Raw genomic sequence first — 122,574 nt, 5'->3', positions numbered from 1 at the left:
CGTGCATGTATAAACAGAACACAAGTATGAATTTAACTCAACTTCAATAATCTACTTCCTATCTTCTTCATATACTAACTTGGCCGTAGATAGACGTTAACCCCCTTTTTTTAGTCAAAAGTGGCGTCGGGGGTGGGGTGGAAGTGCAGTGTCGGGGGGGAGGTGGGGGCCTCCTTAAAGAGAGGGAGCTTCCAGGAATGATGACTGACAACAATAAGTTAAACAATTTTAACAGTAGGGACCTATCGAGAATTAAATAATAAATTATAGGAACTAAAAAAACCACTTACTATAGAGACTAAAATGAATAAGTTTGGAAATTATATGGACTAAATGGGTAATTAAACCTTAATTAAAAATGTATTTTCTATTATAGTTAATTATATTGTTAGTAAAAAAGGTAGTCTATTTGTATGTGTCGTCATTAAGATAATTTGTATCATGATTGTTTTAATTACTATCAAAAAGTTAATTTATATCATAATTGATAAGTAATTACAAGAAAGTAATAAATAAATTATATTCATAACATAATCACAATTGTGTTTTGTAGGTAAACCTAATGAAATTACAGCTTATATACATAATGAAATTATGATAGCGTTTTTATCAAGGTTTACTTAATAAAATTGTAATTACATTACGTATAAATACACAACATAATATTATATCATCATGAATTTTGATAGAATTAATGCTTTAAATTTGAATTCAATTCAATTAAGATCCAAGAATGTAGAGTATAAAACTGAATCAATCTGTTTTGTTTTAAGTTTTTTAAAATGTATCTATTAATTGTATTTTTATAAATTTATAAATAAATGCTTTTTATTTCACTAATATTAATTATGATAATAAAATAATTTAATACAATATACACTTATTTTTATGTTTTCTTTCGGAAGAAAAATTATATTCATGAATAAATCCTAAACATTAGATTTATATATATATTTTTTGCATTTCTTACTGGTAACAACTAAATATGAAATCAATTTATATAATAATAATAATAATATAAATAATAATATATGACTTTAAAAATATTTATTAGGCTATTAAATATTTTAAAAATTAATAGTTTTAATTATATACATATAAAAAATAAAAAAATTATAATTTAAATAAATCCATGCAACACACAAATTAAAATAAAGAGAGAAAAATGATTAGGTATTATAAACCTAATACATTTGTTTATTTGATAAATATTACATTTAATAAGTGTATTAATTATTCTGTCAAAAAAGTGTACTAGTTGTTACTATAATTAGTAAATATTATTGAATATAATAAGCATATTATATTTAATATATATAAAATTTAAAAATATTTTTTACAATTTTTTTAAACCATGACAAAAAATAATGAATATTTAAAATTTATATATGTTTAGGTATTAAATTATTGATATTAAAATATATATATATATGCTATATTTAAAATCGCCGAGCATAATTAAAATATTCAAACCCAAGTTCACTTAAAAAAATTTAGCCTAGTTATTCGAGTCAATGACTTAATATTTTTAAGTGCAATTTACCAATGTTGAAAAAAACAAAAAGTCTATCTTACATGACCCACTTTTTCTTTTTGTCGAAAAATTTGATTGATTTTTTTTAATTAAATTTCCCTTTTAATCATATATATTTTTTCCTTCAAACAACTCAAACTTAAGACGTTGTTTAAAAAAAAAAATTGAACCCAATTCTACTAAAACCAATGATGTTGATAAAATAATTTATATATTAAAATATGTTTCATAAACCAGATTTTAGATGATAATAAAAATAATGAATATTTTAATTTATACATGTTTAGACATTAAATTTTATTTCACTTACTTTTAATTTAATAATATAATTTTACTATTAATTTATATTCTATATATAATATATATATTGAAAAGTCATATATTTGTTAAATTCAATTAATATTTATATTTTGATAAATATATTTTTTAATGATATTACTCTATTGAATAATTTTATTTAAAAATTAAATAATTAATATAATATAATATAAAAATAATAAACTTAAATATTTTTATTTACAAATACTACATTAATGGTATTAAATAAATGATATGTTTAAGACTTGTTTTGAAGTTTTTAACCATGCTATTATGAAGTATTCACTAATTAATTTATGTTGAAAAACTTGACCACTTATAATAGATGTCTCATTCAATTTGAGTTTTTTTATTGATTTAAAAGCTCGAATTCAAAACATTGCTTAAAGAAACTAAACAGTGCTTAAATGATTTCTCATGCAAATAAATGTATTCATTAATTTATTAATAATATCTCCTAAAAATAACTTAATAATAATATAAAGAAAAAATTATAATTTTGATCCTCCTATAATTTTAAATTCATAATTTTGATCTCTTATTTCTAAATCAAAACATTTAATTTTTCTAAATTTCAGAATAAACAACTTTGATTATTCCATTAGTTGACCATCCAAAGTCAAATGTATAAAAATTGTATTAATAGAAACTCAATTCATGACCTCTTAATTAAGAACAAAATAACAAATCATTAAGGTACTTATTTTATTCAGTTAATTTCATAAATTCTATTTTACATGTATTTATTTTTATTAATTTTTTTATTAATAATTAAAAAATTAAATTGAAATAAAATATTTAGTATTTAAGTGTATTTAATTTTTATTATATATTTTAATATAAATTAATAAATTTTATATATAAAAATTTGTTTTTATTTTATTATAATTTTTTTTAAAATTACATAAACTAATATATATATATATATATTATTTTAAAATACTATATTATGTAAATTTTAAATAATCTAAAAAAATTAAAATTTATTACTTATTATAATTAATATAAAAGTTGTATTGTTTATGTATAAAAAAAAATTTACATATTAATTTAGAAATGAACTAAATATTTTGATTTAGAACTAACAAGATAAAAATCACATTTTTAAAATTATTAGAGAATTAAAATTATAATTTAGTTTAATATAAATGAATACTCATTAAAGAATATGTATTTAATAAAGGGAGATAACTAATTATCGATAACATGTACATTTGTTTATTCTGATTTTTTTATCATGTTATGCATATCAAATATGATGAATTTTATTAATATCTCGATTATATATATATATATATATATATATTTTTTTTTTTTTTCTTTTCATGATTTGAATCACAAAAAGATTCAAACTTAAGAAATTATTAACGGATCAAGAATAGTAGGGCTGGGACCAAGCACTTGCTAGTTACTTATTTTGTTTTTGATTTGCTTTATTTTGTATCATCCGCGAGCCCAAATACAAATGTCTTGGGGAAAGTTATTTAAGCCTCACACACTCCCCATGGACTTGCACTCTCTCCTATCGGACCAACACCGCCAGCTCGCCACCGCCGAAGCCATGGAATCGGACCTCGACTTCGCCTTCCGCCTCCAGTTACAGGAAGCCCTTGCGGCCTCCCTCGCCTCCCAGCCCTCCTCTTCCTCCGTCGCAGCTATCGAACAACCCGTCGTCGTCGTTGACGACGACGACGACGTTGCAGCGCCAGGAGCTGGCTCGTCTGGAGCGTGAGATGAAGGACCGGGAACACAGCGAGGCGGAGACGCAAAAAATGAGGGAGGAACTCTGCCGTCGGATCCACGACGAGAAGGTGGCGAGGGAGATTTCCACGATTCCCGAGAAGGACTGGGAGCAGTGGGGCGACAACTTCGAGAAACCGTTCAGAGAGGGCTCGTCCTCTTCGTTGGGGAGTAGAGAGGAGGGCGTTGTTAGGGTTTACTTCAAGGGTTTGGTGAGCGAGGAAAACGTGAGGGGGCAGAATGTCGTGTTGTCTGGGATCGGGGTTGCGATTTGTGACCTAGGCGATAATCTGATATTCGAGGTTTCTAAGTCGCTCGTTGGGAATGACACTAGCAAGGTCGCTGCAGAGATTAAGGCTTTAATTGAGGCTTTCAATGCCGCCATTGCTTTGGACTTGAAGCGCGTCGTTTATTGCTGCGATTATTATCCCCTTTTCCAATTTGTGAGTCCCCGTTAACAGTCCTCTTTTAGCTTAGCTGTGGTTGTTGATGGGTTAGAGATTATGTGTGTTTGGAACATGATGTGGCTTGAATTGTATTTTGTATGTTGCATGGGTTAATGATGGTGGGAATGAGTGAGGTGTTAGGAAATATTTGTTTTATAATTTAAGATATATAAAAATATATTATTTATATTAATTCTATTTTTATAAAATAATCTAGAATAGGTTCAGTTATGTAAAATTAAATTTCTTGTATTTTTTAAGATTTTGTCTTTTCCTTATTTATAAAAACTTATTTTCTTTGGCTGCACACGATCGGAAACGGGTGGTCGGGAGAGGAGCGTCAGATTGAGTGCAGTGTGGACATTTTTTCTCTGAGAATAAAATTTGCATGCTTCAACCCACGTTAATTATTTCTCCCCCTAATTTATTTTTTGTTTGTGCTTATTGTATGATATAATACATTGTTGATTCATATTATATCAATTAAAGTTATTTTGTTATTTAATTCAAGACTTTGTATTTTTTATTTATTTATTTATTTTATTTTATTTTAATTTTCTAACATGAGGATATGATGATGTTATACATTTTTTGTGGAGGTTTTTGATATCTTGTTTTGCTGGTAAGGTGAGTGGAAAATGGCCTGCAAAACAGCGGAAGATTGCTATGTTGGTTGATCAAGTGGATCTGCTTCAAAGGAAGTTTTCATACTGCAATCCAAGGCTTGTGGCCAGACATAATGTCAAGTTTGCATTTAAGCTTGCAAGAGATGCCATTGAGTCTCAGTCCACGAGGCCTGCGGAATCTGGGAGTAGGAGGAGTTTGAATGAAACTTGTGTCATATGTTTGGAGGAAACTGATGCCAGTCAGATTTTTTCAGTTGATGGCTGTCAACACCGCTATTGCTTCTCGTGCATGAAACAACATGTGGAGGTGAAGTTACTTCATGGAATGGTGCCAAAGTGCCCTCACGAGGGGTGCAAGTATGAGCTTCTAGTCAACAGCTGCCAGAAGTTCTTGACTCAAAAGTTAACTGAGACCATGCAGCAACGAAAATTGGAAGCTTCAATTCCTGTTGCTGAAAAAATTTATTGCCCTTATCCTAGATGCTCTGCATTAATGTCAAAAACTAAGGTTTTAGAGTACTCGAGAAATATCATCGATCAATCTGAACAATCTGGAGTCAAGAAATGCCTAAAATGTCATGGTCTTTTCTGTTTTAATTGCAAGGTCCCTTGGCATAGTGGTATGACATGTAATACTTACAAAAGGATGAATCCTAATCCTCCTGCAGAAGATTTGAAGCTGAAGTTTCTTGCATCAAGGAGCCTATGGCGACAGTGTCTGAAGTGTAACCATATGATTGAACTTGCTGAAGGTTGCTATCACATGACTTGCAGGTACTGTAATAATATTTTCTTAGTTTTAACCGGTTATAATAATCCTTCTTCTAAAATCTTTTTTTCTTTCTTTTTCCCTAGCAATAGAGTGAGCATACATAATTCCCTGTAGGTATAACTGTTAACAATTAACCTAGCAGCAAATTATATTATAGAGGAGTGGTAGCAACAGTCTACACATTCATCTGAACTTATTTATGCTACTATCACTTTTTTTGTTGTTGACCTTTTAAAGCCCAACATTCATTAATCATTATCATAAAGTGGTTGTGTAGAAGTACAATAAAATGTTCCTCTGAACATGATGGTTACTTTACAGTCACAAATAATTTCCGATGTCTTTCTCCATTTTAACTACCTATCTTGTATCCCGTGTCCAGTGTTATTGATGATGGATGACATATTATAACAACCAATTAAAAATCTGCCATATGAATATGGTAGATTGATTGTGGCAAATGGTGGAAGATGATGGATGACAAATTATAGCAACCAATTAAAAATCTGCCATATGAATATGGTAGATGGATTGTGGCAAATGGTGGAAGCGCTTGTGTGTGTGTATTGTCTTACTCCCACTTAAGCAAAAACTCTTTGATTCCAATGCCTATCTCTAAGGCTCAAGTTTACAGATAACTTTTTTCTTTGATTCCTCTATCTAAACTATATTATCTGCAAAAATTATGCATTTATGGGTAATCTTTTGTATGGTAAGCACATTAAAGACCATATTAAATAAGTAAGAACTCAAAGCTAAACCTTGATGTAAATTTATTCTTATAGGAAAGTCCTTAGTCTCGAAGAGTTCTTGCAGTAGTAATTATCTTGTCATACATGGCTTTTATAGCCTAGGTATAGTTGCATGAATAACTTTCTTTTCTAAAGTTTTCCACAATATTTCTCAACACTTAATCACATGTTTTTTCTAAATCAATAAAAGTTTTTTCTGAAGTTTTCCTTAAATCAATATTTCTCAACACTTAATACATGTTTTTTTTCTAAATCAATAAAAACCATATGTAAGTTTTAATTATGCTCAATTATCTTTTTCCTTAATTACATAGTGACTTGTAAGTTTTACCCCTATGTAGTTTATACAATTAGATGTTCCTTGTGCTTTTTAAACATGCATATGAAGTCTTAAATCATAATCTTGAACTTCATGAACAAACACCATTACCGTTAAGCCAACAAATATCTGTTAACATTCAACGTGACAATGTTCAGAAAAATCTTGTTTTGAAATTATTTGTGTATTGTGATCCTTGCCATGTTCGGTAAATTACACAAGGAAAATAATTCTCATATTCATTGCAGTAGCGATGGCCCAAACTAATATTTTTAGTTTGTAATACACTATTCATTTAAGCAATTTTCAGATTTCCATGAATGGAGAAGTAAGCCATTAGTGTTGAATCACAGCAGTATCTTCAATGGGAAGCAATGATATGTTGGCCCATTATTACTTTCACTTCTACTCCATGTTTTCATTTTATATCACTTCCCTGCTTTCCTTGTGATCACAGATGTGGTTACGAATTTTGCTATAATTGTGGAGCCGAGTGGAAGGACAAAAAAGCAACATGTGCATGCCCTCTTTGGGCCGAGGACAATATTTGGTTAGATGATCACGAGGAAGAGTTGGAAGATGATGATGATGATGATTATAACTCTGATTATTCTGATGGTTATTATTATTAAGTAGCTGACGCCGCTTGACCAGGTTGACGGTTTTACAATTAGTAAATATTCATATTCGTATATTTATATATATTGGTAAGCAAAATGTTAGTCTTCTGATTTCTTTCTCCTTATTTTCCATTTCCTTTCGCATCTTTTCTAACATGGTTGCCCTCGCCTATGTCCATGCACAATATGTCCATGCACAATAAATATGTCAACACTTACACTTTTTTTTTTTTTACTTTAATTCAAATATTTCTTAATTTTTTTTATTCTTTTCTCTTTCACACAACCAAACCCACTCTTGGTGTTATGATCATACTGGATTGACGACCACGATAAAGCTCAAACATTTAACTTCAAAATAACCATAAGATATAATGATAAGATATAATGAAATGGCAATGAAATTACTAATGGGGAAAAAAGGCACACAAATATTGACATGGCTTTCTTGGATGGTTTTATAAAAGTTAAGATATTAAGGGGTGGTTTCGTTGTGGGAGAGAAGTTTATATTCTAGGGGAAATTTTTTAAAATAGTGTGGCTCCTAGACTTCTTTCTCTCTATTTTAAATATATTATGTAAGGTATGTTTGGTTGGTAGTTAGAATTGTTGTAACGGTCAAACATTTTAACTTTCTTTTCAAACAACTACACGAGAAAAATGAAAATTTTACTTTTTTTTTCTTATCAAATAACCTACAAATCATTTCATTTTTATTTATTGTCTTTTATTTCTAATTCTTATCTTTCAAATTTTTAAAATCAAATATACCATAATAGATGTGGTTGATGAGGGAAACTTGACAATGACATAATAGTGTCATCAGCAGAGCTAATGAACATGTTACTTTGAGACAAGCGAATAGAACACACCACTTTTTTAAGTTCATTACAAAGAAAAACATGCTTTATGAACACACCCCCTTTTTTTAATGTTTAATAAATTTATCGTTGCATAAATTAGATAATTATAACTTAATAAATAAATTATTAATAAAATATAAGGATGCATGATTATTGATGAGATTCATTCAGTAAACTTTTAAGAGGTGTTGGGTTGAAGAGATTGAGCACTCACGAGCTACACCTCAAAACTAATTGACACCGAGATAGAGATAAAAAAAAATAGAAGTGTAAGTATGATAGTTTATATAATATGACAAAAGCAAAGAAATAATAGTTATTAAATAGGCATGAAGGTGGTTGCTTTCAAAAGTATGAAGGTGGCCATATATCATTTTTCTTACCTAATATTCCAATTTGTTTGCGAGTTTGATTTTTATATTTTATTAGTGTGAAAAATGTACTATAAATGAATTAAAAATTAGATTAAGTAAAATTTTAAAAATAATTATTATAAAAATAATAAAAAGAGAAAATAATTTATTTTAAGAATAATTTTAAAAAAGTTATCCGTGATCTTCATTCTTTTTTTTTTATGATTACAAATAAGTTACTTGTTAAAACAACTAGATTAAATGAAAATATTACGTAAAGATGAAGACTAAATCAATTAAAATTACTCTAATTTGATTCCTCCTTAGATAAAAAAATATCATCAAATAATATTTTGTTATTAGAGGAGAATATAAAACCTTTTTAGATAATCGACAATACAATATTTTAAGTGTTTTTTATTCTTCCAACCCAATGACCCATCATAATCCTACCATACATGTAAGTGGCCAAGCTATGCCTATGTGGGGAGCCATCTGTTAATCTAACAACGTAGGATTAGTCAACGAGCTCAGCCAAATATAATTAAATTTTCAGAAAAGAAACAATGCATGAGGTTGTGTCAAATGTGTTTTTTCCTTGCCTGTGAAAAGGTTCATAACTCTGTCGGCGTTATCTTTTGTTGCATTAAGTGGGATTACATGCTTCTGGCAGAATAAAAACATCCTTCCAGGGAGAAAAAAAATTAATACTTAATCTATCAAATAAACTAAAAGCTTTTAGATTTAAATTTTTTATAAATTAATATTTAAAAGTAATCTAATAATATTATATATATATATATATATATATATAAATTTGGACATAATTAATCGAAATAATGAACATCTATGATTTACCAATTCAATCTATAAAATTAAATTTTATATAAAAATATGAATTATGTCAGAATGTTAAGTTTTATATTGATTTTAATCCATTTTTATAAAATATTAGACTGGTTTGATCGTGTTTAAGTTTATAACTTATGTGTTGTAAAATGGAAAGAGAATGTAATTGCATAAGAAAAAAATGTAATACAAAAGTTATATTGTTTCTAAAAGTGAAGACTTAATTGTTAAAAAAAGGTAAAGACTTAAATATACTATAACGTAGGGTTGAAAACTTTATAGCTTTTGCCTATTCAGAAATCGTCAGCATATGTCAATACTCAATAGGCCATGACAATTATTTTTGCGTTCAATCATATCACGAATGTATGATGTATCACACATCTTCAACGCAACATTTACTTTTAATTATATTATTAAATAGGATAAAAATGCTTATTTTTATAAAATTAAAAATGTATAATTAATAAATAAATAAATTTCAATATATAATTTATGTTTTGGATTTATAATTAAAAGTATGGTATAAAATCATTTTTAGTTGAGTATAATATTTCTATAATATAGTAGTAGTAGAGAATAATAATAAAAAAAGTTGAACTTTTGGTTGAGAGGGTTAGGTTGAAGTGGTGCAGTTAAGGTCGCAAGTGTAAAAAAAGGGTATGGTCCATGCCATGAGGCCCTTTATCGCCCACGGCAAACCTAAACTCACACAGTAATTATCATCATCATTTCATGCAACGACTAATTTATCAGCCATAACTTTTTGTTAATGTCAATGGATAATGCTTATACCAATTTTATGATTGACAGTGGAGAAATTCTTGCATAGAATTGTCTTACTTGAGTGCATTAGGATAATTGATCATTCAAATAATTAATTCAATATATGATTAATGTTTTATGATTTTTTATTGACTGTTATACACCGGAACCGAGTGTAATATTTAACGTTTTTGAAATTGAATTAGAATAATTGCTCTAACTTATCATAAGATAAATTAATAATTAATAAAATACATTAATTAATTCATATAAGATTGTTTTAAGACTGTTTTACTTAAAAGATAAATGTGATTTACACCTAGTTATTTTTTTATTTTTAGTTTAGTTCTAGTTGAATAATAAAATTAATTATTTATTTTTTGATATTTTTCCTCAACCAAGTATATTTTTGTAAATAATCATAGAAATCTTCAAAAGTAAATTTCACCATTTCTAAAGAAACTTTTTTCATGCACACTTTTAGAAAGTGAAACCTGCATCCACACGCTCAGCATCACTCAATAAAACAAATAAACACAAAAACCAAAAATTATATTAATAATACAACATTTGCACCTTCGTTTTCTCCTCGCATCCCAAAATATAAAACTAAAATCTGCACTTGTCTGCTCCAATCAGTTTCTATTTTTATTTTGTTTCTTCGAGAATGTGATTGTTTGGGGGGAAAACGGAAAAGAAGAGAAGCACGATGGAGTGGGTGAAGATGAAGGAGTACGCGAGAGAGTTCATGGTTGGAGTGGCGGAGATGACGGTGGAGTTCGGAAAAGGTTGCAGAGACATAGTCAAACAGAGTCTGGTCAACGACGACTCCTACATCGTCAAAAACTTCGGAAGAGACTCCTACATTGGAAAAACAGTGAGAGAACCTTTCGCTAAGCTTTTCGCCAAATTGAGTTTCTTCAACGAGTACTTACCTGAGGACAAGGATCCTCTCCACGCTTGGTCCGTTATTTTCTTCGTTTCCATACTCGCCTTCTTAGGTAACAACAAACTTCGAATTTAGGAAATAGTTTTAATATTTGAAGTTCGCATTAGATCAGGTTAGGAAATAGGAATAGCTTTAATTAATGGTGTGTGCGTGAGTGTGGATGTCATTGATTTGTTTTTGTTTTTTTTTAAGCTTTGTACGCGAATTTTGAATGTGATCCGTACGCCGCCGCGGCGCCGGTGAAGCAAGTGTTCGTGCATCCTCCTAGTGCCACTCGCGTAGTGCTTCCTGATGGAAGGTACATGGCGTATAAGGAGCAAGGCGTTTCTTCTCACAAAGCTAGGTTTTCGGTGATTGCTCCCCACAGTTTTCTTTCTTCCAGGCTTGCAGGTTGTTTTTTCTTCTAAGTGTTGTTATTAACTTTTTTTGCAGTTAATTTTTTTTGTGTTTACCTGTAGTTGGAGCATAGTTTTTTTTTTTTGTTTTTTTTTTAATTAATGGTTTTTTTTGGATTTATGTTTGAAATTAGGGATTCCTGGAGTGAAAGATTCGTTGTTGGAAGAGTTTGGTATTCGTTTGTTGACGTATGATCTTCCTGGTTTTGGTGAGAGTGATCCTCATCCCAACCGGAATCTGGAATCCTCGGCGACTGATATGGCGTTTTTAGCAAATGCTCTTGATGTGGACAAGTTTTGGGTGGTTGGTTACTCAAGTGGCAGCATGCATGCTTGGGCTGCGCTTAGATACATTCCTGATAGGCTTGCTGGTATTATTTGTTTGTTCTGTGTTTTTATCTTTTTATTTTCATGCAATTTTTCAATCTGTTTAGTTTGACGGAATTTGGAGCTTTTTTAGTTACTCTCTTGTACATCTACTTTTTAAATTACAACAGTCATTACTTAATGTTTTAGGCCTTTTGTTCTTTTGCCTCGTCTAAAAACACTTGAATGACTTGTTTAAAGTGAGTTGTTATAAGTTTTGCATCTTTTAGTGATGAAGTACTGCCTTTTGAAAAAATGTTACATGTCATATGTGTGTCACATCAATAGAACCGAGTTTTTTCTGAGAAAGTAAGTACCATGCCATGCATTATGAAATGAATCTGTTGTTTGTTAACTCTCCAGGTGCAGCCATGTTTGCTCCCATGGTGAACCCATATGATCCTATAATGACAAAGGAAGAGAGACGAAGAACTTGGAACAAATGGACACGAAAAAGAAAATTCATGTACTTCTTAGCTCGGAGGTTTCCTAGACTTCTTGCTTTCTTCTATCGGCGGAGCTTTTTGTCAGGAAAGCATGGTCAGATTGATAGGTGGCTGTCATTATCTCTGGGAAATAGGGTAAGGGAAGTTTTACTTATCTCTTTTTGTCTTTGAGTCAACATGTCTAATATTTGGAATTTGACTCCTTTAAAGTAAAAGGGATGCAGTTTTAAAGATAAAGTAAGAGTTATAACTCTCGATTAGAAAGTCAAGGGGATAGATTTTAACTTCATAGTTTGTCATGTGTATGCATATATTTTATCACAATCAACCACTGGTTTTCCAAATCAATGGTTATAATTCCATACTTCGTACTCTAAACTGTATCATTCACTTGAGCGGAGGCAAATCCTAATATTTGACTGACATCCATATACGATTTCAAGTATTCAACATTTCTATTGATGTCCACTTTATATCTGTCACCTATATCCCAGTTAGATGTATTAAGTAAATTCTTGGCATATTCAAATATGATTTAGCTCTGCTTGGACATCGCTAAAATACCCAAATTTAAAGCATGGATTATTAGAGATTGATAGCAATTGGTTGAACATGGAAAATTGATAGCAAGAGGGCATTTTAGACATCCAAAAGGCAGGTTCTGAGGGCTCATGTTTTATCAAGAGTTTTTTCTTTTTCCTTTATATGTATATTTATATTACTTGTACATCCTCTCATGGAAGATCTCAATGTCCCTTTCAGGATAAAGCACTGATGGAAGATCCAATCTATGGGGAATTCTGGCAAAGGGATGTGGAAGAATCAAACAGACAAAGAAATGTGAAACCCTTCATGGAGGAAGCTGCTTTGCAGGTCGCAAATTGGGGTTTCAGCCTTTCAGACCTCAAGTTGCAGAAGAGAAAACAGAGCAGTAATTTGCTCAGTTGGCTTAAGTCAATGTTCACTGAAACTGAGGAATATATGGGATTTCTTGGCCCTATACATATATGGCAAGTGAGTACATCTATGTTTTAATTCCCTGACTCCTCCTCCCTTGTGTGTTCATTCACATAAATCATCCATGATATTATCAGAATCACTTGCATGCATTATTCTATCCAACCAATTTTAACAAAAACACATAACAGCAATGTCGCAATATGCAGATATAAAAAATATTTGATAATATAGGATACAGGTACAGTAGAGTATGTTAAATAAAAAGATTATGAATGTAATTATATGCATAAAAAATAGAGTTTAATGCCTATGCGCTGACAGTGTAAAACAGTTTTACACTGTCATCCGGTCACAAATCACCGTTTGAATTACTTTAAGATAATTATTTTAAAAGTCAACAAACTTATCATATATGGTGAGTTGTGATTGGATGACAGTGTAAAATTTTTTACATTGTCAGTGTATAACCCTTTTTCTCTAAAAAGTATGCTATGCAAATATTCAAAAAATTTACTATGCAACTATTGAATGGTTTCAGAGTTCAGACTTGCTTTAGTCTATTTTATAGACAATTCAAGCCAATTTTCAGCACTGAGATGTTTTCTTGTTTTTCAGATTCATTTCAAGTGTTCTAGAAATCAATTTGGATGTTTTTTCCAGGGGAAAATTTTGAGTATCAGAGTTTTAACTTTAATTATTCTTAGTTTTCCTTTAATGCTCAGACCATATAAGGTACATTTTCTTCCATTTTATCTTCTATTACAGCAACTCGTTATGACTTTCTTCTTTTGCTTATCTTTCCCATTCCTTGTCATAAGTCCACTTCTTTTTCAGTTATCATTACTTTTACTACATTCCTTGACACCTGATCTGTTTTAAGTTCCTAATAGCCGAGCATATTACTCTATTGAGCACATCAAAGGAAAACATTTAACTGTTGCATACAGTGAAATCAGGAAACAAGTTTTCACTTTTGTTTCGTAACAGTCCCATTTGATGCTGTTGGGTTTCACTTCTGCTGTTGTCTTACTGTACCTTCTGCTAGACAGAATTTAAGATAGCATTTTCATCTTGTGAAGTAGAGATCGTTCCATCTGGTAGATGTTTCCCTTGGAGTAGATGATAACTAAATTTAAATTCTTTACACGTTTCTTGTGTTTTCATCAAGAGACTTACATTTCAACTAAACGAAAATGAAAAAAGAAAACTATATTTTTATTTGCATGCTCTAATTCTATATTCACCAGCATTTGACTCTTTTTTAGGTGAAATATGACTTGTAGTGCAATGTTACAGGGAATGGATGATAAAGTGGTTCCTCCATCGATGACTGATTTTGTGCACCGCTTGCTGCCCGGAGCTGCTGTACATAAACTCCCATATGAAGGTCATTTCACCTATATCTACTTTTGTCATGAATGCCACAGACAGATATTTACCACACTTTTTGGAACCCCACAAGGCCCACTCAGCATTTCTATAGAAGTAGATCAAGCTACCCTAGAAGAAACCAATATTGAACAGTAATAAGTAGTAAAAGATGGTGATTATGCCACAAACTAGTAGTACACATAATAGGATAAAAATGCCCTTTTCTTTTTCCATTCTTCTGGGCGAAACATCCCAATTTTATGATGTAAATACCGTATAGTTTTGCTTCATCTCCAATGCAGCAGTATAGGAAAGAAAATAAAATAAGTGTTTCTGCCCCTTCTTTGGGCCGTTGAACATGTCTGTCCTACAAATGTTGTATTTAGAGTCCTTTACTGAACAACTCCCACAGTCTCACGACCTCATTCCCTCCCCCTTCTTCACTATTGAAATACAAAACATGCGTTTGCTAATAGTGAGATATGATACAATTAGTTCATCTGATTTCCAAACAATGTGATTTGATGATATAATGCTTATATTTTTCTGTTCTTGATAAAACAACGAGAGCAATTGTGCAGAAGATATTTGTCTCAAATAACTGCTGAAACCGGATATGAATTCGGGTAAAGCACTTTTCTAAACTCTTGTAATCAATTCTTTGCGAAGCTACTCAAGGAGGTTGCAACCATTTTGGACGTGTGCGTGAGAATGTGTATGTATAAATTGATTGACATCAGGTACTAAATTTTGTAAATGACACTTAATAATAAGTTTTTTTAAAAAAGTAAAATTTATCAATATAATAGTTAAATCATGTGATTATTATTACAATGTTATTTCATTCCAACGGCTATATTAATAATAATTAGTACACAAATATTGTTGGCAATGGATGTATTGGCAACGGATATACTGTTGAGCAACAAATATATTCTTTTACAACATAGAGTGCAATTCAATTATTTTTACACAATCAAAATCTCTATAATTTATCTCATTTTCATTCTTGAAAAATTCTCAACTTCTACTTTGGTTTGTTTTCATTCAATGGATCAAAACCAAAATTCATTCCATATGATTCAGTGGTTAAATTTGAGGTCAAATTATCAATAAAATTTTCAAAATTCTTCAAATTTATTCAACCCAAAAAATAATCCTAACATGACCTATTTTCAGTATTTATCCCATCTCATCCATATCAATTCCATATGTTTCAATCACTTTTCATGGATCAAGGATCTTCAATAGGTATTAGTGGTGACAAATGTGATGAAAAAAAATGACACACCATCTGACTTTGTACCCAAGTTTCAAATTTTAATATTTTTCATCCAAATTGAGTTGGATAATAGTGTGATCAATAAAAAAAAAAGGTAACTATAAACTATTAAATAAGTTATTAATAACATATAATGAAGTAAGTTTTTTGTGAGACTCATTAGAAGCATTTAAAAGAAAGTGTACCATTATAAAGATTTAAAGCTTAAAAGGTGATTGTATTAAAAAAATGAGAATGAGTGATGTGTACACTTAAAAACCAATGGAAGCAACAAAAATGAGTTGCACCACTCTCAATGTTCTTATGACTCACTTTTACCAAATTGTTGCCAATTATAATTATGAACTAATTATTTAAAGTTGATAATGCCACTCCATAGGTTTGATCAATTTTATTTTAAACTGTAATTTTAAATAAAATATTGGGTCAAATATAACCTTAGATATTTATTTTCCTTGTTGTAGGTAATTTTTTTTTATCAAATAACGTGTATCAAATTATTATTAATTTCAATAAAAAATGAGATTAATGATAATACATTAATATTTTTTTTCAATCACAAGTCATCGTTAATATATCGTTAATATGAATCTTAAGATAATTGATATGAAAGTTAAGAAAAATAATTAATGATGGAATGGCATGCATAATTTTTTTTCCTTCAAAAGAAATACCAACAGGACCACTTTAGTTTTCCTCTGTGTGGCGGGTTGGGCTGGGTATGAAGAAGCTTGCCCAAATAGGGTGCCGTTTCAGTCCAGGTTACATTCTTTCCCTTCTTCTTTTCCTCTGTCCAAAAACACTCCAAGTGACCGACTGACGGCGGCGGCGCTCGGTGGTGACGGCGGCGGCACTCTGTTCAGCGACCTGATATGTAAATCCGTTCTCTCGTTCTCGCTTCCTCTCCCATTCTATTATCACTTTGCGTGCTTTCTCATTTCGATACACACGCTATTCTCGAAGATTTTCAAATAACCGAAATTTCAAATTCCGTTAATCGAAAACACTCTCACGCAATTGACTAAAGTGTTTTTTCCTCAGTGTAAAGAGATAAGGAAAATGGCGTTCAGAGGGAAAGAGATGATGAAGAAAGTTCTGAAGACGGTGGGAGAGAACGGTCTGAGTCGAAGAGAAAAGGAATCGTTGGAGAGATGCTTGCCTCGAAGCAAGATTGTGATGAATCGCGCCAAACGCGGTCTCTTCGCCGGGAAACACATTCAGTTTGGGAATCGTGTCAGTGAAGATGGCGGTAACAAGTTTGTATCCAATTCTTCATTCATTTTTCGTTTTGGTGTTTGTTGCTTCTCTTATGAGTAATGGTGGAATGTTTCATGTTGTGGCCTCTGGTGTTACTCTATTATATCTATTTTTACAGCTTCTGATGTTTAGTAACTGTGTGTTTAGTTACTTTTTGAAATGGATTTATCTAAATAACGTTTAAACACGGATTGAATGGTGGTGAATTGATGATGGTCTCAATTTGTTTCAGCTCAAAGGCCAGCTTCTAGAGTTCTAGTTAAGTTTTCTGACTCTTATCAAATTCTGAAAATAGTATTTTTTTTCTTCCATTGAAGTAATAAATTCGACATTTCATCTATGGGGGAGGGAACAGCTCGGGTTGAAGAAGTCAAAACAGTTGCCCTAGGGGGGATGTTTTGGAAGAAGCTGTTTCTAGATAAAAGAATAAATAGTTTGAACTTTGAAGGGAAGAGATTCAAGGATTAAAAAAAGGATAAGGTATCCTAATTATATAACATAACCAAAGCTAAAGCATTGATACAGATGCAGCTTTCCAGTGTCTTTCAATCCTTTTGTGTTTCAAAGGAGGTAAGATCCTCAGAAAGTACAACAAAGTGGAGCGCCATGAAAACAATTGTCGCTAAAAATGTCTCAGGCTAAAAAATTTCCCCAAAAGACCATGATTTTCTCTCTGACTAGGGCACCATAGAACAGTGTATAAAGTACACTGTTGTAACATTTTGCTCAACTTGTTCCTGGCAAATCACCTGGAGCTGAACTAGAAGAATTGCTCCAAGAACTGTCAGCAAATCAATGTTCCCCCAGAAACTCCCTAAAAGTGTGTTCAGAAACATATTTAGCTGCTGTGCAATGTAAAACTTATTGTGCATTTCTGTAACTGGTTAGTAAAGTTATTTGCTTCTATCATGATGAGCATCTTGTCAATCGTAAGATGCCCATGATTATGGAGTGTGGAACACAGACCTGTTGTGTATAGTTCTTAAGTAGCATGATGGTCATTGTTATTAATTGCAAGCTATATTGCTTGCATGGGGACTTTACCTGTTTTCATGGCTTTGCCTGCAGTAGGTACTAACTCAGTTCTTTGATTCTTTCTTTGTTTCCCCCTTTCTTTTCTAAATCCTCTATCTTTTGCATGGGTGGCCTACTTGACTTGCATCCCCCAGCTCAGTGGGTGGCTGCTTTTGTTGGTGAAGGGAGATGATTGATTTGCATGTTGCCTTTGCACTTGTTGTATATTCATCTTCGTAATGAGTCAGTTGGGGTTGAATAATATTGATTTTCTCAATCTCAATCTCAATCTCCTCTTCTCTCAACTCTTTTGGTATTCAAAGCTTAGGTCAAAACCCAAACTTGTGTTCATGGCTTCCACATCAATTCCTTCTCTGGTTTCTCCTCCTTCCTCCCCACTGCCGCAGCCAACTCCGTCAATGAGTGCTATGAATGCTTCTTCGAAGAACTTTGCACATTCCATTTCTCAAAAGTTGAACATGAAGAATTATCTTCTTTGGATTCTACAGGTTGAACCTGTTATTTGTAGTCATCATCTTGAAGGCTACATTGTTAGTCCAAAAATTCCACAAAAGTATGCTTCGATTGAAGATCGCAATGCTGATAAAGTCACCAGTGAGTATAGTGTTTGGTACGAACAAGACCAATTTCTTCTTGCATGGTTGCAATCCACCATCTCCAGTGACATTCTTTTGTGAGTCATTGGATGCCAATCACTGTGGCAACTTGGGGATCAGATTCAATCTCACTTTCAATCCCTAACACAAGCTAAGGATCGTCAAGTTCGTAATGAGCTTTGAAATCTCTCGATCATCGATCTATTTTTGATTATTTTTTTTATGTTTAGATGCTTGTTAATGAGTTGACTACGATTGGTAAAATTGTTTCCAATTCTGAACATCTTGACCTAAGTCTCGATGGTCTTCCTAATGAGTATGAATCATATATTTCTCTTGTTACTAGTCGTTATGATCTGTTTACTGTTGATGAAGTTGAAACTTTGTTGCTCGCGCGTGAAGTGCGCATTGGTCGATCTCGTAAGCGAGCTTTAGGTTCTATTAATCTTACTAAAGGTTTAGGATCTTTTAATCTCAACTCTGGAAGTTCTTCTCTTGATAATTCTGTTCATCCACAGTCTATGAACACTAACTCTCAAGTTCAAGTTAATTTGACCACTCAGACCTCTTCTGAGGACAATTCTGCAAATGATTACAATGGAAATTGATTTTTCAGTGGTTGTGGTGGTCGGAATTTTGGCTGGAACAACCGTGGTGGTTGTGGTTCAGGCTGTGGTGGTGATAGAGGTAGTTTGCTGATGTAAAATGTCAAATTTGTTACAAATTTGGTCATGGTGCTTCTTATTGCTATCACAGACTAGAGGAGAATTATGTTCCTACTCTTCCTCCACCAACTTCACTTGCTCCTACTCAATCTACTTAAGCTTCCAATGCTCAGACTTCTCAGGAAGTTCAGTATTCTCAACCCATTCAGTATGTGCTTGCTTCACCTCAGCAGCCACTCATGGCATCTGCTCAACCTTAGTATGTGTATCTGCAGCCACAGCAGACTAATCAGCAATCTTCTAAACAGCAGTCCAATCCTCAGATTTATCTGACCAGTCCATCATTTGCTCCCACTCAGACTCAGACTTGGTATCGTGATTCTGGTGCTTCCCATCATGTGATTAATATGTCACAGAACATACAACAGGTGACACCTTTTGAGGGGCCTGACCAAATCACTATTGGTAATGGTCAGGGCCTCACCATTAACTCCTCAGATGTTTCCACCTTTTCCTCTCCCTTTAATCCTCAGTTTTCTCTTACTCTTATTAATTTATTATTTGTTCCTTCTATTACTAAGAATCTCATTAGTGTCAATTAGTTTTGCGAAGATAATGTGTTTTTGAGTTTCACTCATCATTTTGTCTTGTTAAATCACAGGATTCTAAACTTGTTCTACTAAAAGGATTTGTGGGGAGTGATGGTCTCTATCAGTTCCCTCAACTTCTTGATTCTATGCCCAAGTGCAAGCTTCCTTCAAATGTTTGCAATTCTGTTAAAGCTTCTGTACAAAGTCCTGTTGTAAATACAATCACTAGTGACTCTGATTTTCAATGTTTCATCCAATAAAGTTGTTGTAGATAAGAATGTTGTAAATACAGCTACTAGTAGTGCTACTTCTTTGGCAACATGGCACTCTAGGCTTGGTCACCCTAGTGTTGCTGCTAGGAAAATTGTATTTCGACTTTGTAATATTCCAAATATTAATAAAGAACCAACAGATTTTTGTAATCACTGTTGTATTGGAAAGTCATATAGACTTCCTTCTTCTCTTTCTCATACTGTCTATGCAAAACCTTTTGATCTTATCTTTACTGATTTTTGGGGACCTACCCCATCTCCTTCTGGTTTTTGGTATTATGTTACTTTTGTTGATGCTAATACCAGGTGCACTTGGATGTACTTAAGAATAAATCTGACACTTTAGAAATCTTCAAACTGTTTAAAACTATGGTTTCAAATCAGTTTAATATGTCTATCAAGGCTGTTCAATCTGATTGGGGAGGGGAGTTCAGACCTTTTACCAAATTCTTGACAGAGCATGGTATTCAGCATAGACTAATATGTCCTTATACTCATCACCAAAATGGAAGCATAGACATGTAGTGGAGCTGGGTCTCACTCTTTTATCTCAAGCCAAGCTACCTCTTCATTATTGGGATCATGCTTTTGTCTCAAGCATCTAACTCATCAACAGATTGCCCTCATCTGCTATCAATAATGAAGTTCCTTTGCTAAGGTCATACAACAAGCACAAGCTTCAATTCAGATCTTAAGAGTGTGTATTCTTGGGTTATTCTCCTTCGCACAAAGGTTACAAGTGCCTAGCTGCTGATGGCAGATTGTATATTTCTAAAGATGTCATTTTCAATGAAAATAGCTTCCCTTATCCTACCCTATTTCCTGAGCCATCTTCAATAACTTCTGAAGTTCCTGATACTACATCCACCCTTACTGTGTTACCTTCATCTCAGCCTGCATCATCATCTAGTAACAAAACTAACACCTTATCCTCACTTCCTTCATCTGTTTCACCTGATCACAGTGAACAGCATGCTTCTCGCAGTGAACAACTTCCTAGCACTTCCCATTCACAACCCTTGAATGTCACTAATATTGACTTACCTCAAGACCAAAATCCCATTTTATCACAAGACCAGACCAATACTACTATACCACAAGACCAAACAGACCTCTTAATACCCATCCTATCTGTACCCGTGCAAAGTCTGGCATTGTTAAACCCAGAATTATTCCTACTCTTTTACTAGCTCATCTTGAACCCAAATCAACCCAAGCTGTTATTGCCGATCCTTCTTGGTACTCAGCTATGCAATCTGAATATGATGCTTTAATAAGGAATGGTACTTGGACTTTGGTTGATCTTTGTCCTACTAGAACAGAAATTGGGTGTAAGTGGATGTTTAGAGTAAAGGAAAATCCAGATGGCTCAGTCAACAAGTATAAATCTAGGCTTGTTGCTAAGGGTTTTCACTAACAGTTGGGATTTGATTACAAGGAGACCTTCTCTCCTGTAATCAAACCTGTGACTGTTAGGTGGATTCTTTCTCTTGCTATTTCTCACAATTGGCCCCTTCAACAATGCCTTTCTTAATGGCATTCTTGAGGAAGAGGTTTACATGACTCAACCTCCTGGATTTGTGTCTTCCAATAAGCCTCAAGTATGCAGACTACATAAAGCTATTTATGGCCTAAAGCAGGCTCCTAGAGCCTGGTTTGACAAACTAAAAGCTACTCTTCTGAGCTTCAAGTTTTCTTCAAGCAAATGTGATCCTTTTCTCTTTGTTTTTTCTGAGAATCAGTTTGTTGTCTACATCTTAGTTTATGTAGATGACATCGTTATAACGGGAAACAACACCACTTTGATTCATTTGTTGTTTCAAAACTGAATTCTGTTTTCTCCCTCAAAGATCTTGGTGACTAGGACTATTTTTTGGGTATTGAAGTTCAAAGATAGAATGATGGTTCTATCAATTTAACTCAATGAAAGTATATCAAAGATTTATGGGCCCAAGACTTAAATGAATGAATCAAATCCTATCTCTTCTCCTATGGTTGGGGGTTGTAAATTGACCAAGTTTGGTTCTGAAGATTTTTCTGATCCTACCTTATATAGGTCCATAGTTGGTGCTTTGCAGAATGCCACTATTACAAGACCAGAGATTAGTTTCTTTGTCAACAAGGTTTGTCAGTTCATGTCTAAACCTTCTGAGCAACACTGGTTGGTTGTGAAAAGGATTCTAAGGTATCTTAAGGGTACTGTTTCTTGGGGTCTAGTCTACACTTTCAGAGTCTGCTTCTCTTAGGCATCCCTTTCCTCTTCATGCCTATTGTGATGCAGATTGGGCCTCTGATCCTGATGATAGGAGGTCTTGTTAACTCGTTGACAAGTACACCAAATTTCTCACAAGTAGTAAAGTACTCAGAAGTCCAAGTGTCGAATCCACAAGGACTTTGTTTGTACTTAGATTGATGCAAACCCAAATTACAAGCAATAGATAAGGAATTTAAAATAAAAGATGCAGGAAGATAGTAGATAAGATAAAGATTTAAAGATAAAAATAGAAGATAAAAAAGATAAAAGATTTAAATTAAAAGATGATAAAGATAAAAAAGATAAGATAAGAAAAGTAAGAGACAAGAAAAAAAAAAAAGATTTAGATGAAGATAAAGAAAGATAAATTTAGAATGTGATAATGTTGGAACCTAGCCTGTCTTATTTGCCTAAGATGTATTATTTTATATTTTTTTTTATCAATTTGGTGAATTTTTTCCTACCCACATCTGTTAGAATACTTGTCCCTGATGTCTCACGATGACAAGCCTATCTTACCTATCTATCTCCCAAATGTCTTTGCAAAAACTCAATAGATAAAATGCATGAAGTTCTAATTCTAGATGTTTGCTTTGATGCATGAGCATAATGCAATCACTCTATGTCTAGCAATGGTTTTATTAAGATACCCCTTCCTTTTAGTTTTATTAGAAATTATCCTCTGTCGAGCGACTAATTCCTAAAACAGATGCATGCAAAACCTTCCTTGTTTTTCTATTAAGGATTACCCTCTGTCGAGCACCTAACCCTTAAAGATGATGCAAGGATAATGATACATGAAATTAAAATAAGAAAGGATAATAGGAAAGAAAACATTTGTTTGCATTGATAAATATGAAATGTACAATACATCTTTTGGCTTTTTAGGCCTGCCAGACCCTAACTAGGGGTTTAGCTTCTCATAACCACAAGGGGCCTTACACTTGAAAAGGGGTATAGAAATTGATGGAGGAGAAGGGATGGAAAAAGGACATAAAAAGAAGGATTTCCCCTATTAGAGATACCCAGGCTTAGGATGTATTCATTAGAGAGCTCTGAGTCTCCGGGGTTGTGTTTTCCCTTTGGCTTGACTCCGTTTTTATAGTTGCTAGAGTGGATTTGGGCCTGCGTACTCGCGCTTAGCGCGCTCTGCTCGCTTAGCACAGGTACCAATTTTCACGTTTAGCGCGCGCTGCGCGTCTTGGGATGGGCCTGATGCTCAAACCTTCATCTTTTTTCATATTTTCTGCATCTTTTTACTTTTAATCCCTCCATTTTTTATATCTGCAAGCTGTAAATAAAAAATATATCAATTCTTAACAATTAAGCATGGATAACTGCTAAATAATTATTTTTAAAGGTATTTTAATTCTATTTTCATAAAAAAAAAACAACTCTTATTTAGCAGTTATCAGGCTACTTCTGGAGTTGCTATTTTTCTTGGACCTAATCTCATCTCTTGGTGGTCTAAGAAGTAATTAGTTGTTGCAAGGTCTAGTACTGAGGTAGAACATTGAAGCATGGCTCTTATTGCAGCAGAAGTTACCTAGATTCAGTCTCTTCTTTCTGAACTCTCAGTAGCTTACACTACTTCTATTATTCTGTGTGACAACACCAGCACTGTTTCATTAGCTCATCATCCTGTTCTTCACACAAGAACCAAGCATATAGACCTGGATCTCTTTTTGTCGGAGAGAAAGTTCTCACCAAACAATTCAATGTTGTTCATGTTCCTGCCATGGATCAACTGGCTGATATTCTGACCAAGGCTCTATCTGTTAAGAATAGTCCCACATCGGGTAATTCATGAACATGATAAGTGCTTATATAGCTGGGTAGACCACCCCCTTATGAACCGATTTTTAAGGGGACCTTTCGGATGCCTTGGTTGCACTATAAAATTTAATATGGTATCAGAGCCATCTTCTACTTCTGTCCAGTGGGTGCCGCCAGCCCTCGCTTTGTGGTGACGAGCCCTGGCTCGAGGGGGCGTGTTAAGAATAGTCCCACATCGGGTAATTCATGAACATGATAAGTGCTTATATAGCTGGGTAGACCACCCCCTTATGAACCGGTTTTTAAGGGGACCTTTCGGATGCCTTGGTTGCACTATAAAATTTAATACTATCCCCTTCTTCATTTCTTTCATTCAGGTTCAAGCTCAGAGTAGTTGAAAGACATTCTTCCAACCCCTCATGAGCTTGTGAGGGAGTACAAGAGTGTATACATTACTTGCAGTGTTTCTTTTTTGTTTCTGTCAGCTAACTGATATTCTAACTACTGTAGTTAGTAGTTAGTCTGTTATTAGTTGATAGTTTAGTCGGTTAGTGCCTAACAGCTTTGAATAATATTGATTTTCTCAATCTCAATCTCAATCTCCTCTTCTCTTTTAATTTCTCTCAACTCTCTTAATGTTGAATTGTGGAAATTCCATTTTCCATGGAGGAAGGTTGCAATCATTAGTTTAAACTGTCAATTTCTTGGACTCTCCAAGTGGGGCCAACGCTGGCTAAATTTTCTTCGATGGACCCTTTGTCAGTGGTTATAATTCGGATTGAGTTCTAAACTGTACTTGTTATTGACATGTTCCTGTCATTGTTTATATCTACTACCGTTGTTAGAAACTTGGTCCTCTCAATTCTTTAGTCTTAGATGTTAAATAATAGAATCAGTGATTTGTTGATGTTTTGTACTAATAATGTTTGGAATTACATGTACTGTTAACAGTTGCCTATATTTGTTACACTGAATATGGATTCCAAAAGTTCTGCTTGCAGTATGTGTGATATCTCTTGTGTGATCTTCCCTATGCATGATAGTCACTGGATGATTCTCTTAGTTTAGTGATCCCAAAATAGTTCAGAACTTAAATGTTGTTTGTTGGTTGCTCAATTTTATGTTAGGAAGTTCTTTTACCTTTTAAATATGTTAAGAGAGAATGAAACAGAAAGTATTGATGATAATTTGTTCTTTCTCTGATGGTTTTGACAGGTCAAGGAGAACTTGGAAACCTAATGTCCAGGAAAAGCGGCTCTTTAGTTATATCCTAGATCGTCACGTTCGTGTTAAAGTCACCACCCATGCCCTACGATGCATAGACAAGGCAGGTGGGATTGATGAGTACTTGCTGAAAACTCCTTATCACAAGATGGACACTGAAATGGGCATCCTTTGGAAGGCTAAGATTGAGAAGTTGTATGAAGAGCTTGGCAATAAGGAGGTTGTATTCTTTTCACCCGAGGATGAAGTGAAGTTTGAGCAGGAGTTTGAAGATTTGAAACTATCTGAAAGGGAAGCACGAAAGGAGGTAAGAAGAAAAATGTACACTGGGATGAGCAAGCAAAAGCTAATTGAGGTAGAACGTAAAGATGATCAATGTATTGACGAGGGAGGCAATAAAATTGAGGGAGAAATCTCGCATGATTCATCAAAACAGGTGGTTCCTGTCTCGTATGTCTTGGCTGCTGACAAGCTCAAAGTTGGAAGTGTTGTTTCTAATTAATTTATGTTATGGCAATTGATAATGGCGGTGTAAGCTTTTTTAGCCCAGAGTATGAAAATCTTTTATTTGATTTTTGGATCCATGTTGGTTTCTTCACTCAGGTTTTTGTTCTAATGCTTTAGACTTTGTGTAGTGAAATGCATAATCTATTATGTCGAAATAATAATACAGTTCTATATTTCTAGCGGGGGATTGCATTTCCCGATGCCAACTTGGTAAAATCAATACATGGAGTATTTCATGGAGGCGAGTATTATCCACTCAGCAAACCTGACATCGGTGTTTTCCATGTCAATCTCACAGCGGTATGCAAACTAGTCCTTCAATATTTAGGAGTAAAAACTTTAACAAAACTTGGACAAGTACTTCATTATCCAATCATAGTTACCAAGATGAAATGTCAATTTTGGTTTAGTTTAGCATTTGAATATGTACAAAACTTAGATGCATTTCTTTTAGGTACTTTTGGTGTTCTCCGATCAGAATTGAAGTTAATTGAAGTTTTATCTTGGTAATCAGCTAATCAGCCTAATAAAGGTTTACATTAAATCTTAGCATAGGTTATAAGATGAAACTCCAATTAGAAACACTTTTTCCTTTGAATATTATTACGTTGGACATTCATTAATTTGGACAATGCCAATTTTTGTATTGGAGAATGACACAAATATACTTAAAGTACTATATTGAAATTTTGTCCTAACAATTCATACAAGTTAATTGTGATTTGTCACATCCATTGTTCATTGTTAATCCAAGAGCAGATGAGTATAGCATAGTGCTGAGTGGTTATGGTGAACTTCATATAGTGTTTCCAAACGGAAGCAAAGCAATGAACACTAAAATCAAACAAGGGGAGGTGTTTGTTGTGCCGAGATACTTCCCCTTCTGTCAAATAGCATCAAGGGATGGACCCTTAGAGTTCTTTGGGTTCTCCACCTCTGCCAGGAAGAACAAGCCACAGTTTCTGGCTGGTGCTGTGTCCCTTCTCAGGACCATGATGGGGCCTGAGCTTGCGGCGGCGTTTGGGATGAGCGAGGGCACGTTGCGGCGTGCCGTTGATGCTCAGCATGTGGCCGTGATCCTTCCATCAGCATGGGCTGCACCACCAGAAGATGCAGGGAAGATAAAGATGGAAGAAGAGAAGGTGCACATGCTGCCTAAGGCTATTAGAAGCTTTGCCAATGATGTGGTTATGGATGTTTATTAATTTAATCATTTTATTTCGAATAGGGCTTATTTGGTAGTGCTAGTGCCTAGTGGAATTCTGTTTTGAGTTTTTTGTTCCTTTTATTTGGTTGAGATGTGTGATGTGTTCTTGAGTTGTGAATAAAATCTACTTTCTTTGTGCATTGAATTCATTTATCTCAATTGAATTCATTTTATGTCTACTCGATCTCTTCTTAGAAAGAACTAGTTTTGCTTCTTTTTTTTTAAGCAAGGCATTTTTATAATCGGAAGTCACAAGTGAGACATAGTGACATAGAGATCATCTAAATGAGTGATACGTTTTCCAACTTTTCCAATAGTCTTCTTCGTACGCTTGGCCAGAAGAATTAGTTTTGGACTTAGAGACGTAAAAATCATTGAAATGAGAGATATCTTTTCCAACAATCTTTTTCTTATGCTTGGCAAGAAGAATTAGTTTTGGCTTTCTGTTGATGCAGCTGGATTATTGAAAGACTTGGAATTTTGGTTTTTGAGAAATATGCTTGTACACAAGTTTTTTTCGGAAACTCGGGATTCTGGCTTGCTTATAACATCTACTTGTACATTTCTGCATAAGGAACAATTTGTGTACAGAATATATAAGGTGGTACGATAAATTAGCAGACATCCTCTATAGGTAATAGTCAACCTGGAATTGATGGTAGGGTTCTAAGAATAATTATACTTTGGTTCTTCCTTTTGATTGATGAATGTTTCTTGTGTCTTTGGCATCAGAGAATTTGGCATAATCATTCTTTTATTTAAATGCTTGTGCACTCATGGATTAAGTGAAGCTTTAACTTTTCATTTAATTAAAAGCGACAGTATGATTGTGTTAGGAGAGATATTATACGATACTTTTTTGTAAATTTTCCTGTAACTTATTTTTTTAGTTTAATGTTTATTTATCGACATTCACTGGTATTGGATAACCTTTTTCTCTTCTCTTTTTTTATATATTTTTATGTCATTTTTCTTTTTATCTCTTTTTTATTATACACTTTGTTGAATAGGCAGCAATTGAACCAGTTAAAAACGATAATATTCTGTGCATGGAGCGGCTGAGACATTGTGAGCAAGAGTTGAGTATTTGTGAAATAAATTTCATGTTCAAGACAATAATGATTTCACCAAAGTGATAATATGTAATAAATTTTCACAAACTATAATAACGTTGATTGTATTTATAGAAACTTGCATTGAGTTGGTCTAGATTATCTGATACAGAACCAAGGTCTTTCAGGAGCAAATTATCTTGTCTTAATGTAATATGGTAACTTTACTATGGATCAAGGTTTAATCTGTTATTCATGAGCATATCTTAGGAAAGGATGTCAAAATAGGTTGAATCTGGCGCGTCAATCCCTTTTTCAAAATAGTCATTTATGTGATTCAACTCGTTAAACTATATTACTCATCAACCCAATGGATTAAGGGAGGGTTGAATTGACTCATTAAGTTAGATTTCATTTTATTTTTTTGAAAAATTGTTTAATTAAATATTTTTCTTTGTAAATTATTTTTTTGCCCACTAAAGTAAATTTCTAGATTTGTCACTGTTTTTCCTACCTTAGGATACCATTGTCTTTGCTGAAGAGAAAAAAATACTTGTACCTTTACCATAGCAGCTCCTGTTTCACAATCATGTGATGAGAAAGGTGAAGACAATTGAGAAAAAAAGAGTAATCTAGTTATACGCACATTCAGCTAAAAAAATCTTGTGGGGCATGCATGGTATATACCTGCGTTCCCTTTGGATTGACATGAATGTTGGTATGCGAGTAGAGTGAATTTTAAATGCCCAAAACTGCACGTGCTTTTTTCCTTCCATCTCTTGTGCTGCCTCTAGAGAGCAGAGACCTTATCTTTAGAAGGTGCATAGAAATTTCCTGCTGAAAAAACAATAATAATGTTACTATTGATCAAGGCATCAGTGTCATGCCAACATGTATAGTTTCACCAAAAATATTGCCTTCAAGCTCAGGGTAGTCATAATTAATTTTCACGTCAATGCAAATTTGTTATTTTAAAATTACTTATTTTAAATTTAAACAAAGTTGCCTAAAGTAAAAGACTAGAATTTCCAATTTTGTGGTGAAGTTTGAATGTTAAGCCAACCAACCAACCGACAGACATGTCATTGATTGATTGCTATTTAACAAATAAAAAAAGGTAAAAGAATTTTACCATGCCCCATGGTCCAAAATTACAGAAATAATAATTACTAGCTATCGTAAAATGTGATCCTTTTGCCATAAAAACACACTGGGTGGACAGGACGAGAGAGACGTCACACACAAACAAATAAATGCTCACAAATCAATCAAAGACTGTCCTTATTATTTATTACCTTTTTCTCTCTGTCCATGTCCTTCCCTCAAAACTCAAATGCAGTCCATGCTAAACCTTCGTGCAACTCATGGCCTTCCACTTTGTCTCTCTGGAATTACTCACCCTCTTGCTCTCCCTAAAGAGTACACTATTTTACTAATAACTTTAACTCCCTCTCACTCTCCTCCATGTTTTTCTTTTTCTCTCTCTAATTGATTCATGCTCTTTGATGGTGTAGGATGGCAGATCATGAGCGTAGGAGGAAGGCCATGAAGAGGCAAAGAGGTGCTATGCACACAAATCAACAAAAGGGTATCCACAGAAACAACTTTGAAAGTGATTTTGTGGAATATGGAGATCTTGATGACGTCATCCTGCATGATCTGTTTCATACTTACCTGGATTTAACTGCAAAAGCTGCATAGCGCCATAGCCTGTTAATTCTTCACCACTATTAATTTCTGGACTCTATTATGTTACTATTTGTGTTGTATTATTGTCGTGGGTGGGTTGTATTTCGAAAATTTGCTGGAATTATAGTAGGCCTCCAAGTTTAAAAAAATATTTAGGAGTACTCACAACCTATCAACAAAATCATCATATCGTTGGTGTGATTCAAACACATATCCTTATAGGATATGAATTTGATTTTTATCAACTTTTATTGTTGCCATGTTTAATTATAAGTACATCTTATTAGTTTAAGTTGGCTTCTCTTTGTTATGTTTATATCTTTTTATTTTGTTTAACTATGTGAAATTAAAGTTCATCCTTTTAATCATTAATTCCCATTCTCCTATTAAGATATTGTATGTGTATATGTACATCATTAACGTAACTTAGTAGAGGGCGGAGTTCAATTTGACCTGATCAATGTTGTGATGTTAAATTTGTTCATTTTGTCAAAATTTCTCCATTGGGGGATTATTTGTCTGGCTGATAGTGTTAATGCCATTTGTAGGTCTTAGATATATGGCTCAAACGTCAAGCATATAGCTTACATATTTGAAATCTCAATTTTCAGGCTCAAGTTACACTCTTAATTTCTTGTTTCATTTATATCAAACATGGGTGATTTACAGGTTCCATGGGATAGAATTTGGGAGAAAATGAAATTAAAATCAAACATTTTTTTATTGGTTTTGGTTAGTTTGGATTTTAAAAAAAAAAATCTCGATGCAAACCAAACTAAACCAATTTAATAAAAAAATGTGTTCGGTTGTTTCAAATCAACAGAATCCCCTATTTTACAAAATGCAAAATTCTGTTTTGAAAAAAAAGAAAATATATATGATTTTATCCAAAATTCACAAATAAGCATGTCATTAAAAGAGGTATAAACAACATATTTTGCTATATTTGGTTTACACGACTAAATAATAGCAAAAAAAAGCCAAAAAGTAATAAAAATATTAATAATAGAATACACATTCCGCTGGAGTCGGGTGGTTGACAAAACACCAACCTAATAGCTAAACTAATTACAATTGGCTTATAGTGGTTCAGTTTAAGTTGGATTGTTTAAGAATTTAAACTTATTTAATTGATTCAGTTTCGATCTTTAGATTTTTGTCAAGTTGAGTCAAACAGTTGAATACCCCTAATCAAATATGACTGATTTTTAAGAAAATATTAAGAAAGTTGAGTTGTGAAGAATATGACAAGCACCAAGAGAAACAATAAACTTGATTTTACTCGTTATCAAGCATATCTATTTGAATATACAATGATGTGTTTTTATTCAATTACATAATATGATTTTTGACATAACAATAAAGCACTACATATATAAGGAATATGCATAAGGACTACATTATATGCTTGATAAGAAATTGATATATATATATATATATATATATATATATATATATGACAAACACAGAATTATATGTGGAAGCAAAGCTTCATGATGAATCAAAAATGATTCAAAGATGTTTTGATGATAACAATGATGACAACAAAAGATGATGACGAAGGTGATGAACAAAAAACTCAAAAGATCAAAGAACAACTCAAGTGAATCAAAGAACATCTTAAGTGAATCAAGAACAAGTCAAGAGTTCAAGAATCAAGAAGAATTCAAGACTCAAGAAGAAAGCCTACAATCAAGAATCAAGATTCAAGATCTCAAGTATCAAGATCAAGATTCAAGACTCAAGATTCAAGAATGAAGAAAAGACTCAATCAAGATAAGTATTAAAATTTTTTTCAAAACTTTGAATAGCACATGAGTTTTTGACAAAACCTTTACCAAAGAGTTTTTACTCTCTGGTAATCGATTACCATATTGTTGTAATCGATTACCAGTAGCAAAATTGTTTTGAAAAAGTTTTTAAATTGAATTTACAACGTTCCAATTATTTTCAAAAAGCTGTAATCGATTACAATGTTTTGGTAATCGATTATCAGTGCCCTTGAACGTTGAAATTCAAATTCAGATGTGAAGAGTCATATCCTTTCACTTAAAAGCCTTGTGTAATCGATTACACTAATTTGGTAATCGATTACCAGTGATTGTTTCTGATAAATCAAAAGATGTAACTCTTCAAAAAAGTTTTTGACTTTTTCAAATTGGTTTTAAGTTAACCTAAAAATTATAACTCTTCTAAATGGTCTTCTTGACCTGACATGAAGAGTCTATAAAAGCAAGACTTTGTTTTGTATTTTTTAAGAAATTCAATCAATTCATTCTTTCATACTTTACTTTTCCAATCAATCCTTTACAAGCCTTGAATCTCTTTGAACTTCTTCTTCTTCTTTGTACCAAAAGCTTTCTGAAGTTTTCTGGTTTTCCAAACCTTGAAAACTTGTGTTATTCATCTTTTCATTCTCTTTTCCCTTTGCCAAAAAGAATTCGCCAAGGACTAAGCGCCTGAATTCTTTTTGTGTCTCTCTTCTCCCTTTTTCAAAAGAACAAAGGACTAACCGCCTGAATTCTTTTGTGTCTCCCTTCTCCCTTGTCAAAGAATTCAAAATGACATAGTCTGAGAATTCTTTTGATTCTTCCCTTTCCCTAATACAAAAGTGTTCAAAGGACTAACCGCCTGAGAATTCTTTTGTATCCCCATTCACAAAGTATCAAAGGTTTAACAGCCTGAGATCTTTGTCTCAACACATTGGAGGGTACATCCTTTGTGGTACAAGTAGAGGGTACATCTACTTGGGTTTGACTGAGTACAAGAGAGGGTACATCTCTTGTGGATTAGTTCTAGTGGAGGGTACATCCACTAAGTTCAAAGAGAACAAGGGAGGGTACATCCCTTGTGGATCTTTGCTTGTAAAAGGATTTTTACAAGGTTGAAAGAAATCTCAAGGACCGCAGGTCGCTTGGGGACTAGATGTAGGCACGGGTTGTTGCCGAACTAGTATAAAAACTCTTGTGTGTTTGTTTTCTTCTTTCCTACTCTTTTACTTTCTGCTGTGCATTTAATTTCCGTTTTTACTTTCTGTTAAGTTTCTCTTCTACTCATCATTCTCTTAACAATTTAGTAAAACCCTTAGAAGAGTAATTTTTTAATTAGTGAAGGTTTAGGAATAATTAATTCAACTCCCCCTCTTAATTATTCTATAAGGCCACTCGATCCAACATTATACTCATCAACTACCACTTATCCCAATTTTTTTTTTAAAAAAATACACTAATTTATTAATTTTGAAAACAAATTACACCGTTTGGGTAGAAAAAGTCTTTTCAATATAACCTTGTGTAGAATATACTATTCTCTTCTGTTTAGGTCAATACATTTTATTAATTTTTAAAAAAACACAGCATAACAAAATGATTTGATTTAATATACTAACAATATAAAAGTTTTTACTCATTAACTTTTGAGTTTTATTTTCATGCATTATTACTGGAAAATCATTTACACTTACAAACTAATCAGAAATTATGTGAAGTATGACTTTCAAAATTGTCGTAAAACTCTATAAAATTACTGTACATAACAATCGATAGTTAGATGAAAATATTTACACTATCAATATATTTAAATTAAATTCTTAACTTTAGTTCATATATATTGAATGGTAATTAAGATTGCTTACACCGATAAACGCTTTTACTTATTAGCTTGAATGAATTTAATTGTTATCTAAAAATCAAGGTATTCATTAACACGAACAATTAAGATATTGCCACGTTAAATTTACGACAAGTCATATCACACAATAGCATTTGTCTAAGTTGGTTTTCAGTTATTTCAGTGAGGAATACCAATAAATGATGAGAGCAACGCTTTTGGCAACCCTGGCCTATCTTAGGGCCATGATTGAACTCGAGTGATCTAATCATCTAACTCTAAAGTGGTCCTCCGATTGCTAGAAACAAGTACTTCTTTTTATAAACTCTTTTTTGTTTATTTTAATAAACTTCACTAGAAAACTTACAAAAATAATTTGTTTTTAACTGATTTCAGTAAAGTTCACATATAAGCTGTGAATAAAAATCCCACTCAATAAAAAAACATAAACTGAATATTTAATTAAGCTGTATTCATGATACAGTTGTGATGTTAATTTTCCACACTCTAGAATGTGATCATCTACGTAATAGTCATTTGGCAAGGCATTGGGAACCTCATTTTTCCATAAACGTTGAGTTAAAGTAAAAGGAATGCATATTTTCTTGCCAAGGGTGGTGTGAGGAATAGATTTGAGCTATACTACAGATCTTGAGTTCAGAGAAAATAGAGATATTTTGTAAGCAAAACTGAGAAAATGTATTTCTGAATTGAAAAATCAGATACAATAGAAGTTGAGATGCTCATATTTTTTTACATTTGAGCCCCTAACTCGAGAGAATTACTACTATAACAGAATTAGAGAAGCTGACAGATTCACTAACTAACAGTTCATCCATAACAAAACAACTACTAGCAGAAATGACTGAGGAAAATATTACACTCTCCCGAGTTAATGCTTTGGATTAGCTCAACATCTTTGCTGATAGGATGAGAGTCAAAGCAAGGTGTAAATGTTCAACAAGGCCAAATGCTAAGAAAGTTTTCTCAAAACTGCATTTGCTCTAAGCATAATGAAAACAACTAAATCAGTAAATGAACTTTTACAAGCTGTACATTTCAGGCATTGTCCTTCATTGTGTGGGTGTGTGGGTGTGCATATTGGTGTAGCACAGAATATAAGGCATGAACCATCCTATACAACCTTTGTGTTCTTCAACAATACTGCTTCCATGAAAAGCACGTGTAAGGTCAATTTTCTGTGCTGACCAAGAAGGTGGCATCTGATAGGAAAAAAAGGGAACTAACTCTCTGAGGGGAGGAGACTCCTCACAACAAAAGTGAAACAATAATGGGAGAAAATGAATATTTTCATTCACTAGCTTCTCCATATATTGCATCACCTACATAAGAATAACCCCTCTAATGATAAATACAACCTACAGGCAAGCAAACAACACAATACAACAATACAAAATAACCACCCTAACAAACTCCTTTCAGGACTCACTCCAACAACTCCTCGCAGACCATATCTTTTATTCCAAATTCACCACTAAAACAGGCTAAAGTACTTCATATTCATAATCCTTCATCCATTAAGGTTTGAACCTATTTCATTTGACTCCATTCTGAGGCATTTGATCTGATCCAGGACTTGATTGTCAACATTAGCCTCAGCATGTTCAGCTTATTGGGCAGCCTGACTAGCCCATCATCCAACAGCCCAAGAAGAGGGCAAGGTGTTTGCAGACGGGAAGAGGGATGATAGGAAGGAAGCTAGTCAAACAGCCCAAGAAGTTATAAACCCACTGTTAGCCACACAAATTAGGATGTGCCTTACTATACATGTGATATCAAAAAGACAATATGAACTTGGCACATAGCATGCAAAATTGTAAATATAACTCCTGGCTTTCAAACTAAAGAAAAAGCCAACTATAGTAAAAGAATGGAAGATTACAGTACCTGAATCAATTCTGCTCACTGAATTCCCATAGTCATCTTCAAGCACATATAGAAGCTTCCTATAAGCATGCCCGTCTACAAGGTCCTTTTCTTGCAACTCCTGCAAAAACCTCGTGCCCTCCTGAACTGTTCCTCGTCTACATATCTCATCCAGTACAGTCTTATATGTAATAAAATCAGCTGACCTTTGCTTATCAGTCATCTCCCACAGATAATTTACTGCCTCCTCAATCTCTCCACCAAGTGCCAAAGAATTGACAAGCGAATTATAAGATTTACTACTAGGAACAAAACCTTTCGTCTTCATTTCAGAATACAATTCTTTAGCATTATTTGTTCTGCCTTGGGCACACAAACCGTGAATCAAGCAATCGTATGTTAGTGCGTTGGGCGGGCAATCATAGATCACACCCATCTGATGAAATATCCTCAACGCATCATTAACATGAAGAGATAGCACATATCCTTTGATCATAGAATTCAATGAAAAAATATCAGGCTTAATGCCATCCTTGACCATTTGCCTGAACAAACACCTAATTGTTTCCATATACACATGGTTTATATAAGAGTTGCTCCCTCTACCCAAAAATGCGGCAAAAAGAATATTATATGTCCTGATAGAAGGCCTAAAAAAGCAATTCAAATTTCTTCTACTTTTCATGTGCTTAAACACATTGACAGCTCTAGTCAATTTCCGTGCCTGAGTGAAATAATATATAACCATGTTGAACAATGCCTCTGAACCAATTAAAGGAACTGCAAGCAGTTGGTTCACAATATCATCCATTTCTTGGTACATCTTTGCAGCGCCAAGCTTCTTTATGGTGATATGAAACGTGGACACATCGTGTCGAAAGCGGGGCTGCTGAGACGCCCAGTGAAACAATTCTAAGCAAACTAAAGGGTCATTTTGTCGAGCAATCACATTGCAGAGTTCTTCAGGAGTGAACCTCGGGGGAAGTTGGGACAGAGCCAGCTGAAATTGGGCTTGGTCTAGTGTAGGCTTGGAGGACTTTAACAACCTCTTTCGAGCTCGTCTTTGGTAAGATCTTGAAGGAGCCTTCGTTGAATAGTGAGAATTAAAGGGTGCAAATGGGATGGGAAATTGAGTGTAACTAGTGTTGATTTGGAATAAAAAGAGGTCAAGTTTGTGGGCATGGTGAAAGAAATGAGTACTCCGTGGATTTTTTCCAAAAGGGTAATTGGGGTCAGGAAATTTGGGGCAAAATGAGTTTGTGGAGAGTATAGTATTAGTATGATTTGAGGCATTCCCCCTCCTGAAGTAGGTACCAGGATATTTGAAGCAGCAATTTCTACCAAAGGATAACATTTTTGTTTAGTTTAGCAGGAAAAGTGAGTGTGGTTGTGTAGTGCTTACTTGATTGCTGTGACAACCTTAATCAATCCAAACGAAAACAGAGGGGATTGGGATGTGTGCAGTCTGCAGTGAAAGGATGCAATTAAATTATTATTAGGAAAAATGAGTATGAGCTAAGAGAAAAAAAGCAATATGCATAGACATCATTATACGAGGATTGCACGAGAATGTTTTCGATTAACGAAATTTTAAATTTCGGTTATTTGAACAGCTTCAATAATAGCGTGAAATGGAAACGAGGAAGCAAAAGGATCAATAAAAAGAATAGGAGAGAACAAATTTACAAGTTAGAACGCTGAAACAGAGTGCCGTCGCCGTCGAGCGCCGTCACCGTCACTTGGGAGGGTCTTTGGACGGGAAAAGAAGGGAAGGAATGAAACCTGGGCTGAAACGGCACCGTATTTGGGCAAGCTTCTTCATACCCGGCCCAACCCGCCACACCAAATTAGCACCCGAGTTGAGTTGCATGGGACTGGGAGAAACAAAAAAGTCCAGTTGGTATTTCTTTTTTTATTGAAATTAATTAATTAATAATTGATAATAACTAACAATTTGGTACCAATATTTGATGAAAAAAAATTACGTATAACAAAGAAAATAAATACGGAAGATTTATTTGGCAAATTTAAAATAAAATAAAAATTATTTGACCATTTTTATTTGTTTTAACTTCAAAGGGAGAAAGAAATGGATGATCAAGAAAAGAGAGAAAAGAATGAGAGAACAAGAAAATAATATATTTATAAAATGACATAAATATATAAATATATCTAAATAAAAATTCTCCCTTTAGTTTGTCTTTGTTCGAAACAATTTCTTGGTTTTGGTTGTTGAGTGGGGTGGAAAACAATATTGAAAATACAATTTTGTTATTCAATGTATAGCATAATCGTATTTTTGTTATTTTATTTTTCCATTTCTATGTGTGCAATGAAAATATAAATTTTGTTATATGATAATGAAATCATATTTTTATTGTTGACTCGACATCTCTAATTACCTTAACATCATAAACTCAAGCATCATCCCAAAACCATTGACAACAACATAAATTGAATAACAACAAAACCTTTAATAAAATCCCAAAACGAGAAGCACGGGTGCTGAATCTCGACAGGGCAAGTGGTGTGTGGTGCTAAGCGGATCTTGATGGCGTAGGTGGCTTGACCTAGATCTTGATGCACCACAACATAGATATGGTGGGGGCGAGGAGGTCGATGCGGCGTGACACCGATCTTGTTGGGTGATGGTCGGTGTGGGGCGATGTTGATTTGATGGGAACGTTTCAATGGTTGCTTCGAACTCAACGATGGGGTGTGACACAAGTGCGATTTTGTCTTTGGGGGCAACTTGGAGGAGGTGACTCTGTTTGGAGCTCGCCGGTGGGATGTGTTGGTGTGGATGACGTGAGTTGCGTGAGGGAAGAAGAATAGGAGGTCCGAGGAAGGTGAAGGGAAAGAGAAGGATGGAGGGGTGGATGATAAATAGGCATGGGCAGGGATGTCTTTTTACTCCATTTGGTAGTGTCACTAGTCAATTTGGTAGTGCCAATAGTTGCGTCCAATTCTCTGTACGCCCATCATCTATTAATGGTCCATAATGAAATAAAAAACAACTCAAATATGAGACACGATCACAAATTAGCCCAATATGAATAAATAGAAGAAATGAAGACAACACTGTTCAATGAACATGAAAACGTAAAAGCAAGTCATCCCGGAGAGCCAGGTAAGGACTTGAACTTGCAACCAGGGACTGTTCATGAACCGGTCCAATATAATAAGAATCGAAAAAATTAATCCAAAAACTGTAAATCGAATGAAATTTTTTATTGGATGGAATCAAATTTAATTTTTAAATCCAACCCAATTCAACAAACCAAATTTGCATGTATATGCATATATTTTTATTCATAATTTGATAATATCACTCATGTTTATATTATTTTATTTCTTGTATAGTTATAGAATTATCACATAACTAATACCTATTTATAAAATATATTTAATTATAAATAAATTTAGTTACATAAAGATTTATAAATGAAATATTTGATATTTTAAATTAATTTTTATCATGATTTAATATATTTTTTAAAAAAACATGATTAAAATAGGAAATCAATCCAATCAAAAACAAATTAAAAACAAAATTTTAAACAAAATTGATTGGATGATGAATTTAAAAAAACTAAAATAATTGGATTAAATGATTTTTTTTCATCCAAGTTTAATTCAATCGAATCTAATATAAAAACACCCCTACTTACTACCCAAAAAAAAACTAAAATGATTGGACTAGATGATTTTTTTTTCTAAGACTAATTCAATCTAATCCAATATGGCAACACTCCTCTCTATAACATTAAAAGTACAGAGTTATGCATTGTTCCACTTAACCAATCATTTTCAAATTTTTATTAATTTCTACATTTTTATCTTTCTACATTTTTATCTTGATCAATGTTTTTTATTGAAAAGAGAAGTATTAGTTACACATTTTTTACTTACTTTTTTGAATACATTATTCTCAATAGACTAAAAATTTTTTTCATTGAAAATTATAAAATTAGAAAAAAGAATCATTAAGTATAATATAAGATCCAATAATTTTTTTTTAATTTTCAATAAATTTTAACTAATAAAAGAATATGTTTGGAAGCGTATTAGTAATATTTATTATTTTAAAATAATAACATTGACATAGGTGTGGTCGTACACGTGAGCGCACCGAAACCCAACCCGGACGTGTTGCCGTAGAAAAACCGGATTGGATAATCTGGCGATAGGTCCGAATTTTACAAGTGGGGAGAGAGAGATTTGTTCTGGTATTGTTTTGATCCTCGGTCAAAAGAACACGCAAAGCAAACCCAGTCACCCCCAACAAACACGAGACAAGCCGTGTGCAAACAATAGTCGGTGTGAACCCCCAAACCCTAATCGCCACCACCTCCAATCCTTCGTTTCTATGGTAGCAACTCATTCCCTTCCATCGATCATTCACCGTTCCATTTTCAATTCGCTCTGTTCCATAATTCGCTTCTCTCTCTCTCCTCTTTTTTTTTTTTTTTTTAATTAGACCGAGTGCTGTTGGGGTCAGCATGCGCTAGCTTCGTCGTCGATTTTTTGGTTGGTGATTCTCGTGATTCTTTTCGGGCAGAATTTTTGGGTTTGACGGCATGGATTTGGTACCGAGCGTCAAGGTATACGATTCGATACATCCTTGATTTTTTAAGTTTAGTGTCTCTTACGCACGCTCGTTCTGAATTGACTTATAGATGAACAATTAAGCACTTTCCCTCCGCTGGGGGATTCTTTGTAACGCGTTGATTTTGCATGTGTTGCTAATTAACTTTGCTTTGTACTTTTCATAAAAATAAACACTTATGATTTATTTGGTAATCAGAAGTACACGATGAAGCAAATTGTGTATGTTATTAAAATTGGATTTGCACGGATGATGAAGGGGCTTTTCTTACTGGAAAATTATACATGAGCCTTGTTGATTGGTTGGACTTCTAGCTCTTTTTTTTTGTTCTTTATATAGTTTTTGGTTTGTATCCTGTAACTGATTTTATTTTTTCCTGCGATTTTAACTACTCAGTACTTACTATTTTGACATTATTTATGTTGTGATTGATAATGATATTATTGGATACTCTGTGGACAATGTGATTCCATGGTTAGATACTTTTTAGTTATTCAATTTTGATCCTGCACTACTTTTTAGCTACACTTGAATTTCATTTGCATTACTTCTGCAAACGGTGGTATTTTTGTTTTCTTCTTTTGCTTTTAATGTTTTCTATTTGAGTATTGGATTTTGTGTACTGTTGTATTAATCATTGGGGTATACTATTCATTTTCCTGATTTATTGACATCTCTTTGTAGGAAAAATTAAACTATTTTCGTATAAAAGAGCTCAAAGATGTGCTCACTCAGTTACACCTTTCAAAGCAGGGAAAGAAGCAGGTGAGATAATAAAATACTATTACCTAGTCTGCCTTTGTTATTGTGAGGCTTTTTCTATGATGAAACCTTGAACGCTTGTACTGACTGACACCCTGTTGAATATCATTTATTCCCTGATTGCTGTTTATAATGAGTTCTTTTGTTTATAATTTTCTTTTCTTTTGCATTTTCTCAACATGTTACATGCAATATATGGATCATTGTATTTGGACTGTATGGTTAGACATCATACTTAATGGTTAATAATGTGATTTCATAACTCATAAAATATATGGATATTGTCAATTTATGACATTAGTTTTCATTATATTGTTGTAGTATCTTTGGTTTGGACTCCATGGATTATTTCCTTTTTAATCCTAAATTTAATATGCTGTCTTTCAGTTTTTGGATGATACACTGATGCTGTGTTTTGTCTTTTTTTGTAGGATCTTGTTGATCGCATATTATCTGTTCTCTCAGATGAACAAGGTACAATTATACACACATGCACAGACCCACAGGAGTCAACCTTTGGTCTAATTCTGTTTTATTTTCACAATTCTTCTGTTTGAGTTGTGATTGTGCCTATACATTGGAATAAATATGAGGCTCACTTTACTTTGTAGTGTGTCCAATTACAGTTTGCTCACATGCCTCATTCTCTCTCTCCTTCCTCCTTTTTCCTGTTAACTAAGCAACTTGTTGCTCTTTTCCCAGTTTCAAAAATCTGGGCTAAGAAGAATGCTGGTGGTGGAAAAGAACAGGTAGCAAAATTAGTGGATGATACATATAGGTCAGTCTTAGCAACAACACTCTTGATAATATTTTCCTCTAGCTTTTGTATGCTTCAGATGCATGCAGTGACGTAACATACTTGGCTGAGTTCACATAAATGATCTGGTACCTTACTATTAGGTCTGGTTTAAGTCGATTATAGTGCTCCATATATGCTGTAATTTATTGTCTTTGACTTTGTTATCTTTTATTCACATTCTTGTATTTCCTTTTATGCAGGAAAATGCAGATATCAGGGGCCACTGATCTAGCTTCTAAGGGACAGGGTGCATCAGATAGCAGTAGTGTAAAGGTTAAAAGTGAATTTGATGATGCCTTTCAACCAGATGTGAAGATTCGCTGTCTATGTGGAAGTAGATTGGAAACAGAGAATTTGGTCAAGGTGTACCATTAAATATGGTTTCTTCTTTCTTTATGATAAAGAGAAACACTTTGCATCAGTACATGCAGATACTATTTATTCAGTCAATTTATAATCCCATCCGCTTTTTTGGTGTTCAGATGCACTTTTCATTATAGCTCCTATATGTTGCTTACTATGATAATTTTGGAATTTTAATTTTCCTTGTCGTATTGCAGTGTGATGATGCAAGATGCCATGTGTGGCAACACATCAGTTGCGTTATTATTCCAGAGAAACCTACTGAAGGCATCCCACTAGTTCCTGATAAATTTTATTGTGAACTCTGTCGTCTCACTCGTGCAGATCCGTATGTCAAATTTCTTTCTTACTTTAGCTAATAGCTATATGCGGAGTGAGCAATAATGATTTGTCTACTGGGTTTTCCTTGTGATGAATTTTTATTTTTGAATTTCATGTTAAAGGGTTTTAGCATGCCATTTTTCTTCTTGGGTTGCATGGTTAACATTTCCTTATGATTGCATGATGAACTGGGCTTCTGTAGTTGTGAGCATGGTTATCAAATTCATGAGTTGACTCGTAGAATTGCACGAGTTTACGAGTGCACAACCACCAACCGGGTGAACTCGCAAGCAAACTTGTTTTTTGGTGGATTCGTGCAGACTTGAGTAGAATTGCTTAAACTCGTGAGTTTGTGGGCTAGTCAGCGAGTTCAGTGGTGGAGGAAAAAATAGCCTTATCGACGCTCGTTTTGGGCTTCTGTTTGTGATTTCTGTTACTCATAACCCCACCATGTTTTTGAATAAAAGCTGGAAGTTCAAGGGGTGTTGCTGTAATTTACTATTTTTCAATTAGCCTAAAACAAGTGCAACCCCCTGGAGGAAAAAATAGCCTAATGGACAAAGAACATATTATTTACTATTTTTCATATTTTTTCCACTCAACTTTTGTATCTTCTGCTCTTTTCTGTTACAGATTTTGGGTTTCAGTGGCGCACCCTTTGCATCCTGTGAAGTTGACCACAACCAGTAATCCAACTGATGGGTGAGTACACGTGGTGTGGGTTTGTTGAAATTAATTTGGTGTAATTGGGTTTATTTCTGAATGCCTTGTTAATATATATCTTGGATTTTAAATATACTGTTTGTTATCTAATTTGCATATAAGAGACTAAAATGTCCTTCATTCTGGCTTGAATTCTTCCTCTTTTTTTTTTGGGGGGGGGGGGGGGGGGAGTGCAGTGGGGGGAATTGTCTAATTCTTTTTGAGCACGAGTGCAAGTTCCTTGGCTTGATGATAAGCTTTTTAATTGCTTTTGAGTTATGTTGATGCAGTGCACTGTATGTTTTGTTAATTAAAATTCTCTAGGTGTTGAATTTGCTTTTCTGTGGTGGAATTTACTCAGGAAAATAACCTATTGTACATTTTCTCCTTTTCTTTCATCTCTATCTCAATGTTTCCTTAAATCTTTATTAGGTGGAGTTTGGCTATTAAACTTCATTTTGTTTCCAAGACACAACCCCGTGCAAATAATTATCTGCATTGATGTTTAAAACCAAATTTTCAATGTGGCTTTCTTCCTGAATGACTTAAGTTAACCATATTCCTTTCTGAATTTTTCAGAAACAACCCAGTGCAGAGTGTGGAGAGAACATTTCAACTGACTAGAGCTGACAAGGACTTGGTATCAAAACCAGAATTTGATGTTGAGGTTTGTTTGGATTTTCAGTGCATGTATATTAATGCATATTCTTCTATGCATTGGTTTGCTTACTTATTGAACAAATGACTTGTAGGCTTGGTGTATGCTCCTGAACGACAAGGTTCCATTCAGGATGCAATGGCCACAGTATACAGACCTGCAGGTCAATGGTATGTTTTAAGTCATGCTCTCCTTACTAATTTGGAGTTAGATTTCATGTTGGAAGTCTAGTTTATTTTTCATGGTATGTTATGGGACTAGAAGCACATAATTTTAAAGTAAAATACCAAATATCTGTTTGTGATGAAATCTATTTTCCTTGATTTGACCATTATGATTATATAGGTGTTCCTGTTCGTGCAACTAACAGACCTGGTTCACAGTTGCTTGGGGCTAATGGTCGGGATGACGGTCCAATTGTAAGTTTGTTGTCATATACAGTTATGAATTGTACAACTATTTAAAATTGTGAGACACTAGTTCATTTACTATTTGTATTTGTTTTATTCACTTTCTTATTTGTATTTCTCCTTTGTCAGATCACGCCATATACAAAAGATGGAATTAATAAGATTTCCTTAACAGGATGTGATGCTCGCATTTTTTGTTTAGGGGTTCGTATTGTTAAAAGGCGCAGTATGCAGCAGGTAGATTGTTCTCTTGGCTTGATAAATTTATAAGCAAACTATTTTGAATTACTGTTGGTTCCTTAATCCATCCTTGTGATATTGAATAATCAAGTTTGAAGTATTTCCCTGTATGATGTTGGGCAAAGTTCCTGATGTGGTCCCTTTTGATTGATTTCTTAAAATTTGAAACTTGACAAATCATGACATGTTTTTGCAATTATCTTTATTGACAATTTTGAATAACACCTAACCACACTCAACCTTGGAAGATGTTTCTTCTTCCACTATAAATTGGAAAGCATGTGTATGGGCTTCAGAAAGTGTTATTTTGTATTGATTTTTGTCTTGTAGTTTCTTGAGCATTATTTTGGCTTAAGTTGTCTGGCTTATGAGACTTTTTTGAATAAAAAATGTTGAATTTTTCACATAATGATAACTAGATCTGGTTTGGGTTTTGACCAAGTTTTCTGGTTTTAATTGGTTGACTTGCTTTTGGCTCAACTTTTTGTTTTTTGTTATTGAGACAGACTGGAAGCCTGGTTGTCTATTGTTGAACTGTCCTATCAGTCTGTTTTTAAATGTTGGTGTTGAATTTTTTGTTCCTACTTTGTTGTGAATATGCTTACATACAACTTCTTCCCTTCCGTTACTCTTGTAAATTGTTAAATAGTTGAGTCTTTGTTATCTAGATCCTAAACTCAATCCCAAAGGAGTCTGATGGTGAGAAATTTGAAGACGCCCTTGCACGTGTCTGCCGTTGTGTTGGGGGTGGAAATGCAGTTGATGATGCTGATAGTGACAGTGATTTGGAAGTGGTTTCAGATACTTTCACTGTCAACCTTCGTTGTCCTGTATGGCTTTCATCAATAGATGAATTATTTTAGCAATTCATGAAGTCCTACTAATCAGTTTTTTATTTTTGGTGAAAATTTTAGATGAGTGGTTCAAGAATGAAGATTGCTGGAAGATTTAAACCCTGTATTCACATGGGTTGCTTTGATCTTGAAGTGTTTGTGGAAATGAACCAACGATCAAGGAAGGTAAGGTTCTAACAAATGTTATATTGCATGAAGTGTCCACTCCCCAAAGTTGTGATTTTTAAGTCTGATGAATTGAATTGTTTGTTCAGTGGCAATGTCCTATATGTCTCAAAAACTATGCGTTGGAGAATATCATCATTGACCCTTATTTCAATCGCATCACTTCTATGGTAGTTACTTGAAAATTTAATTTCTTATGTTCATAAATCTTCCATTCGACAAAATTCTGTAGTTATTTAAATTATATTGGTGGTACAGATGATGAATTGTGGCGAAGAAATTGCAGAGATTGAGGTGAAGCCTGATGGTTCTTGGCGTGTTAAGGTAAAGAGTGAAAGTGAACGCCTGGAATTAGGGAATCTAGCACAGTGGCGCCTTCCTGATGGAACCCTCTGTGTGTCAACTGCTGGAGATGTCAAGAGAGTGGATACATTGAAGCAGGTTAAACAGGAAGGTGTTTCAGACTGTCCGGCTGGTTTAAAACTTGGCATAAGGAAGAATCGCAATGGAGTTTGGGAAGTCAGTAAACCTGAGGGCACAAACACCTCTTCTGGTAATAAATTGAAAGGGGCTTTTGGAAATCCCGAACAGGTTGTTATTCCAATGAGCAGCAGTGCCACTGGAAGTGGTCGGGATGGTGACGACCCTAGTGTAAATCAGGGTGGTGGTGGGCATATTGACCATTCCACTACAAATGGGATTGAGATGGATTCTTTGTGTCTCAATAATGTTGATTTAGCATATGAATATAATGAACCCAACACTTCTGCTCAGGTGGGTGGTGCAGAAGTTATTGTTCTTAGTGATTCTGAAGAAGACAATGATTTGTTGGTATCTCCTGCAATTGCTTATAAGAACAACAGAAATGATGCTACAGATGGTTACTCTGTACCACCACCTGTAATTGTTGATTCATATACTGAAGAGCATAATCTTGGTGGAAATTCATGCTTAGGACTCTTTCCTAATGATGATGAATTTGGGATGTCTTCCCTGTGGTCATTGCCTTCTGGAAGTCAGGCTGGTCCTGGATTCCAGTTATTTGGTTCTGATGCGGATGTGTCTGATGCGTTGGTCCATCTGCAGCATGGTCCTATGAATTGCTCCTCGTCACTAAATGGTTATGCATTGGCTCCCAATACTGCTTTGGGATCTGGTAGTATCTTGCAAGAGTCCTCTGCTGGTCGGTCAGATGCTGATTTGAATGGTGGTTTGGTGGACAATCCTTTGGCCTTTGGTGGAGATGATCCCTCACTTCAGATTTTTCTCCCCACAAGACCAGCAGATTCATCCATGCACAATGAATTGAGAGATCAAGCAAGTGTGGCTAATGGTGTCTGCACTGAGGAGGATTGGATATCCCTCAGTCTTGGAGGTGGGACTGGTGGTAACAATGGTGATGCTTCCACTCAAAATGGGTTGAATTCTAGACATCAAATCCCAACCAGAGAAGGTGCCACGAATACTTTGGATGATACTGGTTTGTTGCTCTCTGACCTTGCTGAAATGTTCCTTATTTTTTAGTGGAAGTTACTCTTGTTGGAAACTAGTTTTTATTTCATGGCAGTGTGCAGTTGAGTGTGACTATAGCTAGGAAGTGGAGCATTTTTTCAACGGAGAGAATAATAAAATATATTTAATGAAGCAAAATTGACCATATCCTTTAAATTAATAAAAGTAAAAAGAAATAAATAGCAGATTTTTTATAAAATAAAAGTATGTCCTTGTTATATATGTAATACATCATAATGTATTTTAGTTTAGATAGATGTAATTTATAATAAAAAATTATAAAGTAGTTTGATAAAATACATACTCTGCTAAATAGAACATATTGGCCTTAACAATTGAGTTTTGGGACAAGAATATTTATTATCCTTTTAACACTTGAAAATGTATGCATTCTTAAAAGCATGTTAATTTTTTTTCTTGGACACCTGTCTCTGCTATCTATGTGTCTCTACCGTAGATTTTAATTCTTCTGAGATGGAGAGTTTTTAATTCTTTCATGCGTGATTTTTAGTACATCCCTAAGCTTCATATCAAGTTTATTTGAGAGGGGCTATGAAGGAGGATTGGAAGCTGGGTATTCAGTTTCTTTGCATCGAGCACTGCTATACCTTCTGTTAAATGGTTAGAAACCTTCAAATGTTTAGTTGTGGATTTGTCAAGATACACTATATGGCTGTGTTAATCTGCTGATGCATCATATCCTTGTGTCAGAAAAAGAAATTTTAGAACTCTATTCCTAAAATCACCCAAATGCCCATAATCTGTTTACTTACATAGAAATCAGAAAGTATAAATGGTTATTTTTATTACTTGAAAATGTGGAGGATGTTAATCTCTAAATAAAGTTGAGGAGGTTGGTGTTCTCTACATCTATATGCATTTTGCACCTTCCTCCATTCTTCTCACCTTCATTTTGTTTGCCTCCCTATCAGATAATTGCATTTTGACCTGAGTTAATGATCATTAATGCTGTTTTGAAATTCTACTTTTCCATTACTTTTCTTGATTAGTTATTCCTCTTTATGCAGCTTCTTTACTCCTTGGGATGAATGATGTTAGATCTGACAGGGCAAGAAGGCAAAGATCAGATAGCCCTTTCTCCTTTCCTCGCCAAAAACGTTCAGTAAGGCCCCGCTTGTACCTTTCCATTGATTCAGATTCAGAGTAAAGGTCATACCTTGTGTCTCAAGAATTTTAGGTACTCTTAACACCAGATTTCGAATTTAGAAAAATTGAAGAAAGTTGAGAGGCATTTTTGGTCCTCATGAAATGGCAATTAATACATAATGATAATGGGTCTGAGGCATCTCTGGTGGAACAGAGCTACAAATTACCCTGTGCCAAAATGCTTGCACCCACCCCCATTGGCAAAGATGTTGTGGCCGTAATGATTCTTTATGCTTGATATCTAAATTGTCCTTGTGGCAGATGTTGATAGATGGACTTTATCAGCCAAAAACTCTCCATTATATCTGCTAAGAGCTATTATTCCCGTCAATTTTTTATGAGGGTGTATGCCGGGGTTATAGTGCTGGTTTATTGTATAGTTAATCATTCAAATCTGGTAGTTCAAACTTTCAAAAAAGTTGGGTGGAACATTATATCTGCATTTTTGTCTCTGCTAAGAGCAATAACCTGTAAATGTTTAGCCATATCAGATCCAACAGTGAAATCAAAGATATTGTTTCTGGTCATTTTTCTAGAATACTCTGTTGTGTCAGTATCATGCCTCATGATTGGCCAAGAATGGTAAACGCCTATTTCATGACACCTGGACGTTGATATTTGTTTAACATGTGTAGGCATCTGTGATGCCTCCCCGTAAGGATCTATATTTGATTTCAGATGAGCTTTCTTTGTTTGCATAGTTGAGTAAAGAGAAAAGAGCCCCCGAAACGTAATTGATTAAGCTATTATTTTAAGCTCGTTTGGCGGATCAATATAGGTTGATATCTGCTGTATAAAAAAGTAGACACTGGAGGAACATCGTTTGGTTATGGTCACCATTGCCATTTCTGTTCATTTAGTGCTGGTTGTTTATGTAGTGAATTCAATTTATATTAAATTCAAGTTTTTGTAACTTTTTGATACGTAGTAAGGAAAGGATGATGGATAAGCTATGAAAAAGACGCTGAGACACACTAGAGGCACGTCTGAATAAGTAATTGATTTTTTTTTTTAAAATAGGGGTGTATGCTGAGTAAGAGAAAATTTTCTAAGCTTCTCATAGATATTCCAAAGACCTCCTGGGACATTTTTAATGAGTTGCAAACTCATTAAACATTACCCTGTCATCAAAATTTAGCATACTCGTTTTTCGTTAAATTCCTTATATCTTGAGAATATTTTTTAAACTTAATTTGTGTTGTTACTTATCACTAAATTAAATTGATCAAAGGGTCTAGTTCAGTTTATTGAGTAGAATGAGTTATTTCTTTGATTATATGTTACATGTTCAAACACAACCAGTGTCCACGATTAAAAGGGATCAACATTTTAAAAAAAGTTATGTAATAATATTTTATGTTGTTTTCATTAATATATTGATTTTTTTATTTATCATCTAAAAGAAATATTTTTTTATTCAAACTAAAGTAAGACAAGTTATTAAATAGTATTATTCTTCTCATCATTAGTTTTTCCTCTAATGATTATATTAAAAAATTCATGTTAAATAATTTTTAACTAATTATGATATCAACATATAATGAATCTATAATAATAAACTTAAATTGTTTACTTTTTTAACAAAATAAAAAACACAAATCAAAACTTAAATTATAAAGAATTAAACTAGAAGTTAATATATTATTAATAAGGAACATAAATATAAGTTTTAATTTAAAAATGATGATATTTTGTCAACAGACAGCTAGAACATTTTCTTTGAGGGAATAGAAAAATTAAATTCTAATTTTAAAATTAATATATTAAATTTAGCTAACAACTAAAAAATTATAATAATTAACCACATCACAAAAACAAATTTACATAAATTAAACAAAAGGTGTAAGATCATAGCGCTACAAAGGGATAACGGAGATTGTTTTAAAATTCAAGATAACAATTCTAATGATAAAAAAACTTTATTTTATTATATTTAGATGTCACATTTAAAGTTTTATAAACATAATTGACCTTCAATTCTTATTAAAGCAAAATTTAATTTTTAACTTGATAATAATAAGAATAATATATTCTCTACTTTAAACAATGGAATAATATTTTTTTGTTAAGAAACATTTAGAGAAAAAAATAGAGGTGTTAAAACTTATTGAACATGATGATTATATATATTTTTTAGGAGGCGTATCCATATTGTGGAAGAGATAAAAAAATGAGATCAAGTAGATGTGACGAGAAAAAAGATGGACATAGAAAGAAAATAAAAAAGAGAAGAAATTATAAAAAAAATTGCATAAAATCATTATTAAAAATTATATATACATATTTTGTATTTTTTTTTCTTTTAGAGGATAACTTGTACAATTTTTTTTTGTGTATAATTGTTTTTGGAGGTGTAAATCAAATGATAGATGATAACATGAATAAATTGAAATTTCTTGAGATTTATTAAAATCATGTTAATCAGTTAATGTAATGAAACATCATTTTAGTGAAATTTTGTATCTATTTTTAAAGGAATACATGTTTATATTTTTTACTACTTGTATATAAGGGACCGTCGTCGTCGTCATTATTATTATTATTATTATTATTATTATTATTATTATGTCTTGGACCCATAAAATATCATGACTGATCTTGCACATAACTAAGAAGTCAGAGATTTGCTTTGAAATTCCTAGTTCCATTTAAACTAAAGCACCTAACCAATTATTTCATTTCTAGTTACACTAATCATAATTTCATTTCTCATACTATGTACTTGTTAATAAACTCAAAATCCCAACCCATGACCGGGTGCATGAGTTGTTTTAAATCTTTGTTTCTTGCACACAAAAAAATCCACCCAACCTATGGTTTTCTTTTCCTATGGCCATCCACATTCCAAGCTTACAACTAGTATAATTTAATTCAGTTATTATGGCAAGTGAAACATTTACTTTGCTACCCAAATAATAAGATCTTAGTAACCAGCACCTTAAGGACATTCGTTAAAAAATTAAACGAAGAAAAATTTTAATATGTAAATCATAGGAGTAGAAAACGCAATTTTGCACCTTCCAGTCAAAAACTTTCTACTTTTAATTCCTTAACTAGTATCCTTGGGGCACTTGTTAGCATTTGCCTAAAAAATAAGGTGTCTATATCATGTTTACAAACAGAAAAATGCAAATAAATACATTAAAATATGCTCCGGTTTAGTTGCTGTTTGTTTTAGTTTTATCGACCATATCACATGGCACGGGACAAGTTTTCCCCAAGGAAAGCATCGAGTATGTAGCGAACTGCATTTGGAAAGGAAGGGTATACAAAGATTCTGTAAATCTTTTGGTCATGAGCTATCCAAATTTCATTTCTGACAAAGTGCAATATTCCCAGGTACAGTAAAATGGTTGAGCCGGGAATTGTAAAGGCCTCTACAATACAGGATACAGCATAATTCAAATCAACACTCAATCAGGAGGTCAACTCCAGCGTGTTCTTTCCTGCAATGTCTGGCTTTGAGAAATGCAATTTACTGCAGAAGTTGTCGTCCGCCTGCTGAATGTTGATAGAAGCAGAGTGGTTTGTCAATCATACAGACTTTATCTTTCATATTCTGCTTCCATAACGGGGAGAATGCTTAAAGCTGAAGCGCCTAAATGCATGCCCCTAATAACACCTCCATACACAATCTTAATTTTATGGCACAGAAGCAAGATGGAATCCCAAAGTGCCGTTCTTCCCTGACATAAATCCATGGCTGTTAGCAAACCAACATAAAAGAATAACAGTAGGCTAGTAGCATTCTTGCTCACAATGGACAAAATATGTATTGGAAAATAACAGCATTATGAGTTAAATAATAGTAGCATCAAAGAAAGCTCAAAAGTATTTGATGTTAGTTCATGAGTTGGGGCTACACAGGCATTACTGACCTGAAGAGAAAACTGCGACTTCTTATCCCAGTACAAGGCAAAAATTGGGGGACCCTGCTTTCCAACTGCTAGTATACATGCTCCTGGGTGCAGCACAGAAGGGACAGTAGACACTACAGCAATGTATTTCACTGGAAACCTTTCCTTTGGGGGAAGGACTCCCAAGAATAGCCGGTTTTTGCCAGATTGAGCTCCAGCATATGACATGGCATCCTCATGTAACATCCATTTTGGATGTTCTAGGAAAGCACAGAACAGATACAACAGCAAGTAAGGATCAGAAGGTAACTCAAGTGTCCACTTTTTATTCTTTTTATCATAAACCTCACCACTTCCCAGGTACTCATAATTCTTCAAGCATGTTCGTTCTGCAAGCTCTAAAAATTAAGACAAGGCAACTAAAGTTAGATTACATTGGTGTATGCCGGCCATGAAACCAATCTTAGATTAATTTCTGCTTCAATTTATTTAGGAAATCCGATGAAGGTTAATGACAAATAAGAGCAATATATCCATAATTCTATCAACCTCAGATCCTTTGGACGTTGTAATCAGCACGGACACTGCTTTGAGGTAGCAAACCTTTAACCACTCTCCTTTAACCAATGGTTGAAGCCTTTGGTGTTCAGTGATAGCATCCACACAATCCTGCATAACAGGAACTAGAGAATCTGCTGTGGAGACTGCTGCATATTAGATACAAGCAAGGCTGTATATAAATATAAACCAAGAGGAATTTGTAAAAATCAGAAGCTATCAGCAAATATAATACAATTGGGAGGTCAGAAAATCACATTTAATTGATTATTGTGAAGCAACATACATTTGGAAGAATCTATGGCCTGCACAAGAGTAGAATGTAACTGATGAAGTAATCCATCTTCATTGAGAGACATTGCAGGTTGCCACTCTTGATTCTTATTAATTGTTGGCAAAGCAGAAGGGGTGCCAGTAGACAGCATATCACTGCCCACTTGACTAATCGTGATTGAAATACCAAGTTTAGCAGCTGCTTGCATAACCTATCAATATGGAAATCTTAGAGCCAGAGAAAATGAATTAAATTAGTTGATGCCCCAATCATGTTGTGGATGTTCAGGGCTTCTAACTTAAATTAACAAGAGCTCGTTTGAATACAGTACCAAAATGAGTTTTTGACTGCTTTTGCTTAGTTTGGGTGGCTCAGCCACACATTAATTTGAGCTGCTTAGACTTCAAAAATTGATATTTCAGCAAAAGAAAAACTCTTTGAAAGTTCAACCTTTTGCAGTAGTATTACCAGCCATAATCTATATTAGTCAAATAATGCAAAGTGCACTTTATAGTGATATCCATTTTTCTTGGTGATTAATTACATAGCAAACCTTAAGTAATTTTTCCGAATTAACCAAACAAGACTCATTCTTCTTATAACATGAATAGATAAACACACTCTAAAAAGAAACTTGACCCAAAATTAATTCTCTCCAAAACCAGCTCTACACACTTATCATAGCACATGAATGAGAGGTCCTGAAACCCTCCACGAAAATTTTACATCAAATACTACTTTGTCTGTCATTGAAAATTATTGTTGCCATCACATATATTGACTTCCAAAGTCAATATTTTTCTTGTTTGTTTAACCTTGCTTTGAACATAAGAGAAGAAATGAAGAATAAAAGAAACCTTAATGTGACTTGTCTCAATCTTGTTAAGCAAAGGATTGAGCAGAAGCAAAGAAAACCATTGCCAGAGTTGATCATGCCACTGTTCAATTTGAGGATAGATGCCAAGATGTTCAAAAGCTTGAACAGATTCTTCCATGGACATTGGTGCAGGAAACTTGCCCTCACCCTTCTTAGGGGGAGTGTTAAACTTTTGCGAGCCCGGAGACATCCTCACAAGCCTCAATGACGTACGCCTAGCAGTTCCAGAGGTATTGGTTGAGCCTGTAACTGTAATAGGGCTCACTATGCCAAAACCAGAAACAATAGGAGGCGGGGTAGACATCTTCCCAGCAGACTCATTGATCCTTTCATCCACTTCAGCTATGAATTTCTCCAGCTTTTCTTCAGCCGTTATCTTAGTAACAGAGGAGGCTTGCCTGTTAGACCAAGGACTCGAAACTGCTGAATCCACTCCAGCCGAACCCCTTGGAGGCGAAACCGAACCTGGCGAAAGATAGAATGACACCGAACCTGACTACCTCGATGGAGTACCAATAGAACGAGCAGCACCACCCCTATTAGAATTTGAACCATCGGCATCAATGCTAGACGAAGAACCCTGAGTGGGACTGGGAATTGGCCGGTGAAGGGGAACAAGCAAATCTGAAGAAGGCAGTTGAAGTTTAGACTTGGGGGGCTTCTTTGCTGAATCAGGTTGAGCCAAATCAACCTTTGGCTTCACTCCTAAAAGCCCTAATTGATGTTTTGTTAGCAAAATCTCATTCCTATGAACGCTGTTAGCATCAGACAGAGACTTAGCCGCAACAACACCTCCACCAGCATACCTAACTCTACGCAGAAACACAACTTTGAAGAGTGCAGAAACAATGAAGATAAAACCCACTATAGCTTGTAGCGTCTTGGCAAGCCAATCTGAAGTTCAATAAAGGGATCAGAAATTACCCTAATTAAAAAAATTGAGGTTGGAAACTTACAAGCTGTGACAGGGGAAAAAGCTGCGAAGCTCAAAATGTGGACGAAGCCGTTTTCCCTGCAATGTGTGAATATTATACAGAGTGAATTTTTGTGAAGAGAAGAGTGTGTGAGAGTGAATTACCTGAAGAAGACAGCGAGAAAAGCGAATGCGGAGGCAGAGAAGAAGGAGAGGATGGTGAACTTGGAAGGTTGAAGACTGTTGGAAGTGAGAACCGCCGAAAAGGAAGGGTTTTGATAGACACTGAACTTCGATTTCGGGTGAGAAACCATGGGAATTGGGAACCAACCTCGCTAGGGTTTTGGTTTTGGGGGTTTAAGCTTTCACATTTCAATTTACATACTCAGTTCTTCCCTCACCTCACTCCTTTCTTTTATTTTTGAATTTTTTACTCCTCATCTGATAATAATAACAAGAGTTGGAGTGAAGAGTGATGTAATTTATGTAATTAATTTTTATTGTGGTTTTTACAAGAGGATAATTAAAAGAGAGAGAAGAGTATGAAATCACACAGCAACAATAATAATTTAAATTAAATTAAAATTAAAAATAAAATCTAATTAAGAAAAAACTAGGTTAAATTATGTTTTTCGTTTTGGAAAATTGGTAAAGTTCCAAATTCGTCTATGTAAAAAAACTTGTTTGTTTTTTTTCTTATAAAATTATAATGTGTTATTTTTTTTTGTCAAGAATTAGATTTGAATGAATTGAAACCTACATGTATGATTGTTCAATAAAATTTGGACATTTATATCTTTATTCTCTCATTCTCTAGTTTCATGGCTTGCAAGCACCTTTCTTATACCTGCTCAATTGGATATTAATTTATCTTCCTTTCACTAGACTTTGACAACTACTCCTCCTAGTTGACTCCAATCACTCTTCCTCTATGTCACTTCCTTCCCTCATTGCCTTCACAACCTCTTCCTCTTTTCTATCATTTCCTTCGCCTCTCTTCCTCTCTCATTATTGTTGTTGTCAAAGAGTTGTCGCACTCCTTTCTCAATGACATCATCGTTTGTTTGTCTTTCACATATGACAGCTGAAAAAAAAAAATAGATATAACATACACTGCGATTGAAGTAGGTGTATTTATTATAATCAAAACACAACATTTTACAAGTCATTCCTCAAATTTCAAAGATGATACTTCTTCAAATTAATATAATGTCAAAATCTTTTGTTAAAAATGCAAGTGTGCTCATAGAAATGTATATTTCAAAATATACAATTTAAGTACAACAAATATATTGGTCGAACAAATAATAAATTCTAAATCATGTATCGTTTTTAGATAAATTGGAGCAACACAAATTCAACCAAGAAATTATAAAAGAAGCAAAACAAATCATGTTGAACATTAGGTAAGGAAAAGGGTGACATGTCTTTAGAAAAAAAAATCGCAAGTAACGTATAGTTTCCACATAAACTGGAGCAACACACAAATTCAACCAAAAAATTACAAAAGAAACAAAATAAATCATTAGTTGAACTTTAGGTAAGGAAAAAGGTGATATGTCTTTAGGAAAAAAAAGGAGGCACCAAAACAACATTAATAATTTTAGAAAAAAAAAATAACAGCTCAATAATCAAAATGATGCCATTTTACCATTGCAATATTAATCTGGTTGTGTTTGGTTTTTGGAAGAATGAAAATAAAATTTGCATGTTTGGTGGAGGAAAAATAAGTTTTAAAATGGTTGAACTTGCCCTGTTTGATTGAGGGGGAAGGAGATAAGTAGAGAAGAAATATGATAGATTCCATGTAGGTCTTATACTTTTCCTACTTTATTTTGATTTAAATATTTATCCCTTATTTTGATCTTTATTTTCATCCTCTCAACCAAATACATAATTAATCTATCATAATATGAAAATTATATTAACTACTGTATGAATTGAAGATTTACATATATCACCAGTAATATATATATATATATATATATATAATTGTTTTCTTTCTTTATAGAAATTAAAACAACTTATCCCTAACTTTATATGTGGATTACAATTAGTAAAGTTATCTCAAAGGTACTGAATAACATCTTATTCCTAACCTTCGTATATTAATTAACATCTAAATATATTTGACTTACACTTTCTTTATTATTAAAACTTAAAAGACCATATCTTCTTACCAAGCTGAAAATATTTGTTATTAAAAAACAAAATATCTCTTCCGTAAAAACACTGATTATCAAAACTTATAAACAATAATTTATAAATGATGTATATATTATTTTTTTTTAATTTTTTCAATCCTATAAAATAAATATTATATCACTTTTTAATATACCAATGAAGTTCAATTCAAGTCCGATGATGAATAAAATGTGAGTTATTATAAAAAAAAACTTTTTAATATTATATGATATATTACTATCATATTAAAAAAAATTTAAAATATTATTTATTCATTACTGATTTAATTGCTGTTATATTAAACAATTGAGCATGGAAAATCGATTGAATGATGGGTCCCATTTAAGGACATCAGTCCGGAGAATAGTGGGTATAATTGGGAGTGTTCATGTATTAGATTAGATCAATTTTGTTAAGTTATCATCCAATTATTTAATTTAAATTTTTAATCAAATTCAATTCAATTTAAAATGATTTGAATTGGATCAATTTTTTTTTATTTTAATCTTAATTTTAACTTAAAAAAAAAATAAAAGATAAGATATATAATAAAAAATAATATAAAATATAAAATATTTTATTTATTTATCAATATATAATTAATAATAGAATATTTAAACATTTTAACTCAAATAATTAGCAAACTATCTTTAATTAAATATTTTTTTCATTATAAATTATATGATAATTTTATTTTCAAAAGGATATTAATTATTTATAAATTTATGTGTATTCGTAAAAAATATAATTTTTTCTTCAAATCTTAACTATTAATATCCTTTTGAAACATTTTTTTAATCATTATGAATAAAAATATATAGTATGTATGATTTTGGTTTGAATTGATTTTTAAAATCAAATTTAAAATCTGATCCAATAAATGTTTTTTCGTTTCACATTCAATTGGATCGATAAATGAACATTATAGAGAATTCATATATCTCTTGTGAGTATATGAACAGTACATGTGCAGTTATATCTCAGACAATTCATATATTTCCTGACTCGGACAAGGAAAGTAGCTAGACACTTTACTGAGAAACGCTTCTTAATGAAATAACTTTCTCTCACTCTGAAGATGATCCACGGTGGCTACAACCTCCATCCTTATCTGAAACTGCCACTAATATATTAGTACTTTCTTTAGAATTTATTTATTTATATTATCATCATTTTTACTTAGCACCAAAAATGAATATATAATTAAGCCATACCGATGGAGAGTGTCAGAGTGGTAACACTAGCTAAGTATTAGTGGCAATAATCGATCAATTTTCATTTTTCAACTGTGACCCATCTTTGTTATTGCCACCATGCATAGGATCAGCACCGCAGGGTACATTTTTTCTGCAGTTTTCAGAAGGAAATCTCAGCCTCACTCTGCTGCTTTCTCCACCTCCTTGCTCTTCGACGAAACTCAGATACAGGTTCCTTCATATTCAGTGTTTGTTTGAAAAGCTTAGTCAAAATGTATGACCTTTTCATCTGGGTTGTCTTGAAACCACTGTTATTATAAACTGGTGCGTGAAAAATGGAGTCTTGATTGAAATTATTATATGATCAATAAAATGAGATAAATGAACTATTTTACTGGATAGGAAGTTTTTTTTTTTTGGGGGGGATGGTCTTACTTAGGTGTATCTTCTGTAGGAGACAATTCTGCTGGATACATGGTTGAGCACTAAATGTGGATAGCTCTGGCTAATTATTCATTTTCTCTTTAACTCATTTCACTTGGTCTGTCAAGGATGTAGAAAAGGAAAATCCAATGACTTTTAGCATGATGTTTGACCTTGGTATCTGCTATTTGGTTGGAATGTATGTCATTGCCATAAGTTACTGTACTTTGGCAACCTACAGAAGCTAGCTTGAGAATTTTGGTTGGCTGAAGCATATCCCTTTAGTTCACACTATGTTCAACTGCGTTGAAAATATTGACAAGCCCCCCACACCTAAAGCCCTATCTGCATCAAATTGTTTATTTTGTAATAACAACAAATTAGAGTGTGTGTGTGTGCACGTGCCCACATGTGTTTTCCGTCAATAGAGACTAAGTGATGTTTGGCCCATTGGATTTATTTTCCTTTGATGTTTTCTCACTTGTAATGCATGCAACAGCTTCCCAATGGGTAGCCAAACACAACTTTAATTGTTTGGTTTTGGAATTTTAGTGAGAGAAAAATCTTAAGATCCTCTTTCATTTTAAAGGTTGTTTTCTGCATCAAGACGCTTTACAGAATGTGTTTATTGCTTAAGATGGTATTGTGTACTAGCTTCTAAAAAGTTGAGCTATGTCATGCTTGTAATGATTGGAAGGTTTTATTGCATGGTGCAGTTTAAGGAAAGTGTTGCTCAATTTGCAACAGAAAATATTGCCCCTCATGCTTCCAAAATAGACCACACAAATTATTTCCCAAAGGTCAGTATGAGGATCTTTTGTTATCATGCCAATGAACATAACTCATAGTATATTACACATTCTGATTACATTTTGATGTAATTTTAGGAGGTGAACTTATGGAAAAGCATGGGAGAATTTAATCTCCTTGGGATTACTGCACCAGGTAGTTTGTTTTTCTTGCTTCACTGCTTCCATTTTCTGATTTGTCGAAAAAATTTCCTTTTTAGATTTGTAAGCTGTTGGTGTTATCTGTTACCGTGACTTCCATTTGACAGTTGTTATTCTCCCTGTATATCTTGTGATACAATTGTGAAGATAATAAATGCTAACAAAGCACAATTCTTTCTGCACATAACATCCAATCACTGAAAAAGGTGTCTGATATACCTCCCCAAAGAAAGGGTAGGTACCAGATACTATTTCATTTTGCAGGCTGAGTAGAAATTAATCAAATTATTCATATATTCTCAAATCATCATTCTTCGGTATTATTTTATAAATGGAGTCATATGGACAATCATTTTTTATGAAATTCTTCTTCTTTGGGTGTTCTTAAAGATTGGTAGTATACTTGGAATCTTTACAATATGGCCATGTCTTGTATGTCAACAAGCTTTTCCAATTCTATTTCTGCTTATTTGCAGAGGAATATGGAGGGCTTGGCCTAGGTTACTTGTATCACTGTATAGCAATGGAAGAGATTAGCCGTGCTTCAGGTTCTGTTGGTCTTTCTTATGGTGCTCATTCAAACTTGTGTATCAATCAGCTGGTAATTGAAGAGAACTTAAGTCTCTTTCTTTATATGCTTTATGATCTTCTAATGAGTCTTCAGGATTGCTACCTCCTGTTTTGTTTAGGTGAGGAATGGAAGCCCTGTTCAGAAAGAGAAATATTTACCAAAGGTTCTAGTTCTGTGCAATTTAATCTTATTTATTTTCAGTGAAATGTTTGCTGCCTAGCCCTCTTGCCGATGATGCGTAAAAGATGGACTTTATCAGCCAAAAATGCTCTTAGCTTTCTACCCATTTCTTGTGCTGATTAGTAGTCTTTCTCAACTTTTCTGTGTCTATTTATCTCTCTATTTATAGGCTAAGTTGTTTTTTTCTCTTCAATTTTGAAGCTTATTTCTGGGGATCATGTGGGAGCATTGGCAATGAGCGAGCCCAATTGTAAGATGTGTGAACTTGAATTATAATATCTTGCATTTTGAGATATTCCAAGGAATTTACAAAGTGAATGAACTTTTCTGCAGCTGGTTCTGATGTTGTCAGCATGAAATGCAAGGCTGATCGTGTAGATGGGGGCTATGTACTTAATGGGAACAAGATGTGGTGTACTAATGGGCCAGTTGCTCAAACATTAGTATGATTCTTTAAATTTCATTGCATTTTCCCATGCTCTTTGCATTGACTTTATTCGTGCTTGATATGCCTTTGGAAAACTAAAAGGGCAGTGTTTCCCTAATTGGTAAATTCAATGGATTATTTTTCACTGTAACAGCATATCTTTATCATAATTTGAGGACCTTATTGCAAAATAATGATGAAAAATATCAATGTCTTAAGGATTTATTGCACCATACAACAACAACTGCCTTATCCCATTAGGTGAGGTTAGATACATGAATCACACAATGTCACAGGCCGTGGTCAAAAGCCAAATTCTCCAGGATATATTCACCATGAGTTTCTTTTAATATTATCTTCCAATGTCTTTCTTAGTCTCCCTCTACCCTTTTTGTAGGGCTAAAAGCAATGCAATCTACTCCTTGTTTGTGCCTCCAATAACCCGCTTTGCACATATCCAAACTAATTAAACTGATTTTCTATCATCTTCTCCTTGATAGGTGCCATATTAATATCTCCTTGTATGCAATACTGTATAATGTCTTTTTTTGTGTGACTACACATCCACCTTAACATTATAATTTCCCCTACTCCTACTTTTCTCTCATGTTGTTTTAAAGCCCAACATTGACTACCATAGAGTATAATTGGTTGTACAAATCCAAATTGATTCTCTGCAATCCTTGTTTCTTTTCTTAATCTATGCTCAATCACTTTTTCCCATAATGCTAAAATGAAGAGAAACCATTATTACACCATGAATGGGTAAAAATGTAAGGAAGAAAATGCTATTGGGATTGATGAGGGAGGTTCAGAAGAAGAATTTGTATGATGCTTTTGAGGTGGGAAGTGATAAAGTTGAAGCAGTATACTGCAATACACAGACGATACTATCTTTTTCAGTGACGCCTCCATGTCTAATGTGGCTGCCATCAAGACTATGCTATGGAGCTTTGAGCTAGTTTCAGGTCTGAAGATCAACTTTGCCAAGAGCTGCTTTGGGGCCTTCGGGGTGTCCGAGGAGTGGGTGAAAAATGCTGCAGACACGTTGAATTGCAGATTGCTGTCGCTGCCCTTTTCTTACTTGGGGATTCCCATCGGGGCTAACCCAAGGCGGAGCGAAACATGGGAAACAATCATTGTGAAGTGTGAAAAGAGATTAAATAAGTGGAAACAAAGACATCTCTTTTTGGGGGAAGGGTGACTTTGATAAAGTCAGTCATGAACTCAATTCCTATCTTTTATTTTTCTTTTTTCAGGGTTCCTAAGAAGGTAGTGTCAAAGCTAGAGGGTTTGCAGCGAAGGTTTCTTTGGGGTGGCGATGTGGAGCATAGGAAGATCCCATGGATCAGTTGGGACACAATTTGTCTTCCAAAGGCGAGGGGAGGACTGGGCATTCGGAACTGACAAAGTTTAATTGCGCTTTACTTGGAAAGTGGCGCTGGAATTTATTCCACTACCAAGGTGAGTTATGGGGGAAAATACTGGAGTCGAAGTACGGTGGATGGAGGAATCTAGTTAGCGAGAGGAGAAGTAACAAAGAATCCATATGGTGCATGATCTAAATGCAGGATGTGGCTTTAATGTGGAGGGAAGATGGTTTAATGAGAATATAAAATAGAGTATAGGGTGTGGATCAAAAGATTTTGGGAGGATGGTTGGCCTGGTGAAGGAATCTGTATGATGGATAGAACGAAGACAGCAGTTCATTTATCAGATGGGGCGAGTGGTAGATGGTACTTGGGATTGGAATCTATTATGGAGAAGGAATCTGATGGAAAGTGAGCTGGCCTTGGCATCAAATTTCATGGCGGAAGTGGAGGCTCTTTGTATTTGGCCTTTGCAGAAGGACAGTTGGGTGTGGTTGGGGGACATAGGTGGGGAGTATTCAGCTAGCAGCGCATATAAAATTCTTTGTGAAGATGGGGGTGATTGGGAAGAGGCTGAGGACGACAATGGGGTGTACAGCAGGTTGTGGAAGTTGAAGGTTGCAAGCAAGGTCATGCATTTCAGTTGGAGGTTGTTGAAGGACAGAATTCCAACAAGGATTAATCTTTTAGGAAGAAATGTGGATCTGCAGGAGTCTAGATGTCTGCTGTGTTTGTTTGTGGATGAAGATGCTCCACACTTATTCCTTAACTGTGATAGGATAATACCAATGTGGTGGGAGTGTCTCTCATGGCTGAGAGTGTCTACAATATTGCCACAGACACCAAAGGAACACTTCTTACAGCACTCATACTGCTGTATGGATGGTGTGATTCAGAATAGGTGGCAAACACTGTGGGTAGCTTTGACATGGTGTATATGGCACCATAGGAACGGGTTGATTTTCTCCAATGAAGAATTTGATGATCAGAAAGTGATGGAGGAGGTGATTTTCTTTTGTTGGTTGTGGCTGAAAAACATGGAAAATGATTTTGAAACACCTTCTCATGTATGAACCAGCAATATTAAAGCTGGGCTTTTGTGTGGAGGGGGATAAGGTCTTTTGTAGGTGGGATATATCATGCTTTACATCACAGCGTTTTGGCACTCTAATATACACTGCATTCAGAATATATTAGAATCCCCAACCGGAACAGTGATGGTAATAGTGTGGTAGTATGTACAGAAAATAGTACCTCTGGTGCTGCTAACAATTATTATTCATTATTAATAATATGTATACATATTTTAGTTGATAAAAAAAAGTAATGCCTGGGTTCCAAGTAAACCATTGGAATTGATATTTAAACGGGATAACATATTTTTCAATTTAATATCCACAGATCCAAGAGAATTTTTGTATTTGTGACCAATATCTTTATGACTTATATCAAGAAACAGGATGCTCATGTAATATAAAACTATATTTTATTATAGTTCAGACATATGCTGAGAATGCATAACACGTATTTGATTGTGTTGAATTGAATCAGGTTGTCTATGCTAAAACAGACATAACTGCTGGGTCAAAAGGCATTACTGCATTCATCATTGAGAAGGGAATGCCTGGGTAATTGCTCTAAATCTTGACAACAAGTTATACAATATTAAGTGGACAAACCTCTATATTTCAACTTAGTTAATTTTTAGGCAATAATGTGACCACTTGCCATGCCACCATAGGTTGTTAATCTTTACTGGCATCACATGATTTTAAGCTGCAATTTCACTTTGACAAGTGATGCTTCTCCAACTAATGGATATTAAATTGTATGTTAAACCAAGTTGCTCTCATGTATCATTTAATGCTAGACTCGTTCAGTGGGACTTATCATGTGCTGTAGAAGTAATGCAAAATAGTTTTAATAAAAAAATAAAAAAGTGCTGGAACCTTTTAACATCAAATAGTTCATATTTGATTCCTGAGTGAGTCTTGTTAAGGAATTTAGAGAGCAGAGAGGAAGAGATTTGTATTGAGGAATTCAACCCAACTAAAAACAGTTTACAACTCTGTTTATATGACAGTTACATAACTGTAACTGTCAACTAACCTGAGTGAGTTAGTGACATCTGTAACATAGCTGTCCTAACTAACTACTGACCATAGTTAGACTTACTGACTTAGCTAAACTTCGGTATTCTGCTTCAGTACTGGACCTAGCCACTACTGATTGCTTTTTGGACCACCAAGAGACCAAATTGGGTCCTAGGAAAATTGCTGCACCTAAGGTGGACCTTCTATCATCAGGATCTGATGCCCAGTCAGCATCACAATAGGCATGAACAGAATAGTGAGAGAAAGAGAAATTAGGCTGCATACTAGTCCAAAATTGATAGTCCCTTTGAGATACCTAAGTATCCTCTTCACAGCTATCCAATGCTGGTCAGTAGGTTTACTCATAAACTGGCAACCTTTGTTGACAGAAAAACTGATTTCTGGCCTTGCTATTGTAGCATACTGAAGAGCACCCAGAACTGATCTATAAAGAGAGGGGTCTGAAAAATATTCATACCCTGTTTGAGTTAGTTTGCAGCCACCAACCATAGGAGAAGAGATAGAATTAGCCTCATCCATAGTAGTCTTTGCCAATAAATCTGTAATGTATTTGGACTGAGTGAGTAGAAGAGATCCATTAGGTTGAGAGCTGACTTCAATTCCCAGAAAATAGTCAAGATCACCCAAATCTTTGAGAGAAAACTCAGAGTGGAGTTTAGAAACCAGAGATTTAATAAAGGTGTGATTATTGCCTGTGACAATAATATCATCTACATAGACCAGCATATAAACCACAGTACTAGTGTCTGAATACACTAATAAAGAAGGATCACACTTGCTGGATTTGAAACTCTAGGTAAAAAGAGTATTTCTGAGTTTCTCAAACCAAGCCCTAGGAGCTTGTTTTAGGCCATAAATAGCTTTGTTTAGTTTGCAAACTAGATGTTTGTTGGAGTCCTCAAATCCAGGAGGTTGAGTCTTGTAGACTTCCTCTTCAAGAATGCCATTTAGAAAAGCATTGTTGGCATCTAGTTGCTGAAGTTTCCATTTGTTAGTAACAGCAAGAGTCAAAAGAATTCTGACTGTAATTGGTTTGATTACAGGTGAGAAGGTCTCATTGTAATCATAACCTAGTCTTTGATGAAAGCCTTTGGCAATAAGCCTAGCTTTATATTTGCTGACTGTACCATCAGGGTTTTCCTTGACCCTAAAGACCCATTTGCAACCAATAGGAGACCTTGAGGAGGGGAGATCAACAAGTGTCTAAGTGTTGTTATGAAGAAGAGCATCATATTCTGTCTTCATAGCTGCATGCCAAGTAGGATTAGATAGAGCTGACTTGGTGGACTTAGGTTCAGCATGAGTGAGAAGCAAAGTTGGTTGCAGCCTTGGTTTTATAATTCCGGCTTTTGCCCTTGTACACATTGGATGAGTATTATCAGCTCTGACCAGCAAAGGAGGAGATTCTGCAGGGGAGTGCACTGAAGTAGGAGGTACTGGGGCAGATATCACAGGATTAGAAGATACCTCTGGTTGAGGAGATGGTAAGTGATCAGTAGATGCTGATAGATAACTAGTTGCTGCTGGTTCAGGACTAATTGAAGAAGATGAAACTTCATTTGTGGAATTAGTCCCTGAAGTAGATGAAACTTCATGTGTGGAATTATTTCCTGTAGACTGAGACATAGCAGGAGCTACAGGATTCAAAACAGAAGGCAGAACAGATAAAGTGCTGTTTGATGCTTGTGTTGAAGAAGTAACTGGCTCAGCAAAGAGTTGAGGATAAGGAAACTTAGCCTCCTTGAATATAACATCTTTAGAAATATAGATTCTGCCATCAGATGAGAGACACCTGTAGCCTTTATGAGATAAGGAATATCCTAGGAATACACATTCCTGAGATCTGGGCTGAAACTTGTGTTAGTTATAGGGTCTAAATAAAGGAAAACTAGCACTTCCAAAAACTAGAAACTTGTAGTCTGGCAGCTTGTCAAAAAGATTTTGATAAGGAACTTCATTCTGAATGGCAGATGAAGGAAGCCTATTGATCAAGTAAACACTTGAAACAACAACATTATCCCAATATTCTAGAGGTAAACTAGCTTGAGAAAGCATAGTTAGAGCCATTTCAACTATATGTCTGTGCTTTCTTTCCACAACTCCATTTTGGTGATGAGTATGTGGAAGGATTAGTCTACGAATAACACTGTTTGAAAAAAAAAATGTGACAAATGTGACAGTATGAAACTGCTTTAATAGGAAAATTAAATTGAGTTTTAACCATAGTATGAAACTGTTTGAAAACACTCAGTTTCTGACTTGTTTTTCAACAGATACATCCAGGTAAATCTAGAATGAGCATCTACAAATGTGACATAGTATTTAAAACCAGAATGAGAAGTAAAGGGTGCAGGACCTCAAAGATCAGTATAAACTAACTCAAATGGTTGAGTAAACAGTAAGAGAAGGAGAAGAAGGCAGTCTGTGAGACTTGCCAACACAACAAGATGAACAGAAATCTGAACTTGTTTTATTAATGAGTGGAATAATACACAATTTGAGTACTAGTTTCAGAACTTCAGTACTTGGATGATCAAGTCTAGAATGCCAAATGGCATAGGAATCTTTACATGTGGAAGCAACACTTACAAATGAAAAATTATTCTGCATATTTACAAAGGAAGAATTGGATTGCACAAAATCACTTGATGAAGAAGATTGTCTTGAAGACTGAAGCAAGTCAGGAAAATGGTATAGCCCATCATGACCCACCAGTCCATGAAGGAGAACTTCTTTAGAAACCTGAGATTTAACCACACAATAGGAGGGATGAAATTCAAAGAAAACTAAGTTATCTTTGCAAAATTGACTGACACTAAGATTTTAGTGATAGAAGCCACAAATAAAAGATTCTTACGAGTAGGAAAAATCTTTGAGTTAAAGGGAGAATAAAAAGATGAAACACCTGAGGCATTAATGTTCAAGCCCTGACCATTACCTATGGTGATTTGATCTGGACCTTCAAAGGGGGTAGCTTGCTGAATATTTTGACACATTAGTCACATGGTTAGAAGAACCAGAATCAGGATACCAGTTTGCAGACTGCACTGGTTGAACACTAGCAACATGGGCCTGTGGAGATGGTGATGATGAAGTAGGGTTCATGGGCTGAGACTGATATTGAGGTGGCATGTATTGAGGTGGATAAGGGAAAAAGGGATAAGGATTATAGGGATTAAAAGGTGGTGGTGGTGGTGGATAGGTACTGTTTGGGGTTTGATTAGAGGATGATGAAGTGACAGAAGATCACTGTGAGGTTTGGGTAGGTGTTTGATCATATGGCTGTGAAGGCTGAGTTGATGTCTGATTATTGGTGTAATTCGTAGGTTGTGAAGCAAAATAATTTTCATCATACCTATGATAGCAAAAAGATGCTTCATGACCTAATTTATGGCAAACTTGACACCGAACATCTGCAAATTTGCCATGACCCCCACCACGGCTGCGACCTCCATCATGGCTGCCACGATAGGCCACCACCTCTGCCGGAATTGCTGCCAAAATTGTTGTAATTGTTAGCAGCATCATTAGAAACTTGATTTACATACGCTTGAGGATTAGAATTAACTCCAGCACTGATCTGAGACTGAAAATTGGGGGTAGAATTAGGGTTTCATTCAGTACGATTTCCAGCACCTAGAGACTTCTTGCTGAGTTTGTCAAGTCGTGATTCATGAGCAAGAAGTGATTCTACATCATCCACAGACATAGGCTTAGATTTGTTGTAGATATAGGATACTGTGGTCTCATACTCTGTCGGAATCCTCCAAGAATGACATCAACTTTCTCGCTTTGCAAAACAGAATCACCAATGGAAGTAAGCGCATCAACCAGCGTTTGAACATGAAGGAGATAGTCAGTGATTTTGCGATTGTCGAGAGAGAGGTTTCGAAGCTCCGTTGAAATTGATGCTTCCTTGTGCGAGCAATCAAATGGAAATGTGAGTGAAGTTTCTCCTAGAGATGCCATGAAGTAGTGCATCCTACAAGAAGAGGAAGAACAGATCCAGAGATCGTCGATTGTAACCAGGAAAGAAGAAGCTGATCTTGCTTCTCCTAGCTGAGATACTCCGGTGACACTATGCCTGCATCACAATTGGCAATAGTCGCAAATCGTGACAGAATGATTGGAGCAACAAGAAAGTGAGATAAACCATGACCTTTAACAACTGGTTGCACTTGACTTTACCATAAAAGATAATTGGAAGTCGTAAGCTTCTCAAAGATGGAGTGTGAGAACGTAGCCGGAGAAGAAGATACCTTGCAGAGAAAGAGGATGAGGAGGTGACGAACCACCAATAGAGTCATGTAACACGGAAGCATGAAAATTAACTTAGGATCAACCTAGCTCTGTATACCATAAAGGAATTTAGAGATAAGAGAGGAGTAAGAGATTTGTATTAAGGAATTCAACCCAACTGAAAACAGTTTACAACTCTGTTTATATAACAGTTATAGTTATGTAACTGTCAACTAAGCTGAGTTAGTTAGTGACAGCTGTACACATCTGTCCTAACTAACAACTAACAGCAGTCTAACTACTAACTATAGTTAGACTTACTGATTTAGCTAAAAAGAAAATACAGTATCGAGTAAGTATACTCCAATAGCTTGCAAAAAATCCTTCTCTGAAAATGATGGAGAAAGAAAGAGTCATGATCACTCATAAATAACATGCAAATCTAACCGTGAGAAAAATAGAGATGAAAGATGAAAATCTAACATTATTTATGTTTGACTACAGATTCAATACTGCCCAGAAATTGGATAAACTTGGGATGCGAGGAAGTGATACGTATGTATGCATGTTCTGTGAGAAATTTCTATTTATAATCCATTCCTAACCACTTTCCCTCACTTTAACTGATAAAATGGAATTCTGCGGGCAGGTGTGAGCTTGTCTTTGAGAATTGCTTTGTTCCAGACGAAAATGTTCTTGGGAAAGAAGGGAAAGGTATTTGCTTTTGTAGTCTTCTTTATTGTTTGCAAAATAATGTTCTTATTTTTGTTACTTTGGTGCCAGAATTTTGTTTTTAGTGGCACTATTTGTGTAAGTTAAAAGAAGCTTCTCCAAAGTAGGGCCACTAGTTTTCCTTTCTCTTTTTTCCATGCAAATACTGATAAAGAGAAGGACATTTTGTTATTGTTGCATGTCAAGTGTCATTTATTACCACTTATTCTTTTGTTTCAGGAGTCTATGTCATGATGTCTGGGCTGGATCTGGAGAGACTTGTTTTGGCAGCTGGTCCTCTTGGTATTATGCAGGCATGTCTTGATGTTGTCCTTCCTTATGTTCGACAACGAGAGCAGTTTGGTCGTCCTATTGGGGAGTTTCAGTTTATACAGGTTTCTTATGCACAACATTGTTTTTTGCAATTATCCTGCGTGTGTATTTTATGTGTACGTGAATCTTAGCCATCACATTTTCATTTGATCTTTGGTTACAGGGGAAAATTGCTGACATGTATACTTCATTACAGTCCTCAAGGTAGAAGATTCTAATGTCATGGTGCTCTTTTCTCTTTCAATATAAGTTTGCATGGCAGTAGATAAACAGTCTTCGTTTCAGGTCTTATGTGTATTCAGTAGCTCGGGACTGCGACAACGGAAAAATTGACCCAAAGGTGCATCCAGGTGTCTTTATCAGTTTTATCTTGTGGTTGAAATAGTACTATTTAGCTTAATCATTGGGTTCTTTAAATGGATTTTTTTTTTCTATTTACAAAACTACTTTATTTTATGAGCTATAAGGTTGACTTGGTAGTTGAAGGGAGAAGGGGGTAGCGAGAGGTCGTGGTTTTGAATCCCTCCCACTAATGAATTAACAACTAACATTGGCCTTTCAAAAAAAAAAACTACCTTCCTTTTTTTTCACATATTACATGTATTGCAGAAAGGATTAACATTGGTTCTGTTTTTGTTTTTTGTATGTTTGTTTTGTTTTTTCACTCTGTTTATTTGTTTTGGGTCTATTTTGCTTGGTATAACATGAATACAATGTGCATTGACATCTGTTAGTAGTAATATTATGATGCTGTCGTGACATGCAATTAAAAGTGTAACATTATAATTCTTGATATGTTCATGTTTTCTGCAATTGTTTTAAAACTTAATCATAAACATAAGCTAAGATGTTGGTTCATTACAATTTTACTCGCCTCAGTTTTAGCCTCGTCCTCAATCCTACATTCCTACGAACTTCTATTTTTCTGTTTCGCGCCATGGTTGTTTCCCTATTCATTGAGTTCTAAAGCATGCTGTCTTGACTACTATTTTCAGGATTGTGCTGGAGCTATACTTTGTGCAGCTGAAAGAGCAACCCAGGTTGCTTTGCAGGTAAATAAACAAAGTTGCTCGCATCGGTTATAGTTGTTACTGTTGTTCTTTTATTCACATTTTTTAGTGCTTTTACCCCCACCAAATTTTCAGGCTATACAATGTTTAGGTGGGAATGGTTATGTAAATGAATATCCCACTGGTCGTCTCTTGAGAGATGCCAAACTCTACGAGATTGGTGCAGGAACTAGTGAGATCAGAAGAATGATTATTGGACGTGAGCTCTTCAAGGAGTAATAACATGCCACGATACCTTACATATTGGATGGTGCTGAGCCACTTGGGGAATTCCCTTGCAGATGTTTGTGAAACAAATGCTACATTCATCAAACTGATAGAACTATAGTCACGAGAATTGATCATTTGGTCCAAGGAATAAAATTTTTCCCATATTACATTTTTATATGCTTTGAAAATCTTCAAAGCAATCATTCATCTTGGAAAACAATGTTGGAAAAAGAAAAATTTAGGTCTGACATTCGATAATTTGATGCCAAAAGTAATGTGTGTAGATGCGTTACAAATCACATCGGGACCCCAATCCCTATGGTAAGGCTTACAATGAGAGCTCACGAACTTGATTCGACCCGATACAAAAACATTCAACGCTGAAATAACGTAATAGATATTGAATGTTTTATCTTTTGCGGTTTCTGTGAAAATTTATATTTGATTGATTCAGAACTAGAGTGCATTTCTCAAGTTTTTACCAAAGTATATTTTGCACGTTATTCTATGGCCACATTTTTGGACCTCTAAACCCGCATCACACCTCAAAGAGGTTCCTAACAGCCGTAGCAATAATACGCAACCATGGTGGAATGGAAGATCTGGAAACCCATCACCATCAGCATTATTCCATAGTACGTAAGCCATAATGGCGTATTATATGATGTCAAGGCTAGCCCTTATTTAGCTAATTTAATGCACTCATTTGTCAGTCTTTCATGCTCTGACCATGCAATTTTTGCTGGGCCTACAACCTCAAAGGTCAGGGTAGCAACCAAACACAGCATAAAAACATTTGTAGATTAATCTTGTACAGAGACAGGACCAACATAATAAATATTTAAGACAACCCTGAAACTATTAGACTCTAACAGCCGTTGGAGAATAATCTGGCTGACCCACCGAGGAAGACTTTGAAGCCTCCATAATCACTGGTGCCTCTTCCAAACAGCTATGAGTATCATCACTGATCATCCCAATTGTCATCTTTTCCACTTCTTCTTGGGTGTATATGTGGATCTTGGACACCACATCACAAAACTCACTGCAGCCATAAGGAAACATGCAAAACTTTTTAGTGTCACCTAGAAAGTATATTACATTAATTTGACACTAGATAGCTTAAATATGATAAGAATACAAGATATATCAGTTTATATTGAGACATGTGTTGATCATTGATAACTAATTAAAAGGTGGAAAAGAAGCATTCTTTAAAGTGTTGATTTGAGTTCAGAAAGAAGAAAACTTACTGCCAAGGATCATCCCCCACAACCATTATGTCATTCTCACTGTCAGTGTAGAGAATCCTCCATCCCTTATCAGGATCTTTTAGAAGGCCTTCCATGCTAAACAGTCTCTCTAGTTCACTTAGCAGATCATTGTAGCCGCTAAGTCTTGAAAGATCAATAGCTCTTCCAACTAAGCTGCCTTGCTTATGAACCTTCATTTAGTGTATGTTATATATAGGTGGGTAAAACTTGAGAGAGAAAAAGGCATATCATAACATAATTTTGTTGTTATCATCCCTCACCTTGGTGCAGCTCCTTTTAGCAGAGTTCTGTAAATTTTGGGCAGTAGTTTCCCCAGACAAAGAAAACCCGAATAGTTTGCAGGCATTTACCTTTCCCTGGACATTGTTGTCATTAGAAACCCCCATATTTGCAGCAGAAGAAATATTGTCCTGCAGCTTATGCTCATTTGGGAGATCTGATCTTCCAACTTCATTTACAATGATCCCTGCCTGAGTGGATGGCTTGTTAAATGGGACATTTTCTCTCTGGAAAGTGGTGGATTTTGAGCAAAACAAGCTAGCTTGACCGGCTTGGTGAATATCCCCGTAAGGAAACAATGAAGGTTGAAAGTTTGGTTTGGTTGCCTGGTGGAGGTTGAAAGTTGTGCAACTTAGATTGGGCATTCCCCAAGCACCAAGGTTCAAATCAACCTTTCCTGTCAGGGATTTCAATGAACATATTTCTTGACCTTGCAAGACCCTCGGAAACCTGTTAGTTTCCACAAAGCCTGCATAACTGAAAGGGTGGACACTATTCAGCTCAGAAGAGGAAACCTTTCTTACTTCAGCTGATCCAAGATTTGGATGACTCGGAGAGCTCATCTCAAAACCTGGTGGCTTGGTTACTGTGTCGCATCCGTAGTAGAATGACACAAAACCTGCATTTTCTTGACCTTGCAAGACCTTGGGTGATCTTACAGACTCCTCAAAGCCTACCAATCCACTGCCTCGTGCTGCTACATGGAACAAGGAGGATAATAGGGATATATGAAGTTAACATACACTATTGACGTAAGTCTTGTTCGGATAAATTTCTCCACAAACATTTATAGAAGAAAATAAGAAGGTAAAATGAATTCAGCTTCTACCACTAGCTAAAATGAATTTATGCACTAAACTTTTATAGAAGCTCCTTCATTTAACTTCAAAAACTAAGGTGCATAAATTGATTTTCACTTCTGCGAGAAGATCGATGTATTTTACAAGTATTTATGGAGAACTTTATCTAAACAAAGTCTTATTCTACTTTAGTGTTAGGACTCATACCAGTGATGAGGTGACTAGGTGAGGCAACCTGTAGACCTGTCCGCAGTTTCTTCAGTCTTGGAGAAGACTGAATGCTCAAGGGGGGCAGAGGAGCAGAAGGATCAATCTCCCATGGAGATACTCGGTCTTGATGATTAGTTTCAATATCCTCATCCCATCTGACCTGTTGCATATCACAGCAGGCTTACATTAATGCAAAGATCATCATGTGGTCCTTCACTCAGTTCATAAATGAGCTTTCTAGGTGGCTTGCTAATGCAACCTTCATATAAATTGATGTGATGATATGTAAAACTATTTAGAGAGAGACACGAAAATTGTACGAGCAAATATTACGTAGAAAAATTGGAGAAATGGAATTAGATTTCTGTGATGTTCACAAAGAAAGTTGCTTCACAATAATTCAGTTTGATGTTAAAAACACAATTTCTGTCCTTAAGCAATGCTAAACGTATAAATATGGTACAAGAGTACTGCATCAGTAACAAAGCAATTGAAGATGTACCATCAAACACCTCCATTTTGATTTGGCCCATCTATAAGGATCCAAATCACTCGTTGCAATCAACGTCCCACTACTACACCTGCAAGATAGGAAGATAGTATCATGACACAAGCAAAAAGCTTTTTGAAGGAAGACATAAGAGTGAAGATTTATAATTATGTTGTAGTCTACCTTCTCTCTTGAGATTCGTCCATTTCAAATCTCATTTTAAATCTTGTTCCAATGCTCACTGGATTCTTGATGCTTTTAACATACTTTTGGTAGGGAACAACAAAGTCTGCGTGACTTGCTCTGTATTATATCAAATTCAAACACATTATAAATTTATTGCTAGTCTCCTACCAATCAAGAGTTAGCAACCAAAGAAGGAAGAAATTACATCCATAGGAAATTAAAGATTAGGGTAAAAGGTTTCATTTCTAAGAAGGCCTATCAGAGGATCAAAGCTAGTTAAGTAAGGTGCAAAGATATTATCATTGGAGTTTCTATAAAGGACATGAGCCATTTCTGTCCAAATCAGAGGGTTTCCTATTCTTCCATCCAATCAACATCATTGGAGTGTTTGGCAATCCATTATTCAAAGTGTTTCATAGACATAGTGCTGCTACCTACACGCTTACAGACATATATCCTAACATCTATAGTTTTTACCGTATGATTACGGTTGGTGTTCCGCATCATTTTTTCGCACATTCACACTTTGGTTGTGCCACCATAAAAACCACATATTTGGTTTAAGAAAATGTTTCCAGTTTTTTCACTTTTAATATGAGAAGACCACCTTAGTTTATTCTGTTTTTGGTTTCAAACATTTATACAAAAATAAAGAGGAAAAAACAATAAAAAAATAGTGTCATTTATGTAACTTTTAATAAATAAATAAAATTAATTAATAGAAAACACATTCTATTCCTACGCACGAATTCTAAAAGAGCAACCGGAGGAGGAGCTCTAGAGAGTACCAGAGACGTCACAATTGCTAACGGAGAACGTTTGAGCGACTACATCGAGGTAAGGATGAGTTATTCACGCTTGGGCCTAGAGGATTAATTTTTGGGTATCTTGGGTTGTTTTTATAAAATTTTAATTCATGAACCCTTTCAAATTGAATTTTTTATACACTAAATTGAATGTAATATCTATTATTATGAAATTCTATGATCCTGTTTAGCGCATATTGATATGATATTGTTTAGTGTATATCAGAATTTTTTTAAATTGTCAATTGTTATTACTTGATTTATTTTGTATATTAACGCGTATGATTTTCGTTGTTTGGCGCTTGTAATTTACCATTTTTTAGAATGTGTCTGTGAATTGTTATCATTGGAATGAAAAATTTGATCCAAATAATTGTATTCCTTGTTTTTGAAATCGAATTTTATGAACCACGCGTACATTGGTTTTGTACATATACAAACGTGATTCCTCATGGTACCGTTTATAGAAATCTCAAACAGCAAAACGATACCACAAGGAATAACGTACAGACACTTTCACCCAAAAAAACTTAATATCTACTTTTTATATATATATAAATAATATTCTCAACAAAGCCAAGTACGTAAGCGTGGTTCATAAAATTTGATTAGAAACAAAAAGGAATACAATTATTTAGATCAAATTTTTCATTTCAATGATAACAATTCAATTTGAAAGGGTTCATGAATTAAATTTTATAAAAACAACTCAAAATATCCAAAAATTAATCTTATAGGGATCCCTATATATGTTCATTCTAATCCCCAAACGTAAATAACTCATCCTTACCTCGATGTAGTCTATCAAACATTCTCATTTAACAATTTGTGACGTCTCTGGTGCTCTCTAGAACTTCTCCGCCGGTTGCTCTGCTAGGGTTGTGGTGGATAGGGACAGAATGTGTTTTCTAAAAACTGCTCTAGGTTAACATTTGACTTTGACTTGAGAAATTATGACCTATTTACTTTTACTTATTTATTTATTTATTTATTAAAAGTTACAGCTGTTTAAAAACATGCCCTTACGTTGCCAGGCCAGAACTAAAATCTAAGACAAACAATTACAGTGTGAATTTCATTCATCTTGCAAAGCAGGAAGGCATGATCAATCAGTATTAGTACCTTGGACTGTAGAAAACATGAAACTTGCTTTTGGTGGATATTGCATTTGCCACAGAAGAAAGGACATTGGAATAGCAGTTCTGGCTACCGATAACCGATTCAGGAAGATCATTTCTAGGTCTAACAGCTCTTCTGATTCCCAATCTCAGTTCACCATTTTCACCCCTACAAAGGCATTAATAAGCAGTAAGGATCTGAAAGGTACTATAATGAATGATAGACCCTTCTTTTTTCTGAGACTGGGTAGTTAGAATCTCAAGTTTGATTTAATTGGCTTCCAAATGATTATTATTACTCATATTTCATGCTTCCAAAGTTAGGTAAGACTTAAATTCTTGATTCTCAAGAAAAAAAGGCCATCTGTTTTGACTTTATGAGGTATGTTTTTGCAAGTACATATTTTCTTCCAACTCCCTTTTTGGCACTGTACGGTCTCCAAGACAATGAAGCTCCTCAATATTAATAATACAACATAAAAAAAAACTACCACTTAATATTGATAATACAATATAGAAAAACTATTAATTATCCAAATAAATAAACAAAACTAATAACATCCATGCTTTTCTGTTTGCCATTTGAATTGATAATCACTTTCTACTAAATTATTGGAAGACCATTATTAATAATTCGTAATTGTAGGTGAGATTAATCCACGTTTAGGAGCTTGAGACTTGAGGGGTTGGTTGCTTCTCGTATTCAACAATATAAGAATTAATGTCAATTAAAACGTCCAGTTCAACACACGTACACACAAAGGATTCTTATATAGGTGCAGCAAGAGACTTTATGGTACAATAATATATATGTATTGGTATTAAGCAAGGATAAATAAAATAGGAGACAATCATGAATCACATAGCTGAGGTGATAGAGATGTATACAAAAAGAAAAAACATGCTTCGAGAGTAGCTAAAACTTTTTCTGTACATAAACGTACACTTGGCTAAAACACACTACCTTAGGAAGAGCACTGCATCACCAGAGACAAGATTCTTTTGGCTTACAAAAATGCTCCAGCCAGTAGTGAGTAGATGCCGCCTTGGCTGACCTGACATGTTACCACATTGATTTTGTGTACCAATTAGTGTCTGTTTGGATTAGATTTTAAGTAGAATTGAAATTGAACAGTTGGACACGATTTAGAGTTGTGGCCACAGATTTTATATTCGAATATTGTACAGTGTGATAATTTGATTCTCAATGTAAACCAAATGGGGCCTTAGTCAATATTTGAAGTCACACACTCACAACACCTCACACCTAGTTTTTCTAGTACCTCTGTAAATGTGACGAAATTTCCACTCCACACCATGCAGGTCTTTGGCAACAAGCTCTTGTGATGGCCTCTGCTGCTTATAGTCCTGTAGTAGTCAAAGTAAAAGGGTTCAGCAATTTAAGCAAGGCTAGAAAATCAGATTTTAGTTCTGTTTGAATAAACTTAAGCACTTACAGGAGAAAAAAACTAAAAGGACAAAATGAGTTAAGTTTCTCTCATAAGTTAAAATCAACTTCTTTTTTTTAAAGGAAGTTAAAAACAACTTATGCACTTTAACTTTTAAAGAATCTCTCTTATCTAACTTTTCCAAAAGCTGAGGTGCATAAGTTGATTTTAACTTGTGGAATACACTTTTCACTTTCTTCTTTGTAAGTGTTTATAACAAATATTATGCTGTGAAAGATGTCACACCAAAGGAGGAAAACAGTCTTCAGCAGCTCTACGAGGAACAGAAAAGCCCCCATGTGTGCTGGTATCAGAGGCAGTTAGTGTTTTGCAGAACATGTGAGGGGTTGATTTAGTTGGTGATCTTTCATCTCCATCCTCTTCTGCTCCCAATTCCTCGAGTTCTTTGCCCTCTGAATACATCCCTTCCAACTGAAAAGAAAAGAATTCAGTGTATTCAGAATTACTTAATGTAATGCAGCAAAGGAACAATTGGTACATCATTTAACATTTTCAGCTCATAGAAACAAATATTCCAAGTACTAATTGAACAATGAAAGAAGCTCTCAAAATTTGTCTATTTAGTTGGAAGGGACAAAATTAAGGACACACCAAAACAAAAATGAAAACCAACCTCCGGCTGAGGAAGCAAAGTAACCTGTGTATAAACCTCATCATTCTCCTTGTTGGCCTGTTCCAGGAAGTGACAATTTAGCAAAACCAAGTGAACAATAGAGGCAATGCAAGGGGTCAAGTAAATAGTGAGATTTCAAATGAAACTCAGTAACCACGAGTGAATCTAAGAAAAGTATTCAGTACTCACAAGTAGTTGGACATTGACAACCCTGCAAAAGATCTGTGGCTGAAGATCATAGGTGGGAATCTCCAACGGTGTGAAAGGAGAGAAAGATGCAACCTGTTCTAAGTGACCTTGTGGAAAATAGACAACCACATTTCCTTTCTTGAGAAGAGAAGTGAGAGGGCCAGCACAAGCATGCCAAAGCTCAAGGTAAGAAGAGGACACACAAGCTGCTGAAGAGGACGAACAAGTGGAAGAGGACCAACAAGTAATACCAGCACCAGCACCAGCACCTTTCTCACATTCCCTATCACAGAATGCATTCTTCTCAGCCTCAGTCACTTCATGGTTCAGATCAATTTCCATGAACACCTAGTGGTGTAGGCTCAAATGGAAGCCAAAAGAACAAGGAAGCAACAAAAACACCCCACGAGAAAATTCACAACTTGAAGGGAGGCAACAAAGAGTGTGTCACCAAGTGGAGTTGAGAAAAGGAAACCCCAGAAAGTGGAAAGTATAAATACCATGGAAAAAGAGGTTAGATTGTGAGAAAGAATTCATATTTGGAGAAGTGTTAAATCAAGTGGAACTGGATGAACAGAAAAGAACAAGAAAGTCATGTTGAGAAGGATACCAAGACAGGATTTTTTTAAAAGATAAGAAAAGAAGAGAGAAGAATATATATTAAATAATAACAAGAAATTCAACGTATGATTCCACCCCCATTTGCAGGTACTGAGAAGAGGGAGCAGAAGCAGCAGACATAGACAATTGCATAGGAAGCACATAAACAAAAGGCAAGAAAAGCCAATGTGGTAGTGCCTTTTGGATTTAGACTGTTAAGCTCATAGAGATAGAGAGAGAAAGAAAGAGAGAGAGAGAGAGAAAGAGTGTGTGTCTGTGTTGGGTGGGGGGGACAGGCTAAGACAGTACAGAACCCACACTTCCCCACTCTCAGTCTCCTTTGCTTTGTTTGCCTTAGCTTTTTATTTTTATCTTTTAATTTTTTTATTTATAATTTCTTTCACTGTGGTTGTTTGTGGGGATTATTGATTAAGGCCCTCCCCCTAGTAGACAGCAAAAGTTAATGTATAAGATAAGATAAATAAACCAAACAATCATTAACAAGGTTTCTTTCTTTACCTCCTCCTTTGAATTTGTATATCATATCTTTCTCAAAAAAAGACAATTCCAAGGAAAACATAATCTGACAACCCAACCTACAATATAGGTTGGTGAATTTCAAGGCATGAGTAACAGAATAATGCTAAGGTAAAAATACATATATGTATAGTATTCTATGGTCTATATTCTAGTATATTGTTATAGTAGTAGTATTATATACATAAAATATGCATTAATAAGTTAGTAATGGTTTTCAGTTGATTTGATATGATTTGGAGGCGTGTAACATGAATATCCGACAAATAGAGCTATAGCTACAGGGCTTCATTTAATTAAAAAAGAAGAAAGTGAGGGTTTTGGGACTGTGAAAAATGCAGTGTGGTGTGGGTTTTGGCAGTAACTGTCCTGGACTTAGTTTAGTTGTCATGGACTCACAAAATCCCTTTCCACTCAGCACTGCACTCCTTTACAACACACCTCAATTCTTCAGTCTTATCACTCTTTCCTTCTTTGAACCTTCACAAGTATCTCCAACTTTGAAACAATTAGTTAATATATATAATCTTTAAAAAGGTTAGATTAGGAAATTTAAGAGATTTGATATTGTTACTAGGATACTTTTTTTTAGTGAGTTCAAGTTTATTCAATTATTGGCCTAGAAAAAAGATTATACTAAAATTATTCATTTTTTGGGGTACTATAATAAATCTCTTATAATTTTATTGAATTTTTAAATAAGTCTCAATCATTAAAAAGAAGTAAATGAACCCTGATACTTTTTTTTGAAAAAATACTAGTAAGTCTTTACTAAAAAATAACTGTTAATGTTCTGTTAATCTCACATTTACAAAAAAAAAAAAAACATTTTGTTGATGTTGTTAATCGTATGGTTTATTCGAATATTCAGATAAATTAGGAGCTTAAGTATTTGACGAAAAACACAATTGAGTAGTTTTTATGTAATTTATTTATGTTTTAATTAAAATTTTATAATCTAACAAAAAATAACCATTATTGAAGAGTAGTAATTTATTTGAAAAATTCAAAAAGTATAATGATTCAATATATATATTTAACTTACAAAGATTTAAAATTCAGTAAAATTATAAAGGTGTACAAAATAATTTGGCCCCTTTAAGAAATTGTTTGTATGCTTTATAGCATAAGCTTATATAAACAAATTAATTTTTGAGTTCCTTTATTTGATCTTGACCAAAAGTTTAAATTATATTTAAAAAATAAACATTTAAAGTTTAATTCTAATATTGAACTTATGTTTTGTGGAATTAGGTTTAAAAATATTATTGCTGGTAAAACAAATCGAGTCTTTTCTTTCGTCAGTCTGATCTAGAGTCCAAGTTCTTTGACCTTGACTCTAACGTGACCCCAAAATGAATAGTTAACTTAAGATATTAGCTACTTTGCACTTAAAAAAAACAAATATAAAATGTTCCAAAAAATACGAACGAGTAAGAAGATTACCTCTTATCAAATAGGACAAGTTTACCTGTAAACGATTAAGATTAAATGTATACTTACGTTAAAAAACTATTTGCTTAGATACATTATTAAGTAGAGGGAAATTACGCGGAGATTAAAACCTTTATAATAAATCAAAAGGATAAAAATGTTTTTTTATTAGGGGTATAAAAATATTTTTTTAATTCACGTAAATATGATTAGATTTGATTGTAATCTCTCAATTTTTTTTTTAGTTTTAGTCTCATAATTTTTAACTTTTAAAAATAATTCCTATCTCAATTAATTTATTGAAAATTTGACATGTATTTAGATATATATCATGTCACATGTCACCTTGTTTGATGTAAAATATTCATATTAAAGTAGATAATAAATGTGTGTTGACAGGATAAACAAATTTTATATTATTATTTAATTATAAATCATCAAATATAATAAATTTATTAATTTTTATGATAATTATTATAAAAACTATACTAATAATAATTTTTTATTGATTGAAATCATAATTTTTTTAACATCGGCATTATATACATATTAAACTCTTCATATTATTACTGATAGAGACTATTTAAAAAAAATTATGAGTATTTAAATAAAAAACATATAGTTACTTATTTTCTTTTCTATCTTTTGCATTGTACAAAAAGAAAAACATCAACATTTAAAAAATCAAATTTAGTTATATTTATAGTAACTAAATACACATAAGTCTAAATCATGATATATATGATCTAAATTTTTTAATTGATTAATATTAAGTGGTTCATTGGTACTTTATTATTAAGAAAGTAACAAAACATTTAACAACTAATGATTTCATGTGTCTTTTGTTTAAAATATATTATTCTTTGTACATTTATATTATATCTCATAAGAGTGAAATATAGCACTCACCAACCACTAAGAAATACGAACTTCCGAAAAAGTAAAGGTATAAAAGGTCCTATATATTATCAGTTTATTTTAAGTTTTTAAAAATTAAACTTAATGCCCTTAATTGGCTAGATTAAAGTTGAGGTACTCAATAATTTTTTTTGTTATAAAAAAAAAAAAGAAGCGAGTCTAATATTTTATATATAACAACCTTTGTGGAGCATTAAAAGTTGATTTATAAGCTAAGATGCAATCCAATCCAGATATATTTACAGGCTATTTAGTTTGGATTCAAGGGCTTCCATTTGTCTTCATAAAAGTTCAAAGAGGTAAACGACACTAGTCGTATTTATCTACTTGTCATGCTCATGCATGAATACGAAAGAAAGGCTATTGGACCACTAAAGAAGTTTCGCTACTTTCTCCTTTTTCTAGCCCCTAGCTTCCACAAAAATATGACAATTTTTAAATAAAGTAGTACTAAATTAAAGAAGGTTTAAGTATCATCCATTATAGACACTACTCAGTAGTTAATATATGTAACTTTTTTTTAAAGAAAATAACATTTTTATAACTATCAAAACCAGTGTCAATCTCTCCTATGATTAAATTATATTATATAACTTTAATAATTATTATGTTATTCTATAATTTTTAACTAGATAATATTTTCTTAAAATTTACAATTGGATTGAAAGTTTTTTCCATACTAATCATATATATATGTAGATATAATTTAATGATTAAATAAATAAAAAACATATTTTATATAAGTTATAAAAATAATATAATAATTATCAAAATTAGATTGATATGATTTTATCTCTCATTATATATATATGGAGTGTATATCGAAGTGCTTTACGAGTACTTTTCCTTTTACTCCATCATGTTTAGCACTCTATTGCATGAAGAAAGAATTGACCATAAAGCAGTCTCATTTGCAAACTAATAAAATCTTAGCATGTTCATTCAGAGATCTAGGTGTGAACGTACGTACCAGCCACTTAAAAAATCATTAATTATGAAAATATCATGGAAAAGAGATTATGATAATGTTTGATTTGAGTGTTTTTTATTTTTAAAGAAAGCAGAAAATAAAAATAAAAATACGGTTTGCTTAAAATTTAAAAAACATTTCTTTTAAAATATTAAAAAAAAAACAGGCCAAAAAATAAAAACAACAAATCAACATTTTGTTTTTAAAAAAAAATTAAAAACACGATAACATCTTAAAATATATTTTTCTTAACACATCATGTCTTATAAATCTTAAAATTTTTAAAATAAATCCTCAAACAAAACGTAATTTACAACTTTATCTCACACACAAGCACACGAGTTTATACTCTTTTATTCATTCCATTTTACAACGAAACTCTCTTTTCTTAACGCATTAACTCACTGAACTTATTACATATGCATATACCTTCAAATCTGTACAAATAGGTAGAAAACAAATCGACATGGACATCACCTAAAGCTTTGTCTGTCCTCGTGCTAAAGCCATACAAGTTTTTACTTAACCCCCCAAAAAAAAGAATCATGCAAGTTTCAGACGAAGTTGCTTTAGTCCACATCAAAAAGTGGGGATATACAGATTGAACGAAAACTCGGGGGGTGCGATTGCATTTTTCTCTTTTGGTGTGCCAATATGAAAGGTAAAACCCAAAAAGAAGAAGAATAAATCGACTATGTTTTGCTTTATACTTGTACTAATTTGTAACCGACAAGAAGTATCTTACACTTTGCTTAAAGTATATCAATTTGTGTTGCATTTCTAAATCAACTGTAGTAATTAACATACATTAACTTTCAATTAATTAACATTAATGTTTTATATATTTAATACTGATCATTAATCCTTTTAATTAATACTTCAAGTGTTGGCCTTAAAAATTCAACAAAGAACACCTCATCAAAACACTATCCAAGAGCTAATTTAGATGTTAGATGTGTTGCCACAGAAATTTCTAATATAACTATATTTAGCTCTTTAAATTATATATTTTGGTCTTGATCAGGATGACGACAATAATATTCTTCTACAATAGGTTCCATCTTTTTGGGGGTGGAGGAATGTTTCCAATTTTCAAGTATTGGATCTTCATAATATATACCTTCTGTAACTTGCAATTTGTTTCTGGCCCGAGATTCAAAATTGTTTATAAGATATTTTTTCTGTGTGTGAATCAAGGTATATATCTTCTAACTAGAGACTAGTTTCTTTAAAAGCTTAGAAAACATTGAAATAAACTTTGCCTTTATCCTCAATAAAGCATTTTTTATACACATTTAGGACTCAAACCTGATCGATATATATGTCTAAGAGATCTAACCAAGCAAAACATGAAATGTGTCATACTTTAGCTTTTTTTTAGTATGACTACAAATTCACAGAATTTGGTTGCCTGGTGACAATTGAGATGGGATTTAAAAAAAAAATGTCACCTAATGGAATTACAAAATATATCTGAGAGTGGTGTTTATATATGTATAAATCTAAGATACGTACGTAAAAGAGATATCAAATTAAAATTCCAGCGTAGGTACACGCTAAAATTTAAAAGCAATATAAATTAAATTTATTAAAATAGAATAAAAACTTAAAAATTCTGGATATTGAACTAGGCAAGGCATACTTAATACAAGTTCATATGAACTTCCGCCATGGTGGAATTAGTCAATAACTCATTTTACACGTACATGACCCTTTTTTTTTTTTTGTTATATAAAACTATTAGACGTTGTTTGTTGATTATGAGAGTCACATCTAAAAGATGCAAAATGGTAACTTTTTTAACATTTATTGGTGAACTACTCCATTAAAACAATATAATAATTTTACACATTAAAACACGCCCACATTTTTAAATGTTGTCAATGCATAGTAGCACGACAGATTGTATTTAAGTCAAACTCTGACTCTTAATTATTAAAAGTGGTGTGAATGATGCAAGTTTAAGGAATCTTCTGCATGTGGATATGTTTAGTATTTAAGTGACATTCTTTTACTTTTAAAAAAAATCTCTTTTCTTAATAAAATTATTTTGTAATTTTTTAACGGCTACATGATTTTGGGTGTGCATTACTAGTACTTCATTTTAACTTTTATACAATAATTTATACCTATTTATCATATATAACAACTCTCTCTTTTTTTTTACATTTTTCTTATATTTTATTTGCACTCACTTTTTATTTTTTTTAATTTTCTTTTCTTTTTATTGCGAGATCTATTACATTTTTTTATTTTACTCTTTTATTTATTTATTTATTTTTCACCCTACTCAGATTTTTTTAGGTTGGGATCATAAGTTTATTTTTAGGAGATAATCATGTTTTTTTTATACCATGAGTATCTTTTATTAAAAATAATCTATTTAAGCTAAGTAGAATTATTATGAATAATAAAGTTTTACTTATAAATATTTAATATAATTATATATGTGAAATTCGAATTTGAAAATTAAAAATATTTATTAAACTAAAACTCGAGTCTGTTCACGAATTGGTCCACATATTTAATGATAAAAATAATCTTATTTGAGTCTATTAAGGCTATGACAAATACTAAGGATCTGATTAAGAAAATAAAAATATTTTTTTTTATTGAATGCATGAAAACACTCTTCTATAATTTTAAAATATGTTCTCATGTTATTTTTAATAAAATGTTTATCCTTTTAAATCCTTAACTAACAAGATCCTAAGACTATAGTAAATAGGAAAAATCTCCATCTACTACTATCAAGACCCTAAGATCGTATTAATAACAATTCATACATAAAATTTGAATTATGATATTATTGGTTAAATGAAATGTGTGTAAAAAATGGTTAAATTAATTTTTTAATCCTTTAATTTATTTTTTAATTTAATTTGATCTTTTAATTTTTCAAATCAGTTCAATTTGATCTTTTTCTTTAAATTGGATCAACAATATTAAAAAATCGCTCATTATATTGGTTTAAAACCGTTATAAAATACAATTTTTTTAACATTGTCAATTTAATTTATACAATAGGATTAAATTAAATTAATTTTAAAAATTAAAAGATTAAATTGAACTTAAAAAAATTAAAAAATCAAATTAAACCTAAAAATAACAAATTAAAAGAGAAAAGACTAATTAAAAAAAAGATAATTATCCCTTTGATTAAAGAGAGTCATGGGTGAAAAATCAAGAATAGAAAGAATGAAAGAATAGTCCTAGTAGCTACAACTACTTTGATGCGGCATATTGTGCAAACATTCATAATTACAAAGTTGATATTCATGATCATGATGATTTAGGGACCTTTTTTTTTTTATAATATTCACGAAAATTAAGGATGTTTGTGTTGTTGGGTGGTGCACGTGGGAGCAGAGCAGGAGGGGCAGTAAAATTCCCGGCCAGTCCCCCGTGGTTTTCTCTGAAGTCTTTTTGGGATTAGAAACCAGAAACCAGAAAGCTCAAAGCTGTGGCTCAGACAGTGACATCTATATCATCACTTTATTAAAGTCATAGCATTGCATTGCACCAGTCTTCAACAGAGAGACTCCGAAACAAAGAAAGTTTTGTCTCTGTGACCCTTTTATGTTATAAAAACCAAACGCTTCTCTTTCTGGGCCTTGCTACCAAATACACACAAAAGATAACTGACATGTTGGTTTCAGTTGGGTTGGCTGAACCAATTTTTTTCTTTTTAAGCTTCAGTCTTTTTTTACCACCTTCAATTCTTTTATTACAACCTTTTAATTGTAATTTACTGTAATTAAGTAAATCAGTTCATTTAGTTAGTAAAGTTAAATTCAGATCCAGCTGGCCAGTACTTTAAAGACATTGACTAGGGAATCAATAAATAAAATGTCTTAATTGAAGATTAAATTGATATTACATTAGAAATTTTAAGAGAGTAGACTATTATATGTTTGTATTACATGATTTGAATTGTATAGAAAAGTCACTTCATCAATTTTGTTTCTCACGTGTACACAAATTTAATAATATTAAATAGAATGAACAGTTTGAAATAAATTAATATTTAAAAAATATCAAATTAAACTAAAATAATAAAAAAAATTAATTTAACCTCTTGTTACTTTCTTATTTTCTTCTCTCTTTTTTTCTCTTTTAATCCACCCCAATTTAAAACGGACTAATATGATTACTCTTTTTCATTTCCTCTAGTAAAGAGACCCAAAATGGGGAACAGACTTTTCTCTTTCACTACTTTTTAAACTAAAAACATGATGCATAGAGAAGTAATGATTGTTATAAGTAACTTTTATTCTATACATGAATGAAGTAAAAAAAAAAAAAAGGAGTTAAGTTGAGCAATTAGGAAGTTATTGATGGTAGTAGGGGACTGATGATGGTCACTTTCCTTCACAATCCAATCACTGGTCGACAAACACAACACAATAATAATCCCTCTTTCTCTTTCTCTCTAATCAATGGGACTTTGTCTCCTCGATTGATTTTGTCTTTTGCTTCTCAATGACCAGCTTTTTCCCTGTTTCTTTTTTAGTCTTATTATTCGCCCGCATTCATCGTACCCCCCATCATATGTCCATGTCTCCCTTCCCACCCCTTTGCTTTCCACACTCTTTTTACGTATGTAACCAAATTTAATCTCATAATAATACTCAGTATTATTTACCTTACATACATGTCCTACTTCATATTTCAATTGACTACCATGTTTTCAATTTCCATGTTGACATGTTCATAATATGTCCCGTTATTGGGAATCAAATTAAACCAATGACTGAGTGCATGTTTAGAAATGTGCTAGACCACGTCAAAAAAATCTTAGATAAACTTAAAGCTACTTTTTGATGTGGTGAAAAACTGTGGGGAGAGTGAGACATTGTAATTTTTGAATTTTCGCTATCAACCCTTACACATGTAAATTTATGGAGAAGACTTAAATTCAATTTTTACATAATTCATTTTCAGAGAGAAATAAAAAACTTTACGTGTAATTAAATTTTATATTAAATATTAGTTTCATAGTCCAGTACTCAAAATCAAAATTCACAAAAAATATAGAGATTCTATCAAAAAAATCAAAAGTTCTAATTATAATGGATATTAAAGAAAAGAAAATACGAAGGACAAGTCGTATCCTATTTATAATATGTTGATATTTAAATTTACAATAAATAAATGAAAGTCTTTAAAAAATCTTTAGTTTGAAGAATTTCTTTGACTTTTTGTATAAAAGAAAGAAAGAAAGAAAGAAAAACACTAGCATGGGCAAGGATGAGTAGATGCTGCACAAGTGAGTGTCTAATAAGGATTGTATGCCATGAAAAGTTGCTCTATGCTTTGCTTAGTTCCAAAAGGCAAAGAGTTGGTGGGTCCATTATAGGAGACAAAGGGTATCCCATGATCAATGACCTGCGATTGGGGCATCACGTACTGCTACAAGCAAGTGCTTTTATCAAAGTTGAGCTTGGGAAAAACATCAAGGAGAAAAAAAAAAGGGGTGAGTGGGTGGGTGCCCATAGTCATTATCTTTTTGGGATATTAAATACTAGTTTCAGGAAGCATAATTATAGATGAAAGATTTTAGTTGAGGTTTAGATTTGTTTCAAGATCTTTCATTATCACTGAATCCTGATAAGGTTATCTTAATTAAACCGGCCGGACCTACTCATGTGGTTTTTTTAAGCTTAAAATTACATAAAAAAGCCCCTAAGCCCTAGATCTTTATATTAGGTCGGGGAATTAGACACTAAATGCATCTACCAAGTAAACGAGGATGGTAATAAATATTAATTAATTTTTAACTATATATATTCATTAAATATTAGTACAATTTGTTTACTTGCCAATAAATATTCATAAATTAAACTATTTTTATTTAAACTATGCTTATATATATATATTAATATTTCACAATAATTTCCCCAACTTTTTTGCCAATGATGATTCAACACAAACACTCAGCATTTTGACAAGAAGACAAAAGAATATTTTTGGGATCTGAGATTAAGCAGGAAAAAGATTAGGACTAAAGTGTACTGATATTTGAGAATAATAATCAAATAACCGTCTAGTGATAATATTTATAAATATTATAAATTATTTTAGGCTGATCCTTCACTATACATGGTTTTCCGGTAAACTCTCAAAAGTTATTGAGAAATTAATAATGATAACTACAATATTCACTATTTTGCTTAAAAGTCTAACTTCATGTAAAGAATTGTTATATTGGTAATTTATATATTAATAAAACGTAAATTAACCGATAAAAAAATTGTTAGAGGAGATAAATCCTCCCAGTAACTATTTTGATTCTTACGAATTAAAAAAAAATTACTAAGAAGATAAAAAGGAAAAATATTTGCTTTTAAATTGCGTACTAAAAAAAAAATAAAGGTTCAACAATATCTCTAATTTATAAGATAACAAAACAAAAATGCACACAGAAATGCAATCTCCCTAGTCCTTAATTGGATCCATGCCATCAAGTGCTCACTGTCCCTGCCCACATGTGAATGCTACTGCAACTTCAGAGAATCAGAGTACTGCAGTGGTGTTTGTAAAACCCCACTAAAACCATACATATGCTTAATTGGGGTTCATACAAACCTGATGGATCAGGTTCAAAATTTATTAAATAAAATGTAAGAACAAGATTAAAATTATTTAGAGAAGTCCCAACTAATTAATCGTGTGGTGGAACTATGTCAATTAATTTTTTAGCAGAAGAAAAACAGTGAGATCTTACGTACCTTTTCATGTATTGCTGCCACTCTCCTCCTAAACAAGCTTCTATGATGAATTCCCTTAATTCCAGACACACAAAAAGAAATGGTGGCCCATTTTGTGAGAGATAATGAAAGGAATTATTTAAATTTTCTCTTGAAAATGAAAAAAAAAAAATACACCGTGCAATCATGGGTTGGTTGTTAGAAAATCAATTTCGGGTGTTAGACACATCTCAATCTAATCGGCAGAACCATGTCTATGTTCAAATATTAATCATTGTTCGTTATTGGGTCATAATCTTTTTTTCAACCATCAATTTTGCACGAACTTGAATGGATTGCTTGTTTTTGTTCACCCAATTGTTTAGGACTTTAGGCTTAGGGGTTTCCCAACAAGATAAACCCAACAAAACAAAGTGTATTATACTATTATCTTTTTGCTTTTAATTAGGGTGCCTTTAATTTGTTAACAAAATGAAAATTAATTTAGATATTGAAGTATATATAAAAGAAGTAATACATAAAAGTCTAAATTAATAAGTTATGAAATCTGAATTACACACAGTTTTATCCAAAGTGAAAATATATATATTAATTTGAGCAACCTCGTCATCTTCAATGGAAAACAATTAGTAAGCCTAATTAATTAGTTATACATGTTACTCCACCTAATTTGTTCTTAATTTTATTGTGTATTGTCGGTTTTAGTGTTTAATGATATGTTATTATGATTTTATCGTTATTAAAACATTTCTTAATGGGTTAAGGAAAAAAATATTTATAAACTGTCATTAATCTTATCTTCTAAATAATGTGAGACTTTTTTAACATACTGAAATAATTTTTTATTTTTATCTCTTTCAGTAAAAAATAATAATTAATAAGCCTAAAATTATTGACTTGGGGTCAACCACCAAACGGTGAACACAAATTACACACACATTTTAAGAATAATTTGTTTTTCATTAAATAATTTTATATTTTTAGTATAAAGGTACTGATTTATATGTGTATTATTTAAAAATAAGGGACACTTAAGAATAACACAAACACTTCCGTTTGAAAAGAAAACAAAACTATATACAGCATTAGTAAATTATTAAATATTAATATAATACATGATACAATCAGTCTAAATTTATAATATTTATACTAACAATTTACTTTTATTAGAGAAAATGATACCAATTTAAGAGATTTTTTGCATTCTTTAAATATAAAAAATAATAACTATTTTAAAACAGTAGTAGTATATCATTTTAATTTAAAAATGAAAAATATGTTAACTAAAAAAGGGTTTAACATGTTAAAAATAAAAATAGTCTTAAAAATAATTAAGATGATATTTATAGAAGAGATGGGGGGGTTCATTTATTTTGGTACGTGGAATCTGAATGGACAAAGCAGAGTTGGTAATGTGTCATTTCCTTTCTATGTTTTGGTTTGCAACAGGAATTGAAGGTTATTGAGTTGCGTCGTAACCCACAACTCACAAGTGATGATGGGTCGAGAGTGTCGGAAGTACTTACTTGTCAAAATGGTATACAAAACTTAGACATCAAGGTCTCCTTAACGGGCCAAACATGCTCCTTAATCAATTTCATTTCTCGGATCTGATTTCAACCCTGAAACTCTCTCTCTCTCTCTCTCTCTCTCTCTCTCTATTATATTTTAATCTATTCAAATATAATATATATATATATATATATATATATATATATATATATATATATGACATGATCCATTAACACCCTATGTTAAATGTTTGTAGTCACCATGTAATAAGTTTGTGTAAAGTGTGAAATTAATCAATTCAATTGTTAAATCATTTTATGATTTGTAAATCAAATTTTACATAAATTAAATACTTATTGGTAAAAAAAAAGTGTTTGATTCTTGTATGTTTGGTTAAACTTGGTTTTGATTCTTATATTTTTAAATTGATGAATTTAGTCTTCCACTATTATAAAATATATGAATCTAGTCTCTCTTTCAATTTGTACATATCAAAATCACAACTAAATGTTAAGTTTAAATTTGAATAAGGACTAAATTCACATATTTTAAAATTTGATGGATTAAATTTTTTAATTTGAAAGTACATAAACCAAAACTAAGTTTAACCAAAGGTATAAACACTAAAAACACATTTTTTTTCTTATTATATAGTAATAGATATTTACTTATATTTTAAACAACTTAATATTTTTTAGAATAAAGAACTACGGTGGTGAAGTATTAAATAGATCTTTGTTTGCGTACAATTTTATAAACTTTATCTAGTTTAAGAGTACTTTCAAATTAACAGTTTGATTATAAAATATAGAGACGTGATCATTTGACACAAAGTGTCAAATTTTTGTACTTGCATAACTTAATGCTTCCTTCGGTGCTTTTTATAAGAAATAAGTATCAGTGTATTTTAAGAAAAATTATTTCTTATTAAAAGGATAGACAGTAATAACATTTTGTAAAATATAAAAAATTAGATTATCTATTGATTAAACATGACACACCAAATTATATTAACGTAAGTTACACAATTGTTACACTACTCAACATTTTTTTAAGGTACTACTCAACAATCTTTAGTTAGATACTTCAAAAAAGAATTTGAATTAGACAAATTTATCTATGAATTAAAAGTTCATTTCATATAAATCATGTTGACAAAAAATATTAATTTTAAAATATTTGAAACCTCAATAATGTATATTAAAATAAAAATAATATATACTTTCAAAATATATAACATATGAATGATAAAACTCACATTTTATATAAAATTATTAATAATGTACTAGTTGATAAAATTTACAGCAATAAATATTTCTCTCCCTTCATCCATAGGCATAAAAAAAAGACATTTAGACAAGGTTGGGTGATAGAGTACTCGAATCCCCAACTATAATATGGTGTGATGAAAATGAAAAACTAATAGGCTGAAGGACCATACTATCAACTAAGAGAATTAATTACTTTTTTTTTGTTCACAGGATGTAGTGTAAATTCCACAAATAGCGTAAAGATATTGCATTATCCATCAACTTTACTGACAATCTTTTTGAGAATATTAGTCATTCATTGATTTCATTTTCATCTATGATTAGTTTTCCTTTTACAACTTCACGACCTGATTCATTAAAATTACACAATTGTTACAAGTTACTAAAGATTAGCGTTATTGGTTGGTTATGCTTAGAAGCAGGCGAGACTACGAACATCAGATAAAACGGTAAAAACTACAATTAGAATGATTAACTTTGATTCTATCAAAAAGGGAATTTGGTCTAGCCGTATGATTCTCGCTTAGGGTGCGATAGGTCCCGATTTCAATTTTTGGAATGCCCCACCTCTAGAAGTTTTAATCTATTTTAATGCTTAATCTATTTTAAGCCTATCAAAACGGCCTTCATTTCACTTTTTTTCCAATAAATCAAACATATAAATTTTTTGCAACGAAACTGTTTTCTCTCACCACATATATTATTTCATAAATTCTGATAATGGAGATTTTCGAAAATAAATTTTAAACCTAGTATTTTAAATCCGTAAAATTGACGACTTAATATGTCTCTGTACATACTTATGTTATACTCAATTTATTATTTATTCTATTTTTTATTTTATTATTTCATAAAAAGAAATTTTATTTTGCTGAATAAATAAAATCTCCTTTTTATTTCCTAAGAACATATATTTATTTTATTTACCTTAAAATTATTATTTTAATTAATAAAATTATTTCTTCTTATTTATTTAATTACAAAATTCTCACTATTTTTCTAAAACTTTATTTACTTTTAAATAAAATTATTTTTAATTTATTTTATGAAAAAATAGAATATTACCCAATGTGTCTATCTCTATTTTTTTTAATAAAACATAAAATAGAAAGAGGAAAAGAGAAAGAGGGTAGACACTGAATAGAAATGGGAGAATATTCAGTTACATATGTAACAATTAAAGGGTAAAATAAGTAAAATAAATGCGTATACAAAAATGAAATATTATCTTTATTATTGCTATAAATTGTGTATAAAGAGAAAGGAACTAGATAAAATAAAAATTTAAGTACCAAATACAAACTACCTATAATGTAGCAAAATGATCTATCTACCTGTCACAATCTACAAACTAGAGCTAACTGAAGCAAAGACACTGGAGGATCAAGTCCATTTCACTAATGTATTGTAACTTTCCTGTTACATCATCACTTACATTTTTAGATTGATCAGTGGTTGATTCCATTCCACTAGTGTTTGTTGCTTTCAACCTTCAGTAGCCCATACCTAGCAGCAACTTCCCTCCATTCCTTCTGCTCCGATAGGTATCCATGCCTTAACAAATACCTTTTAAGCTCCATCCGGAGGTTCCTAATTGGCTACCCAACACACCAAATAACAAATATCAGGTACAATGTGTCAGCACTTTTTTTTTGAATCATAACAAGTTACACACCAAATATTTAAAGATCGGTAACAAAGTAACAACACTTTAATTTTGAACAGAGATTTTGTGGAGTTTAATAGACTAGTGTAAAACGTTATCAACTAACGAGAAAATCATCTTTAACCTGATTTTTAAAGATAATTATTATGAGATTTTAATTTTTATCCGCCGTGAGTTTAAAAAAATCACGATATTAATATATCATAAATTATATTTATATGATTTTGTAAGATAATTATCATGAAAATTAACATATTTATTATGCGTGTTAACTTGTAATTAAATAACATTATATTTATGTACTATTAATACATTAATTATTTTTTTTATTATAAAAATCAACAAACTTAACATACACGTTATTAATTTATTTATGATTAAATGAAAATATAAAACTAAAATGAAATTGTGTGTGCATGTATTTTTTATTCAATTTTGTGGCATTCATTCTACAGAACACAACATTGCAAATTTTGGTGAACGGCAAATAACTTGATTAATTACCTCAGCCTGAGATTCCAAAGCAAGCCTAAAGAATTCAGAGGCTACAAAATGCTTGCCCACGGACTCAGCCATTTTGATTTGGCCAACCCAATAAGAAGATGTCTCAAGCCTATCAAAACGGCATTTGCTACAATTCAGTGCAGAGTAGAATGGTGTGGTTGACTTGGTTCTAACATGGGACGATGATGCTACTGGAGTTTTTGGCTCTGAAGCAGAACCCTTCTCTTGGGAACTGTTCTTTGATGTTTTTTCAGCAAATTGTTGTGGGAATGTGTGACTTTTCTTGTTCAATCCGAGATTGGCATTTTCTGTGGATTTTTTATTATGTGTGTCAATGGGAAGTTGAGTTGTGCTAATGGATTTGGGTTTTCTCTGTGAAACATCAATTTTTGTTTTGGTAATTGACTTGTCCCACACGGGTTTTCCTGGGATAATGTTTGTGTTCCTAGCGGTACCAAAAACCCGGTTGTGTCTGAAACCAAAGCTAATAATTGAAAGAAAAAAAAAAAGGTTATACTTCATAGCAAGTGAAACTAAATTGGTGAATAAAAATTGTTACTTACCTTTGGGCTTCAGCCGTGCCAATTTTGGTTGCTTGGTTGGTCTTTTGGTTGATTTTTGGCTTCGAATCGTTGGCTTTGCCTGGTACCATATAATCGTATAAAAAAAAATGTAGAGGGGAGGATCAGTGATGCATAATATAACATTGAAATAACAGGATGAAAAAATTGTGTTGTAACCTGGAAGTATAGAGAGAAGAGAATCCATGAAAAAGATATCAGCAGAGTTCAACAATCATGTCTCTGAGATTGTGGGTCATATGCAATTACCACTTATTGTAACCGTTAGAAACTTAAAATGCATGAGCGGGAACAGGTTTTCCTACAAGTTTTTTTTTTCTTCCTTTAAATATTTTTTGGTTATTTTTTTTTCAACAGTAAAAAAAATTGGTTATTAGAATGTAAAAATTACAGAAAACGGGCCCAGTGACCCAAACCTTATATCATCCATCATTTTCTCAAAAATCCATCATTTTCTCAAAATAATGAATAGAAAAGGGGAAAAAAACACCGCATTCTTGCTTTTAATCTGTTTTGAAACTCCACCGTATTTTCAAATATAAGGTCACCATTTCATACGCAATTTCTCACTTGTCTATATTGTGTATGTATACTAAAGCAACTTCTCATTGATTTGGTGAACTTGAGAATCAATTTAAGTACCCCCAAACATAAATAATGACTAACGTCACGAATGAAAATAGGACACACATGTTGCAAAAACAAAATTAGTCAAAGATGAGAACAAAATCAATAAATGATTAATGTCCTCACAGGATTATTGATGAAGTTGGCGAGCATTAATAATGCAACAACTTTACATTGCTAGTGGAGTTTACATTATATCCCTCCTGTAATTGGTGTGATGGAAACGAAAAACTAATAGGCTAACGAATCATACTATAAATTAAGATAACTAATCACTTTTTTTTAATCACAGGTGTGATGAAAATCAAACGGAAAATTAAGAGTGTGTTTGGTTTGTATTTTTATTTTTTGTTTTGATTTTCTGTTTTCATTTTTTGAAAATTGTTTTCATTTTCAAAATATTAGAATTTTAAAAACATGTTTGATTTGACTTATTATTTTTTGCTTTCAAGAAATAAAAATATTGAAAATGTGTTTTTAAAAGGAAATGTGTTTTTAGATTTGCTTAAAATTACATTCCTTGTCATCGCGTTTTCATTTTACCCAAAATGAGGTTCATGGTTTCAACTGAAAACATTGAAAATGAGGTTTTATTATTTCCAGTTTTTGGTTTGTTTGGGAAAATATTTTCACTGAAAATGAAAATAGAAATCCAACCAAACATATTTTCATTATCATTTTCTATTTTCAGTGAAAATGAAAACAGAAAACAACTAAATCAAACACCCCTAATAGATTAAAGGACCATACTACAAAATGAGAGAACTAATCACTTTAATTTTTGGGTGTTGCTAGGTGCGCTTAGAATTTTTTAAAAATGCCAAAATTGTCTTTGCGCTTTCTTCGCATTTGTGATGAGTGTGTGTGAGAGTGGTTCGTAAATCGTACGGATCAAGTTGATCCATAAGGTTGATATGGATCAAGTTGATCCGTATGTTGATATTAAGCGCATACGAATCAACTTGATCCATAAAAGACTTACGAATCAAGGATATTTCAGTCTTTTCCCCTTAGGTGTTGGGTGCACCAGCAATAATGTTGGGTGCACCTAGCAACACCCTTCAGCATAAACATGTTGCATCACCAACTTCACCCATAATCCTTCGAGGACAATAATCATTCATTGATTTCATTCTCATCTATGATTAATTTTGCTTTTGCAACTTCTATATCTGTGTCTATCCAATTTTCATTCATGATGGTGAGTTATTATTTATGTTTAAGTTCATTCTCTCTCTCTTAGTCCCTAATTTGTATGATTTTTATGCCGTGCTTGATTGAAATAGTAATTTCATTAAAATTACACAACTCTTACCAGTTACTAAATATAGATTATCATGTAAAAATATGGATTATTATGTGCCTGGGTTACACTGAAAACAGGTCTAGTGACATTGTAGTCTTTAATTTGATCATATGTCATGTAAAATCCTATATCATTTGTCATTTTCTCAAAATAATGAAAAAAAGTAAATAAAACACATTCTAGCCTTTAATTTGATCAGTTTTTGCACCGTATTTCTAAGGTCAACATTTCATACACAATTTCTCACTTTACTTTAGTAGAATATATACGAGAGAAACTTTTTTTTTATGCAGCAAAAAAAAAATAGTTTGTGATTGATTACTGTTCGCTACAACGAAGAGATAATGTAGCTTATGAATCAAATATTCATAGTATATATATGTTTTTTGTTTGCTATAAAGAAAAGATAATGTAGTCTATGAGTCGAACACTCATAATATATATGTATTTTTCCGTTTGTTGTAATGAACAAAGAATGCAGACTATGGGTTGAATATTCATAGTTCCTAAAGATCTATTTGCAGTAACGAAGAGATAATGCAGCCTACGAGTTAAATGTCGTAGTTCTATAATTACCGTTTTTCACAACGAAGGAATAATGTGGTCTATGTTCACACAGTAGAATGGAAGCTTTTACAAAGTTGTTATTCTTGAATACAAGTTTATATGTAGTTCTAAAAGTTTTCAAGAGAGTATACAATAATTTCTAAAAGTGAGTTATATTTATTTTTCTTTTATTTAATATTTTTTTATGTAAAGACTCGTGCTATGTTTGTGCTTTCTTTTCTGTCCGCTTTGTATTTTATGTTCTCACTAAGTCTTCACGACTTATCCCTTTCTTTCATTTTTCCCCTCATATACACAGGTGGTTGAGTAGTTGACTTCCTATGATTTGCTGACTTACTCAAGAATTTGTTTATCTTTTTGGTTGACCTCCATTGCGTTTGATGGAGAGTATTTTTTTTTTTGCCTCCATTGCGTTTGATGGAGAGTATTTTTTTTGTGACTCCAGTATAATGCAACTATAGGGATAAGGGTATGAATAGATATAGAGAAAATCCCTTTATTTTGAGATGTAGATGATCCTATCTTATAAATATGCTTATGGCGTAATTATGATATTTTTTAGACACTTTGTTGATTAGTATGTATGACCAATATCACTATTAGTTGATATTTTGGATATTATGTCAAGGGTCTATATTGTGATCTCTGGCTTTGATATTTTACTCTTGGATCTAGATATATATATATATATATATATATATATATATATATATATATATATATATATATATTCATATGGATATTTGATATGTTTTCACAAGTTATTCAACATGTGATTTGTCCTTTTTTAAGGAAAACTTTGTCGGATTTTTGACAATCCCTTTTTGTTGATCTTTTAATTGTGGTTTGGAATGAGGTTCTCTTAGGCTAGTGAAGTTAAGGAAATTATAGTGTGTGCACTGGTCATGATCCAAGAGTAGGTCGTGACAAATATCTTGTTTGTGAATCATACTACAATATAAGTAAATGTAATACTAACAAGCAATTGGTATTAAACTCAATCTTCTTAAGTAAGATGTTGAGTTTGAGTCTTGTGGATGAAAAAAAATATGATTGAGAAAGGAGGCCCACTAGAGATGGACAAATATTTTCTAGCAAAGATTCGTCATTAACAAAATTAATATATATTTTCCACCAATATTAAGTGATCTGTTATATGAAAAAAAAAATTACTACCTCAAAAGTCATAAAATTATTATATGAAGTCAAAAGTTATATTCGATTGGTTATTTTTTTCTTAATATAGTTTTATTGTTACTATTATTATTATTAAAAAAAATTCTATTATTAGTGGGAGATTTATAAATAAAACTATAAAACAGAGTGAATTTTGATAAAGTTTTTTATCCCTTCATAAATTTTAATAAAAAAATTTTGTTTTATTTTTATATATAAAATAATTACACCAGAAAAAGAGGACTCAATTTGTTGATGGATTACAGCTTAACATAGCTTCGCCTCTGTATATATAACATATCTGTCCATTGAAAATAAAAAACACATCCTGGATATATAATTGCAAACCTTATATAATACTAATTCTAAGCTAAATATTAATGTTAAATTTCTGCGCTTTAATCGTAATATATTGCACTTGTATGATATCATCACATGTTTTGGTCCAAGGCATGCTTTGTTCAAGTAAAATGTTATATTATACTTTTCTAAGTCATATCCATCATGAGTGTCTAAGAATTTCAAATTTTCAATTAGTATGTGTAATGCCCTATGTCACTTATTGCGACTGGTATTTCTATTAAGGCGAATTAAACTTAAGACTTTATCATAGTGAGGGCCATTTTTCATGTCTTTATAATGATATTTGAAATTTATATCCTAAAATATACCAGCTTTTAATTTTTTTTCCCTTTCCAATACAATGACATTTTTACTTCATTTACTTAAAGATTTAAATATGTTTTTAGTCTTTTAAATTTAGATAATTATCTTTTTAGTCCTTAAAAAAATAATTTATTTTTATTAATCCATCAAATTTTTGAAAAGTTAATTTTAGTTTCTCTTTATTGTGTTCATCATTTTATAATTTGTATAATCGGCAAATATTATTTTTTAATTTTTTTTTGAAAAAATAATTTTTACTAATTTTAAACCGTCAAAATATTTGACTATGATTTGGTGGCCATTTTCTTTTTTACATATTCTATTGATTTAAAAAAATAGATGTAGAATTTTTACAATTTTTTTACATTCTGATTATTTTAAACTATCACAAATTATTTTAAAAAAATTAAATTAAGAAAAATAATTTTTGACAGCAACAAAATATCACAAGTTGTAACATCATTAACATAAAAAATGAGACGGACTAAAAGTAATTTTTTGAAAATTTAAGAAACTGATAAAAATAAATTAATTTTTAAAGGACTACAAAAATAATTATCTAAATTTAAAGAATTAAAAATATATTTAAACATTTAATTAGTGATAAAATGACACATTGTATGTATGAGGCATGACTTCGTAAATTTATTTACCTAAGTAAAGTTTATCTGTGGAAAGAACCAAGCAAATGTCTACATAATATATTTTTTCTGGTGCTTAGAGGAGATGTTTACATAAAATTTAATCCCCACCCCAAATAAACACAAAAAGTACACATGATATAGGTTTAATTTGTTTAAAATTAAAAAAAAGTATTTTTAAAAATTAATTTTTACGTGGATAGGATTTATTTACTTCTTAAATAATTACTTTTTAAAACAAAAATAGTTTAAACAAGCACATTAAAAAAATGGCTTATTTTTTTATTAAAAAAGTTTTTTTTAACAAAGAAATTTAAACAAATGAATCCATTGTCTTACACTTTTTTTTTTAAAAAAAATATCTATTGAGGTACCATATGTCCAAAATTTGTGTTTGTATTTTTGGAGAGGAAAAAAAAATATGATTAATTAGTTGACATGTTTATCTTAGAATTTAGATGTTAATTCTAAAACAATAATTGATGTTGTTCAGTTGTTGTGGCTACTGGCTATCATTCAAATCAAAACTAACTTGTGTGTACCAATGAATGACATAGATGCCGGACGTGTTTAATTATTTGTCTTCCTATTTTTTGACATGGCGATATGTAGATGTTTATTTCTGTACCTCCGTACAACGTACATACATTTTTTTACAGAACCGTAGAACGTACATGATGAAGGTGATATCTGTAAAAAAATATATAGCAATTTTCATCTCATTATAGCAGAGGTGTTAGAAAGCTTTTGAATATGGAAACATGAAAAACAATTCAAGGAAAAAAAAAAAAAAAAGACAACGTAGGCAAAGTCAAATAGAACAACCGCTAGTCATAAACGAGTATAAAATAAAATCGTTTATTTAGGATTCCTAATTCAAAGCTGCGACGGGAAGCTTTCCTTTTTCTCCCTCCTTATCATTTTCGTACTTTACTGCGATTAAAATTAAGGGTTTGTGATTTTTAGTTACGTGTATGACTCATTAATTTCATTCACATTAAAAATTTAAATTATTCTTCAACAATTTGGGCCACGACAACTGACTTCACTCATTTTGTCACCTTCATCTCCATTTTCATCATCTCTTTGTCATTCACTTTTTCCTCATGTCTTTGTCATTCACTTCACATGCGCATCCGTGTTTGGTAAAAAAAAAAGTATTTGAATTAAAACAATGTATAAAAATATTTCACCTTGGTGAAACTTATCATATTTTTTTTTCTACCAAACACACTCTTGATTGTGTTACCGCCTAATTTTGATGACCTTCCCAAATTTTGATGTTGCTTGCCTGATGTCATTAAATCATAATTTTTTGTGTGCGATTACAATCCTAGATATTTGTGACATGATTTGTAAATATATATTTATTTTTTTCTCTTTATAAACAAACTTAAAATGTGATCAGTGATCTTATTTTATTTGTAAGAAAAGAACAAATGACTTAATCATTCTGATGAAATCACATATAAACATATGATTAATTGGTTATGAAAGAATAATGATTCTTCATAGTTGTAAAAATTTCAATGATCCAAAATATGATTATGGAAACTAAAGAGGGTTTATCCTTATAACTTAGTGTTTGATAAGTTTATTATTAAAAGTTTATTTTTTAACGATGTACAACGTCTTAAAATGTCATGTGGTGATAGTTTTATAATTAAGAAAATAAATTTTTTTTGACACAACAATTTTTCGAAATCGTCTATTAGGGAGAACATAAGCAACGGATTTATACGTAAAAACGTAGTTGTTTTTGTTCCCCTAATCACATAATTGTCACTCCCATTTACTTTGAAATCCCTAGCCTCCTTCGACTACACAACATCGACGCTTTCATCGCTTCCTACAGAAACTTCCTCCAATCGCTCAAAGCTACTGCACTTGAAGTCGTGCGATCTCAGTGTCACGCTTTCTACTTCACACTTTCCAATCAGTAACTTAGGATTTACACTCTCCGACGCTCTTCTTGATCTTTCTCTTTCTCTTTTTCGTTCTTTTGCAGCCGAATTAGCAGAGGTTAAAGCTAAACTGTGAGAGGCTGAGGATGAATTGGTAAAGGCACTTGCAGGTACTCACTCTTATATCTCTTTTTTTTGTTTTTTTTTTTAATTTTAATTTTTACAGTGTTTTGGTTTGCTCTCTTCACTGCACCACACTGAACACATCAGTAGCAAGTAGCAACGAACATTCCGAGGATGAGATGAACAAAGCTCTCGAGGTTCATCCCTTTCTACAATTGTTGTGTACAAATACAAGCATTAGTATGATTAAATACTTTCTGATGTTGAGGAGTATATAGTAGCAATTAGGGTTGATGTTTTAGACGCAACTTGTGTGTCATGGATTGCTAACGTAGGTTTCACATGTAAGCCAATGTGCACCCCGTGTATGGATATCCTTTTTGCTTTTGCTTAGTCAGATTTGGCGAGAGTTAATGTGGTTGAGCACATCTTGGTAATTGTTAGTTTTAGAAGTTATAACGAATAATGATTTCATGCTGGTATAGATTTTTTACTACGTATTTAGGTGATATTTTACCATTGGATAACTAACTACTAAGCATTTACTATTATCGGGGGCATTTTCATGGCCAACGTTAACAAGTTGATTTTTGCAAATATCATGGTTGTTGATAATTCATCGTGTTAATTTCAAATTAGATCAAATTTTTTTACACTTAGAAAAGTTTTGATATTTGACATACATTTTTTTTTGTTGAACTCTTCAACAAATTTTTTTTTGTTGGTGTATACCTTTGACAAATACGATAATTCTTGTAAGGAAAATGCTAAAGAGTACGAAATTCTTTTACACGAAGGCCGCACGAATGTTACATGTCAATTTTTGGCAAATAATTATTTGCTCTCTCTCATTTTTTTTATCTTACCATGATTTTTGTGCTTTCCCATTCATTAGTTAGAAATCCAACTTCTTTTTTATGAAAATAGGTAAAAAAAAAAACTATTCACATAAAAAAGTATGAATGATTTTGTCTTTTACATGTTACAACCAATATAAAAAATACTTATTAAATTAGTTGTAGATATGACAATGTAAAAATTATCTTTTCACGTTGATTAAGTTACAACAATTACCCTTTTTTATATTGGTTGAAAAGATAATGGATATAAAAAAAATATATATATCGTATAAATAATTTTTCTATAACACCTTTTACCTAAATAATTTTTTATTTTTATCTATTTTCATCAAAAAGTCTATAATTCTCAATTGATATGAGACATAGGTTCCACAAGTACGTAGGAGATACAGTCAAGAATATATTAATTTATTATCTTTTAAACTTAATTTATTATTTTTTAAAATTAACTGCGCATCATAAACAAAAACACGTCAGCCTTTTGTTTTGAACTAAAACCAAGGCATTTCGTACTTCCTCACTTTCGCAGCATATAACATTGTTGTTCTTGTAATAAGAGTGAGGAGGAACCAGACAGAGGAAGAGATAGGAAGATGAAAACACGATGAGCGAGAGAAGATAAAATATGGAGGGAGAGAAAGAACGGGGAGAAGCTATTTTTCTCCCCCTAAAAGTTCGTTCACTTTGTCTTTTAAAAAATAAGTTGCTTAATTTTTAAGAATATCTTAAAAGTATATTTGTCCTTTGAAAAAATTTATTTGTCCCCACTTCTCCATTAATGGAGAAGTAAAAACCAAAAAAAAAAAAAAAGAAGAAGAAGAAGTCAAAAACTGCCTAAATCTAATAAATAGAAAGAGTTAATTTCTCATAAAATAATAATTAAATTACTATTAAGTTTTTTATTAAATATTATTATTTTACTTTTTCAATGCATAAAATAAATGTTTGTTTTAAATTACTAAAATTTATATTAAATAAAAAATTTAGGTATATAAATATATTATAATTAAAATTTGTAATAAATAAATATTCTTAAAGACATAAATTGTATTTTAAAATTATAATAAACAATTTATATTACGAAACAAAAATTTGTTTTTAACTAACATCTTTTAAAAAAATATTTAACTTCAATTAGAAATAAAAATGAAAATTATAAATTAAAAGAGAAAACGGTAAGAAAATAACTACTCTAGTTAAAGATTTTTTTTCAAAAAATATCGGGTTGAAGAATAATTTTTAAAATAATATAGTTTGAAATAATTTTTTTGAAGAAAATTACACAAATATTCCTCAAGTTTAAACATATTACATGTACATTCCTTCTCTTAAAATACATTTCTTTTACACCCTTATCCGAATCCGTTAATTAGCATAGTTACTGTATTTGTGAAAAAATCTAAGCTATCCTTTATAGTTTTGAAATTCTTCATTTCGTTGTTTTCTCACATGTTCTAAAACCCCCCAAATTAGAAACCCCGAAATGTGTTATGCTAAGGGTTGAGTTTTTTCTCAGATTCGATGACCACCGTCTTTGTCTGCTAGGATTTCAACAACCACCGTATGCATCTGCTTGGGTTAAAAGTTATTTTTTCATGGTGGTGTTCGACTTCTGCTAACTGTGAGACAAATTGTGATTTACGTCAACATGTGAAACCTTTAGTACACAAGCAAATAAAACCCACGACCCATGATCAATAACTCATGATCGCATGAAGAAATTGAACAAGGATATGAAGAAATCGATTTGGTCAACAGGAATCAAACAAAAACCAACCAAGAAATAAAGAACCCCTAAAATGTATGATTTAAACTCTTGGTGAAGAGAAGACATAAGTATTTTTATCATAAAAATTCTTTTAAAGGATCATGTGACTAATACGTAACTATTATAGGTAAACGAAATTAATACCGTTATTCTGGAGAAGAAATACTAGTATAACTGGAATTCCAAAATAATGTATATTTGTGTAGAGTCAAATATGAGGAGAATGTATATATAATATATCTAAACTTAAAGTGATGTTTATATATTTTACTCTATTTTAAATTATATATATATATATATATATATATATATATATATATATATTAGTCACATTTAATATAAATAATTATAATTTAAACACTATTATTCATTATATAATATACAGTAATTAAGATACTCGAGAAGGAAACAAAAGGCACAAAGACGACCATATGCTACTCCCTCTCTTCCCTTTTAAACGTCAAAGTCAAGAGTAAGACCCTTCAAGTTATTTTTAAGACAAAAAGAGAAGTAAAAAGCGCTTATAAATAAATTCTCTTCTTCCTCTCAAAAGTCTTACATAGTGTAATAAGCTATATATATAAAGCGCCCTTGCTTGCCCGAAACCGTACTTCAATCATTAATAGAAGTTGAACATAGATTACCGCCTGCATAACTCCTCCACCCTCTCTTATAATATTTGAACACTTATCTCTTCAATATTTTGCATAACTTTTTCCTCTTCTTCTACCCATCATCGTTCATCTATTTATTATGAACGATTGAAACCAAAAAACCCAATATTATTTAAAGTTGCCAAATTAAGAAGGAATATAATCCATGGCAGGAGGAAGCGGAGGAAGAAACTTGGAGGAAACGCCAACATGGGCTGTCTCCGCTGTTTGTTTTGTTTTGATCTTAATCTCTATAACCATCGAGCACATCATCCATCTCATAGGAAAGGTATATATTTACATATGCACCTTATTTATATATACAACAACTTTTCAACTTCAACACCGTATTTAATTTAATTTTATATATAATCTGCAAGGTGTCTCCAATGTTGTATAAAATATGTTGTTCAGACAATTTTTTCCATATATATATATGAGTGTGTATAAGTGTGTGTGTGTGTGAGCGTGCCATTATGTAGTTAATTTCAATTTGAGTACGAATTAAGAAGGTAGTATATGTTATACATACGATAATGATTATTAATAATATGTGCATGCGTGCAGTGGCTGAAGAAGAAGCACAGAAGAGCTCTGTACGAATCACTTGAAAAGATCAAATCAGGTTCGAGTCCATCTACCGTAATTTAATGATCAGTGTATGAAATTAAACTTAATTTGTAGTTAATAATTAATTGGTGGGTTAATTGTTGTAGAGCTTATGTTATTGGGGTTCATATCGTTGCTTCTAACGGTAGGACAAGGTCCAATATCAAGAATATGCATATCAGAAAAAGTTGCAGGGACATGGCATCCCTGCGACGATAGTAGCAACCATGAGTCAGATAGTGAAGAATCAGAAAACAGAACCAATAGCCGCAGATTATTAGCGGCGTTCTATGGTTCAGACGACGTAAATCCACGACGTGTTTTGGCGGGAGGAGGAGCCGACAAATGTCCCGAGGTTAGTACTATTCTATTATTATTCTTGTTTTCATTATTCAAATGTTTAAATTAATATTTCTAATAAAATTAACAAATCGATAAAAAAAAATTCTTGATAATAAAAAACAATTTGAAAAAGCAAGTCGACTGTTAAAACTACTACTTTAAGAAAAAAAATTTAATAATTCGAAATCCAATTTTAGATTGAGATTCGAATTAAACATTGATTAATGTTTTATTCCAAAATTATGGCAATTCAATTTGGGCGCTCTCACTTCTCACACCATATGTAATTTCTACCATATTTTCCTTCACAAAATTTCTATGGTTTTTTTTTTTTTATAGCTATACAAATCAATTTTTCCGTTTGATTTACACGTTTTTGAAGTACATATGATTTACTACTATCTTAATAACATATTATCTCACTCATTATTTTTTAACTTACTCTCATAATTTTATAAATTTAATATGTTAACAAATATACTATTGTGCTAGTTGCACTCCGCTTTTATTAGACATGCACATGCGGACGAAAGTTTAATAGAGATTGAGTGCGATATATGCGAGTGTTGGTTGAGTCCTATGATTGCGTAGGATATGGTCTATTGTATGTCTATATATTTCTATCTTTCCAACTCACTACAAGAAAAAGCGCATACACTTTTTTAAAACGAAAATTAAATTGTTAGTATATACATTAGATCTATACTGATAGAAAAATCATACTATATATTAATAATTAATATGATATAATGATAATATATAATAATTCTTATATTTATAAAATTATTTATTTATAGACTTATAATGCCTATATTATCAATAATTCAATTTTTATTAAATAAAATTTATATGAACGAAGATAATTCAAATGATAAATAAATAATAAATAATTTTTTTTAGTGATGTGAATGTCAATGTTTAATTAAAAAGACCGATAATAACACCGGAAAAAAATTAAAAACAGTTAATGTCAATCCAATTATGTCAAGGTTTCTTAATTGTTTTAGAAAAAGTCGTTTCTACATTAAAATATACTACAGTGATACGTATTATATGACTGCTTATTTCTTCTATGGTTATGCCACTTTGTCAAAGGTACTAATTTCTTGTGGGGGCCAGTGTTTGAAAAGCCTTTATGTATAGGAAGGACAAATGCTAATCCAATGGAATTAAACAGTGAAAACAGCACATAAATAAGCCAATTAGCCAACGAAATTTACCTTTCTGCAGGGGTCTATATTGTATAGGATTGGAAAATTATTGCTACCATGTTACGCGGTTGCAATCTGTATATTTCACATGCATGTGCCCTTTTTTTACTTGTTCTTATTTTGTTTACGCCATCTACTGAACATTTTATTTAGAAAAAGACTAGAACATTATTAAAAGTTGAAAATAAAGATGAATTTTATGTGGATGCCTATACTTGCACGTAAAGAGAAATTAAAAAAAGGAAAAAAGGAAATGAAAGTGATTAAGAGCATACGCGCATGTTCAATAAAATAAAAATACGTAGTATATTTTATTGGTATGATTCACTTATCATTATGAAACCTATTAAACAGGGTCCATACATGCACCAAAAGAATAATGGTATGTCCCAACAGACAAAAATCGTTATTACTAGTCAATTGGATATTCGCCTGTTTTCACTTTATTATAACTTTTTGTTTAATGAAAATTGAATATTTAAACCATGACTTGTCCGACTTGCTTGTACTAGTTTAACCCAATTTCCCTTTTTTCATAAAAAATATTTATAAAATTTGAATTTCAATTAACAAATAAGTATATAATTATTAATGTATAATTTTATTAATATAAAAATTTGATGTATATTATTAATGTGTAACACCATCAGCACAAATCTACAATAGTTATATACTAATGGATTTAAACAAAGATTTTATTACAATAACAAGTTTAACTAACATTTTCTGTCAGTTGATGTATATGATTTTTTTTATTACATATATACAAAATGTGCAGGGAAAAGTCCCGTTTGTGTCATCGGATGGCATTCATCAACTCCATATATTTATCTTCGTGCTGGCTGTTTTTCATGTCCTTTACTGCATTTTCACTATGGCCCTGGGCAGAGCAAAGGTAATTAGAGGCATAATTTTCTTTTACCAAAGCTTTTAAAAAAAAATAAAATCTTTTACCTAATATATCTCCGAGTTACTATTTATTAATTGGTTGCATTGTGAATAGATGAAAAGGTGGAAGCGATGGGAAGAGGAAACCAAGACAACTGAGTACCAATTTTCACACGGTATATATATATATATATATATATATACACATACAGTATGGTATATGTATATATATATATATATATATATATATATATATATATATATATATATATATATATATATATATATATATATATATATATATATATAAATTTAGATTATTTATACGCTACGCATAACTTAATTATGGTAGTTTGATGTATTTGTATATACATATACGTTAGGTAATTTATTTAATTTTTGTCCGAATTATGTGGATATATATCACAGATCCTGAGAGATTCAGATTTGCGAGGGAGACATCTTTTGGAAGAAGGCATTTGAGTTTCTGGACCAAAAATCCTGTCCTCATTTGGATTGTAAGTCAAATCCATTTTATTAATTCATTTATTTATTTTGATAACTTAAGCCTCATGCATTTTAAGCCTCACTCATTTAATATATTTTAATTTTTTTTCCTATACTTATTTATGAACTCTCTGACTTTATAGAAAGCATTTTATTTTGGTTTTTTATAATAAAAAATCACTTCATTTTGTTAATGACATTAAAGTAATTATATGATTTTTTTTATAAAGATGGAATTAAATGAAGATTTTAAAAAAGTAGAGACTAAAATGACTAACACTACTTTAGTAAAGTAATGTGAAGACTACTACATTTTCATGGTACATGCTCTTATTTTTCTGCATACTTCAGGAAACATGGATTTTAGAAGACTATTCTATGAAAGCGTTCATATATAAAAGTTCGAAACAAAGATGATTTTATTCAAACAAAACACGTTATTTTTCAACATTCAGATAGGGCGTATATGAAATTGAAAAATAACGTTCTAATGCAGAAGAATATATATTTTTTTAAATCTAGAGGGGAAATACCACTCATAAATTCACAAATGGAAGCCACTTCACAGTGGTCCTTGCTGAATTGGACCTTTCTTTTGTGAATATTGTTGCCTTAGGACCACACGGCCTCTTGACAATGGTGTTTGGAAGTTCCAGTAAAGAACTAGCAGTAGTTTCTCTCCTAACATATAATTTAATGATCTTCCTCTTTTTTTAACTCCTGTTCTAAGAAATACACAAGAATTTCTAGATATACTTATTCAAAGTAGTTGCTTAATTTGTCTATTATTCATTCTTGTTAAGTTTTTGCTGAGCTAAGTTGTATCGTTCTTTTACGCCATGATTGCAGGTTTGTTTCTTTAGGCAATTTGTGCGGTCAGTTCCAAATGTGGATTACTTGACCTTAAGACATGGATTTATAATGGTAAATGTACCTCCTTTTTGATAGTTTCACTTGTGGTTTCCTTTAATCAAAAGACCATTAATGATTAATTAATGTTACTATTTTGGTTTTTTCATTTTAGCTTCCCAGACAAAATATTTGTAATTTTTAATTCATTTCAACAATTTTAAATTAAATATTTTTAAATTATGTGCATTAATTAATTGCAATAATTTTGATGTCAACAAGGAATTTATTTACTTATATATACCCTCGAAACTTTGCATGCTTGGGGATTACTACATTTTCCGTATGCAATACTCCAAATAACTTGGAATTTTACGTTCATGACAGGCACACTTGGCTCCTCAAAGTCACTCGAAATTTGATTTTCGGAAATATATAAAACGATCACTGGACGAGGATTTCAAAGTCGTAGTTGGAATCAGGTTTTGTGCACTAGGTCTCTTTTCATTTTGTATTTTCCAATTGAATAATTTTATTACTTTCGTTTTATTTTAATTGATGTTTAAGATTAATTTGGAAAAATTAATTAAGAAGGATTTAATTAATAGATATAAAACGTTGTTATAGTTTAATTGGAATATCTATATTTAACATCTTATTTCCTTGTCCCGTTACATTTGATGTTTAAAATTTGTCACAATAATTAGGAAATATAATTAATAATTCATAATTGATAAAAGTAGAACAAGTTTTACTAGAACATCAAGTAAAAGGAGACGAAGGGAGTGTTATTTGTGGCGAATTCCTATTTAAGTTTTAATAATTGTCAAATAGAGATATAAATGCAAAAAATCGTTAATGAGAATTCGAAATTATAAAAATTAAAGTTAATAATTTTAGAAGAAAAAAAGGGTTAAAACATCAACAAATCTAGAGAAAACAATCAAAACATATTAATATATTCTTATAAATCTTTATATTTTTCAAATGAAGAAATAACTGAATGCGTTTTACATTTTTTAAAATATTAGATATATTCCTAAAAACAATTAATATATTCATTTTTATTTAGAAAACAATATTTAATTCGATTTGCACGTCTGTATTATAAATTGAGTTTGACTTCTCTTTTTAAATTTTTCAGTCCTCCATTCTGGTTCTTCGCAGTGCTGTTTCTCCTCTTAAACACTCATGGTAAGCAACTACATCTTTCTAACGTGTTGCCGACGTATTTGACTCATTATTTTTTTTCGTTTTTTTGGGTTAAGGACTCGTTATTATTTTTATATACTTACTATAATGTGTCTCAATTATGCATGGACAGGGTGGTACTCTTATCTGTGGCTGCCATTCATTCCTTTGATTGTGAGCACATGCAATTCCCACTTTAAATTAATTTGGTCCAAATGAACGATAATGATATATCCATCTAATTTAATCTTATAATCTTCATAAAATGTAGATAATCTTGTTAGTGGGAACCAAGCTTCAAGTGATCATAACTGAGATGGGTCTAAAAATTCAACAAAGAGGAGAGGTCCTTAAGGGTGTGCCCTTGGTACAGCCAGGGGATCATTTGTTCTGGTTTAACCGACCAGGCCTTATTCTTTACCTTATCAATTTTGTGCTCTTTCAGGTACAACTTATGTTACTTTCACGCTATTAGTTAATAACAATTTTTTTAAAGGCAAGTGTGAAATTCATCAAAAGAAGCAAAACTTGGCACAAGGTGTGTCCAAGTTTGGAAAGAAAAAAAAAGGGGTACAAAGCATAAAATATAAATACAACCCCACACCACGCTATTAATAACAATTAAACGAGTAATAACGTATATCTGAGTAATATGACTTTTTTGAATAATGAGGACATTTATTAGTAACTATTTTTCTGTTTCTTTATGTTCAAGTTTTTTTTTTTTTTATCTGCAAAGTATAGTATTATATAATAGAGGGTATAATAGATACCCTGTGAATTACAAAGAAAGAGAACCTATTGTTCTCAAACACAGCCAGAAACAAATGGAACAGAGACTAGGATTTACTAAATCACTGTTCCCACCAAGTGTTTCTAACCCACCACCCAACTAGCTAGACAAAAAGAAGCATTTGTTTCCTAACAAATAAAAGCTTCCGGCGGTCCCAAACACAGTCTTTAGCATACAATCATATCTCCGAAAATAACTAACCACCACCCCTCTAAACACATCGATCCATCTCATTAGGATTCATTATGTTGTTCAAGATTATTGCACCTAAATTAAGAAAAATAGTTGATAAATTTATTTGTTTTTATTAGAATAATTTATATTAATTTTTAATGTTTTTTTATGAGTTGACCTTTTCTTATTATTGTCCCCTCACGATGGTGATGATTAATTGAAGTCTCCCTGCTTTTGTTTTTGTCTGTTTTTTCATGACAGAATGCTTTTCAGCTGGCTTTCTTCGCATGGTCTGCAGTAAGTCATCATATATATATATATATTCACATACAATTGAAATTAACTTGATGAACTTACATTAAAATATGATTAAGACTTATTAGTGCGTTTATTATCTTAATAAATGTTGGTATGGTAATTAATGTACGTTTTCATGTTTGGGGAGGGGAGGGTTTCTCCTTTTTCTGTTGCTTAATGAAACTATATCTTGGTTTGTATTTCGTTTTATAATTTTTATCCAATATTATGAAGCTCTGTTTGATTTAACTTTTATTTTTTAAAATTAATTGCAGCTTCAATTTGGTATTAAATCCTGTTTCCATTCGCATACGGAGGATGTAGTGATCAGAATCACAATGGGGTACGTAAGTTTCATTTCATTACATTTCATCTTAACTCAAACTATACACATCTTTACCAACCTGTATTAAAATGTCAATTATCTTAATAACTATGCATGACTTTGTCAGGGTCCTTATTCAAATCCTCTGCAGCTACGTTACTCTTCCTCTCTATGCTCTAGTGACACAGGTGGTTTAATTTAATTATTATTAGTAAAATCGTTTTTTATTTTTTTTTGGAAAAATTAATATTAGTGGTTAATGTGTTAGATTTTGTAGGCGGAAGAAACTCAAATTCGAACTGAGACCTTTTTTTTCCTCTATAGAAGAGCCAAGAACAATTAATGATATATAACAAACTGATTGTGATTCGGTGAACGTAACAGATGGGTTCGACAATGAAACCAACGATATTCAACGAACGAGTAGCGCTAGGGCTGCGGAATTGGCACCAGACGGCGAAGAAGCACATAAGACAGAACCGTGTGGGGCCGCTGTCGTTGTCGGGGACTCCGACGTCGAGCAGGCCCACAACCCCAAGTCATAACTTGTCGCCGGTGCACCTCTTCCGATACTACCGCTCTGAAATAGACAGCTTCCCCACGTCTCCGCAAAGGTCAAACTTGGACGATAATAATATGGATTCCCCTTCTCCTTCTTATTCGCACCATGAATTGGAAATGGGACACTTGTCACAGCAGCAGCAACAACAACAACAACAAACAACAACCAATGATAACACCACCACACACCATGAGATTGTCGTGGCGGTGCACAGCAAGGAGTTTTCTTTTGATAAAAGACCTACGAGTAGTAATACGTAAATACAATTAGCGACCAAAATACATGAAAATATCTAAGGACAAAGGATGTTCACTAGCTAAGCTTCTAAATCAGGCCAGCATTAATCTTATTAGATTTATTTAATTAAGGTGTTTCATATTTCTGTAAATGGATTATTATTATTATGTTATTATATTCATGAAGCAATATAAGTTGATCTCTTTTTTATTCCCTTGGTGTAACATTGAGTTGCCTATTATCAATAGTTGGCATCGTATGTAAAGAGATGTATGACGCGATGTAAATCAATTGTCATCTAATGACTTGAGCCTATGGTGCTGTGAGATAGAAATTTAAGATGGTAGATTGGAATGAGAATTGAGTCTATTGATTTTATTATTGTTGTACGTGTAAATGGTTTAAGTTAGCAAATATAACACTGACTAAAGTCAACGTAATAGTGCAAAATTTGAGTAGTATATACAAAGTTTTGGATTAAAGTCTTGTTGTCACATGACTGCATACACACACAAAAATAATTGCAAATAAGATTATTGGAACTAACTCCTGCAAACATGCTATTCTGGTAGCTAGCTAATGCAATAATAAATTGTTAACAATTACTTAAAAAAATTGAATAATAATTAGTTGCTAAGCATTTTTTATCAGTTGCATCTAGCTAGAATCTTGATCATATCATACTTATTTTGATGCAACAACTTAACATCTTATACTCCAAGTTCAAACGAGTGGGTGATTGTATTATACCGAGTTTGTTCCTGAGTAAAAATGTGAGTTGGAGAAAGCTTTGGTCAACCAATCAAATGTTGTGTTTGCAGAAGGCACATATGTTATATATGATTATTTGACGATTTGATCTTGCACGGAACATATATGTTGACTTCAATTTGTTATGTTCCAGTGTGTGCAATATTACAAAGATTTGAGAGTAAATGTTAATGACTTTCCGATCAACTTTATCAGTATATCGATCACACCAAAGACTTAATCCAAGATTCCAAGCTATTTCAGCTACCGAATTTGCTAGAGCTCTATATTCTAATTCTGTGTTGGAACATTGTTTATTTGGCCTAGACACACAATGGAAATTAGCTAGTTTCCTTGGAATTGGTGAGTGCTGACAAAAAAAAAAAAAAAAGTAAAGAAAGTGAAACATGGGAAGGGGTGTTAAGAGGGGTAATTTAGTACAGTAATGTAAAAAAAACCAAAATAATGTGGGGTGTAAAGAGAAAAAAGAGATTGTAACCAATCCCAAATGTAATCGCTAATTAATCCTTTTATTTTTAAATTACCAAAAATAAATTAAAAAATATTTTCCAAGACTTAACTCTGGATCCCAATCACTAATTAAGGGCATTAATCAATTGTTACAATTTAATAAGTGGTATTGAGTTAGAATTCTAGGATAAGCTTTAACTATTTGTAGGAAAAGTTTTACTACCATTTATAATCATCTTATTTGACTTGAGTGGGATTATTTCTCATAAAGCATACTCATGAACTTATAATCCAAAAACCCAATTGGTGTAGTTCAACTAGTAACACACTAAGTTTATGAAAAAAAAATATGAGTTTGATTTCCGTAAAATATACTCTTAAAAAGGATGATAAATCTTAAATGTGACTAAATCTCAGAATGAATGATTACAATTATTATTAATATATAAGTTATAATAAAAAAAATCACCACATAAGTAGAAAGTCTAATAAGTCAAAAAATGATAATACATATTTAATCAAATATGATTAATAACTAATAATCATTGTCCTGCACCTATTAAAGGAGAAGAGATTGAAAAAACCATCTTTCCTTTAGGTTGTCTTGTTCATAACTTTCTCATAGGAATTCATATGTGATACCTATTGTGGATGGACTTATCCTACTCATAGTTCGTTAGTGTAGTTGGGCTTTGGCCCTCCATTCAATTAAAAATAAAATAAAATCAAAAGACTGGACATTTAAATGAATTCATCCACCTTAGGTCAAGGATCTAATAAAAATTTGAATTATCAAGGATCTAATAAAAATAATATATATTGAAATTTGTGAGTTGGGCTTTAGCCCTACGCCTTTTACCAATCACCAAATGATTTGTGAGTACCTGATGTTCTCAAGAAGTGAAATTGGCTTCAAATTAATTTATATTGAAATTTTGTTGTTTTTTTTTTTACTTTTTATCTAATTTTTTCAATCCTAAAAATTTCTATTATGAAGTTCTTATATAGAGAGAGACATACCAATTCGATATCCCAACCTAAACTAAATCAAATTTCATCACATTAGTTCTGAGTTAAATTACTCAAAAGTGATACTTTTATATATATATATATATATATATATATATATATATATATATATATATATATATATATATATATATATATATATATATATAAAAGGATATACAAAAATGATTTGTAACACTCACTAGAACCAAGTATATTAAATATATATATATATATTTTTCCTCGGATCAAATCTTACCCAACCCACCCATGTGTTGATCCACTAGTAAAGAGTGCCAATTTCCTTTAACAAGTACAACATCACCCCCTTTTTTTTTCTTTCATTTCTTTTAACAATTCCAAGTCCTATTGTTACAAAGTCCATGCACCACCATACAAGAACAGAATCAATTTCTAATCCTTAATAAATCACATTTTATTACTATAAATACATTAATTAACAAGTGGATAAGTGAAGCCAATGATGATAAAATAAACATAATTTCGGGAAACATAGATAATTATGTGCCTCTGTTGAGATCCCATCACAAATCTCAATTCCCAAAACACTGTTTCTTTCTCCCACACCACCACCACCTTTTCCCTCGTGATCATCGACATGGCGAGAGGCGCCTCTCAATCTCAATCCACAGCGTCCCACGCCACCACGCGACCGGGCGTGATGGCTCCTCGCGGCACCGCTGCCGCCACTGCCGGCATGCGCCGTCGCCGCCTCGGCGGAGGAACCAGCTCCGCCTCGGTCAGCGGCGGCTCCGGCGCCGGCGGAAGCAATATGCTGCGGTTCTACACCGACGACGCCCCCGGCCTCAAGATCTCGCCGACGGTGGTGCTCGTCATGAGCCTCTGCTTCATCGGCTTCGTCACCGCGCTCCACGTGTTCGGCAAGCTCTACCGCTATCGTTCCTCCGGCGCCACTGTTTGATTCCACTTCACGATCACAGAGAATCTGATCTGGATCACGAAATTCGGTATTCGAAACCTACGTTTTTTGTTTTTTGTTTTTTTTTTCTAATTTACGTTATTTATTTTTAATTTTGTAAATTTTCCTAGGGCTTGAATAGGCTTCCTGTTTCTCTAGCTGTGAAATGATTGGATCTTCTTCTTGCTGTTGAAGGAAGTCGCATTTGGCCTTTCCCTGAAAATCGATGACTGCATTCATTTATTATTTTATTCATTCATTATATTATTACACTTTTTTGCTTAAATTTCCTAAACAAACAACGGTTGCATTTCAGCAATTTCTATTATCACATTGCGTTCGTTTCTGTTAATCACGTTTTATTAGTTTATGAAGTGCCACATTTGTTGTTAAGCAACGATGCAATTGAATTGTAATGGTTTTTACTATATTTTATGCTATTGAGTTATATGTTGCTTTTGAAAGGTTGTTGAAAAGGCTCAACCTGAATACATTAATGTGGTTACGAAATTGAATTTAGAAACTATTAGTAAGTTAATTAAATTAGCAACAACTATTGTCTATGTCTATATATAAGGAACATGAGGTAGAAGGGTGTCTAACTCATAGGGATGAACATGATGCCTGAGTTGGTATAAACTTTACTCGTACTATCTTTGATTGCTATATATATATATATATATATATATATATATATATATATATATATATATATATATATATATATATATATATATAAAGGAAAATGAGGCATGAGCCTATATTTGAACCTTGCAAATCATATCACTTTTCAGGTACTTGTTAAAATGATGTATATTTCTAATCTGTGATATATTGACCTTTGAAGAAAGGGATTGGAACTGTCTTTTATGGATATAGCCAGGTTTATCATTGGATGGACCTTTCTTTAAAGGAAAATTCTTTTAACTCTTGAAAGTTGATGGTGAGTTGTCACTGAGTATATCATGGACTGGTTTTGTTCTCAATGTTGAGCTTTCTGTTAAATTAATGAGATTGCCATCCTCATTAGATTTTTCTTTTCAGAATGCGAGTGTAACTGCCTTTAATGCGTCACATTTTAACCGTCATGAATTTTCGTTTTAGTGCACAGCCTTGCAGAATTACCTGCTGGTGCCGTTCATCTATGTAATTTTCTCTAATATTATACGTAAAGATCAAAAGGCTGTGTCATGAGTTTTGAAGAGATCAACACCAAAAAGTAATCCTGAAAAGGCCACATGTCTCTATCAGATAGATAAATTGCCTTCTTTTTTTTTCTTTATTAACAACAATGTTTTTTTTACACAAATTTAATGTGTGTTGTTAATTAGGTTACATCTATTGAGTTAAATCACCTTCTTTTTGCCAGAAGACCCGTTATACATAAAACTTTGCACAGTGCCATGACCCGTTAAATTGCCTTCTTTTTACTTTTATTTCTTACTGAGCATGAGTCCAATCCATATAATTGGTAATCTTGATTCAAAGTGTTGTCTCAGTCCGCAATTGAAAGTATCATCAACTCAAGTAATCGCTTAAGCACATGATCCCTAAAATTTAATATCTACAGATATCATATTGAAACTAACAAGAATGAATGAATTTCATTTTTTTAAAAAAATTAACTACAAGTATAAATTGTCTGACTAATATAAATTGTCATAACTACAACTAACTAAAAGAACTCTTGTAAAAATAAACTAACTAAAAAAATAAAAACAAAAACGATAAACAATGTATCTATAACGAGCTGTAATAGCTTTCCTATGCTTGTGGGCCTGGAACAGTTGCACTTGTTTGCAAGGCCCATGGAAAAGGTCTAGGGTAAATGTTCCTGGCTTGGACATTCTGAGGTTTATATATGTTTATTTTATCTCTAAAATATATCACTTTATTAAAAAATTTCGGGCCTTTGTAAAAAAAAAATTCAAATGGTACCGGTGTTTTTTTTATCCTTCTTATTTTTAGTCCTTGTAATATACTGCTAGTATTTTTTTTTATTTTAGTTTTTATAATATTTTGATAATTTTGAATTAGTTCCTTTCAAAAGAAAATGATAGGAATTAAAAACAAATTATTTTGAGTCAGTTCATTTAATTGAATGTTTTATAAAAATTAAAAGACTAAATTGGATATTTCAGAATAGAGAGACCAAATTAAATACTCCCTATAATCCTTAATATAAAACACTTATAACAGAATTACAATTACCCATAAAAATAAGTAAATTAGTTGATTTTATTGGATTTTAAAAAAATATTACTCAGTTTTAACCTTGTTAACAATCGTTAACTTGTTATGCAAAAATATTAAATTATAAGAACATTATACATCACTATAATAAAAAAAGCACAAATAATTAGAATATTTAATAAAGACAAATAATGAAATGAAAATTAAATGTTTCATAAGAATTATAAAATGTCTTATAAAAAACACCATTTTTTAAAATGATGTCTATATTAAAGATCAGAGAGAATAATATAAATAATCAAACGGACCAAAATTGGTTACCCCGAATTCAAACTGTGAAAGTTGATTACAACGTTGTTCATTAATTGTTGCAAAATTACTTATCACTTTTCAATGCAAAACATATTAATTGATTGTAGCAAGGACATAGCAAGCCTATAAATTGCATAGGATTTTGCTAATCAGTGCCCTTAAGACATTAAGAAACTAAAAAAGAAAAATATTTATTATATAAATCACAAGAGAATGTAAAATTTTTTTGGCTCCCAGTAAAAATATTTACTTTAAATTCCTTAATCAATGCTCTCAGAGATGGGGTGAGTACACAATCAACAATCAATCCTCAAAATTGATGGTTGAAGTAGGTAAAGAAATTATTTTCTCATACTTCCCCAGACCAAGCGAAAAATAGCTTATACTTCTGAACCTAAATTTTTTTAAAAAAAATTAAAAATAAAGACATCTCCCTATAAGGTTGTGGAGGGTGAATAAATTTGTATCCAAGCAAACTCATGTTTGTAAGACAAACTTGCCTCGCAAGAGGCTTCACATGCATACACCACAATTGAAGCCTAATCCAGAGAGTCCATTTTCATTGTCAACGCCGAAGTAATACAACAGTTGTGGCAAAATCTGGCACCACCAACATTAGCAAGTCAGTATCTAAAGGAAATAAGCAAACATTTGCTTGAACAAGCAAAAGAAAAAGTTTTAAATGCAGAACAACATTCAGCTTCAACCACTGACATCTAAAATAACTACCTGAAATTCACAACACATAGGTCCGGTGCAGTAACTACAACTAGGGATATCAGCATTTGATGGCAGATCACTTGAAACAGGCCATATTGGCTTAGCATTAGTATTCCTATAATACCTGTTTCACCAAAACTGTAATTAAACACAATATATTGATAAATTGATAAAATCAATACAACCAACAATCTGGTTAGTATACAAATTAATTTTTTTTATCACACTGATTTTAAAGCAATGCACTTTTTATAAGGTGATTCTGAGGGAAACTAAGATGCATAATCTAAAATCCAACTTTCGTCTCTTATAAATTATAATTCAATAAGATAGCTTGATAGGTTTTAGCTAAAAACAAGCATTTTAGCTTTCAGCTAACTTATCAACTACTTTTGCCAAGCATAACCATAACATGTTCCTTCCAAATGGTTGGTATGCCTCAAATGTTAGGTTAGCCAATCAGAGGCAAATGGCTATGAATATATTTCTACTATCTTCCTGCTTATTTTAATTTTTATCTCCGAAGGAAAGATATTTGTCAATCATTTTCTCCCATCCGGTTTAGCAAATAAACTGCCTCCATAAGGGCACACGAGGAAATTCATAAAAAGTTAAGCATTCTAATTTTGCTGAATCTGTATCACCTCAACACTTGTTCTGGGGCCTTGGCAATGCATTGCTGGAAGGAGGCCCAACTCTTTTTGTCATCATCACCCTGTTCACAAATAATATAATTAAAAAATAATATACTTAAACAAGAAACATAATCTTATTAAAAAAAAAAAGATGATACCTGAAAGTTATCCAAAAGTGAATTCATTGTGTCATCAGTCCTGTTCCTTGAAATCAAGGAATTAGCTAAGGTATTTTCCTCAGACATGTCTCTCTTATAGTCACTTTCATCTTCAATGGTGATCTCAAATTCAGGCCATAGATTCTTGCTTCCAACTGTATGGTAATGAAGAATGATCTCGTGTAAAGTAACAAGAAGCTAAATAGTAGATGTCATAAAATTTTATACAGTAATGTCTATGTTTTATTTTGGAATGGTGTCAAGCGTGTTTTAAGTTTCCTGGCAGATACAAATTTAAATATCTTGTCACATTCTTCTTTTTTCAAATTCAGGATTAGATTGTTATGTATGAGCAATGAGCAATATTATAATTAGCCTTGTCATTTTTATATTTCATCTAAAAGTGACTAATAATTTCGTTATCAATGAGAAGCAAATGAAAGTTGTAATAAGAAGTACACAAAACTTTAAACCATTGTGACCTTTATGAGAATCCAAGGAGGCGGTTCCACTTTTGTTGGGTCCAGAAACAGGTGAAGAAACTTTCATCTGCTGGCAAGCAATTTTATGCCCTGTGCGCCAACTCATAACCTGTGAGTTGGGAGAGAAAAGGAATGCTATGAGAATCAAATTTGTGGAAGAAAAGAAACGGATACATTTAAGTAACTCCATAACCTGGTGTTTCTCAGAGCAATATCGTGCTTGTCTGCAACCACTACAAAGCTTGTCTCCTTTCCAGGTGCCGCACCAATCACAAAGAGCGGCTGAAAGTAAGCAGAGATTCTATCAAAATGGAGGTAGATTCAGAACAAATTTGTTTCATAGAATACAGATACATGTAGTCCAACACCTAAGTCATCAAAACTGCTAAAGTATAATAACTTATATGTAAAGTATAATAACTGTAGAAATAATGTAGCAAATCACAAAAATAAGAATATAATGCAACTATGCGAGGGTCATGATCAGGGTAACCAAATTATGTTTGAGAATGACATCATATTATTCTTTTTCTTGATAATAGCATGGTGCCACTATGTGCAATAACAGAAGGAAGGCTAGCAAGTAATCATGAACTCTTATTACTTCATGCAGGGCTCCTTGACACTAGTACTTAGTACTCACAATGAGACAATCATGAGTATAAATATTCAAAAATCAGCATACACAAACATAAGCAAGCAAATAAAGATCCAACAAAAAACAATCTCTCTTCACCATACCAAAGCAGAGGATCTCTAGACAATTATGAACAAAATGTTTCCCTCCGGGGCACAATTTACCCTAAGGCCTAAACAAGTAAACATTCATAAAACTCAAAAAGAATTTACATAAATGGTCACAAGTCACAACAAATACTTCTAAGATGAGATTAGTTAGTTTCTATAAATGAAGCAAAAATACTATAATAGTGATGAGCAAACCAACCTCCACTGCCAGCAGGTTTGTGGCTTTTATTATACTGAGGGCATTCAGGTGAGTAAAATGGATTAGCGCGAGGTAATTGACAACGGAAAACCTTCAAACTTCAATAAATCATTACAAGATCAGAGATCAACAATCAAATGAACTAAAACAATGGAAAAGCTTGTTTTACAGAGGATGATCACTGACCTTTTAGATGGCTTCTCTGGATGGCGTTTCCATTGCTCATGCTGATCCCTGAGAAGACATTTCATGGAGGGACACATAAAAACAAACAACATTCGGTGAAATGTAGTTTCCTTCTCAGTTGGTGCATAAACCTAGCAATTCAAGGGTTTAATAATATATATCACAAGACACAATCCACAGGTACAACACAGACCATGTTGAGGCATTAACTTCATACCTGAAGCAAGAATTGTAAAGGGTCTCCACAATTGTCACACACAAATGATCCCCCTGATGGTATATTCAGAGGGTCAAGCCAAGCCTGTTATTCACATCACAACAGATCATATGACCATCAGAAACTGACTCTTTTGTTCGTTGAATAAAGCAAGATAGAAGCAAAGTGTAAACAAATTCAATGAGACGGTACAGAACCGGGACTCCTCCAGCTTTGCTTGGGAAATATTGACGGCGAAGAGACCAATTATTCTTGGGCTTATCAACAAAACCAAGTGTGATAGGTTCATGTTCTTCGTCGTCGTCGTCATCATCATCAAAATCATCATCTTGATCTTGATCTTCTACATTGTCATTCTGGATAGCCTTGAGCTTGTCAACAAGATCTCCAATGGCATCAGTATCCATGTGTTTAGGACTGGAATAGAAAGTGCTAAACACGTGCACCGCATTCACATAAGTCATTGCATTTTCATTATTCGCATGCCATGTTTGTAAAAATTTCTAACGGGGTTTCCTAGACTATCAATGATAGGAAACAACAGGATCTTGAAACCTATGGTTCTCACAAACAATCAATAAACAACAATAGATGATAATGATGTGTATCTTTCTCCATTAGGAAGACTTGTATCTTTCTCCATAGGAACTTCTCTCCGGTGTACTTTGATTTCCTTGAAAGATGAGAGAAATAAGATTTCACTTCCTTTGATGGCTATGGGTGAGAAAAGAGCACTTTCTGGTCAGGAAGGGGACCTTATTTTACGTTAGTGGGTATT

The 122,574-nt window shown here is 32.5% G+C and overlaps 12 protein-coding genes, 1 long non-coding RNA gene and 1 pseudogene across 23 annotated transcripts; 9 read left to right on the top strand and 5 right to left on the bottom strand.

The window, feature by feature from the left end:
* The first annotated feature begins 3,497 nt into the window (after nt 1-3,497).
* Nucleotides 3,498-7,175, top strand: RTRP2 (probable E3 ubiquitin-protein ligase rbrA-like protein). Its single transcript, NM_001289381.1, has 3 exons — nt 3,498-4,035; nt 4,666-5,438; nt 6,965-7,175. The coding sequence occupies exons 1-3, from the start codon at nt 3,586-3,588 to the stop codon at nt 7,137-7,139; spliced, it is 1,398 nt and encodes a 465-aa protein (NP_001276310.1). The 5' UTR covers nt 3,498-3,585; the 3' UTR covers nt 7,140-7,175.
* Nucleotides 7,176-10,510: 3,335 nt separating this feature from the next.
* Nucleotides 10,511-14,917, top strand: LOC100785642 (uncharacterized). Of its 2 annotated transcripts, XM_014764556.3 has the most exons (7): nt 10,511-10,958; nt 11,099-11,296; nt 11,436-11,672; nt 12,031-12,248; nt 12,876-13,127; nt 13,689-13,805; nt 14,370-14,917. In XM_014764556.3, exons 1-7 carry the CDS (start codon nt 10,667-10,669, stop codon nt 14,598-14,600), a joined length of 1,545 nt encoding a protein of 514 aa, XP_014620042.1. In that variant the 5' UTR covers nt 10,511-10,666; the 3' UTR covers nt 14,601-14,917. The 2 variants fall into 2 exon arrangements, with proteins under 2 accessions (XP_014620042.1, XP_014620043.1); XM_014764557.3 differs by lacking the exon at nt 13,689-13,805 and having other exon boundaries at nt 10,513-10,958.
* A 1,511-nt stretch (nt 14,918-16,428) lies between these two features.
* On the top strand, nt 16,429-26,074 carry LOC102663308 (39S ribosomal protein L28, mitochondrial-like). Its single transcript, NM_001289300.2, has 3 exons — nt 16,429-16,600; nt 16,768-16,982; nt 25,387-26,074. The coding sequence occupies exons 2-3, from the start codon at nt 16,786-16,788 to the stop codon at nt 25,895-25,897; spliced, it is 708 nt and encodes a 235-aa protein (NP_001276229.1). The 5' UTR covers nt 16,429-16,600; nt 16,768-16,785; the 3' UTR covers nt 25,898-26,074.
* Nucleotides 16,998-20,291, top strand: LOC106795244 (uncharacterized). The gene is made up of 2 exons (XR_001383742.2): nt 16,998-17,241; nt 19,941-20,291. It is a non-coding gene; the product is annotated as an uncharacterized lncRNA (long non-coding RNA).
* A 2,732-nt stretch (nt 26,075-28,806) lies between the features above and the next one.
* Nucleotides 28,807-38,372, bottom strand: LOC102666460 (pentatricopeptide repeat-containing protein At2g27800, mitochondrial). 5 transcript variants are annotated; one of them, XM_041007422.1, is made up of 4 exons: nt 37,818-38,351; nt 37,033-37,220; nt 35,368-36,811; nt 28,807-28,998 (listed from the first exon to the last, which is right to left on the bottom strand). In XM_041007422.1, exons 3-4 carry the CDS (start codon nt 36,698-36,700, stop codon nt 28,952-28,954), a joined length of 1,380 nt encoding a protein of 459 aa, XP_040863356.1. In that variant the 5' UTR covers nt 36,701-36,811; nt 37,033-37,220; nt 37,818-38,351; the 3' UTR covers nt 28,807-28,951. The 5 variants fall into 5 exon arrangements, with proteins under 5 accessions (XP_040863356.1, XP_014620040.1, XP_040863357.1 ...); XM_014764554.3 differs by lacking the exon at nt 28,807-28,998 and adding an exon at nt 34,140-35,178 and having other exon boundaries at nt 37,818-38,349; XM_041007423.1 differs by lacking the exon at nt 28,807-28,998 and adding an exon at nt 34,140-34,463 and having other exon boundaries at nt 37,818-38,349.
* On the top strand, nt 29,482-30,140 carry LOC100526863 (uncharacterized). The gene is given in 2 exon segments (NM_001248255.2): nt 29,482-29,580; nt 29,676-30,140. Coding segments are annotated over 2 exon segments (273 nt in total). The 5' UTR covers nt 29,482-29,494; the 3' UTR covers nt 29,863-30,140.
* A 1,181-nt stretch (nt 38,373-39,553) lies between the features above and the next one.
* Nucleotides 39,554-48,435, top strand: SIZ1A (E3 SUMO-protein ligase SIZ1a). 4 transcript variants are annotated; one of them, XM_014764551.3, is made up of 17 exons: nt 39,554-39,718; nt 39,827-39,950; nt 40,640-40,720; nt 41,149-41,191; nt 41,420-41,495; nt 41,717-41,879; nt 42,077-42,207; nt 42,834-42,902; nt 43,482-43,569; nt 43,655-43,730; nt 43,906-43,979; nt 44,100-44,207; nt 44,879-45,040; nt 45,125-45,229; nt 45,319-45,399; nt 45,488-46,709; nt 47,770-48,435. In XM_014764551.3, exons 2-17 carry the CDS (start codon nt 39,927-39,929, stop codon nt 47,907-47,909), a joined length of 2,643 nt encoding a protein of 880 aa, XP_014620037.1. In that variant the 5' UTR covers nt 39,554-39,718; nt 39,827-39,926; the 3' UTR covers nt 47,910-48,435. The 4 variants fall into 4 exon arrangements, with proteins under 4 accessions (XP_014620037.1, XP_040863355.1, XP_006592224.1 ...); XM_041007421.1 differs by lacking the exon at nt 47,770-48,435 and adding an exon at nt 47,253-47,366; XM_006592161.4 differs by lacking the exons at nt 39,554-39,718; nt 39,827-39,950 and having other exon boundaries at nt 40,690-40,720; nt 41,420-41,602.
* A 2,759-nt stretch (nt 48,436-51,194) lies between these two features.
* LOC100784582 (transmembrane protein 209-like) lies at nt 51,195-54,823 on the bottom strand (annotated as a pseudogene).
* A 2,760-nt stretch (nt 54,824-57,583) lies between these two features.
* On the top strand, nt 57,584-70,582 carry LOC100784046 (isovaleryl-CoA dehydrogenase, mitochondrial). Its single transcript, XM_003540700.5, has 15 exons — nt 57,584-57,998; nt 58,907-58,990; nt 59,078-59,135; nt 59,617-59,741; nt 59,830-59,874; nt 60,093-60,141; nt 60,225-60,334; nt 63,240-63,316; nt 68,546-68,596; nt 68,691-68,755; nt 68,993-69,147; nt 69,249-69,289; nt 69,371-69,425; nt 70,081-70,137; nt 70,231-70,582. Exons 1-15 carry the CDS (start codon nt 57,885-57,887, stop codon nt 70,372-70,374), a joined length of 1,230 nt encoding a protein of 409 aa, XP_003540748.1. The 5' UTR covers nt 57,584-57,884; the 3' UTR covers nt 70,375-70,582.
* Nucleotides 70,583-70,966: 384 nt separating this feature from the next.
* Nucleotides 70,967-78,745, bottom strand: LOC100783513 (auxin response factor 4). 2 transcript variants are annotated; one of them, XM_006592156.4, is made up of 12 exons: nt 77,800-78,745; nt 77,611-77,667; nt 77,223-77,408; nt 76,812-76,896; nt 76,493-76,583; nt 75,533-75,697; nt 73,602-73,721; nt 73,431-73,509; nt 72,926-73,088; nt 71,900-72,615; nt 71,619-71,809; nt 70,967-71,410 (listed from the first exon to the last, which is right to left on the bottom strand). In XM_006592156.4, exons 1-12 carry the CDS (start codon nt 78,139-78,141, stop codon nt 71,227-71,229), a joined length of 2,379 nt encoding a protein of 792 aa, XP_006592219.1. In that variant the 5' UTR covers nt 78,142-78,745; the 3' UTR covers nt 70,967-71,226. The 2 variants fall into 2 exon arrangements, with proteins under 2 accessions (XP_006592219.1, XP_003540747.1); XM_003540699.5 differs by having other exon boundaries at nt 71,900-72,612.
* Nucleotides 78,746-92,960: 14,215 nt separating this feature from the next.
* Nucleotides 92,961-94,789, bottom strand: LOC100782972 (uncharacterized). The gene is made up of 4 exons (XM_003540698.4): nt 94,662-94,789; nt 94,485-94,563; nt 93,922-94,405; nt 92,961-93,349 (listed from the first exon to the last, which is right to left on the bottom strand). Exons 1-4 carry the CDS (start codon nt 94,687-94,689, stop codon nt 93,221-93,223), a joined length of 720 nt encoding a protein of 239 aa, XP_003540746.2. The 5' UTR covers nt 94,690-94,789; the 3' UTR covers nt 92,961-93,220.
* A 9,926-nt stretch (nt 94,790-104,715) lies between these two features.
* Nucleotides 104,716-112,992, top strand: LOC100782431 (MLO-like protein 6). Its single transcript, XM_003540697.5, has 15 exons — nt 104,716-105,082; nt 105,361-105,418; nt 105,510-105,757; nt 107,734-107,850; nt 107,959-108,019; nt 108,273-108,361; nt 109,200-109,274; nt 109,587-109,681; nt 110,344-110,393; nt 110,524-110,564; nt 110,662-110,835; nt 111,619-111,654; nt 111,930-111,997; nt 112,107-112,167; nt 112,364-112,992. The coding sequence occupies exons 1-15, from the start codon at nt 104,960-104,962 to the stop codon at nt 112,799-112,801; spliced, it is 1,734 nt and encodes a 577-aa protein (XP_003540745.1). The 5' UTR covers nt 104,716-104,959; the 3' UTR covers nt 112,802-112,992.
* A 2,395-nt stretch (nt 112,993-115,387) lies between these two features.
* Nucleotides 115,388-116,233, top strand: LOC106795243 (protein transport protein Sec61 subunit beta). Of its 2 annotated transcripts, none has more exons than XM_041007420.1 (2): nt 115,388-115,996; nt 116,090-116,233. In XM_041007420.1, exon 1 carries the CDS (start codon nt 115,627-115,629, stop codon nt 115,948-115,950), a length of 324 nt encoding a protein of 107 aa, XP_040863354.1. In that variant the 5' UTR covers nt 115,388-115,626; the 3' UTR covers nt 115,951-115,996; nt 116,090-116,233. The 2 variants fall into 2 exon arrangements, with proteins under 2 accessions (XP_040863354.1, XP_014620036.1); XM_014764550.3 differs by having other exon boundaries at nt 115,389-115,996; nt 116,079-116,233.
* A 2,418-nt stretch (nt 116,234-118,651) lies between these two features.
* Nucleotides 118,652-122,239, bottom strand: LOC100796200 (programmed cell death protein 2). Its single transcript, XM_014764549.2, has 10 exons — nt 121,994-122,239; nt 121,797-121,880; nt 121,580-121,710; nt 121,394-121,491; nt 120,641-120,729; nt 120,448-120,556; nt 119,966-120,120; nt 119,817-119,887; nt 119,182-119,296; nt 118,652-119,052 (listed from the first exon to the last, which is right to left on the bottom strand). The coding sequence occupies exons 1-10, from the start codon at nt 122,201-122,203 to the stop codon at nt 118,966-118,968; spliced, it is 1,149 nt and encodes a 382-aa protein (XP_014620035.2). The 5' UTR covers nt 122,204-122,239; the 3' UTR covers nt 118,652-118,965.
* Between the last annotated feature and the right edge of the window lie 335 nt (nt 122,240-122,574).

This window comes from Glycine max, chromosome 12 (assembly GCF_000004515.6).
Source record: "Glycine max cultivar Williams 82 chromosome 12, Glycine_max_v4.0, whole genome shotgun sequence".
Classification (NCBI taxonomy): Eukaryota; Viridiplantae; Streptophyta; class Magnoliopsida; order Fabales; family Fabaceae; genus Glycine; species Glycine max.
Note: the sequence above shows the minus strand (reverse complement) of the source record. Positions and strands in the feature narration are given on the sequence as shown.

What these genes read in the sequence shown, in the direction of transcription:
- RTRP2 (NM_001289381.1), top strand. Translation starts at nt 3,586, where the DNA reads ATGAAGGACCGGGAACACAGCGAGGCGGAGACGCAAAAAATGAGGGAG. An exon ending in ATTATCCCCTTTTCCAATTT is followed by an intron (nt 4,036 to 4,665) that starts GTGAGTCCCCGT and finishes TTTGCTGGTAAG; the next exon opens with GTGAGTGGAAAATGGCCTGC. An exon ending in TGCTATCACATGACTTGCAG is followed by an intron (nt 5,439 to 6,964) that starts GTACTGTAATAA and finishes TTGTGATCACAG; the next exon opens with ATGTGGTTACGAATTTTGCT.
- LOC100783513 (XM_006592156.4), bottom strand. Translation starts at nt 78,141, where the DNA reads ATGGAAATTGATCTGAACCATGAAGTGACTGAGGCTGAGAAGAATGCA. An exon ending in TTGTCAATGTCCAACTACTT is followed by an intron (nt 77,668 to 77,799) that starts GTGAGTACTGAA and finishes TTCCTGGAACAG; the next exon opens with GCCAACAAGGAGAATGATGA. An exon ending in GACGAATCTCAAGAGAGAAG is followed by an intron (nt 73,510 to 73,601) that starts GTAGACTACAAC and finishes CCTATCTTGCAG; the next exon opens with GTGTAGTAGTGGGACGTTGA.
- LOC100782972 (XM_003540698.4), bottom strand. Translation starts at nt 94,689, where the DNA reads ATGGATTCTCTTCTCTCTATACTTCCAG. An exon ending in GGCACGGCTGAAGCCCAAAG is followed by an intron (nt 94,406 to 94,484) that starts GTAAGTAACAAT and finishes TTCAATTATTAG; the next exon opens with CTTTGGTTTCAGACACAACC. An exon ending in CTTTGGAATCTCAGGCTGAG is followed by an intron (nt 93,350 to 93,921) that starts GTAATTAATCAA and finishes TGTGTTGGGTAG; the next exon opens with CCAATTAGGAACCTCCGGAT.
- LOC100782431 (XM_003540697.5), top strand. Translation starts at nt 104,960, where the DNA reads ATGGCAGGAGGAAGCGGAGGAAGAAACTTGGAGGAAACGCCAACATGG. An exon ending in AAAGTCGTAGTTGGAATCAG is followed by an intron (nt 109,682 to 110,343) that starts GTTTTGTGCACT and finishes TAAATTTTTCAG; the next exon opens with TCCTCCATTCTGGTTCTTCG. An exon ending in TCAATTTTGTGCTCTTTCAG is followed by an intron (nt 110,836 to 111,618) that starts GTACAACTTATG and finishes TTTTCATGACAG; the next exon opens with AATGCTTTTCAGCTGGCTTT.
- LOC106795243 (XM_041007420.1), top strand. Translation starts at nt 115,627, where the DNA reads ATGGCGAGAGGCGCCTCTCAATCTCAATCCACAGCGTCCCACGCCACC.
- LOC100796200 (XM_014764549.2), bottom strand. Translation starts at nt 122,203, where the DNA reads ATGGATACTGATGCCATTGGAGATCTTGTTGACAAGCTCAAGGCTATC. An exon ending in CCAGAGAAGCCATCTAAAAG is followed by an intron (nt 121,492 to 121,579) that starts GTCAGTGATCAT and finishes GATTTATTGAAG; the next exon opens with TTTGAAGGTTTTCCGTTGTC. An exon ending in CACTTTTGGATAACTTTCAG is followed by an intron (nt 119,888 to 119,965) that starts GTATCATCTTTT and finishes ATTTGTGAACAG; the next exon opens with GGTGATGATGACAAAAAGAG.
- LOC102666460 (XM_014764553.3), bottom strand. Translation starts at nt 36,700, where the DNA reads ATGTTATCCTTTGGTAGAAATTGCTGCTTCAAATATCCTGGTACCTAC.
- LOC100784046 (XM_003540700.5), top strand. Translation starts at nt 57,885, where the DNA reads ATGCATAGGATCAGCACCGCAGGGTACATTTTTTCTGCAGTTTTCAGA. An exon ending in GGCCAGTTGCTCAAACATTA is followed by an intron (nt 60,335 to 63,239) that starts GTATGATTCTTT and finishes GAATTGAATCAG; the next exon opens with GTTGTCTATGCTAAAACAGA. An exon ending in ATTGAGAAGGGAATGCCTGG is followed by an intron (nt 63,317 to 68,545) that starts GTAATTGCTCTA and finishes GTTTGACTACAG; the next exon opens with ATTCAATACTGCCCAGAAAT.
- LOC102663308 (NM_001289300.2), top strand. Translation starts at nt 16,786, where the DNA reads ATGGCGTTCAGAGGGAAAGAGATGATGAAGAAAGTTCTGAAGACGGTG. An exon ending in AGTGAAGATGGCGGTAACAA is followed by an intron (nt 16,983 to 25,386) that starts GTTTGTATCCAA and finishes TGGTTTTGACAG; the next exon opens with GTCAAGGAGAACTTGGAAAC.
- SIZ1A (XM_014764551.3), top strand. Translation starts at nt 39,927, where the DNA reads ATGGATTTGGTACCGAGCGTCAAG. An exon ending in CGTCTCACTCGTGCAGATCC is followed by an intron (nt 42,208 to 42,833) that starts GTATGTCAAATT and finishes TTTCTGTTACAG; the next exon opens with ATTTTGGGTTTCAGTGGCGC. An exon ending in AACCAGAATTTGATGTTGAG is followed by an intron (nt 43,570 to 43,654) that starts GTTTGTTTGGAT and finishes AATGACTTGTAG; the next exon opens with GCTTGGTGTATGCTCCTGAA.
- LOC100785642 (XM_014764556.3), top strand. Translation starts at nt 10,667, where the DNA reads ATGGAGTGGGTGAAGATGAAGGAGTACGCGAGAGAGTTCATGGTTGGA. An exon ending in TTCCATACTCGCCTTCTTAG is followed by an intron (nt 10,959 to 11,098) that starts GTAACAACAAAC and finishes TTTTTTTTTAAG; the next exon opens with CTTTGTACGCGAATTTTGAA. An exon ending in TCTTTCTTCCAGGCTTGCAG is followed by an intron (nt 11,297 to 11,435) that starts GTTGTTTTTTCT and finishes GTTTGAAATTAG; the next exon opens with GGATTCCTGGAGTGAAAGAT.